We start from the raw sequence: 144,179 nt of genomic DNA on the forward strand, positions 1-144,179 counted from the left end.
ACACAATAACTAGTTAATTAATGTATTTCTCAGACCATCCTCATCAAAACAACATTACTCATTACTTTTGTTTTTTAAACTCTCAACAAAAGCTCCTTTGAATCCTTGTATGTATTCACATTTCCTCTGAAATGTGTCATGCTGCACTGAGGAATTATCTACATCTTCATGCTCCATACCAACAATTATTTTTAACACTGTGGCCTTCAACAGGAAATCTTGCTTAGTCACTAGACTGGTAAAATACATGCTTCTCATTTGTAAACTAGAGTGAACTAGTTCAGACTTTCAGAAGATCTCTATCAGACATGTTTATAAGACTTGTACACGTGCTTTGACGTTAAGAGGGAACATGTTTATGGAATTTCCTTTATTGAGTTTGACCATGGAGCATTTGACACTATTCAAAAGCTATTCTCAAATGTGTTATGCATGAGAGGTTTCATCAAATCCATTCTGCTTTCTTACTGGACAAGGAATTTTTTAGATAGCCTATCTGAATGCAATCGTCATAACAAATTACAGAATTTTTAGGCCAGCAGGAAAGAACTTTGTTGTGGTTAATGCACAGGTGAATGTGAATATAGAAAATATGGAGCATGTTCTTCTTCAGAAAGTCTGTGCATCCCCATGGAATGAAGATTTGTCTCTCAGTTGATTTCTGTGATGTCTTGATATTATTCATTTTTTAATATTCTTCTTCTTTTTTTATAGAATTTTGTATAAATAAGATTATTATGCAGGGGAATACTATGTAACTGACAGTGTTGGGGAAAGTTACTTTGAAAAGTAATGTTGCGTTGCTCCCTTAAAATGTAACTGATTGTGTTATTTATATTTTATGGAAAGTAATTTGTTACTATACTTTTGCATTACTTTTTCTCATCTGGGTTGGCTTGCTTGTTTGTTTTTAATATAAAAAGTTCTATTTTTGGAAAATGTAAAAGTCCTTTCACACTAAAGTGAAATGAATAAGCCTCAGGCTGAAGGACATGCAAATTCACGTCTGTGCAGTAGAGGGCGCAGCTCAAACAAACCAGCTGTGCTCAGATTCTGGACACACTGACAGGAAAGAAGGTTCAACATTCTTCAGCAATATTAAAAAAAATATATATATATATTGTTATTATTATTAATAATAATAAAGTAAACACTAATGCTCATTAGTTTATAAAATTGTATTAAATACATAAAGTATATTTGTGTTATTTAACATATGTAATTGTTGCAGGTTTGTGTCATATTCTGAGTTTGCATTTAACCGTTACTTATTTATTTCTAGGAATGCATCTGTTTTTGTGCAAGTGAGATGAGTAATTTCATGCTCACATTTAGTAACATCTACACTACAGTAACATCATGTTTACGCAGCGCACACAACACCTCTGCACTTACTCCTGATTTCTATAGATCTATCTATCTATATTATTTTATTTTTCATACTTTGTCATTTTACTTAGTATATAACACAAAATGATAAACGTACAGAAACTTTGTATCATCCCGTACTGTCATAGGATGTTTTACAATTAATTGTTTTTCAGTAATATACAATATGTACATAATAGGTGATTGGGTTTAAACAAATGTACCATTTCTTACAAACTTACCAACAGAAAATTACAAAATAAATTATGATTTTTTTATTTGTATGATTTTAAGTGCATCTTTAAACAATCAAACATGTTAATGTCTAACAATCTGATCATTACATGAAATAAGCAAAATGATTAAAACCTTTCACTTATTATTATAACGATCATAAACTGACATTGAACATTATAAATGAAGGTTAATCATTATTTTAATTTGATTGAACTGAATAAGCAGACCTAAACTTTACCACCGGTAGAAAATGGCATGATGTTAATAGCATGCATTCAGATATACTCTGGACGTACTACAAATCTGAAACTGTAGTCATCAGGACAGGGGTTCGGCAGACCCATACTGCTGTTGTTTGGAATCACCGCCATGTCATTTTTGAAATCTTGGACATGAAATACATTGTTTTTAGTCTTACAGCTGAGAATCAACCTGTTGCTGTAGCGAATGGTGCTAGCGTACATGTTCTGATTACCATATCCGACAAACCTTGCAACAGGAAAAGAGTAACATGAAATACCATAGTTAGAGCACTCCTGAGCACTAAGAAACACCTGGGCTTGCCACTGGACATTTTGTGCTCTGTAAAGAGCACTAGGGTGTGCTGGAGTGGAGAAGGTTTGGATTCTGTTATTTTGGCCATAGTTGTAGTGATAGTATGGGTAATTGATGGTTGTGTCATTGATAAATAGACTCCACTCATCTTCAGTGTAGATTCTGGGTAGATACTCACTACTCATGTTATCCATTTGATTCCTGATCTTAGAGAAGGGCAGAGCATTGAACTGAAAACCTCGGAGCAGACCAGTTAGGTACAGTTTCTCATGATTCTGATGGAGAACGCTTGAGGAAAACTGCATTTCATACAGTTTATCCACTGGGATCAAGAGGAAGCGGATGTGATTCAGGAGACTGGCCTGTTGATCTGAACTAATCTCATCACCTTTGTCTTGGATCCATCTCTCCAGAGCTTCAAGAAGAAAAGCTTCATCGTTCACAATCAGGTCTGAGCGCTGCAGCAGAGCGTCCATCATGTGAAAGGAGATGGTGCTCCACACTGGAGAGCTTATGAGGAACTCGCAGTTCCAGGAAAGATACTGAAGGACGTTCTCCTGCAGAACAAGATCTCGTGTGTGGACGCCGTACTCGTACATGGATACCTGTGTGCGGAAGGTGTTGTCTTCAGGGAGGAGTAAAGTGAAGGCCCTGCCGACATCCTCCATAAGCTTCTTCACTCCAAAGATGAACGACAGCTGATGCAGACATTGAGCCGACGTGATGGAAACATCAATCTGACGTGTGTACAAATACCTGAGCAAAAACAGATATTGTAAGTGTCTAACACCGATAATATAATCAGTTCTGATCTGCACTCAATGAGACAGTTGGTTTGAGCTGTGAAGTGAAGTGGTCTTTAGAAAGTTACCTGAGAAAAGCAGAGACATGAGGATGGCAGGTCTGGCTGACATTCACTGTGAGGTTTCTGGAATTATTTGTTATGTTTAATTCTGGATAAATCATGAGGATCATTTTGTGCACACAGAATGTCAGTTCTGACTCTTCACTGGTGTCTTGTACATTAATTCTGAAATCACAACCATCTCCTCTGTCGAACAGAAGACCAAGATCATCAGACAAACCCAGACTGTTATCCACAGAGAACTGACGATCGCTGGTTATGTTTGAACCTGCAAAGAGAAGGTAATAAAACAGATCAAAATGTGCAAATGTTCCTCAAGTTCCTCTATCCAATACAAATCATGGTCAAAACACTTAAGGAGACCATAGAAAAATCACCAAAATCCTTGTGGAAAAACTTATTTTCTTGCTAGTCCAATGGGATTATAACCAAAAATGTTGCTTTTTATAGCAACACCTTGTGGCCACTTGACTGTGAACTTCTGTGCCTTGAGAATGAACTTCTGTGCCTATTTTTGATAGGCGTATTATGGCCAATGAGTATTTTGCATTTATCCAAAGCCAAACCTGAGAAAGGGAGTCCAGAAGATCCCACAGCATTGCATTTCATGTAATTCACTTAGTTGTAATCAGTGTTGGAGAAAGTTACTTTTAAAAGTAATGCATGACAATATTGTGTTACTCCCTAAAACAGGAACTAATTGTGTAACTTAGTTACTTTTTCTCACCTGGGCTTGCTAACAAAAATAAATTGACAACTCTCCATTTACTGACATAACCTCAGTTCCCTGAGAACTATTCCCGTTGATACGCTTATGGGGAAACTGTTTACTCTGATACTGAAACCTGGGTAACACTTTACAATACGGGTGCACAAATATGCATTAAATAATGCTTAACTAATGCACAGATAATCATGAGTTAATGTATAACTCATGATGAACTAAACCATTTATTAATGATTACTGCATCAGCAACTAATGAACACTCGATATGATTCAAAGATTAAGTAATCAATAAATTGTTATCATTTAAATGCGTCATAATATATTAACTACCTAATAACTTATTTTATTAACTAATGAAGTAAATTCATATGTTAATTACCACATTGGGTCGAAACCATGCCTTTAAACTTCCAGTTGTCTGCTTTAATTAATCATTAGCTAATTATTTGCATGGGTATCATTACGTTATGACTTTACTTGTTGAGGCACATGACTATTAACTAATTGTTAAGTAATATGTCATTGTGGTTATAGATTTTGAATTAGTTAGTTAGTCATGTGTCTCAACAAGTAAAGGCACACCATAATGATACCCATGCAAATAATTAGCTAATGATTAATCAAAGCAGACAACTGGAAGTTTAAAGGCATGGTTTCGACCCAATGTGGTAATTAACGTATGAATTTACTTCATTAGTTAATAAAATAAGTTATTAGGTAGTTAATATATTATGACACATTTAACTGATAACAATTTATTGATTACTTACTCTATGAATCATATCGAATGTTAATTTATTGCTGATGCAGTAATTGTTAATAAATGGTTTAGTTCTTCATGAGTTACACATTAACTCATGATTATCTGTGCATTTGTTAAGCATGAATTAATGCATATTAGTGTCACATTGTAAAGTGTTACCGAAACCTGATTTGTTCATGTGTAGCTGTATGAACAAATGACACTTCAGCTCGCTTACTCTATGAGTCGCCTCTGAGCACCATTTTATCATAATCTTTCAGTTGATCGTGACAGTCATCAACTCGTGTGTAGACTTATAGCATGGCTATGCAACCCTCGTTCCCTTATCTCAGGGAACTGAGGTTATGTCAGTAACTGGAGTGTTTCTTATCAAAATTGGTCTCGCCGGCTGCATTGATACGCTAATGGGGAACGCATCCAATAGTGCCATGCTGTAAGCAAATGCAGAATGAAGCTGCTCTGCAAGCCCAGCTCCTGAGTGCCCATAATGAGGACTCCTAAAATGCATGAGACCAAGCCACCATCTAGGGTCTACACAACAAGACCTTCTCCACTTAACAGGCGATTAGGTAAATTAGGCAGACAAAATCCGTTCCTGCAGGGCAGGGACGCCCAAGCCGCATGTAAAGCAGGTAAAAGCCAGGTCCTCATCCTGGTTGAGAAGATAACTGTCCCTAGGAAGACGATTTGCTGGCTGGGAGACAGAGAGTGCTTTTGCTAAATTTGCTACATTTTCAGCCCAAGGTGCTCCAGGTGGCAACAGTGACCTGTGAGCGAGAAGTTCCTGCTTTGATCTGACTAACACGAGACAATCATCAAGGTAATTGAGAATGCGGATTCCCATCTGCCTCAGACCGGAAAACAGGGAACACAGGGGAGTCGAGGAAGGGAGTCGACCTTGTCAGTGTCCTTGACCTCTGTTAAGTTCAACCAAAGGCTGGTTGGTCATAGCCTTGCCGTTTGCCTGCACAGTGGCTTTCGAACCATGCAGAGCCAGGTCAGTCGCTGACTCGCTGTGTACAGCTCCTTACAGGGGTCAGAACTCGGGCCAGACTCATCCATTGTGTGGAGACGTTTGGTCTGGAAAACTTGGTGCACCGCCATCGCATGGAGCGCTGCCAAATAAGCCCTGCCCACTAAAGCAGAGGTGGGTCCTGCAGGGCTTGGGTGGATTCACCGCCTTCAATCCCAGGGCTGATGGAGGGATGAGATGCACAGCAACCACCTCTTCCAGAGGGAGGAGCTTGCCATAACCCTTCTCCTCAGCGTTGTCAAAGGATGTCCTCGCCAGAACATGCCCACTACTCTTCTTTCTTCTTCTTTAGAGTCCTGCGAGGATATGATCTTCATGCTGGAGTAAATTCTGATGAAATCAGAGCCGACTTATACAGTAGTCTCCTCCACCCTTTTGATGGGCTGAAACACGATTTGTTTGTGCAGCTACACGAATGTGAACAAATCAGGCTTCAGTATCAGAGTAAACAGGAGTTTTCCCACAAGCACTTCAACTACAATATAACTACTAGAACTACAATAACCATCATGTTTACTCAACGAACACAACACCTCCGCACTTCCCATTTCTCTCATCATGGAAATAAAAGGAAAACAAAGCAACTGTTGCTTACTTGAAAAAGTAGCTCAGATATTTTGTTGGAAATTTAAAAGTAACATGTAACTTTACACACAAATTATTCAGAATTTACTCATAGCTTGATTAGTAGGAATTTAGTAGGGCCTAAATCTATTCCCACAAGCAAGCATTGTAAATCCAGCATGATCCAGTAGATGTCTTACCAGGCTCACAGACCACTCCTGCATCCTCTTTATGTGAGCAGTCAGTAACACCCCAGCCTTTGAAGCAGCATTCAGACAATGAGCTCTCTGAGCCTTTACAATTCATGTCATCCAGCCAGATTGGACCAGAACCTAAAAAGTATAATAGAACATGGGTCAAAAATAAAACTGTTGTTATCACAGTGCGTAACATTTAAATTCTCTTCCCCACACTAATGTGTTTATACCTTCACCATATTGTCCTCCAGGCGTAACTGATATTGCTCCAGGAAAACCCAGCTGATGACACACTACTTGCGCTTCAGCCAGTTCCCATCCGTCATCACAAACTGTACCCCACTGTCCATCATGGTAGACCTCCACACGACCAGATGACGGCAGATCCCCCACCAATCGCACTCTGCCCTCACGTTTAGGCTTTGACTCTTCATCTGTCGCAAACAATAAACTCTTTAACTTTATTTAGAGGGTTCATACACATTTAAAAGAAAGCCCATGTCAAACAATCTGTGAAACAATGAAGGCTATATTTAAGATAAACAGCTTTGCCAAGATTTAAAAGAGATAGTACAGGCCAACGTTGGTCTTGGAGAGCCACAGTCTTGCAGAGTTTTACTGCAACCTTGATAAAAACTCACTTGCCTGTAGCTTTTTGGTAACCCTTAGACCATGATTAGCTTTTTTAGGTATGTTCGACTATGGTTGGGGCTGAAGTCTGCAGGAATGTGGCTCTCCAGCAACGTTGGTCCTGGAAAGCCACATTTCTGCAGACTTCAGCTCCAACCCCTGAGATAGTAGTATAGTCTTATATTTGTAGACACATGCATTTTTTCTGTAATATTTATATATAAAGTGCAAATGCAAATGACATTACATAATTTTAAAGCAGTGGTATATAGGCTACTAACCAAACAGAGTCCAACGCTGTGCTGACACATGGAAAAACAGCAATGTCCATAAAATATACATGACCATTTTGTTGCTGGAAACTCTTTAAAACAACAAAGCAGGATGAACAAAATTCTTGAAGGTTCTTACTGACCGTCTTGCTTTCATTTAAATATCTTCTAAATGAGGTCAAGCATTGTGAGATATCGCTTACGTGATACCGCTGTCCAATCACATTTGAAGTCTACCTTAAGTTTCATTTCACGAGAAAGCAAAATCAGAAAACCTGAATAACAACAGTGTGCGTGTTCAAACAAATCCTGTTTAAATGACTGTTTGACTTTGCTACAAAAATATTTCACACAATGCAAAGAGGAGGTCCTCAAGCCATTTCTCAACACCGGTGAATGTACATAAAAAGTCTATACTCAAATAAACCTGACTGTTTTATGTTTTATTTTATTAGACCTTTTGAATCTGGGTGTTGGCATTTCAGTGACTTCTGTGAGCAGACCTGGCTTTGTAACAGATTTGAGCATGACACAGCTGAAACACTCATGATTGCTGCAGATTATTGTCACGTATATTATTATACATAGGCTTTTATGTACGGATAACTGTACATTTTACAGTTACAGTTACAGTACAACAAAAGTTTCATAAAGTATTCATAAGTCTTTTACAAGAAAATCTACTGCAAAATGAATAAATGTAAATGTAATAGCTTTTTATGGTCCACCCTTTTGCCAATCCTTTTATGGTCTACTGTCATCTCAATTTTAACAGGGCGGACATTAATTAACAGCTGGACAATAAAGAACCTTTTTTGACTAAGAGGACGAAGCGACACCTGTTGCAAGATTTAACAAATCATTTTAATTCATTTATAGAGAGTGAATTCAGGTAAATTGGACCTGAATTAAGAATTAATTTAAGATTGATTATACTGTGCTCAAATGATTTACACTTTCAGAGTATAACAATGGTCTTTCATCACTGTTTCTTAGAATAATAAAACTGCTTCGGCTGATGCTGTATGACACTGGTGGGTGTGAACAAATCTCAAAGGAGAACTCATGAAATGTAATCTCTTTGACATTCATTTCAAACTTGTAAGTTTCCTCGCTAAAACAAATACTGTGACAGTACTTGTGTTATTTGTTAACATGAATTAAAGCACAAAGAATGTGTTAAAAATAGTTTTTCTTGTAAGGTGTATATTGCTGGCATACTTTGGCTGAAGGTGCTAGATAAAGTGGGCCACTTTGAACCGTCACTAATTCACATTCATTAAATAAACTGACATTCACATTCATTCTTTTCATGTACATTTACATTTAGGCATTTATCAGACGCTTTTATCCAAAGCGACAAATGAGGACAATAGTAGCAATCAAAACCAACAAAAGAGTAATAATATGCAAATGCTGTGATAAGTGTCAGTTAGTCTTTCTAACGTAGCAAGGTTGTTGTTTTTTTTGCTTCTCCCCATGTAGAAATGATGTTTAGAAAATGCAAGTGTGCAGTTAGGAAATTCAAGTCAGAGATGGAAGAAAGGAAAGTGAGAGCATAAGAGAAGGCATGAGGCATGAGGCTGAAACTGTGGAGTGAAGAAAGAAACAAAGTAAAAGACTATGTAGATGCAGAGTATACATATTCAAATTATGCTCACAATTAAAATTCATTTAATGGGATCAGAGAAAACGGTAACACTTTACAATACGGTAACACTAATATGCATTAATTCATGCTTAACAAATGCACAGATAATCATGAGTTAATGTGTAACTCATGAAGAACTAAACCATTTATTAACAATTACTGCATCAGCAACAAATTAACATTCGATATGATTCATAGAGTAAGTAATCAATAAATTGTTTTCAGTTAAATGCGTCATAATATATTAACTACCTAATAACATTTTATTATCTAATGAAGTAAATTCATATGTTAATTACCACATTGGGTCGAAACCATGCCTTTAAACTTCCAGTTGTCTGCTTTGATTAATCATTAGCTAATTATTTGCATGGGTATCATTATGGTGTGCCTTTACTTGTTGAGACACATGACTAACTAACTAATTCAAAATCTATAACCACAATGACATATTACTTAACAATTAGTTAATAGTCATGTGCCTCAACAAGTAAAGTCATAACGTAATGATACCCATGCAAATAATTAGCTAATGATTAATTAAAGCAGACAACTGGAAGTTTAAAGGCATGGCTTCGACCCAATGTGGTAATTAACATATGAATTTACTTCATTATTTGATAAAATAAGTTATTAGGTAGTTAATATATTATGACGCATTTAACTGATAACAATTTATTGATAACTTAATAACTGAATCATATCGAATGTTCATTAGTTGCTGATGCAGTAATCATCAATAAATGGTTTAGTTCATCATGAGTTATACATTAACCCCTTAACTGTCACTCACAGTTTTGAACAGAGACATTATAGTGCACTATCCAAACTTACATTTTTATAATTCATGAATGAAAATATTTTGTAACATGATTTTGATTTCTATGGTAATGCAATGTCTGATTTTAAAATGGGTTTCAAAGGATGAATTTTGAGATTTTAAGTTTTCAGCTGATATATAATTTCTTCTGATTTCTAATTCGTGATAGAGAAAAAGGCAACTAAGAAGACTTTCTGTGACAAAGGTCAGAATTCCTGTTATGATGTAGATTTTTCAGTTCCACTCTTGTCATAAATGAATCTATTACTTTTCCTACATATTTTTTTAACAAAAAATGTGGTAAAATATCTATTTAGGAGTCTTAGACCTTTCCAACGATATATAGTTTGTCATGATTAGATTAGGATTTAATTGTAAAATAGTGAAGTAAACGTAGGCGTCCCACAGAGGAGACGGTGACAGTTAAGAGGTTAACTCATGATTATCTGTGCATTAGTTAAGCATTATTTAATGCATATTTGTGCACCCGTATTGTAAAGTGTTACCAAGAAAACGATATGAATGTCAACATGATATCAGTTGTTTTGAATTTTATGCATGAATTGAGTGAACTTATGAATTTTACTCCTATAGCTTTAACTTAACCTGTAGCCTAGGCTATATGTTGTTAGGTTTGCAAAATATGTTTGCTTGATAATATACATTAATAGTAGGTGTAAATTAGACACCTTAACTCAATATTAAAAAAAGTATCCAATACCTAGCTAATGCACTGTAAAATCCAATAGTTTACCTTACTTAGATATATTTAGTTATCTTTACTTAGTTGTTATACTTACTAGGTTTTATTAAGTTACAGCTACTTTCAAGGCAAATAAAACAATTTACTTACTGTTTTGAGTGACACTTAAGAAAATAAAGAAAATAAAGAAAATAAAAATTCTTAATAGACTTTTCACTCATTTCCTCCATGTCTGCAGTTATCTTTCACTAGTTGCATTCACTCGCCTCCCGAAGTCGTGTTGAATGTTGAATTTTCAATACAACTGAAATATTTGCCAATAAATACTCACCATTACAGTGATTAGTGTTCTCTTTGGTTGGGCACTTGGAACTTCGTTTGTATTATTATAATTTTCTTCCTATTAATACAGCAATGCAACATGAAACTGGAGCTATTTGACTTCAAGGGAAGAAAAGTAATAAATAGGTTGCTTTTAGAAAGTGATCTATCTTCAAATTAAATCATTAGTGTATTGTTTAGTGATTATTAATTATCTTTTACAATTTCATTGTTTTTCATGAATACCTTAAGAAGCTTTTTATTGGGTTGATACAATCATTTCATACTTTTGGTAATACGCTCATGTCACACACAGACTTCAATGTTCAGCACATGAATCACAATAACGGTAACAATTCAATTTCACTTATTTTTATTAATTGTAACAATAACCATTTTATTTTCTCTTTTTGTTGTGCTACTACTGACACAAGACAGCAAATAAAATTGGAAAATAAAAACAACAACTGTAAAACAAAGCAATTGCATAATTTATTCCTGCTGCAATGCACTCTGGGAGTCAGTAATTCTGAATAGTAATGTTCCTCAGATCACAGATTCAATTAAGTTAACAAAATTTAAATGGTTTAAGTAAATTGAACTCAAAATAAGTAATGAATACTTTTAATATATTAGTAGAGATTTAAATGACACTTAAAACAATAAAGTTAAGATTACTTAATTGAATTAAGGCAACGAGTTTGCACAATTTAATTAAGTAAACTTAACAAATTACTTTTTACAGTGTGCCTAATGAATGTGATCATTCTCATATATAGATTTATTAAACAATTACCTGTTGTGCAACTGTGTCAACTGTCAAAATAAAACCTAACGTCTTAAGTGACCACTATTTGTTCCTATGACTTACTATTCTTTCAAAATGAGACAATGACAAATGAGATAATTTAATCTACTTTAATGAATCTAGTTATATTTAATAAACATCTTAACAATTAACACTGGTCAGTCATAGAGGAATCAAACTGATAGACATTTTTATTACATTTTTTTGAAGTGCACTTTCGAAATGAAGCATTTTTATTGCTACAGCATTTAAATGACAAGTTTAAAATCAGCAGAGTTTAGCAGATTCAGAAAAGTTTAAAAAACTTGATTGAATTGAATAGACTGGAGATTTGAACATACTGAAACGACTGTAGAAAACTACCTGAAGCCAAATGTAACTCTGTGCAGTCAGATATACTCTGGACGCACTACAAATCTAATCTTGTAGTCATCAGGACAGGGGTTCGGCAGACCCATACTGCTGTTATTTGGAATCACTGCCATCCTGTTTCTGAAATCTTGGACATGAAAAATATTGTTTTCATTCTTACAGCTGAGAATCAACCTATTGCTGTAGCGAATGGTTGTAGTGTATCTTTCCTGACAAACCTTGCAACAGGAAAAGATTTACATGAAATACCATAGTTAGAGCACTCCTGAGCTCTAAGAAAAACCCAGGCTTGCCACTGGACCTTTTGTTCTCTGTAAAGAGCACTAGGGTGTGCTGGAGTGAGGAAATTTAGAATTCTATTATTTTGGCTATAATATTGGTAATTGACGGTTGTGTCATTGATAAATACACTCCACTCATCTTCAGTGTAGATTCTGGCTAGATACTCACTACTCATGTTATCCATTTGTTTTCTGATCTTAGAGAAGGGCAGAGCATTGAACTGAAAACCTCGGAGCAGACCAGTTAGGTACAGTTTCTCGTGATTCTGACGGAGAACGCTTGAGGAAAACTGCATTTCATACAGTTTATCCACTGGGATCAAGAGGAAGCGGATGTGATTCAGGAGACTGGCCTGTTGATCTGAACTAATCTCATCACCTTTGTCTTGGATCCATCTCTCCAGAGCTTCAAGAAGAAAAGCTTCATCGTTCACAATCAGGTCTGAGCGCTGCAGCAGAGCGTCCATCATGTGAAAGGAGATGGTGCTCCACACTGGAGAGCTTATGAGGAACTCGCAGTTCCAGGAAAGATACTGAAGGACGTTCTCCTGCAGAACAAGATCTCGTGTGTGGACGCCGTACTCGTACATGGATACCTGTGTGCGGAAGGTGTTGTCTTCAGGGAGGAGTAAAGTGAAGGCCCTGCCGACATCCTCCATAAGCTTCTTCACTCCAAAGATGAACGACAGCTGATGCAGACATTGAGCCGACGTGATGGAAACATCAATCTGACGTGTGTACAAATACCTGAGCAAAAACAGATATTGTAAGTGTCTAACACCGATAATATAATCAGTTCTGATCTGCACTCAATGAGACAGTTGGTTTGAGCTGTGAAGTGAAGTGGTCTTTAGAAAGTTACCTGAGAAAAGCAGAGACATGAGGATGGCAGGTCTGGCTGACATTCACTGTGAGGTTTCTGGAGTCATTTGTTATGTTTAGTTCTGGATAAAACATGAGGATCATTTTGTGCACACAGAATGTCAGTTCTCTCCCTTCACTGACGTCTTGTACATTAATTCTGAAATCACCACCATCTCCTCTGTCGAACAGAAGACCAAGATCATCAGACAAACCCAGACTGTTATCCACAGAGAACCGACGATTGCTGGTTGTGTTTTTACCTGCAAAGATAATGTAATAAAACAAATTAAAAAAATACAAATAACGCAAATACACATGCAAAAATATTGAGTTGCTGAACTTTATTCTAATAAATTTCCAGATCATGTCAGGAAGAAACTGGTCGTTTGCTTGCTTCATTTTACTGCGGATTCATTTTTAAACAAGATGCAATTTGATGCAGACTTTTTAGAGAGAAAAGACAATGATGTGCTGACTATTTTGGATTAGAAAGTAATGTCGAAACACAAGTCTGAGTAACTGTGTTTTTATCATGTGTCACTATGGCTTTGCCTGTTACATATAGCTTGACGTACCAAATATTTATGCATTTCTTAACCTAAATTACAGCAGCGTTCATCTGTGAAGTATGTAGACTGTCAAACATACCCAAATATTAGCCAATCATAGCAGTGGGCGTTTACTTCCAAGTCTACAATCAGTCACACCTATTCAAACAGGGCGTTCTGATGAGGGGGGTTAAAAACAGGACAGAAAATAGCCTATTACTTCTGAATTATATTTTTAGATGTCAAAATTTGTTACCATTATAAGTGGATCTCAGAGAACAGTATAAAATAAAAAAAGGCATTCATGACCCCTATAAAGGGGTGGTTGACTGTTTTTTTTCTAGGTTTGATTGTGTTTATGGGGTGCAGTCTAACGTGTTAATGCTTCGTTTTTAAAAAAACACATTATTTTTCACATAATTTTCCTTTATTCTACGCTGCTCTGTCCCTTTTCTTATGAACGCGCTGATCCTTTCCTGCTTTTATGAAGCCCCTCCCTCAGAAATACGTGATGGACTCTGATTGGTTAGCTAGTTCAGTGTGTTGTGATTGGCTAAACCGCCTCTAGTGCGCACCCCTCACATGTGCTCCGATTGTATTGTAAACAATGGCGTCGTCTATATAGCTTATCAATTTGAGCCCGATTGAGACCCAGAGAATATTAGTGAAAAGGATCATGCAGAACCTGTGCAAGCACAGCTCTTAATGGTATGTTTTTTTTTTGTTGTTGTTTTGTTGTTGTCTCATACTTTTAGATATGCTGTTGTTTGTAAATGCTACTGCTTCTGTTAGCATTTAATATACGGTTTCATCCTGAATAAAAGCTTCACGAGTTTGCACTAACATATAATATGATTTAGCAATTAGTAAGCATATTTGGCGTGCTGTCCAGAGGGAGGGCTCTGAGCTTGGGATAGAGCCCGAACCCAGAGAACTCCCCCCCCAACCCAAGAATGGAATGCAATTAGATTAAGAGTGAGGAGTTGGGGTGGAGGTAGTCTCACGTAGCCAGACCTTCAGACTGATGGAAAGATAGGCTGTTCCAGTGTTTAAGCAAGGTTATCCATAAGTTTGTGGCGACATGCATTAGTTAAGGTAATTTGTTCTTCTAGAGCCTGAACCAATGATGCGAGTGTGAGGAGATGCAAGATGAAGGGGTGGCTTTGGGGAATGATGCGCATTGAGAAATTGAGGTGACCGAGCAGTGAAAGAAGCTCGCGTTTAGAACAATTTCGGCTTTCTACTGAGCACCTAAAATTATTCTGTCGATTTTTTCTTTTGGCAGAGAGGCCTGAAATTTGACAATCTAAATTGATGCCCAGAAATTCGATGGATTGTGTTGGACCTGAGGTTTTCTCCCGAGCGATGGGAATCCCCAGTTCCTCAAAAACGTTTTGGACCGTCAAGATATTTGCGGCTGGGATGGCATCGGGAGGTGAGATGATTAGGAAATCGTTGAGCAGGTGAATGACGTGGTGAATGGAGTAATTGTTAGAGAGAATCCAGCAAATGGCTTCTGATAGCGTATCGAAAATTTTGGGGCTGCTTTTGCATCCAAAAGTTAGGCATAGTGAGAAATAACGTTTCCCTTGCCAGCGAATTCCGAATAGATGCCAAAACTCTGGGTGGATAGGCATCAACTTCAATGCAGAAGTGATGTCTACTTTGGCCAGCCATGCACCGCGACCTACATTTTTTATCATGGTGATCGCTTGATCTATATTGTAGTAGTGCAGTGAGTATTCCTCAAGGGGAATGAGTCTGTTTATACTGGAAAATAGGGAAGTACGTGGAGCTAATAGATTGATAATTAGGTGTTTTTTCCCCGAAAATTTCCTGGTGGCTACGCCAATAGGGCTGATGCGAAAAAACTTGAAAGGGGGCGCATCGAAAGGGCTGAGTATAAAACCGGATTCGATTTCTTTTTTGATTAGGTTAGTCACTACGTCTGGTTCTGAAAGTGCAGATTGGAGATTGTCGCAAATGTTGTTCTGGAAGAGGGGGCATATGACGCCGGGATTAAAACCTTCTTCGAGACCTGAAAGCAGAAAATTAGTAAAGTTAGTGTCTGGGTGGTGAGATAATTCTGTGGCTAGCTGAGAAACATTGCTGAGAAACATTGACTGGAGTCGATACATAGTTTTTTTTATTTTTTATTGACAGCTTTGTAGACTGGGCATACCAGACGGGCATGAGCTCCGCCGCAATAATTACAGGCATGAAGAAACTTGCAACATTGTCTACTGCATTTCCCTCCATTGAAATTGTGACAGACCTGTGCGGGGGGTGTTGGAATGTTCGAAAACAGTATACCGTCACTCAGCCTTTTCGAACTTCCTTTTTGCCCCCAAACGAAGAACGAAAACAAACTTAGTTTGAAGTATATCGGGGCCTTAAGTAATCCAAACATGGGTCCCAAGAGAACATGCATTCACCAAAATTTGCCTAGACAGAAGAACTTCAAGACTGAGCAAAGTTGAGCAAACAAATGCAGGTCTTATATACACACACAGACACTCACTGTGGCTGTATCCGAACACTGAAAAATGCTGCCTTCGGAGGACACATTCCAAGGTAGGAAGGCATCGAGGCTCGTCTGAATCCAAAGATAGCTTCACTTCGTGTCTCATGAGATACCTTCATCTCATCGATTTTTGAAGGCAGCATAGATGTATCCTTCGCTGCCTTTGATATCCCACAATCCTGTGCGTTCCATTCCGTGACGGTTGAGCTAAAAAATAAAGATGGCCCCTGAAAGTTGCGTTTGGTGGTTAGTTTGTGTGTAAATGTATATTTCTGATTAACTTTTTGCACTTTTGATGTTATTTCTAGCGTGGAATCAGTATTATAGTAATTAAATATTTGTTTCGTTATCACCAAAACTCGTTCTATTTTGTTGTAGATCATTAAACCTCTAACAAGCCAGGCACAGGTGATATCACTGAGCTAATGATCAGGAAATCAGGAGGATGTTGTGCAAGACCTTGTGCTCGCTGTTTCCCTCTGCTGGACAGACCGTGGTGTGAATACAGAAAAATAAATTCAAAACTCCAAGATAAACTCAGGAATTGTGAGTTTATCTTGCAGTTTTTATTTTGGAATTCTGACTTTATAACATGAAATTTCAAAGTCTGAATCAGTGTCACCAAACATTTTTCCAGCGGAATTTGGCAACTTTGGGCTATTAGCCTTGTCAATGAAACTGGGGGATAAACTCGCAATTGTAAGAAAATTGTCTTTTTTTCCCCTCAGAATTGGACTTTTAAACTCGGAATTGCATGTTTATATCTCACAGTTCTGAGGGGAAAAAAAGTCAGCATCGAGGGAAAAAGTCAGAATTGCAAATTTATCAAACAATTAAAAAAAGAATAAAATAAATAAAAAAAGATGTATACTCACTTCTTTTTTTTTTTTTAATTCAGTGGCAGAAATGTACTTCCATAGTGTAGCCTGTTAATGAATGACATCTGGGACCATTTTGTGCACTTCACCACAGACATATTTGACTGTCCTTGCTTTCATAGAAAAAATGTCATAATAAAAAACAAAAATGAGAAGATGAAATAAATAAATAAATAAATACAAGACCACAATTAATTAGGCAATATTGTGTTACAAGGCCTAAATCCATTTCCACGAGCAAGCGCTGTCATTTCAGTATGATCCAGTAGATGTCTTACCAGTCTTGCAGACTACTGCATCCTCTTTATGTGAGCAGTCAGTAACACCCCAGCCTTTGAAGCAGCATTCAGACAATGAGCTCTCCGAGCCTTTACAATTCATGTCATCCAGCCAGATTGGATCAGAACAAACACATACACAATTAAATAAGTAAATAGGATTAAAATAAGAAAATAACATTTTGATTTAAAATAGGATTAAGAACACGGGTCAGAAAGAAGACTGTTGGTATTACAGTGTGTAATATTCAAATTCTCTTCCCCACGCTAATGTGTTTATACCTTCACCATACTGTCCTCCAGGCGTAACTGATATTGCTCCAGGAAAACCCAGCTGACGACACACCACTGCCCTCACGTTTAGGCTTTGACACTTCATCTGTTGCAAACAATAAACTTGTTTATTTAGAGGGTTCACGAACATGTTAAAGAAAACCCAACGACTAACAAAACCAACACAGAGCAATTTGTGAAACGATAAAGACTATATTTAAAATCGGATTTACAGATTTATAAGAGCTAGTAGTATATTCTTATATTTTGTAAACGTCATGCTTTTTTTTTTGTGTGTGTGTGTGTAATAATTATATAGAAATATAGAAGCGAAGACCATGAGACTCTTGTCTATCTTCAGCAGGATTCTTTATTGAGAATGTGCTGTGTGGCGCTACAGTCATCAAAAATCTGACTAAGGCAGTGATACATTGTAGTTTATATACATGTGTATATTGTATATATATATAGAAATGGAAACAAAGCACCTGGGAGACGACTTTAAACCAAGCACGCAAATTAAGTATTCAGCAACCTGCGCCATTTCACCAGTCAGTCATAATCCAGTCAACATAACTCTTCAAAGACTGGGGCAGTAGCACCAAGAGCCATTACAGACAAAGTTGAGAGTCACAGTAATGTGGCTCATTTGACTTACAATAAAGTGAACAGGAACTGGCAAGAACCTCTTGCAACAAACTTTGTTTAACAAAATAATCATCTTCAAACCATAAATGCAAATACAACCTCAAATACAGACCTCTTGCTTTCATTTAAATATCTGCTAAATCAGGTCAAGCATTGTGAGATATCGCTTACATGTAATCCAACCACTGTCCAGTCATTTGAGGACTACCTTAAGTTTCATTTCAAGAGAAAACAAACTCAAGAATAACGGCAGTGTGCACGTTCAAACAAATACTGTTTGCTACAAAAACCTTTCGCACAATGCAAAGAGGAGGTTCTCAAGCCATTTCTCAACACATTATGTATGTATGTACATTAAACGTCTATGCTCAATTATGTTGTTTCAGTGCAACATAAGTTTCATACAGCACTCATAAGTCTTGTACAATAAAAGCTATTGTGAAATGAATAAATTGGAATTTAATAGCTTAAAAACACCCTTTTACCATTCTTTTATGGTCTATGGTCGTCTCAATTTTAACAATAATTAACAGGTGGACACCTGGACAATAAAGCACCTTTTTTTGACAAAGAGGATGTATTAACACCTGTTGTAAGACTTAATAGACTTCAAAAAAATAATTTCATTTTAATAAATTGATAGAGGGTGAATTCAGGTAAAGTGGGCCATTTAAGCTTGATTATACTGTGCTCAAATGATTTACACTTTCAGAGCATAACAATGGTCTTTTATCAAAGGGACACTGTTTCATAAAATAATAAAACGGCTGATGCTATATGACACTGGTGGGTGCGAGCACATCTCAAATCTCTTTGACATTCAGATCATCATTTCTAACATATAAGGTTATTTGTTAACATGAATTAAAATGCAAATAATTTGTAAAAATGTTTTTAGTTTTTTCCTGTAAGGTGGTTAAATATTGCTGGCCCAGTTTTGGCTGAAGGTGCTTAATAAAGTGGGCCACCTTGAACATTCACTAATTCACATTCATTAAATAAACTAAAATTCACGGATTATTTTCATGTAGAAATGACGTTTAGAAAACAAAAGTGTGCAGTCAGGAAAAGTCAGAGTTGGAAGAAAGGAGAGCGAAAGCAGAAAGGAAGACAAGGCATGAAGCTGAAACTGTGCGGTTGATGAAAGAAATGAAGAAAATGTAGATGCAGAGTACAACTATTCAAATGATGTTTACAATGAAAATTCATTTAAAGGGATTAGAGAAAACATATTTACTGTTGCATGTGTTATAGTCACATTTTAAATGTGTTGTAGTGTTAATTTTCATCAATACGCTGTTAGATTTCATCAAATTGAATGCCAACAAGACGTGCTATCAGCTGTTTTGAATTTTATGCATGAATTATTGCTATAGCTTTAACTGACTCCTGTAGCCTAGACTATATGTTGTATTTGTTAAAAATGTTTGTATGATAATATACGTTATTAAACCTAATAGTTGTTAATCAGGCGACACATTAACTCAAGTTTGATGAAAAAGTATTCAATATGTAGTTAATGAATTATTAAACTATTACCTGTTGTGCAACTGTGTCAAGTGTCAAAATAAAACCTAACATCTTTAGTGACCACTATTTCTTCCTATGACTTATGACTATTCTTTCAAAATGAGACACCAAGTTAATGGTTTTGAATTATTAACTTATTTTAATCAGTTTTGATGAGGCTAGATATATTTCAAAAACATTTGAACAATTAACACAGGTCCGTCAAAGAGGAATCAAACTCACAGAGATAATGTAAGAAATATTTTTTTATTTTTGAAGTGCACTTTCAAAATGAAGCATTTGTATTGCTACAGTATTTAAATGAAAAGTTTAAAATCAACTAAATATTTGAGAGAAATCACTGCAGAATGAAAAACTTGATTGAATTTAATAGATTCGATTAAACTAGATTTAAATATACTGAAATGCCTGCAGAAAACTAGCTGAAGCCAAATGTAACTGTGTGGTCAGATAAACCGGGGACGTACTACAAATCTGAAACTGTAGTCATCAGGACAGGGGTTCGGCAGACCCATACTGCTGTTGTTTGGAATCACTGCCATACTGTTTTTGAAATCTTGGACATGAAAGACATTGTCTTCATTCTTACAGCTGAGAATCAACCTGTTGCTGTAGCGAATGGTTCTAGCGTACATGTTCTGATTACCACTTGCGACAAACCTTGCAACAGGAAAAGAGTAACATGAAATACCATAGTTAGAGCACTCTTGAGCACTAAGAAACACCTGGGCTTGCCACTGGACATTTTGTGCTCTGTAAAGAGCACTAGGGTGTGCTGGAGTGGAGAAGGATTGGATTCTGTTATTTTGGCCATAGTTGTAGTGATAGTATGGGTAATTGATGGTTGTGTCATTGATAAATACACTCCACTCATCTTCAGTGTAGATTCTGGGTAGATACTCACTACTCATGTTATCCATTTGTTTTCTGATCTTAGAGAAGGGCAGAGCATTGAACTGAAAACCTCGGAGCAGACCAGTTAGGTACAGTTTCTCATGATTCTGACGGAGAACGCTTGAGGAAAACTGCATTTCATACAGTTTATCCACTGGGATCAAGAGGAAGCGGATGTGATTCAGGAGACTGGCCTGTTGATCTGAACTAATCTCATCACCTTTGTCTTGGATCCATCTCTCCAGAGCTTCAAGAAGAAAAGCTTCATCGTTCACAATCAGGTCTGAGCGCTGCAGCAGAGCGTCCATCATGTGAAAGGAGATGGTGCTCCACACTGGAGAGCTTATGAGGAACTCGCAGTTCCAGGAAAGATACTGAAGGACGTTCTCCTGCAGAACAAGATCTCGTGTGTGGACGCCGTACTCGTACATGGATACCTGTGTGCGGAAGGTGTTGTCTTCAGGGAGGAGTAAAGTGAAGGCCCTGCCGACATCCTCCATAAGCTTCTTCACTCCAAAGATGAACGACAGCTGATGCAGACATTGAGCCGACGTGATGGAAACATCAATCTGACGTGTGTACAAATACCTGAGCAAAAACAGATATTGTAAGTGTCTAACACCGATAATATAATCAGTTCTGATCTGCACTCAATGAGACAGTTGGTTTGAGCTGTGAAGTGAAGTGGTCTTTAGAAAGTTACCTGAGAAAAGCAGAGACATGAGGATGGCAGGTCTGGCTGACATTCACTGTGAGGTTTCTGGAGTCATTTGTTATTTTTAATTCTGGATAAAACATGAGGATCATTTTGTGCACACAGAATGTCAGTTCTCTCCCTTCACTGATGTCTTGTACATTAATTCTGAAATCACAACCATCTCCTCTGTCGAACAGAAGACCAAGATCATCAGACAAACCCAGACTGTTATCCACAGAGAACCGACGATTGCTGGTTGTGTTTTTACCTGCAAAGATAATGTAATAAAACAAATTAAAAAATACAAATAACGGAAATACACATGCAAAAATGTTGAGTTGCTGAGTTTCTTACCAGTCTCGCATACCACTCCTGCATCCTCTTTATGTGAGCAGTCAGTAACACCCCAGCCTTTGAAGCTGCAATCTGACAATGAGCTCTCCGAGCCTTTACAATTCATGTCATCCAGCCAGATTGGACCAGAGCCTACAGAAAAAAAAAAAATTAATCTGGATTAATATATAATAATATATATATATATATATATATATAAAAGACAATTATTTTTATCAGTGTGTAACAAACAAATTGTTCTGTGGAGTTTGTACCTTCACCATAACGTCCACCAGTCGTAACTGATATTGCTCCAGGAAAACCCAGCTGCCGACACACCACTTGCGCTTCAGCCAGTTCCCATCCGTCATCACAAACTGTACCCCACTGTCCATCATGGTAGACCTCCACACGACCAGATGACGGCAGATCCCCCACCAATCGCACTCTGCCCTCCTGTTTTCGTTGCTTTAGTCTGTCATCTTCATCCAGTGACAAAAAATTTAGAAGACAAAAATTTAGAGATGTTTACAAATATATTTGTGACTTGTAGTCATTTCTTTGCGACTCGAGAAAATTCTCCAAATACAGTACAAATACAAGTAATTTAATTTAAAAGCAAGCTTTTATTTACTAACCAAACAGGGTCAGACGCTGTGCTGAAACGTGAAGAAACAGTAGAGGCCATAGAAGGTACATGATTCTTCTTTTGCTGGAAATAATGCAAACAGCAGCGACAGGAACACAAATCACAACTGAATGAGTTCTAACACAACTTTTCTCTTAAATAACGACCAAATCAAGTCAACTATTGTGAAACTTGGATGAAATGCTGTGTGATCACATTTGAGGGCTACCAAAAGTTTCATTTCGTGAAAATGCTATGTTTGGGAAGTTTCGTTACTGCAACGTACCATTTAAACAAGAAGTGTCTGTCAGCATGTCTGGGATAAGGTTAGCCACATGCAGTCTAAGTGAGATCAGTCAAAACAAATTCACACAATACAAAAAGTAAGCGATTAGTTAATTTCATATGTATTCTCCCTGTCACAGCCAAGCCGGACAGGAAGGTCACCCACCAGCAATTTGCTAATTCTGTCAGAAGGCCTGGTCATAGTAACCAAGGGTGGTTGAGTCTGACAGTGTTTTTCCAGGGTCCCTTCAGCCTGCCATCTCAACGGCTGCTGCCAAACTGTTCCATTCCCTACTTAGTCTCACCCCATCTGGTCCAGTCCTGCCCTGTCCTGTCTAGATCAATCTGGCCTTTCTGCTCCACCTGGTCCTGCCACAATGGCCCTGTCCCAAATTTTGTGATGTAATGCCACTTTGACTGCTGGGTCGAAGTCGGCTGCATAGCTCGCAGGCTCAGTAGAAGTGCGGATTGAGGGCGCATAGCGGCCGCAAAGGGGGCACTCGGGAGCACCCTTCTGAAAGCTAAAATGACAAATGGGACAACCTACGGTCTCGTGGACTTAATGGACACGTGCACGCAGCAGCCATTGTAAGTCCTCAAGACCGAAAGTGCACATGAAGTGTGCCATTTGGGACAGGGTCTCTGTTTTCTCTGCTCAGTCTAAAGCCCTTTTCTGACTAGGTGCCATGTTCCCTCCGTCTTTTCATCAGTGTGACCTTGCCCTCCATGGCCTCCCTATAATTCTGATCTGCTCTGGGTACTGTCAGGATTCTATGCCTACATTCACTATTCTCTACGAGTGAGCAAATTCGGACACGGAGTACGCCGGAAGGACTGCCGCTTTTGCATACACTGAAAAATTTTTAAGGTAAGTGGTCGCAAACAATTTATTTTAACTACATTTAATTAAAAAAAAAAAAAAAATGTTGAAAGTTAGTCAACTAAATTTGTTTATTTAAATGTAGCTAAAATAAATTTATAGCAACCACTAACCTTAAAAAAATTGAGTAAATTCAATGAATCATTTTTTTCAGTGTAGTTTGTGCTTTCTGTTTAATAATCATTTGAAACATACCAAAACATTTACCTCTAATAGTAATGAAAATATTTATCTCTTTAGCCCGATTCGGACGGTAATTATTTCTCATATGGACGTCTGTAACAATAAATTTACATATCACCTCAGTGATAAAACTCATGGATTCGGATGGCGATTTATTCACAAATGGAGAAGCGAGTTCTGTGATCCTACGAACCCAGGAACATGCTGCTCACGTGATCAGTCACATGATTGTCTGCTGTAAATAAAATGAATTTTATTTACAAATGTGTTCTTATTAATGTGTAAAATGTATTTTATAATACATGAAACGTATTCTTATTATTCCAAGTATATTTTATAATATATAATCCTATTTATTATTTGTTTTTATTATTTGCAAATTACACCGAAGTACAACAGTTACCTTACGGTGTTCAGGGGTGCTCAAAAAGGGTTTAAACACTGAATTTTGAATCGATTCCTTCTCGTAAACTCAGAGATGTGGATTTGGACGGCAATTAAATTACCACACGACCTTGGTGTTTGTCAAAAAACAGTAGGTAATTCGGCCGGGGATTTTTATGGTGGTGGTGAGAGAGAAACATTCCAGACATTCTGGATTCGGACGTCAATTAAATCACCGACAACCCCCTGTAAATGGTGAAAAATCACTTACGTCCCCATGAGAAATAGAATAGGGCTTACATCTGTCATGGAAACTAGCATTTAATTAATTAAACAATTTAATAATTAATTAAGAAATAAATTTATACCTGTATGATATTACGCTGTACCCACACTGAACCAGTGGTTTGGAAAATAGATGGAAGGATAGGTTTGTTGAGATGCATCAGTGCTGCGCAGACCGATCGGCATATGACATCAAAGTACCGTAAGAGCAATTGAAGAGCAGATGACTCTTTATGCTTTTGATTTGCTCTTGTGGTACTTTGATGACATACGCCGATCGGTCTGCGCAGCGCCGATGCATCTCCAGCAAGACTGATGACTCAACCGTAGGCACCATCTTCTGACAATAGGCGGGAATTCATGGGGCATGACCCTCATAGTGGATTATGGGTACTCGGTAGCTGTTGAGTGTACATGGGTTGTACACTTATTATTGCATTGCATTGCATTACAGGATTTATCAAGTGCACAAGATAAAGACCACTACAAATGGCTGTACCCTCAAATAGTGCTCTATTTACAGGTATAGGAGGTGATTGCAGACACAGCCCTTGCTCTGTTAAATGCTCATCTGTTCTTTATATACTTCCCCCATAATCTGTCCTATTTATTGTGCTTCCTTTCCTGTTTTTTGCCAAATTGTTTTGTGTCATACACCAGAGTGTTTTGTGACTTGTGCCATTTGCTCTAGCTCTCGTGTGCTAGGCTTTCCCAGTCTAGCTCTGTCTTAATCCTGTTTTCTACCCCGGTTCCCCCATTAAAGATCTGCTCTACCCAGCATCTGGACTCTCTGCATGCCTCAGAGCTCTTCCACCTCTCTCAAGCCCTTTGGTTCTGGTTGCCAGTTTTGGATCTCTCAATACTGATCTGTCTCCTGAAACGGACTTTGCACATGGTTTTCCCCTATGCTCTGTCTGCTTTTCGTGGACCTGACCACACCTGCTCATTTTCTCTTGGCTTGTGAGGCAGCTATAACTCGGTTACAGTAGCAAAACACAAATGACTGTTAAAAAGTAAAGGGTCAAGAGCCCAACTAAACTAACACTGATCACCATAATGGTGAGTTAAAAGTGCTGACTCTTTCCTTCTGTGATTCTGCTTGTTAATATCAGATCCCTTAACTAATCGTCAATCATCACTTAATCACTTTATTATCTCTTTAACTGTAACGCTGCTTCAGTGTTATTTTTGACACTCTTGAGTGTGGACTCAAGCTCAGAAGAGTTCATTTAACATGGGGGTTTTTCTGTGTACTTATTACTGTAATATTATTTACTTTTAGTGTGTACAGTATTCTAGTCGGCACAATTGCTTTCTGAAAACCAACAATGCTCTCTCAGAAAGGAGCATTGCTGGTACTGCTCTTCACTGGTCCATTCTCACAGGCAGATCCTTCAAGGTTGGAGCAGAGGGGTGTCTATCACACAAGCTAACCACTTGGGTGTCTCAGGGAGTGCTAAATGCTTATGGAAAAATTTTCTGGGTGCTTTCTTACTGGCTCAAGTTAAGATGCCAAATCTCTAAGAAAACCCAAATATTTAATTGGGCTATTTAGTGATTATGAATAAATAAACAAAACTGTCTACAACCACATATCCTGTGAATTCAAATAAAATGTGATTTTTGTTTTTATTTTATATTTTTAACAAAATCCCTAAAACCATATAAACAGGTTGATTCAAACAACTGGATAAAATGAAATGAGGTTCAACTCTTTCTTAAAAACCTTCAATGTGTTGTTTTCACAAAAACAAACAAACAAAGTCAAAACAAAAAACAGCAGCAACAAATAAATAGCTCTGGTCCATCAATAAGTAAAGTTGATTTTGTGACAGTTCAGAGTTCTTTTTAAAAGTAGCCGATCTGCTTAAGACATTGATCAAGAAAGTAAAATACAAAAATGCAAGATAAAAAAAAAAAACATTCAAACAAAACCACATGGCATCTGCAATAATGTGTGTAGAGTAAACTATTTTATGCATGTACTATAGTCTATCACTTCACTTCATTCATTCTGTTACATTCATTACACGGTAAGTACAGTACTGGCGTGAAACCACTAAAGGTCATTGTTGAAAATGGCAATAATTTTTTTTTTTTTGATGAAGGCTCTGATAAGTCTCTCAAAATAAAGGTATAACATGTACTAGATTGTTTAGTCTCTATAACCACAACCACATTTTAGGCAATGGCTGCCAATAGCCAGTTGGCATTATTTGAACATCATTCAACTATTTCAACAAAGACACCTCAATGTCCACATCTAGATGTATATCATCTAGAAGAAGGTATTTACCAGTGCTTGGCATGTATTTACCTTCATACAATCCATTTGACACTAAATGAATTCAAGTCCCTCATACTTCACGTCGCCAATCTTAGTTTCAGGAAGCAGGATTCGGCCGTCCAGGGTGAACGCCACAATGTAAGTGGCGATTTTCCCTGCATCCTCCTCAGATTTTAGGGCGACAATAATCTGATCATCTGTGTTGGGGACAAACTTGAAGGATGAAAAGCCATGCGTAGGGTTCAGGGGCCCAACGTTTCTCACTTTAATGTCCTGGAAGTCTGGCGAGCAGCTGAGCATTAGATTGGTTCCCCGCTGCTCATCTGCTGTCTCATCGTATCGCTCGCTGCTAGCACGTCGTGGCAGGAAGAACCAGCGTTGTAAAGTGTCGCTCCAAGCTGCAGACTCGTGTATGAGGTACCCTGAGATGACAATAGAAAGGAAATGAACAGGGACTGGAAATGAAGCATTCATTCTTAGTGACTGATAACTGAATCTCACAAGACTTTTAAGAACGTGTCATAGAAGTCATATTTTACCCCCAAGTTAGAAAACAAAATAAGAATTTTCATGAAGAAAATGAAGTCTGTTCACTATGAAAACATTCTAACTTTCAGAATTCAATGAGACATTCCAAGTGTAGTCCAGTGTAATATGGGATGTTATAGAAAACACACAACATGACTGCTAAAATACTATTAGGGAAAATAATATTCTGTTCGTTATATGGTAAACTCAACCATCAGACAAGCGTTTATTATTTAATATTTTACAGGGTCTAGTCTACCCTGCTTACTGTCAATGGTGTGTACATTTAATGGCTTATGTGCTCAGCTGCACACTAGACAGAGTGGAACTCGGGTGTTAAGATTACAAAAGCTCTTGACACAAAAGTTTTTGTAATATCAATGCCACTTTTAAAATACAAAATTCACCACTCAATACAAATGTACACTGCATGTAAGTGAAAGGCTGCTGCTTACCAGGTGGGCTGATGCCTCCAGCACTGCGGAGAGCGTTATACTTAGGAACCCAGTTCTGGTGCTGTACATCTCCGTGGAATCCCACCACTTTTACCCACTCAGGATTGTCATTCAGCACTTCTCCATTGGTGGTGGTCCACTCCTTCCCCAAACCCCCCACATATAGGTGCTCATCCTTTACGGCAAGCCACTCGGCCTTAAACCCTAGAGAACATCAGAAAAAAAAAACCCCACAACTGAAATCAGATATCATGTGTGAATTGATTGCTTTGTATTTCATCATTATACATTTATTTTAATAGTTTCTGACTGTTACCTTATAGTCAGCCCATGATGAAATGCTAAATTAAATTATTTGAATGCAAAATGAAGTCCTTAAAACTTAAAAGTCCTTAAAATGTGTGTTTGGGGGCTGAATATTAAAGCAACTACACTCACAAAATATGCAAAAATTGTACAGCTGGGAATGTATCCTCAAAGTGACACCTTTGTACCTTCTTTACCCCCTAAATCATACATAATAGTACCATAAGAGTGCATACTACCTTAAGGGTACATATTACTACTCTAAGCTACTAATATACACTCTTTAGGGATAAAGAAGGTACAAAGGTGTCCCTCTGAGGGAACTGCCCCAGTGACAAGCTTTTATATGCCTAAAGATACAAAGTGTGCACTCTGTGGCTCTCTAGCGGTTGAAGCATAAAACTACAAGTCACTGAGAAGCATTGTTTTGGTAATTACAGCAATTGTGCTTCAGCTCCGTTATTCTGTGAAGATTAATCTAATGGTATGAGGTGCACCGCTATGCTCACAGTTACAGGTGATAGTCATATCAATGTGAAGGTTGCTAACAATATCAAAACTCTCCCAATATGTCTAATGAGCAGGTAGATCATATGCTGCTATTGTTTTGACAAAAGCTGGCAATCTTGAGAAGTTATAACGATTACTATTCATATCAGATAATCGAGGAGAATATAACTTGGCAAGGCGATTTATAGGCAAACAGACCAAAACAGTCACTGGTTTAGAGATTGGTATTACTGGAATATTAACACTTTCCTTTCTCTCGCAAACTCTTTTCGGACTTAAGTTACTTCCACTGCTTATAGTAGTAAGTATTCAGTTCCCTTATTACTTGACCCTCAAGTCAGCAGAAACTCTGATGGAATCTGTGAGATGTACCATCTGTGGCCATTGGGGCAGTTGTGGCCTAATGGCTAGAGAGTCGGACTTGTAATCCAAGGGTTACAGTTTTGATTCCCAATACTGGCTGGAAATGTAGGTGGAGGGGTGGACCAGAGCTCTCTTCCACCCTCAGTACCCACGACTGAGGTGTCCTTGAGCAAGGCATCTTACTGCTCCCTGGGTCAACAAAAATGGGTGTCCACTGCTCCAGGTGTGCACCAACGGTGTATGCATTCAATACTCATTGCTCCTAACATGTGTGTGCACTAACTTGGATTGGTTACATTCTGAGGGTTATGGGTTACCATACTTGGCCTTCACATCACTTTAAAAACATTTAGGCTTTTTAATTTTGGTGCAAAAAGGGTACTTTAGCAACACTAACCTTTTGAAACCGAGCCATCCCCATCTGGCAATATGACCCAGGGAACTGCTTTAAGTCCATCTATATTATATACAACACCCGTACGATCATCCACGCTGTACAATTTGCCATTAAACACCACTAATTCGGAGAGCTCCATGCCCCGACCCTTCTCTGCCAGGTGACTTTCCAAGACCACCCTGTCCTGATCCCATTCAACCGCCACTGTATCCCCACTCTCCGACACCAGGAGGTGACCCTTCAGCATGTAGCTGAACCAGGTCAGCTTCTTGTCACTGAGTGAGTTCGTGTCCAGGTCCGCGATGACCCCTATTCGGTAGCGTGTGCCCTGTGCCGTGCGCTCTGGTGGACTGAGGGGGTATGTGTCATTGTAGCGGCCTTCCGTTCTCACCTCCTGATGGTTTAACCTCAAACCATATTTGCCTCTGGGTTGGGGGTGAAAGGGCAAAAGCTGCATGTAGATGAGAAGGACGAGGATTAGTGCTGATGCAACCACCACAATGGCTTTCCATTTGATGCGGAAGCGGGGGTCGGTGGTGTTGGTCATGGAAGCCAGCATTGGGAGCCCTCCAACAGAGATGCGCAGAGAGTTCATAGGCTCATTTTGGTTAAGACGTGCATAGCCTGGAGAAACAGGCATTAGGGAGGGACAGCAGCTACACCTACGCAGGGAATAGAGAACATACTTAGGTCAATGTGACACATGTACAAACATCCCACCTCTCCCGGAAATCCCGGGAGCCTCCTGAATATTGATAGTGGCACCCTGATGGCCGCTAATTACATGCAATATCCCGGAAATCGAGCGAGCAGGAAGCCCTGTTTCCACCTTGGACGTGACCACTTCTGTTCGGTTTTCGTCAAGACACTACCTTTTTATTTCATCACACTCCATAAAAGATTCCCTGGAGTGCCGAGAGTGGCTTTACTTTTTCCCTGTCAAGTCAATGTAATAATCACAATCTGCTTATCCTGTTTATTCTGGTTTTACCTAGGGCTGGACAATAATTCAATATCAATATGTATCGCGATATAATTTTTTTCAATAACGGTGATATGATTTTTAAACACATTTCCGATATACATTACCAGTGTTTCCCATACACTGATTTATTTGTGGCGTTTGACTTTGTTGAATAAACATGAGCACTGCACGTTTCAAAAATCGGGTGATTTATGTGAATGTATCTCTGAAGGGAACATACTGTCTTCAGAATAGTTTTGATGGCATTTTCATTTTATCTGATAAAGTAGAGTTCAGGAGCGGAGCTGCTTAGATTACAGCCGTTACCGGGGAAACCGCTAGTTCTACCGCTCTCAAAGCGCCTCCTACAGGCAGAGAATCAGATTCTACTCCGCTGTTTTCAACATAATAATAAATGTTTTCTGAGCAGCAAATCAGAATATTAGAATGATTTCTGAAGGATCATGTGACTGGAGAAATGATGCTAAAAATTCAGTTTTGAAATCACAGGAATAACTTACATTTTAAAATATTTTCAAATAGAAAACAGTTATTTTAAATGGTAAATATTTCAAAATGTTACTGTTGAATGAATGAATGAATGAATGAATGAATGAATGAATGAATGAATGAATGAATGAATGAATGAATGAATGAATGAATGAATGAATGAATGAATGAATGAATGAATGAATGAATGAATGAATGAATGAATGAATGAATGAATGAATGAATGAATGAATGAATGAATGAATGAATGAATGAATGAATGAATGAATGAATGAATGAATGAATGAATGAATGAATGAATGAATGAATGAATGAATGAATGAATGAGGCATTTATATAGCGCTTTAATGTGTATTGCAATACACCCAAAGCGCTTTACAATCATGTGGGGGGGGTCTCTCCTCAACCACCACCAGTGTGCAGCATCCACTTGGATGATGCGACGGCAGCCACAGGACAACGGCGCCAGTGCGCTCACCACACACCAGCTACAGGTGGAGAGGAGAGAGTGTCATAGAGCCAATCAAGTGGATGGGGATTATTAGGAGGCCATGATAGACAAGGGCCAGTGGAGGGAATTTGGCCAGGACACCGGGGTTACACCCCTACTCTTTACGATGAGTGTCATGGGATTTTTAATGACCACAGAGAGTCAGGACCTCAGTTTAACGTCTCATCCGAAAGACGGTGCTTTTTTTTTACAGTATAGTGTCCCCATCACTATACTGGGGCATTAGGACCCACACAGACTGCAGGGTGAGCACCCCCTGCTGGCCTCACTAACACCTCTTCCAACAGCAACCTAGTTTTCCCAGGAGGTCTCCCATCCAGGTACTGACCAGGCTCAGCCCTGCTTAGCTTCCATGGGCAACCGATCTTGGGCTGCAGGGTGATATGGCTGTGGCTATTTTGGATCAAATAAATGCAGGCTTGGTGAGCAGAAGAGAATTCTTTAAAAAACTAAAAGCGTACTGTTCAAAAGCCTTTGACTGGTAGTGTATGTTAGCCTATAGTTTGAAGTTAAAGATATTAATAAGGTGAGTCTGAGATGTTTATTTGACAGTGATTCCCCAAAATATTATATAGTTTTATAGGAGGAGTTCATAGACTTGGCAAATTAATTTTTCATTAGTTCGTTGGTACAGACATCTGTTGTGGGCATTCTTGGCAGTTTTAATGAGGCTTTTTTTAATAGTGTTCATATTGATATCGGAATTATATCGTATCGACCGAAATTAAGAAATATATCGTGATATCAATTTTGCCCATATCGTCCAGCCCTAGTTTTACCCAGTTTGTATGTTTTTTTTTTTTTTCCTTTTCACCATATCATCACAACCTTTTTTATCGTTATGAGAGTTACTGGATCCACCAAAACAGGTCCTGGAATACAGGCAGTTAAAAAACAAAATTACGCCCTGTGAATACAACCGACAGTCAGTTGGCGACCCCCAGTGTTAATTTCACTGAATGTGTTGACGTCTGATTACACATCCATATGAGCTTCTCAATTCTGGCTACACACAATGTGCCTTGGTTGGAAGAAAATAAAAGACTCATGCCATACCATTTCGTCTTGCTTTTACAAGTCTAAATTGTGTCATTTCTGTGCACTAGAAGCACCAAATGGAACCGCAATAATGTTTTTCAAATCTGGAACAGTTCTCCAATCTACTATTGGTCAGACGAACCAATAGCTCTGCCACAAACTCACACCATTGGCTGAGCCAATGTGTTGGGCTGCTTTTGATGTGCAAACAAATTCAGACCAATGATCCGATAACCAGTGTTGATTCTCTTCAGGGATATCAATTTACCAAATTACTTAGCTTTGCATGCTAACCTGGAGTAGGAGAAAATGTTTTTAAAAAAGTCACACCACCACTTTTAATCCATTTTTCATAGGGGACAAACCCATTTAGCGACCTTGTTTCTCTATCATTTAATTTAAAAGACAATCCTTCAATGAGACATACAGGTGCAAAGGTTACAAATTTACAGGCAACGATTTTCATTTCTCCAGCATGACTCCTTCGCTTAAGTTTGTAAACAACAAGTATAATCCAGTAGATTATCAATGATTATTTTAATAATTAAAAAAAACCTTCAAATTATATGCTCTCATCAATAACAATAATTACAAGCAAGTGTTTGACTGCTCTTGTCCTACAAAAGACATGACTATTTAGTTAGACCCAAGACACCAAACACTTACCAGCTTCTCCAGCTACGACAGGCTACACTGATGCCACAGCAAAACACTTTGTGTAGGAAATGAATAATGTTGACGTGGAGGTAAGGAGTGGCTTTGTGATTGGACGGAAGACACACAGAGTGAAAACAGGTACGGCTGGATATTACAGCTATGATGTGACTCAAGTTAACCAGTTTAAAATGTTTGGCGCAATTCTCACGTTTAAGTCATTGTTAGCAGCAGCCTTGGTCTTGTTTACAAGTTTGTAATGTCATTACTCCAACTTTTAGACTCTGTACTGAACCATAACATACCCAACGGGACTATACCAGTGCAATTTAGTTTGTTTATGATTTGTTTAATCTCTGAAATGTTAATATTTAACACAGCTGAAAGCCTAAAACAATACCATCTCTGAATCTACATGGACAAAAGAAAGGCTGATAATTGTTAAATGGTATTAACATCATGGCGTCCCTTAAACACTTAGTCAGGCTTCATACTGGATGTATATTACAGCAGATCCTGTGTTCAGTTACATATAACCTTCATGCCAAATAAAACTAAAGGACCATCAACAACTACTTATCCAATCCCATCATGCTCAGAAGGTTCTTATTTTTTCTCTCTCCTCCAAATCAGGGCCTTAAAGCAAAACAGAGCTTTGTTCTTATCAGTTTTAAGGCTTCTCGAGGACATTTCACAAAAAATCAACTAGTCAAGTAGGCAGAGCGTCACACTTTCTCCCTCAGATGTCCCTCAGATTTTGACTTTCCGTAGTGTAATTCATACTACATTTACACTGTGAAGCTGGTGTGAATTATTTAAGTTTTTCACAAGTTTTTAGTAAAGAACAAGTCTATCAACGGTTTTTCTGGTTTAAGAGTTGCTCTGTGGCATGACATTATATATCCACAGGCACTGAAAACTGGATGGGGAACTGGAACCACAAGCGCTTTATTTTGGATAGTTTCTTCAAGAAACAGCTAAAAACACATCTCTTCCATCTTTATTTGACCATTTAACTCTAGCACTCTCTATTCTAATTCTATTCTTTAAAAAAAAAAAAAAAAAAAAAAAAACTGCCCCTTTTAGACTTGCACTCTATTAATTTACTAACTGCTTGTTTTCATTAAAAACAAATAAACTTCTTTTTGTATTCTATCTGTTTATTTTATTTTTATTTATTATACAATTAACAAAAAGCCAAAAAAAAGCCTCTAACACTAGCTTGCTCTATTCTTTTTCTATTCTATCAGTTTTTTATTAAATAATAATAATAATAATAATAAAAAAACTTGCTATGTGTACTGCGTTAAGCTAACTGAGACTTGTTATAGCACTTGCATATCATTGCTCTTTTGTTGCTTTCATTGTCCTCATTTGTAAGTCAATTTGGATAAAAGTGTCTGCTAAATAACTAAATGTAAATGCATCGTTGGCACATCAATATTAATTTTCAACAATTCCATATTCATGATATTCTGCAATTATATATCGGAATTACACCCTGCATGAACAAACTTTGCTCCAAATATTTTCAAAAGCAACTGAAATGGGAAAAATCTACAAACGCAGAGGGGGCAAATGAAAATGACTGAACATTAAAATTTGAATTGCCACTTCACTGTACTCTCCATGCATGGCAAAATGCAGCAGCTACACAAACACTGGAACTGAGGAAATGGCTTTAAAGCTCTTTGATTACATTCTGATTGACATGATATGAATTTCCACACTTAATTTTCTCTTAATGGTGAATGTGTAATCAGGAAGAGTATAAACTGTATTTATGCTCAGTATTTTTTAAATTATTTTTTTTTTAATTCATCACATTAGACTTTCGCTTTTTTGCAAAACATCAGTCGCCCTTTTGTAAATTCACTGGTGAAAACCTTTGTTACTTAAAAAACAAAAAATTCTGTATGATATTCACGTTCCCAATAATGATATACAGGTGCTGGTCATATAATTAGAATATCATCAAAAAGTTGATTTATTTCACTAATTCCATTCAAAAAGTGAAACTTGTATATTATATTCATTCATTACACACAGACTGATATATTTCAAATGTTTATTTTTTTTAATTTTGATGATTATAACTGACAACTAAGGAAAATCCCAAATTCAGTATCTCAGAAAATTTGAATATTACTTAAGACCAATACAAAGAAAGGATTTTTAGAAATCTTGGCCAACTGAAAAGTATGAGCATGTACAGCACTCAATACTTAGTTGGGGCTCCGTTTGCCTGAATTACTGCAGCAATGCGGCGTGGCATGGAGTCGATCAGTCTGTGGCACTGCTCAGGCGTTATGAGAGCCCAGGTTGCTCTGACAGTGGCCTTCAGCTCTTCTGCATTGTTGGGTCTGGTGTCTCTCATCTTCCTCTTCACAATACCCCATAGATTTTCTATGGGGTTCAGGTCAGCGAGTTTGCTGGCCAATTAAGAACAGGGATACCATGGTCCTTAAACCAGATACTGGTTGCTTTGGCACTGTGTGCAGGTGCCAAGTCCTGTTGGAAAATGAAATCTCCATCTCCATAAAGTTGGTCAGCAGCAGGAAGCATGAAGTGCTCTAAAATTTCCTGGTATACGGCTGCGTTGACTGTGGACATCAGAAAACACAGTGGACCAACACCAGCAGGTGACATGGCAGCCCAAATCATCACTGACTGTGGAAACTTCACACTGGACTTCAAGCAACATGGATTCTGTGCCTCTCCACTCTTCCTTCAGACTCTGGGACCTTGATTTCCAAATGAAATGTAAAATTTACTTTTATCTGAAAAGAGGACTTTGGACCACTGAGCAACAGTCCAGGTCTTTTCTCCACAGCCCAGTTAAGATGCTTCTGACGTTGTCTCTGGTTCAGAAGTGGCTTGGTAACCCTTTTCCTGAAGACGTCTGAGCGTGGTGACTCTTGATGCACTGACTCCAGCTTCAGTTCTCTCCTTGTGAAGCTCTCCCAAGTGTTTGAATCGGCTTTGCTTGACTGTATTCTCAAGCTTGCGGTCATCCCTGTTGCTTGTGCACCTTTTCCTACCCAAATTCTTCCTTCCAGTCAACTTTGCATTTAATATGCTTTGATACAGCACTCTGTAAACAGCCACACCTTTCAGTAATGACCTTCTGTGACTTACCCTCTTTGTGGAGGGTGTCAATGTTCGTCTTCTGGATCATTGCCAAGTCAGCAGTTCCCCGTTATTGTGGTTTCAAAGAACAAGAGATACCCGGAATTTATACTGTAGGGATGGTCATTTATTCAAACTCAAATGTAAATATTCTAATTTTCTGAGATACTGAATTTGGGATTTTCCTTAGTTGTCAGTTATAATCATCAAAATGAAAAGAAATAAACATTTTAAATATATCAGTCTGTGTGTAATGAATGAATATAATATACAAGTTTCACTTTTTGAATGGAATTAGTGAAATAAATCAACTTTTTGATGGTATTCTAATTATATGACCAGCACCTGTATTTATATTTTATTCTATTTGTATAGAATCTATACTTAATACATGTGTTAATTATATCCATTTCTTTCTATCTATCTATCTATCTATCTATCTATCTATCTATCTATCTATCTATCTATCTATCTATCTATCTATCTATCTATCTATAATTAACACAGTGAAGACTAATTAATTTACACAATGTATGTAGCGTTTCTTATTTATTGTAGTTTTTTTGTCTTATTGCTTGCAATTAGTTTCTTATCCTTATTTCATCACTGACTGTTAATTTATCTTCAGTGAGCTTGAGTTTTTTATTTTTGTGTTTCTTTTTAGGCTTGTATTAATTTGATATTGACACTGGTGACAAGAATTATACAAATTCTATGGTATCAAAGATTTTAATATCATAACCTTTTTTTTTTTTTAAAGAAAAAAAATAACTATATAGTGATATATATCGTTATCATGATATAAAATTAGTCATAGCGTGATATAAGATTTTGGTCATATCGCCCACCCCTAGTTCCCATTTTACTCAAAATAAAATAAAATAAAATCAAACATATTACTCAAATACACATAATTAGAGTAGTAGAGATTCTGTGTTTTTAAAAAGACTAGGTTAAATTACTATGTGTAAAGCTTCTATAGTGCAACAAAGTCACCAATAAATTATTTTAACACTGAACAACTGTTAACTGTCACTATGATGTTATGGAAGCATGTGTGTTGCTAAATTCAATTTGAAATGTAATATGCAAAATGGCAATGCAATATGTAAAATGGCAATGCATTTCTTTATTTAAATTTACATTTTACTGTGCAAAATGAAAATGAAAATTCAATTATATCATTTAAATTTGCCATTTTCTACACTAGTTTTAATATGTAAATTAAAAACATATTTTAAAGCTTTATAAGTTGCAAATTAAAATGAAAATGTATTACCCGAATTGATTAGATATATTTAACATGTCCAAGCAAAAACTGTAGCAACATTATCATTTAAACGCTGATTTTCCTAAATGCATTTAGACTTGGCGGTAGGACACTTGGGATTGCATTTTCATCGTGATAACCAATATTTAAAAAAATAAAATAAAAATCATCAATAATCAAAGCGTGTCGATTGAATTAAAAATCCATATATTATATATTTTAGAATATTAGGCTACATAATTAATCAGTGCCCGTTTGTCATGTATAATACACCAACCAATCACAATCTGGCTCAAGTTCAAACTTCATTGGACAATAATGTGAAGTGGAGCGATCATTTCCCGTTCTTATTCATAAATCCGTAGAAAATGACAAGCTTATTTGTGGAGCGATCTGGATCTGCGTTTGACTCATTTTATAAATCAAATTAGCCTACATCGCTGAGAAAATAGATGCTGAATGACTACAAAAGCACTGCGCAATAATGGTAATAATCAGTAGGCTATTCAATTCACTTATATTTATGTATGATATCCTACACCGTTTACTATTTGATGAAACTCTCCTAGTTAATGAAGCCCAAGTGCCACCTACAGGCCTATTATGTGAAGTGTAGGCTGGCGAAATGGTTACATGAAAGGACTTTATTATATTACCATTTTTGATAATTATGCAGCATTATGAAAGTGTCTTATGCTCATCAAGCCTGCATTTATTTGATCAAAAATACAGAAAAACTGTAATATTGTGAAATATTACAACTTAAAAGATATTTTAAAGTATAGTAAAATAGAAAAAAAACATTCATTTATTTCTGTGATTCAAAGCTGAATTTTCAGCATTACTCCAGTCTTCAATGCATGGTCTTTCAGAAATCATTCTAATATGCTGATTTATTATCAATGTTTTATATTCATTTTATTTATTTATTTTGGAACCTGTGATGCTTTTTTGGGGTTCGTTGATAAATAAAAATGAAAAAGAACAGTATTTATTCAAAATAGAGATGTTTTCTAACAATATCGATCTTTACCATCACTGTTTTTAAATATTGACCGCAAGCTTTTGAACGGTAGTGTATATTGTTACAAAGGTTATATTTTAAATAAATACTGTTCTTATTTAACTTTTTATTAATTAAAGAATCCTGAAAAAATTATGACTGGTTTCCAACATTGCTAATAAATCAGCATTGCATGAAATGTATTTTAAAGCCATAAGTGACTTATTGCATAAGTATAAAATAGTAATGTACACAAACTTTTGACATATAATTTTTTTTTTTACATTTGAGCCCCTGCCCCTGAGGAACTCTCTGCACGTCCCTGTTCAGGTGCCACGGAACACGCGCTATTTTTTACGGATTAAAAATAAAAGAGTAATAAAAATACAAGGTAAGATAGTAAATAAGTGTAGAATAGCACTGTCCGTTTGCTTATGTGCATCAATCCGAGTGTAAACAGTAGAGCTGGGAATCTTTAGGTACTTTGCGATCCGATCCGATGCTGTGACTCACGATCCGATTCCAAAACGATTCTTCATATACATTTTTTTGCAAATACGCTAAATTTACATTTTAAATAAATAAAGAGTTTCTATGCTTTTTGTTTATAGTTAGAATCTCTCTTTGACAGTATTCCCAACTTAAAAATGACGATGAAGATTACTTTTATTGCTTTTATTTTAACAAAGTAATGTACAGGATGAACAAGCTCTGAATTAAACATGGAAAGGCCATACAATTACTAAGAACAATTGTAAACAACAAACAGTTATCAATCCACAAATGAGTATGACAATTTTTTTGTTTATTTAGAACCTTTTAACAGCCGGTTGTTGCTCAAGGAATGCTCCATCTAGTGCTGAAGTCAGATTTCAGTTTGAGACACGGTGGATTGAGTTGTTTTTGTTTCTCCTCCAACTGATGCTTTGCAGTTGTGCTGCGATGGAAAAAAAGTCATGATGCGCCTCACCCTCCCTAACAGCCTTGACACTGCCGGCAACTTTAGCGCTTGCTGAGAGGCCAAATTAAGTGTGTGCGCGTAACATCTCACATGTGGAAACTTGCCAAGCTGTGCTGCAACAGCCATATTAGAGGCATTGTCAGTCACTAAAACTAAGTCTTTCTTTGCAATTTTTCAATCGTTTGCAACACTTTGCAGAAGTTCAGCAACATTGCAGTGTCACTGAAATAACATTGTGAGGGCACACTATATCTTGGCTCAAGCACCTGTAACACTGTGCAAAATCCTTGGTTATCCACGACCGAGTAAGGGTGCAAATCCTTGGCAATAAAACCTGCCACTGACCGGGTAATTCGCTTGGCCTTTTCAGAATTCGGTGGAAGCTTTGGTACTTGCTCGAGGGTCCTTTGAGTGAAACCGGCAGTGGGCGCAATCGGGACAGAAGGCTTTTCTGCAGCGCTGAGTGGAACCATGCTTCTTCATGTTAGTTGTGTTTACGAAATACTTAAATTTGGCATGACAGACTTTGCACACAGTATGGCTCTTATCAACGACCCCTTTCTCTTTGTCTTCACAAAATCCAAAATGTTGCCACACAGTCGATTTCAAATTTGATGGTGCAGGTTGTAGTTTGTCCATTGTTCAAAAGAAGTGGCGTTGTGAAGTTTATGTTTCCGGCGCACACGTGCGATTTGACTTGAACATAGAATCGATTCTGAATCTTTGAGAATTTTTCCCACCCCTAGTAAACAGTGAGAGATTTTGAGGCAGGTGAAAAGCGTTTGGTTAACAGCAGTGTTGGGCAGTAACTAGTTACAAGTAATTTAGTTCCTGTAATATTATTACTTTTTTTTTTTTAAGTAGTGTAACTAATTACTTATAAGATTTCAGTAATAATATTACAGTTACCATCCATAAAACAGCTTAGTTACTTTTGATGCTTCAACCCCGCTGATTTAAAATCCAACAAATCAAATAATTCCTAGATTTATTTTCATAATTGTCATGACTCGCACATGCATGTGATGTCCCAGCAGGTAAGCTTGGAATATGGAAAAGCTTACATTCAGCAGATAGAAATATTGCATTATATTGATTTTGTCAGGAAAATCAATACACTGTTGTGTAAGTTGTGGCTGTACTTTACTCTGGCATTACATCCCTCTGATCAGCATGTGGTACATTATAATACTATAATTAAAAATCTTTATGGAAAATTAAACAGTTTCTTACAAACTTATGTGATTTGACAAAATACATTATGAATTATAATCGTATATGGGTAATGGAGAAATTACAATTGGCTTCAAGCTACACATGACAATTAATGAGATTAATACAACACTTCTACTTATTGTGGAAGATACAGAGTCACAACCTCTGTGGGGCGTGTAATGTAACTAGTAGTGTAACTAATTACTGTTGCCAGAAAGTAATAAGTAAAGTAACAATACTACTTTTGAAAGGAGTATCTAGTAATGAGTAATATATTACATTATTTGAGTAACTAGCCCAACACTGGTTAACAGTGAATATTGACCTATCGTGCATCCTGTTGCCAAGCCCCGCCTTCATGTAATGATTGACAGGAAAGGAGCGTGCTCGGGGCTCGGAATGCATTTTCAAATCCACATTGACTTAAACTATATTCATTGCGGGGTATTTAATGAAAATGCAATTGAAAGTCATATATGTAAGTGTCAATGCATTTAAGAAAAATAAAAGACATTTAAAACACCAGTTTGCTACCCTTTTGCTGCACCTTTGGCTCAGAATGCATTTTGAAACTCTCATTGCATTTTGCTACAATTATCAAGCGGTATCACGATGAAAATGCAATCCCCAATTGTGTCCTACCCCTAAGTCTAAATGCATTTAAGAAAAATAGCATTTAAATCCTAATTTTGCTACAGATTTTGCTTGGACATGTTAAACATATCTAATCAATTTGGGTAATACATTTTCATTTTCATTTATAAAGCTTTAAAATATGTTTTTAATTTGCATATTAAAACTAGTGTAGAAAATGGCAAATTTAAATGATATAATTGAATTTTCATTTTCCTTTTGCACTAAATGCTGCACATATGAATGGGAAAATGTAAATTTAAATACAGAAATACATTGCCATTTTGCATATTACATTTCAAATTGAATTTTGCTACACATATGCTTCCATATAAGTGTGGCCTCTGTCCGTAAATATCGATATATATTTATTTAATCATATATCATTTAACTCGTATGTACCATTTCAATAATATTCAATAATAAGAAATTCAATAGGGCAGCTGAACTAACTTGCAAAATCTTTAATCACGTGATGTAAACATCCACTGCTGGACCAATCAGAGAGCTTCCTTCCTATTCAATAATATATTTGTTACACAAAGATATTAAACACGTTGTTACAATGATACTTTATATCTTCTTTATCTGTTTGGTCCAAAGTCGTTGAGTAGTTATACAGAAGGCTGTATTTCGCAAGTGTTCATCTCTCACCCTCAACTGATTCCAGCATTTACTATTATCTCACATATTCGGTTATCAAAAGATCGCACACAAACGAACAGGCTATAAAACTGTGTTTTCGGTGAAGGTATTTCTTTATTTTAATTAATTTACATTTTATTTCACGAAGTCGTGTTTGTTTGGCCCACATAACAGTGACATGGCTAGACCCTCAGTGAGTTTGTGCATGAACCCAGTGCAGTCTTCTCTAGCTGAAAGTATTTTTAAAGCGTGCTACACTTACGGTAGGGAGGAAGACAAGGCTCAAAATGAATCCGGGCTGTTGAAGATCAAACCGCGACGTGTGAGCTCTCATTCCTCACGGATCCTCTCAGGCAGCTCTGCGCATCCTTCCACTTCCGCAGTCGAGGGCGTGATCGAAGCAAAGCAGCGCGCGGCGAACCATTCTTTCAGCTCGCGCTTGCGTGCATTTTACGCATAAGTTTTTGAGCTACGACTGCAATGAAAACATTACATAAACATACAGCATGTAATAAACACGTAACAGAGTTATATTTTATATACGTAATTATTTATATATATGTGCAAACAATTACTAATAAAAAAGGCGGCAGGAGTGTAAAAAAGTAGCATATTGGCTAACACCCATTTAATTTTATACAACGCACTAGTAGCCTATTTACATGCATTTATTGTTATGAATTTACGAAAAGAAAAAGATAGGCTCAGAGCAAGACCGTAACCTATGGAGAGCATGGCTATTATAATAGTGGCAGCAACATTGCAAACCAGCTAACACTTCTAATTATCTAAACATAATATAGTTATCTAGTGCAATAGTTTGTGATAATACACGATTCATCAGTTATCTATTCTAGCCTCAACAAGACTGAAGTTAGCAGTTAATAAAGCCATTTGGCACCCGTTTATTTGGATTAAAACCTGTTTATTTGCAGGAATAATTCACCCAAAAACAAAACCCCTAATTTATGAGGTTGATGTTATTCTAAACATGTATGACTTTCTTTCTTCTGCATACAAAACATACAAGATGATCATTTTGAATTTGAGGAACATTGTACCCCATTGACATTATACAGATTCAAACATACAGAGAAAAAACACCAATTTATCTTTGTGTGTGTGTGTTTTGCAGTAGAAAGAAAATCAAAATAGTTTGTCATGACACTAGTGAGTAAATTATGTAAATGTGAACTACCCCCCACCCCCAAATCATTAGATTTCAAACAGGACTCAACAAGTCTTTGATATCTTTTAACATCGGGAAGAATCAAGTGTTTATTGTGCAGCATTTCCTTAACACAAGAATGTTGCAATACCTGCTGTTACAAAAAATGTTGCAAAGTAAATTAACAGAAAGACACAAAGATTATGTGTTATAACAGAACTGTGTAAAAGAAATTTCCCAACCTTCAACAAAACACAACCATATTGAAAAGAGTTTCTATTTAGCGGCCAACTTAGATTAATATATATTCTAGTTTTTCTTTTTCTCATTTTAGGGAAATGAAGAAAACAGTAAAAGTGGTCTAAAATAGTCAATGCAGAAACACATTAATAGAAATTAATTTCAATTCCTAGATATTAATTTCAAAATAAGGCACAATTTCAATAGTAAGAGGTAGAAATCTTGCAGTGAATTTGGCCTGACACAAAAGAACACATTTTAAAGGTAAACTGCTAGAAGTCGTCATCAATATTACTGTATATGATTGTTTAACACTTCAAAACTCAGGTGCTTAAAGTTTACAAAAATAAGGCTTGTCATTATCCACACAAAGCCTATTGTCTGTCACAAATTAAATTAAAGCACGTTTACAGTAGATCATTTCCCACCTCACAATCAAACTCTTCATCAGTTATCTACTCTAGCCTCAACAAGACTGAAGTTAGCAGTTAATAAAGCCATTTGGCAATAGATTTAGTGCATACTTTCCAAAAATGTGATGTATGGCAATGCAGTGCTTTTGAGAAATTACTAAATTGTGGTAATGTATTTGGCACAGAGAGTCTGTTCACTTTCTATTGTCTGCATATGAGGAATTTTGTTTTCGATTCTACTTTTAAGGCACGTCAGTTCTGTAGATTTTCCTACATTATGTGATTGTGCATTGAAGACATGGAATGAAGTAAATTCCATCCGTTTCATAAATGTAAAAACTGCAGCTGGTGTTAAATCTGGTTTTCAGAATCTAATTTGGAGAAATTAGCGAGATAATTCTGCAGATGTGCAAGGAACTTTTACACTTAGGGTTACGTTTAGAATTTGCATCCAAAGAAAATAAAAATAAATAACTTTTTTTCAAACATGAAAAAACACACTAGCAAAGCACACCAATCCCAGGTCACAATTTAAACTCTTATGGAAAAGGAAATAGTGGAGCATATGAAACAGTCCACACAGGTGAGCCTCTCAGAAGCGTTAAAATGCCTTCGCCCTCAGTACGCGGGAGGCTGATACCCTCCCTGTCCCGCAGGACTGGCAGCAAATGGGGACTGCTGGTAACCCTCTGGAGCACCAGTATATGCTGAAGGGTACGGGGAAGTGTGGTCAGTGGTTGGATCATTGTAGCCTAGGCCAATCTCATCTATCCCTTGGCGGTATCGTTGTAATGCGAACACGGTAAGCGCAGCCTTGAGAAAAAAGCGTGAAACTTGTTTCAGTTTATCAAATATACAAGGAGACCATTAGGCAGAAACAGGAAGTGAGATGTGCTCACCCAGGTGGCAGTGGAGAAGAAGGAAAAGGCCACCACAGCTTGAGCTGCATCAGCTGGGACGGCTTTTTGATCAGTGTGAGACCACTGATTGGCTAGGACGCAGAAACACACAAACCACAAGAACGTCCAAACTCCTGATGAGAAAGCAGAGAGAAACAAAGGGTTTATTGACCCAAAAGTGAAAATTCTGTCATCATTTACTCAACCCCAAACGACTTTTGTCTTCAAAAACACAAATGAAGATATTTTTAATATGAGAAGAAACTTCCTGAGATGTTTCTGTCCCTCCACTGAAATTACATGCAACAAAAACTTTTTCATAAAGACAAACTAATCCATACAAATAATTTGTTGTAATGCGTGATGAATGCACATGTGATACCATATTTGATGCACACGTGTTGATCGTTAAAAGTCAAATAAACCCCTTAATTTGAATCTTTTCATCATATAAAGTGATCAAACCGCCCGTATGGCCTTTTTGGATCTGCTATGTTTTGGTTGTGCAAACTTTCAACGGATGGAAACCGCTCACCAAATAAAAATGGGTAAATAATGACTTTTCATCTTTGGGTGAGCACATGAGTAACAGAAATTATGGCTCTGTTTCAAACCATAACGAGCATTTAAGTCATCATAAGTGTGCTTCAGACATGAAGCTGGCAACCTTGCTTTGTCCACCAAGACATCTCTGCATGTATCCTTCATAGAGAAGTTAATGAGCTCCATTTAAAAAGAGTTAGCCTGTTAGACAATTATAAATATACTTGTATTTCATTAAATACTGAAAAGTATTGATAAAAAAAATAAGGCCACTTTTTGTCATTGAGACACTATTTATTATGGTTTAAAAAAAAAAAAAAAGAAAGAAAAGACTGTTTTACCCAATAGTTGTGTGTACTGTGTATTTTAATGCTCACTGGAGTATCGGGGTCATTCCTGTGTTCCCCAGATTTATATGGCACATGAGCAACGCATGCCTATGTTCACCAGGCTATAAAGTATGTTCTAATCACTCAAAGACCCAATTATCATGTGGTTTTGAATAAATAAGCCAGCATTTATAGAGGGGTCTCTATCTGTGTTGTTCAGTTGAACTGTATTAAATTGTACTTAAATTGGGTTAGGGAAAATGTGTCTTGACCTTTTAAAAAGTTTACTTAATGTATGTTACCAGGCCATTGAACTGGGGAACATAGTACTCTTTTTTTTTTATGTGTATTATGTGCCATATATATCTGGAGAACATGGGACCTTGGGAACATAGGCATGCTCTGAGAGTATCATGTTGTTAGCTTAGCAACATGCTAACATCATGGAAACTCAGCTGGAATCGACTGCAACTTTTTATTTCCTATGTAGAAATTGTTCCACATCACCCAGTTGTGAAGTCCCATTACAAATATGATGCCAACATTTTTGTCTTGGAACTGCCTGGTTGCTAGTACTTTTTTAAAATCTGGTTGCCCTAATAAGAGTTATGAACACCACAACTGTGCCAAACACAATCGAACCCAATTAGAACTTGCACTCTGATTACTTGAGCTCTTCTCACAACTTTGACATGGCACTGGAGATGTCCACATATAGTTGGCAAAAGTCATGGATGCCAGCTCTCAGTGAACATGAATTTAGGTCGCTTTGCCGTTGCATTCGCTGGCAGTGTGAACTGAGCTTTCGATGCTCACTAGGTTTTAGATCCAAGCAAATACGGGGCTTTTAGACACTGTACTATAAATAGATGCATTCTGCAATTAAACTTAAAGTGACTGATAAAAACAAAAATCTGTAATAATCCTTACCAGAGAAACAAAGATCACCCAGCACAATGCGTTTTCGGTCATTGGCATTGCTGATCTGGGGGAAGTAGGCATCCAGCACAATTAAAACAACACAGGCCAGGAAAGCAAAAATTCCAACAACAAGTCCATAGTTGCAAGCACTATCATTCTGATTGAACATGCATTTAGTGACGTCCTGATGCTTTTCATTTATGTAGCCTTCAGAAATGATGGTAGCAAACACCACAATGGCGAAGAGCTGTGTTGGAAAGAAACAGAATTAGTGACAACAGCAGAATCTCTTTAATAATGCATCATTCACAGTTGTAATCACACACACACTCACCAAAGAAACTACTATTGAGAGCGTTTTCAGAGAACAGTGTCATGTTTGAATGGGAGGCGTGACGCTCTCACAAGATCTACTTGGGTTATCAAAAAAACTATATAAGGCTGTATATCTACACAGCAAAAGAATTAGGTCAGTGATTCAGCCATTTAGGCCCCTACAACTGCTTCAAAAATGCTGTCAAAAGATTTAACATTTAAAATTTAATATATATATTTTTAGTTTAAAATGTGTGCTGTCATTCTCTTCCTTAAAACACAAAACAAAAACATTCATTTGCAGTAGATAAAAAAAAAAAATAGTGACCATTGTAAATGGTTTAGAAAAGAAAAACACGCAAACTAGCTGCATGAAACTAAGTATTACAGAGCTGTGCCATGTTGAAATCTATCTTGATTTTACCCGTGTTAACAAATCACATGATGCAGACCTCAACAACAAACTCCTAAACTACTACTACTGCTGCTGCTGCTGCTGCTGCTGCCATATGGTCTGTGTTTTGCAACTCGTGACAGCAGAATTTTGTTTTGCGATTACCTTCCGTTAAACTAACACAGTTTGAGGCCAGCCAGATTATTACAGACCTTCATCGAGTAGTAGGAGCACTAGCTCGATTAGCTAACGATGACTTTGATCTCGCTCACCCAACTGAAGAGCCTGGTGATAGTCTGCGGTCGCTTTATAAAGCTCCAGAAGTCAAAGGCTCCGCCGGCCAGCGATGCACCGTAAGCACTCGTCTCCATGTCCGCGGTCGTGAGACTCTAGCCCCTCTTTATTTGTCAGCGCTTCGGCAAATTGTCCAGCTTGATGATATGCTATTTACTTTCACAATTGTTTCCTGAAAGTACCGCACCACCCTTCAAGGAAGTACACGTCACGTCAGAACGAACTTTCCCAAATTATAATATTTGAACCGCCCCTCTTTTAGAGACGACCCCTATCTATCATATTAATAGTTAATATAGGCTGTCCTTCTGTTGATCTAGTGCTCCACCAGTCCTGCGGGCTTCAGTACTCAGCAGCTGTTGACATATGGGCATGCTTAAATATTTATGAGTGTAAAGACGTTTGCAGTGTTGTGCTGTTTGTTCGGGTGTAGTCCTGATGTTTCATCGCTTGGCACACAAGGGTTTGCCCCTGAGTTTACACAGCTCTGTGATCTAACTGCAGAAGCAGCTCATTGTTTGAGAGTTGACCACGTGGCCTCAGTCTGCAGGGACTCAGTTTTTAGTTTTAGACTCAGTTAAAACACAATAGAAAATGTAATGGATATAATGGGAATTGTATTGGTTTTAATGGGAAATATGATGGTGTCTACTGGTATGTGATGGATTCTATTGGTGGGATGTTAAGTTTTATTGGAAAAATGCCCAAAACACACTACAAAAAGGAAATTTGTAATGGTTTTACTGGAAAAAGCTAATGGTTCATTTTAATGGAAACCACTGGAATTTCTGTGATGGTTTCTACTGGGCTTCCATTGTTTTGTTTTTGTTTTTTAGCAGGGACACGCACTTTACCGAAATACTTTATTTTTGTTTGTTTGTTGTACTTTTAATGATTCTTTCAGAACTCTGAAAGTGTATAAGTATCAAGTCCTCTAGGTGGCGCAATTGGTCTACTTTTAATTTAAATGTTCACCTAAAAATGATTATCCTTCATAGCACGATGTCTTCCAAACCTGAAATAATTTCTGCAGTGAAATACATCAGAATAATGATATTTCGTTATTTTGTCTAGTCAAAATACTTACTTTTTATACTTACAAGTAAAAGTGATACTCACTTACTTTTACTTTGTCTAGTCAAAATGTTCTATATATAGCCATATTGCGTGTGTGTGTGTGTGTGTGCGCGCGCGTGTGTGTGTTCCATAGATGAAAGAAAGTCATACAGGTTTGGAATGGCATATAAGTAGCTAATGATAGGAATGAAAAATTTTCGGTGAAACTATCTGTACCAACTATCCCTAGCTACATCAGTACAGTGGACCCATGTTAGCCACAATTTAAAATGTATTAATTGTGTTTGTTTTTACATAGTATATACACACACACACACACATATATATATATATATATATATATATATATATAGCATGAGCACACTTTTCGATCAAAACATCCCACAAAGTGATGTTTGTTAATATGATTCAAAATATGTTTTCAGAAACAGATGCAAAGCTGAGTTGCACAAAACTGTGAGTGAATGTTTGCTGTGTAGATGGAGATGCTCTCTGACAGACAAAGAGGATTTCATTCAGTAGAAAATTATTTAAGATACATGTTTTAAATCAGGCTTATTGCAGATAGTAATGGGAGCCATTATAAAATACATTTACAGTACATTACCAAACTCAAACTCAAATCCATGCCGTTTATAATTATAGCTATCTAATGTGATGTTAAAGGTTGCGATGAAAATATGACAAGGCCATGAGGTCGGTATAACATGAGTCTGTTATAGCTGACATTTTCAGATGAAGCCTGAGTTAGCAGTCTCTACCATGGTAAGGCGTCTGTTTACAATTTCACATACCACACTGTAATGTAAAATACCTGTCTCCCTATACACAGTGTTGTTTGTGATAATAGTACCAAACCAAAAAACAAACAAACAACAACAACCAAAAAAACCAAAAAAAACCAAGAGAAAATTGTAAGACGTCAGCCCCTTCTTGTTTCTTCCTCTCTGCATGTAGCCTGTGGTTTGTCACTTAGTATGTAGTCTGTCAACTGTGAAAATGTTTCTGCTTATTCGCAGAAGTACCAGTCACTTTTTATACATATGACAACTCTGAACAGTGTATTTTCTTCTTAGACTGTGCTGGAAACTTCGCGTAGCAGCAACTGTTTAGGTGAGTATCGCAATCGGTGGTACTTTATCAGAACAGCTGAGACATCTGCTTTATCTGTCTGAGATGAGTGTTGTTGAATAAACAGCTCAAGTGGGTTAATAGGAAAACTAAAATTAGATCTACTGTGATAGTATACTTTAGCATACTTTATAAAAGAGTACGTATTAAAAGAATATACTTAATATACTGAATGTAATGTTTGCAGACCATTTTTTGCATGTTAACTTCAATTAAATGAAAATGTACTATAGTTTAAATGTATATTAAAGACAGGTAATTGAATATACAAAGGCATTTATGCTAAAGCTATAACATTCTTTAATGTAATTTGTAATGATTAGCATTATTTAACTAAATTTTAACAACAAATAAAACACTAGAGATACATTTTAATCAAGTACTTTACATGTGTGTTACTATGTTAGTCAACACATCAAAATAAGCGTACTTCTTTAAAGCATGACAAAATATTCCTTAAACAGTGATTTCAAATGTGTTTTAAAGTAAAACTTTAAACATGGACTTTAGTCACATTAGGTTAGGTCTTAAAGCACGCTTATAGTGCATTAATATTATAGTATCGTACTGTTTAAAAATATATATATATACTTTTAAGAGTTGACTACAAGCGTACATTTAATACAATTAAGTGCACTTCTTTTTTAAAAGAGTAGTTTAATGTAAGGAATTGACAATTATTTAAAATATATTTTTTAGAGAATGTTTATTATGTTATGGCATCTTACGATGTTAATTTTGACATAAATGAAAGACACACCTTTTGTTTTTATTGTTCATTTATGTAGTTTATAAGTAAGAATGCTCTGAAAAATAAATCCCAAGCAAATATTGCCTTTTAATACGAAAATTCATTTCTGATATTGCTTATTACCCATCACAACATTTTCTGCTCTGATACACACAGCTCTAGACAGTCTGGATGGCTGCATCACAGATCATGGAGATGACTTCCAGTGAAGATGAAGACCAAGACCTGATTGAGCTTGAGGCTATTAGGAGACCATACAGAGCAGTGAAATGTGAGTACTACACCGCGTACAGACAGCCTGGCGTAAATCCCATTGGGAAGAAATAACTTGTTTTAACTCTAACTTCTAACTTTTTTCTGTTTGTAGTTGATCTGACACATGCAAATCAAGAAGACTTAGAAGCTCAGCGCTACCATGAGCCCAAACACACGAATGCCCTGTACAGGAATAGCTGGTCCTCTTCAACCCAGAGGGTCCTGTCCTCCATGCCTAGCCGCTCTATCAGTAAGAAAATGTTTTGATGCTGTATTTCAGATTTGCACACTTTAAAATGAATAAAATCATAGCTGTTTCACTAAAATATGCTCTTGTGGCTGTAACACTGGTCCCAAACAAAAATGTATGAATTTTATTGCATTATATAACAAAATAATAGTATATGCAAACAAACCCTTATGAAAAAGAGCATACTTTTAGCTAGTGCTGTCAAATGATTAATCGCATCCAAAATAAAAGTTTTTGTTCACGTAATAGCCTATATGTGTGTGTGCTGTGTATATTCATTATGTATATATAAATACACACACATGCATGTATATATTTAAGAAAAAATATGTTATATTTGTATATTAAATATATTTAGCCTGTATATAATATACATTATATAAATATAAATATATACATGTAAATAATTTCAAAATATATACTGTAAGGGTGTGTATTACATACTAAATATACACAGTACACACACATATATTATGTAAACAAAAACTTATATTTTGAATGCGATTAATCGCAGTTAATTGTTTGACAGCATACTTTTAAATAGAGTGCTGATTACGGAAATAAAATAATTAAGTGTGACCTGAATGTCATGTTTTTGGACTCTTAGTTGCAAGTTATTTACAATTATATGAAAATGTGTTTAGTTAAACTAAAAAATACTTTTTTTTGCAAGAGATGTGAGGCATTTTGTGTGTGCAATTCTTGGATTTGTGTGTAAAGTTTTGAAAAAAAAAGATTTTTGCTAATTTGGTGATTTTTAGTGGTTGTTCTCCTGAAGTTCACACAGGTGTTCTACCACTTTTTTTTCTTTTCAAATGCAATCCCAATTGCACATTGTATTGAATGGTACTTGTAGTTGTACTTGTAGCAATAGCTGTAATATAGCTATTGCACATTGAGATACAGAAGAGCAGAGACTTCTCCACTAACAATGTGTTTATTAACTCCAGTTTCCAGAGCACAATGTCAATTTATGATCCTTTTTTGCAGGATTTAATCAGTCGACTGCGCTCTCCCGATCCACCAAGATGCGAAGAAGACGACCTCTTAGCATTGTGTCCACCGCTCACTGCGCTACAGACCAGGACGTCTTCAGAGGGCAGGAGGATTGCGACGATGATGGTTTGCAGCAGTAAAACACTCACAATGCCAACTATTTGAAGCAAATATGACTCATATCATGAATAATGGGTTACGTCTTGATCTTTAAAGATAAGAGCGTTTTATACTGTAACTTTCAGAACTTCCTCCTCACTAACAATGAAACTACACTGCAACAACCACTTGTTCCATACTTCCCTAATTTAATTTTACTTAAATGTCTTAAAGGCAAAGCAACAAGAAACAGGCTGTTTACAGAAAAATATGGAGAAAATAACCTCTATTATTAGAGACCTCTAACACTTTGTTTCTGTATTCTGATTCTAGTGACCCAAAATGAAGACCTGCTAAACAAGCTACAAGGTTTGTCTGCTGGTGAATGTGTGCGTGTGTTGCGTGAAATGTCCCTTACTGTCTCGGAGAAGCGCCAGATCAGGTATAGAATTCAGTGTACTACTCACTTTTAGACAGCGTTATTACATCTTTAAAAGAGTGCAATAATTCATTTGTTCTTTGTGTCAAAATTGGTTCATTTCTTTGTATCTTATCTAAATGTGTCTTTTTAGAGCTTGGGTTGTCTGTTGGGATGCTGGACAGCCTCTCTCTGCTAACAGAGCCCTGTGCTGCCATCAGTTTAAAAGTTTCATCAGTTTCTTGAAGGTGAATGTCTTCTTGCACAGTAACATTAAGATCGATATTAAAGGGTTAGTCCACCCCGAAATGAAAATTTTGTCATTAATCACTTACCCCCATGTCCTTCCAAACCTGTAAAAGCTTCTTTCATCTTCGGAACACAATTTAAGATATTTTGGATGAAAACCGGGACGAAAGACTTTGTCAGAATAGTCCATCTGCCATCAGTGGTTCAATCTGAATTTTATGAAGCGATGAGAATACTTTTTGTACGCAAAAACCCCCCAAAAATAATGACTTTATTCAACAATTCGTCTCCTCTGCGTTAGCGTAGCGCCATTTTGGAGAATATCCGCTGGACGCAAACTGCGTATGCTCTTCACAGATACGTCTTCTACGTGTATTTATGCTTTGATTTGAACGAAAACAGCGTATCCGTGTGGTGCGGCTGACACAGAACAGCGTACGCAGTTTGCGTAAATAAATGTCTTTAATAGTCTTTAATACCAAGTAATGTTTTTGCAGTTAATCAAATATCAAATCAATGGGTTTTATCTACAATAATTTTTCAGTTTTCTCTCAAGGCTGATTTTATTCCTTCATTGCTTTAACATTCATCTATTCATACAAATAACCATTGAATATGGTATTTTTGAATATTTCAAATGTTTAATACTGAAATCAACTGTTCCTGGTTCATTAACCTGTATGCACACTTGTTTTTGCTGCGTAGGTTTTGTGTGGTGGCTGCTACAGTAGAGTCTCCCAGCAGAAATCCATAAAGCTCTGGCAGGGAGTCCTTAAAAACATCAGCGCTCACTTCGGCACCGGGATTCTGTCCTATTTCATCTTCCTCAGAAGACTGTTACATTACAACATCCTCCTCTTCCTCATCACCGGCCTTTTCCTGGTCCTACCACAAATCTCAAATCCTCCATCATCAAAAAACAAACCCGCAGCCACAGCTGACCTCTGGATGTTTACTGGCATGGTAATATATGTATATTTTAAAAAGTTGGTGCTTTGTATTAGGGTTTCCAGTTCATGGAAATTTAAGATGGCCCACATTTATATTACTTGGACTCTGAATGCTTTGATTTTTTGTTCCTCAACAGGGCATTCTCACAGACTCTGTGATGTTTTATGGCCACTATGCCAACTCCACCAATGGAAACTGCAAAGCGGAAATGAAACTGTGTCCAGAAAATTACAACATACCACTGGCGTATATTTTTACTATTGGAGCAGGCATGTTTATCACATGTGTAATGCTTGTTTACAGGTTTGTCTGTTTTCCTTATACATTGTGTTAATTCAATTTCACATAATTAGCTTGCTCTGTGATTAAGTCAGATTTTGTTCATCCTTTCAGGATATCTAAATCATTTGGAAGGAGTTTCCGCACATTCAAGACTACCAGTAACCTAGCTTTAAAGGTTTTCTGCTCTTGGGATTTTAAAGTCAGCAAGAAACGATCTGTTAAGTTGCAGTCGGGGAACATCTGCATTCAGCTGAAGGTTTGTGTTGACTCTTCATGTTAAAACTCATTTATGCTCCAGAGAAGTAATAATTGCAGTGAAAAATGGCATACACAAGCATGTTGGGATATTTGAATACATGTGTGCACAGTAAAGTCAGACAAAATGTCCTGGTTAAGGTCAACATAGTGATATGAATAAAAACGCGGGTTTAGCATATGAAACTAACACTAAAACTAAAAAAAATATCAGGGGTGGATAATTCATTCTAATAATTCATTCAGTTCATTTAAAAACAACCCAGGGTTGACCAAAGTGCTGTACAGATCAGAGTCATCGAATAAAAATACAAATTACAATCTCTCAAAGAACAAACAAAACACTAAAATAATAATTTTATCAGTTGTTTATTATTCATGCAACAATACATGCAACATTAATAAACATTGCTATATAGATGATAACTTTGTCTGGTGCTCTTATGAATGTTTTTAGCATGACTTTGTGAAAGTTTAACTTAATGTTTCTTCATGATTTTGGTCTGTGCTTGCCTTACCGAATGTGGTATCCTGTGCTGTCAGCAATAATTTGTCCATGGGCTTTGTTTAGATACTGTCAGTTTTGTGCTGACCGGTGCAGTTCTGCAAGATATTGCTATGAAAACAAATAAAAGCCATAAATAAATAAATAAATAATTAAAATAAACCAATTTTGGTCAAGTCTTTATAAGATAAGATAAAGATATTGCTAACCCTAAACTGCAGCTTCCACTTTATTAACTTTCTAAAGCGTCAAAAAGACAAGGCCAAAGAGGCTTATAATAGCTGGATCTGGCAACACGACGGAGGCTGCGCCTGTGCCCTCTCTCACAACTCTTTCAAGTATTGTTTTCTGGCATTGCTCTGATACTCTTATTTGCATTCATTTAATTTTTACACATAATCACAGCTTAAATGAAGAGTTGTCAGTTCAAGTCCACACTTCTCACTGAATCATGAGAGCATCACAGACACTGTGTCATTTCGAGTCATGAGCCAAACCCCACATGCCAAATCACTGTAACTTAGTGATTTATTTATTCACAGCTGCCGTCCATAACTTTTTTGGGTTAAAAATGATCCGAAATCAATATCTGAGCAAGTACATAACCAGCAAGTATTCAAAACTATCACCTTACTTTAGCCCGATTCACAACGGTTAGCTTATAATAATGTTTTCTAATTTGAGTGGTACGGGTAGGTTTCTGCGGGAAATTCGAGCATGGCACTGCATCATTACGTCATGTCTGTTTATGAAACACATGGGAATGAAATTAAATTATATTCCAGTTTTAAATGTGCTTCTGATTACAGATAGCCTGGGATTACACAGGATTTGTATTTTAAAGAAAACCAGTTCGAAGGGAGAATAGTTTGCTTTTTGGGTTAAAAGAATTTCTTAACATAAAATTCGAATGGTATGACAATTAGATATTAGACCGTACAGAAATTGAAATCAATCCACATTCACTCATTGACTCATTGTCACGCAATGCAGATGTTGTTAACATTAATAATTTGAGAATAAAGTATAACAATAATAATAATTTGCATGGTTAGATGTGATATAAGCTAACCGATCGTTAGATTTAATTACCATTGGAAGCGCAATTTATTGTAATTCTTTTTTCCTCAGTTGGTCAGAACAAATGTGGCAGACTTGTTACTTACTTGTTCAGATGGCAATATATGGTGAAAATTCTTATTTGGGTCATATATTCCAAGACGTAGGCTAGAATCTGTGATTCCTGAGTACAGTATTCACACCGGTGCGGTGACTGACTGCCACACATTCAACTGTGTTTGGCTGGATAGGACAAAATAAAAACAACCTCATTCGGAAAATAGAAACAAGATATTAACACATTTTTACTGATTTTGTAGAAGTAGTGCATCATATTTATGTTTTCATCAAAAGTTTATATAATAGAGTAGCTATGACAATTTTAGGACCTTATTATGAAAACTAGCAAAAGCTTATGTCATTTTCCTCAGTTCATGCATTTCATGGTCAACTTCCTGTTTGATGCATGCCCCATTTTAATTATGTGGTCTTATGCCTAGGACTCTGCAAAAAAAGTTTTTATTTTCACTCATTAGGTGAGAAAATAAATTCTGTATAGTTATACTATCCCATTTTACCTTATTGGGACAATCACCCTTAATTCACCTACCTCACTGAAATGTAAGGTTCTATGTATGTCTCCTACCACAGTTTTCTTTTGGATATTATGAATGTTGAGAAGATTCTGTACTTTATGATTAGGTTTTGTAAGTATCATAGTACTACATCCTTCTAAAGGAATGAATAGCTATTTAGAACAGTATTCTAAGGTCAATATCATGGTAACCCACTAATAATGACTCAAGTGTAACCAAATCCATTAGAAGGAATTACTATCCAAAACCTTGTTTCTCGTCAGTTAATAGCCGTTAGAATGTTAATATTGCGTTGCTCATTTGTTCCTGTGTTATTTATTAATGATGGAATAGTATTCTAATGTTAAAATACTTCCTCCAAACCCACTGCATAAGCTACAATTGTGTTTGGTGACACTGGTGGAGCATAAATGACACACTTTAACTATACGTAACATTAAGCTTAGATTTGAGTGATTCTATTTTTGTTTTAGGAGATGCTGTCGGAGCTCAGCTGCAAAAAACAGAAGAGAAACTTGTATTCAACTTTTGGCTGGTTGAGTCTACACTTTCTTGTATGGTCTATTTGCCTCCTTTGCATAGCTGCCTGCATGCTGGCTGTTTACTACTTACACCCTTACATTGACCAGGGCAGTTCCAAGGTAAGGGTCTGGTCATAGTCTTGAATAGACTATAGGAACGAAACAGGATGCTTAACACTTAAGAAATCACACAGTTCATGATAGAAAATACCAGTCACATCCTGTTCAGTTCACAGTTCACCAGTTATTTTTGCTGCCTCATTAAAATGCAAACAGCTGTCTGTTGGGCTGTTGCCTTATACTGATATAAAACTATGATTCTGTTGTCAAACTATGATTTCTGTTGTTGTGTTTTAGTTTATCCCTTGCAAATTTGAGAGAAATTTTGTGCTCATTCACAATACCATTCATGCAGTGTTGGGGAAAGTTACATTTAAAAGTAATGCATTACAATATTAGGTTACTCCCTAAAAAAGTAACTAATTCTATTACTTAGTTACTCTTTATGGAAAGAAATGCACTACATTTGCATTACTTTTTAAATTTGGGCGGGACTTGCTCCTTTGTTTTTAATTAAAAAATAATGTTTTATTTTTGGCAATTGTAAAAAGCCCTTTCAGACCAAAAGTGAAGTGAATAGAAACATTAGAGCAGCTCAATCAAACCTTTCAGTTGTGCTTCCGTTCTGGATTGCATAAAGAATAGGGTGCAGGAGAAGAAAGTTCAACTCTCTTTAGTAATAAAAAAAAATATATATTATTTTTTCCAAAGTCATTTTTGCTTCTTGGTTGAACTGGATCACCGAAGGTCAGTAGCAAAGACATTGGTAAATAAAATGGGATTAATAAATGCATAAAGTATATTTGTGTTATTTAACATATTTAATTATTGCAGGTTTGCGTCATATTTTGAGTTTGCATTTCACTGTTTTTATTCATTTTGAGGAACACTGAATCTGTTTTTGTGCAAGTGAGGTCGGGGATATACACTCTGGGTTTGGGCCAAAATTCAGAGCTTGGAGCCCTCCCTTTGGACAACACGCCAAACACGCATAACCTTTACTCTGTTTATTATATGTAAGTGTGAACTCGTGAAATGGGAACAGGAGAGCTGTCAGTCAATAAATGAGAAAACAAAGTAACTGGTGTTACTTATTTGAAAAAGTAACTCAAATATATATTTTTTGTAAATTAAAAAGTAATGCACTACTTTAGCAGTTCCTTGTTACTTGTAATGCATTATCCCCAACACTGCATTCAATTTATTCAAGTTATTCAAGTCCCCACAACTTACTAGTGATACATTTAGCAGGATACTGTACTTAGTTACACAGGAAAAAGTTTCTCAGAAGAAAAAAAAGATGTACAAAAGCTGGAATGCACACTTTAGGGGTAAATAAGCTACCTTTAACAAGTTACATAAGTAAGTTGTACCTTTATAAAACCTGCCCCAGTGTGCAAAAAGTTACAAAATACAAGTGTTTTAATTGTAAATGCAAATTTGTTTTATAGAAAAAAAAAATCTTGATTTCTTTGATGTCCTTCTTTTAGAACTAAAATAGAATACTTTATTTGATATATTGTGTGTTTATGTCTTTATCATATGTAGGTGAACTCTTTTCAGAAAGCCGTCGGCTTGCTGAAACTGCCTTTGGTCATGTCTTGCGTCAGCCATCTATTGCCTGGATTCTTCGACATGTTATCCAGGGTAGAGCATTACGACTCCCCGAGAACTCAGGTTTACGTGTCCATTGCAAGGTCAGGGAGGACAAAACTTCTTTTTTTTTTTTTTGCTTACCATTCATTCACTTAATATTTATTCACTTCCTGACTAATTCTGCTGTGAGCTAAGCTGCATTTCCTTTTAGTGCAGCATGAAACAAGTTTAACATGCTTCAGTGCTTTAAATATGTGCTGTTCACTCTAGTGTGACATTTTAATTTAGCATGACTCTTATCTTGAGAATTACTCAAACCTTTCAGAGACATTGTTTGTCTGTTTCAATAGCAAGCATCATTTACTACTGTGTATATATATACAGGTGCATCTCAATAAATTATAATGTCGTGGAAAAGTTCATTTATTTCAGTAATTCAACTCAAATTGTGAAACTCGTGTATTAAATAAATTCAATGCACACAGACTGAAGTAGTTTAAGTCTTTGGTTCTTTTAATTGTGATGATTTTGGTTCACATTTAACAAAAACCCACCAATTCACTATCTCAACAAATCAGAATATGGTGACATGCCGATCAGCTAATCAACTCAAAACACCTGCAAAGGTTTCCTGAGCCTTGAAAATGGTCTCTAAGTTTGGTTCACTAGGCTACACAATCATGGGGAAGACTGCTGATCTGACAGTTGTCCAGAAGACAATCATTGACACCCTTCACAAGGAGGGTAAGCCACAAACATTCATTGCCAAAGAAGCTGGCTGTTCACAGAGTGCTGTATCCAAGCATGTTAACAGAAAGTTGAGTGGAAGGAAAAAGTGTGGAAGAAAAAGATGCACAACCAACTGAGAGAACCGCAGCCTTATGAGGATTGTCAAGCAAAATCGATTCAAGAATTTGGGTGAACTTCACAAGGAATGGACTGAGGCTGGGGTCAAGGCATCAAGAGCCACCACACACAGACGTGTCAAGGAATTTGGCTACAGTTGTCGTATTCCTCTTGTTACGCCACTCCTGAACCACAGTCACTGCACCCGTTTACCAAGAAATTTTGGAGCACTTCATGCTTCCTTCTGCTGACTAGCTTTTTAAAGATGCTGATTTCATTTTCCAGCAGGATTTGGCACCTGCCTACACTGCCAAAAGCAGCAAAAGTTGGTTAAATGACCATGGTGTTGGTGTGCTTGACTGGCCAGCAAACTCACCAGACCTGAACCCCATAGAGAATCTATGAGGTATTGTCAAGAGGAAAATGAGAAACAAGAGACCCAACAATGCAGATGAGATGAAGGCCACTGTCAAAGAAACCTGTGCTTCCATACCACCTCAGCAGTGCCACAAACTGATCACCTCCATGCCACGCCGAATTGAGGCAGTAATTAAAGCAAAAGGAGCCCCTACCAAGTATTGAGTACATATACAGTAAATGAATATACTTTCCGGAAGGCCAACAATTCACTAAAAATTTAGTGATTTTTATTTGTCTTATGAAGTATTCTAATGTGTTGAGATAGCGAATTGGTGGGTTTTTGTTAAATGTGAGCCAAAATCATCACAATTAAAAGAACCAAAGACTTAAACTACTTCAGTCTGTGTGTACTGACTTTATTTAATACACGAGTTTCACAATTTGAGTTGAATTACTGAAATAAATGAACTTTTCCACGACATTCTAATTTATTGAGATGCACCTGTATATCACAAGCAGTTATTTTCATTTACATTTATATTATGCAATTCATACAGACAGTGATTTGAACTATAAGTGTTACGGCTGCAGACAGGTAGGCAACAGAAGTGGGTCCAAATGCAGTTTAGAATCCTTTAATGATAATCCACAGATAAATAGCTCTGAAATACATGACTGAACCAGGAAGGGGTCACCAGAAACACAGGAGGTAACACTTAGCAACAACTCACACAGACAATAGCAAACCGGGGCTTGATATACACAAACACAAGACCAAACAGGAAATGGAACACAGCTGAACCAGATAAACACTAATGAAAACACAGCATTATGGGAAATGGAGTCAATGACCAGAACAACAGGCAGGAACACAAAACAGAAACGCCCTCTAATGCCTCACAGTGGTGCAGGCAACTGGGCGTGACATAGGCATATGGTGGCTTAGGTGGGTCCAGTTGGATCAGTGGCCAGAGAGGAACTGGGTCTGAATTGGGTTCAGGGACCGGCCCTGGTTTGGAAAAGTCTTGGACTGAACTTGGCTTAGGACCAGAGACTTGAACTAGGCTTGGCTCCAGACTGGATTCTTGAACTGGACTTGGCTCCAGAATGGGTTCTTGAACTGGACTTGGCTCAGGAACAGAGACTTGAACTGGGCTTGGCTCCAGAATGGATTCTTGAACTGGACTTGGCTCAGGACCAGAGACTTGAACTAGGCTTGGCTCCAGAATGGATTCTTGAACTGGACTTGGCTCAGGAACGGATTCTTGAACTGGACTTGGCTCAGGAGCGGATTCTTGAACTGGACTTGGCTCAGAACAGAGACTTGAACTGGACTTGGCTCCAGAATGGATTCTTGAACTGGACTTGGCTCAGGAACGGATTCTTGAACTGGACTTGGCTCAGGAACAGAGACTTGAACTGGACTTGGCTCAGGAACAGAGACTTGAACTGGACTTGGCTCAGGAACAGAGACTTGAACTGGACTTGGCTCAGGAACAGAGACTTGAACTGGACTTGGCTCAGGAACAGAGACTTGAACTGGACTTGGTTCTGGAATGTATTCTTTGACTGGAGTTGGCTCAGGAACAGAGACTTGAACTAGGCTTGGCTCCAGAATGGATTCTTGAACTGGACTTGGCTCAGGAACAGAGACTTGAACTGGACTTGGCTCCAGAATGGACTCTCGGCCTGGATTTGGCTCCGGAGTAAGAGTACAGTGTACTGCCCAGACACACAACATAGCCACTGCCACGACTGGAAGCACTGCAGACAGAGGAACCACCTCTAGAAGCTCTACTGCTGAAGGCCTTAAGATGCCAGCTGCTCACTGACCTCAATGGTAGGTCCACCAAACTGGAAGTTAGCCTCAAACGCCCAGAGAAAGCCTTCTTCTCTCCAAATGCAGCACTCCTGACGACCGGGAACTCTGATTTGGGGTCCATGATGACCGGAAACTCTGGGGTGTCGTCCATGGTGGCTGAAGACATTATCATGGCTTTCATAATGGCTGGAGGCTCTGGTGTGGCGAACCGGACAGGGCAAGCAGCAACTCTAGCCAATGAGGTGGCAGATGAAGCAGCTCTGGCAGGAGTTGACTCTGGCTGTAACATGGCAGCCATCTTGGGAGCTGACTCTGGCTGTGGCATGGGAGTGGTGACGGACACTGGACTTGCAATCATCAGTGTGTGGCATGGTGGCAATCCTGTTCGGCCGGACTCCATGGCCACTGGAGCCCACAGCCTACTGCCCCCCTGCAAAAAATGTTTAGGGGAGACTTCCTCCTCCACAGTGAACTCAGATCCACAAAATAATAAAACAAAGTCAATATATTGTGCCAGGGACCAACCTGGATCCTCATCAGGCAAGTTGAGGCTGATATCCAAGTCAAGCCCACTCCAAAAACAGTCCGCAGCAAAGCATCATCACCAGGTACAAAGTGGCAATACGAAGAAACTCCTCCACATACGCTTCAATATTACGTCCCCTTTGATAAATGGAACAAAGTTTCTTTAAAGGGTCACAACAAGTACTTTGACGTGGGTGCATGATGAAAATTCCTGCTGGATCCTTTGTTGTGGTGAGTTGTTCTGTTACGGCTGCAGACAGGTAGGCAACAGAAGTGGGTCCAAATGCAGTTTAGAATCCTTTAATGATAATCCACAGATAAATAGCTCTGAAATACATGACTGAACCAGGAAGGGGTCACCAGAAACACAGGAGGTAACACTTAGCAACAACTCACACAGACAATAGCAAACCGGGGCTTGATATACACAAACACAAGACCAAACAGGAAATGGAACACAGCTGAACCAGATAAACACTAATGAAAACACAGCATTATGGGAAATGGAGTCAATGACCAGAACAACAGGCAGGAACACAAAACAGAAACGCCCTCTAATGCCTCACAGTGGTGCAGGCAACTGGGCGTGACAATAAGATTATATAATATGATTATATGTATATGATTATATGGATCATATACACTCTCATGACAGTATGTCAAGGTCATAAGTAGAGTATCTGATAATTTGGCCTTTTTCTTTGACCGTTTATAACCTAAAAAGTTGTTCAAATATGTAATTTAAGAGCATGAATACAGAAATTACATGTACCAGATTTTTTTCACAAGCATTTAAAAAAAAGGATTTCGATTTTTATTTTTTTTCATTTAAATATATCACTAATAACAGATAACATATCTGTTCAGTTCCTAGTATTAGTTTAGTCATATCCATGTATTTCCTGTTAAGTTTGTTGTAACATGAGACTGTTTGTTATCAATAGAATCAAATAACTAAGTCACTGAGGTTTCGGTTTCTTCTTTCACAGGAACCTGTTGTTGAAGGGTTGCATTTTTAGTGTATTGTGTTACCAGTGGCTCAAGAAAATTTCTGGCAGGAAGAATGAACAAAATAAACAGCAGGTGACCAAAACATGAAACCTGATTTTTTTTTTTTTTTTAATCCAGAAACAGTATGTTGTTATTATTTTGACACAATATTAACAAAACAATATTGTGCCAGTCCTCACAGTTTGTTGATTGGTTGTATGAGAATATTATAACTTTTAATTAAATTTAAAAGTTTAATTTTAATTAAAAAATATTCTTCTAAAAATAAATATTGTTTATTTGAGATTATTAGTTGAATATGAAATGAAGAAGGTTACATGTTAATTTGTGCTTACATGCAGTGCTGGGAGACATTAGTTGGTCAAGAGCTTTACCGTTTGGTTTTAATGGATCTGCTAATTGCGATGTCGTACATCATCTTAGCAGAGTTTCTGTGGGGGTAAGTACTCACGTTTCCATATGATAGCAGTGATGTTTAGCTGGATGTGTTGACTCTTTCTGCCCCTTCAGGCTGTGTATTAGAAACATCACATTAAGAAAAAGAAAACTAGAGTTTGACATCGCGCGAGATGTTCTGGAGCTCATCTATAGTCAAACGCTCGTGTGGTACTGTCATCTCCTCCTCGTGAAGAATCATTACATCGTGTTCTGGTAGCTTTTCACTAACAGTCTTTTTCCATGTTCTCTTTGTAGGTTTGGTGTGCTGTTTTCACCTCTGTTGCCTGCAGTTCAAATTGGGAAACTATTTCTACTGTTCTACCTCAAAAAGGTCAAGATTTTCATAGTCCTTTTTAGGCTTCATGGGTTGAAGGTGCATGGAGGATAGAAGCCTGAGCTTTAAATGTAAAAGTGTAGTTCCTCCCAAAAATGATTTCTGCCATTGGGAATACTTGAGGGAATACTTGCCATCATGTTGTTCTTTGAGCACAAAAAGGAGAAAATATTTGCTGAATGTATGTGCTTAAGATAGCAAATGGGTATTCTGGAATATTGGCAAGCACCAAAAACATAAAAAGCATACACTGTATAAAAAAAAAAAGAAAAAAAGTTGAGCCAACTTAAAATTTGAAGGCAACCAGTTTCAGCAGATTTTTGAGTTTTCTCAACTTGTCGTTTTAAGTTCATAAAACAAAAATTTGAGAATCTGCCACAAAAATAAGTTGAGCAAACTCAAAAATCTGCTGAAGTTGGTTGCCTTTTTTTTTACAGTGTAATAAAAGTGTATTATGTGACTGACACACTGTATTCCAGTTTTTTTGTGAAGAGTTACAATACAACTTTGTGAGAAGCAACTGAAAATTTAAAGGTTAGTTCACCCAAAAATGACAATTCCGTCATTAAATACCCTCCATAGACAGCAATGCAAGTTCAAGACCCAGAAATGTAGTAAGGACATCGTTAACATAGTCCATGTGTCATCAGTGATTCAACCCCAATTTTATGTAGCTGTACAAAAATACTTTGTGTGTGCAAATAAAAGGCATCAGAGACTGACACGGAAGAGAAGAAATTGTTGAATAAAGTCGTTATTTTGTTTTCTTTGCGCACAAAAACTATTCTCGCAGGGTGAGTAATTAATGACAGAATTTTCATTTTTGGTTTAACTCTCCCTTTAAATTATTATTTACATCACATTTTTTAAACTTCTCATGCCGTAATCGGTCACATGAAATTCAAGAATCAATGGCATCAATGACATAAAACCTGGTGCAACACATTTAAAAGCTATTTTACTACTATAATCCAACCCTCTCCTTCTACTTTGTATTGCAGGAAGCTGCCTCCTTGTCATTTCTGACTTATAACAAAAAAACAGAACAATGTCTAAAAGCTGCTGTGTGACAAGGTGCACAGTAAACAAGCTAAAAATCCCAGAACTACATTTTTATAAGCTGTCGACCCCCAAAAAACGAGCATTTAAAGGGTTAGTTCACCCAAAAATGAACATGTGTTTTACTCACCCTCGAGGCATCCTAGGTGTATATGACTTTCTTCTTTCAGATGAATTCAGTCGAAGTTAAAAATTAAAAATCGTCCTGGCTCTTCCAAGCGTTATAAATGCAGTCGGTGGGTGTTTCTGTTACACAGTCCAAAACACGTAAAATAAAGCACGCGCATCCATAACATAACATGCCTCACACAGCTCCGGGGGGTGAATAAAGGCCTCCTGTAGCGAATCCATGCATTTTTATAAGATAAATATCCATATTTCAAACGTAATAAACACTTCTCTCTCACTTTATCTAACTGTCATACGCATGACGTAGGACGTCGGCGTTGTGTGATTAGTGACGAGCGTGGAGAGAGAACAAAACAGAACAGAATTATTATGGATGCGTGCGCTTTATTTGACGTCTTTTGGACTGTTGAACAAAAACACCCGCCCACTGCAATGATGACGCTTGGAAGAGCCAGGACAATTTTTAATATAAATCCCACTGGTTTCATCTGAAAGGAGAAAGTCATATACACCTAGGATGCCTCGAGGGTGAGAAAAAGCACAGGCTATTTTTCATTTTTGGGTGAACTAACCCTTTAAGGAAACAAAAGTAGAGCGCAACAAAAGTAGAGTAGTTACTCTAAGAACTACGCCCACTGGAGGGAAACGAATCGGCGACAGGAAATTTTTAACCATGTCAAAGGATTATTTCACCACCCTATGTGAACCTGAGAGAAGGAGATATATTGAGAAACAATATATATTGAGAAAAAATGTATTGGTCTATGTCAGTGCCCCTTTTCCTTACCTTCCTTTTGTTGGAGAAATGATCCAACTGAATGGCCCAACGTGAAATACCCTGACATCTACAACTATTTGATCGAATCACCAAGTAACAGCATCATTTAATCTACCTAAGAAAGATTCGAAAAGCTGTTAGCTATATTAGCTACTGTAGCTAAGGCACTCGCAAACATTACGTTACTGCATAGCTTTCTGCTTTACACAGTCTTAAAAAGTTGCATACTGTCAAAATGCTGCAGCTTAGCTTACAGAAATATAATATATAAAACTGACATTTGGATATTTGACTTAACAGTGACAAAATGTTTACTGCACACTTAGGCATACTGAGTGTCAGGATCCCACAATTTACCCATTTTTTTTGCTGATGCTTCATGTCTTATTGCCTGTATCCACTTTTGTCTCCTTAAAGGCTGGCTTTTACATTTCAGTAGCTTGTAAAAACTTAGTTCTGTTTTTTTTTTTTTTTAGCTTGTTTGCTGCACACCTTGTCACACAGCAGCTTTTAGGCATCGTTCTGTTTTTTGTTACAAGTCAGGAATGACAAGGAGGCAGCTTCCCGCAATACAAAGTCAATGGAGAGGGATGGACCTCTTTCTCTATAGTGCAATTTTAAACTTTGAGAAAAAAATGTGCAAAAACTTTACCTTTAGAGGTACCGCATTGACTGTTTTGTACTGTATCTATCCTTAAATGGTTCATAGTAGTAATAAGGGTACATATTATTATATTACATCTCTAATATACACCTTTTTGGGGTGGATAAGGAACAAAGTTGTCCCTCTAAGGGTGATCTTGGTGGTTATTTATACCTTTCTTTAACCTTTCATCATCCAATTTGTAAGAATGGAAAAGAGCAGCTCTGATTGTTTAACATCTCCTTTTGTGTTTCATGAAAGACAGACAATACAGAGTTGCAATGACATGATGTCAGAAGTTTCATATCTGGGAGAAATGTTCCTTTTGCTGCAATCTACTGTAGAAAGAAATTGTGTCTTTAACTGTTTATGTCTTTATCCGGGGTCAATTACATGCATATGTTTGTTACCCCCTTTATAGACGAGTTTGATGATGAACTTCCAACCACCCAGGAAACACTGGAAGGCCACTCAGATGAACGCATTATTCACCAAGCTCCTGTTTTTCCCCTCCTTTGCTGGGGCCCTTGCATTTGTCATTTATACAATGTGGAGGTTTGTCTCTTCAGAGTATACATTCACATTCTCCAGAATACTGCCAATGGAGGACCAAATCTGGTAAAATAAAAAATAAATAATGTATTAATTCACACCCTTTCTATAAGGTGGTTTATCATACTGGTAAAAAAGTCCGATGCTGTGTTGTTGACTGGATCTGTGACAGATAGCTGTCTCAGAAATAATTCTCATTTTGTTCCAGAACCATCTTTTTTTTCAGTGGAATGCAAAAGATATTGAAAGAATGTTTCAGCTGGGTTTGTCCTCCATGTGGTCCTCCATAGGCAATCTCACATGCGCACACACTCAATCTCATAATTTTTACTGCATGTTTGTCTTGACACAAAGCAAATTATGTCAATTATAGAGTCATTAAAGTGCAAGTGTGTTTTGTTCTTTTAGGGTCAGGCCCTCGTCTGATTGCGGGCCCTTTAGTAACCTCCGCAGCATGCTTCTCTTAGGCAAGAGGTGGATCAGGGGCCTGGGCAGGTCAAACCCCAGTTTTGTTTGGCTCAGCTGGGCTTATAATAACCTTGTGGACAACCCTTTGTTCCTCTTCACCCTTGTAGGCCTGTTCCTGTGAGTACTCCTCACTCGTGGGGCTGTTGGGTGCATGAGAGATCTTTTTTTATTTATTTTAATTGTCATCTTTGTCTCTTTCCAGCGCCATTATATACATTCACATGCAAGTTTTGGATGGCCAAAAGATGATCATTTCTAGGTTACAAAAACAAATAGACAATGTGAGTATTATTTTATTTTTAAGTACTTATAACTTATTACTTTTGAAACAATATACTTAAGTGTGAACTTAATTTAATGTTTTCGGGCACTTAAATGCATGATAATTGCAAGAAAATGTATTTTAGTTTAAATTTATATTAAATATAATTTGTTGAACTTAACAGTGCTTTTTCATGCACTTAAGCAGGACTTAAGTACTTTAAGTAATTTCTAAATTCTTTTAAAAACTTTTAATTTGACATGATCAAAAAGTGTCTTAACAGTCATGAAAGTAAGTCTCTGAGTACACTAAAGTGTCTTTTTATTTCAGTAATATTATATTATCTGCAAGATTTGAGGTATAAAACAAGTGCACAATTAACCACAGTTAAGGTGATACACTTTAAAACTTTTCTACACTTCCGAAGGGAAAGTGCTATTTTGCCCTAATAAACATAATGAGGTTGACTGAGCAATAATAGTATCCCAACTAGATTTTATATTTCTGCAGAAAAAGTGATGCAGACACACACACACCAGCCCAACCACATATGTGGTCCATGGGGAATCTCCATAGGTGATTGGTTTTTATACTAATCTCATTTTCTATCCCCTAACAGAAAACTATTGGCAGTTTTTAATTTTAAAAACACTTTTAGTATGTTTTTAAGCCATTTGGTTTACGAGGACACACACTTCTCTCCTCAACCTGCCATGTGATTTGAGATGTCATTCATTTGTCTAGCACACATGGTGCGGGATCATTAATACACAATAGTAATGCTTTCGTAAGCACCACAAGTGACAGTATCTGGTTTTGATTGCCTAATAATTTCTTGTTATCATCTCATCTGGCTTCTTAGGAGGGTGAAGATAAGAAGTTCCTTATAGCTAAAGTGCAGGCCCTCAATGAGGCGAGTGCTCAGCAGTAAGGTGAGCTTTCAGTCTGTCCTTTTAACTAGAAATTCCCATTTTACTTTTCTTTGTGCATTCAGGATGTTTGATGTTCAGATAAATGCATGTTTGACAGATCAAGACAAATTCCACAGCTGCCAACTTGTTGCAGTAGTTGATTTCCTTCTTGTGAACAGGGCTTTGTTTCCATAACCTTGTCATCTGTTGATTACTTGTATTATCCAGGATGTCTGGATTCTACAGAAATGAATTTGGAAGAATGCATTGTGGTAACCCCTTCAAAATATATACCTGAGAAACCAGTGCATCTTATATAGAACTCGGACAACAGCTGTTTTGTAGTGTTATTGTCATTTAGTCATAAAAACATATTTTGAAATGTAAATGAAAAGGTTCATTTTTGCTTATGGAAATGTTTTTGTTTGTCAGTTCTTTATGCCACTGCTCAAAGGCTCAATTTTTTTGTATGGTTGAGGATGTGATAGTTTTAAATATTATTCCAAAAACTATTTCAAAAAGCAACAGGCTATCAACATGCAGTCAATTATGTAGTGTTTAATGCGACGTGTTAATGATGAAATCTCTCTGGTGTGTTTTGAAAGTTTGAAATCAATAAATAAATGCGACATATCTGCAAAATACAATTATTTTATTATTTGTTTATTTGATTTTTTTGTATACCGTATACTGTATGACATTTCCACAGTGCTAATGTCTTTTGTTGAATAATTGTTAAATACATTTTGTGATAGAGATCAGCTGACAGAATATTACTCCTTATTTTCATTTGAACAAAGACTGCTAAGGCCACTTAATAAGAGATTGTAATGTACAGTATGTGGTATGGGCTACGGATTTTGTTTGAACCTGTCAGACTGAAATCTGAAGAATTTGGTCACATGCTGCTGACCAGAGCTCAGAATCCCATCAAGTATTGCACTCTGTGGGAGGAGTTTCTTTTATCTGTCTGACATCCTCCTTATAAGCTGTAAGGAGCTACTTTGGCTCATTTGGCTCCCAACATCACACCATATCAACTACAACAGTCATTAAGTCATCTGAGTAAGGTATGTGCACTGCAGTGTGTGTTTCTTTTCCTCTTGTAGTTTAGCCTTTACCAATTACATTTACATTTTCTATATATGTGACCCTGGACCACAAAACCAGTCTTAAGTTGCTGGGGTATATTTGTAGCAATAGCCAAAAATACACTGTATGGGTCAAAATTATCGATTTTTCTTTTATGCCAAAAATCATTAGGATATTAAGTAAAGATCATGTTCCATGAAGATATTTTGTAAATGTCTTACCATAAATATATCAAAACTTCATTTTTGATTAGTAATATGCATTGCTAAGAACTTCATTTGGACAACTTTAAAGGCAATTATCTCAATATTTTGATTTTTTTGCACCCTCAGATTCCAGATTTTCAAATAGTTGTATCTCGGCCAAATATTGTCCGATCCTAACAAACCATACATCAACGGAAAGCGTATTTATTCAGCTTTCAGATGATATATAAATCTCAATTTTGAAAAATTGACACTTAAGACTGGTTTTGTGGTCCAGGGTCACATATGTTAATCATTAAATGAATTGGTTAACTTTGTTGGTTTTGTATAATTGCTTGTTTTATGGTTCTTTAGCTAATAAGCTTAGAATTGTTGCCTCAGTCGTTTTACTGAATCTGTATACACTGTAAAAAAAAAAAAAAGTTGAGCGAACCAGCTTCAGCAAATTTTTGAATTTGCTCAACTTATTTTTTTGGGAGATTCTCAAATTTTTGTTGTATAAACTTAAAACGACAAGTTGAGAAAACTAAAAAATCTGCTGAAGCTGGTTGCTTTAAAATTTTAAGTTGGCTCAACTTTTTCTTTTTTTTTTACTTTGTAGGCACTATAAAAAATTATTTTTCAAAGTTGTAAATAAAACAAGATTACTTAATTATGTACAAGAAATTATTTCAATTGTAATTTTGTGACATTTACTAGCAATTTATGAACGAAAACAGTTAAAGTAAATCCTACCATTTTTTTTTTTTTTTCCCCAGTGTAGTTTATTCAACAATGCGATCCTCTAAACATTTATACATCCACCTTCCAGATGAATATAAAGAATTTCAATCATCAGAAGAATGGGTAAGCTGACTAATTGTTGCACTAGTCATGCAGGAATAAATTTTTCAGGGCCCTTTTATACCAAATACTTAAATATAATTAATTCTTTCTAATAAATTCTTAATTTGAATGGCTGTTCATTATAAAATTTAATCAACAGAAGAAAACTGGGTATAAAGAATCCACCAGATATAACAGAATAATACAAAACACATTACAGCTTTAACATGCAAAATGAGTGACAGGCAGAAAGAAAGAGGCTCAAAGTCATCTGATTGGCTAAACAAAGGAACAGACCACAATCATATTTGTTTTTCATGTTGCCAGCTAGGTGTGATATTTTAGGAGTTGCATTCCATAAAAACAATCGTTTACAACACCTTTAATTGCCACCGTTTCAATCTGTTTTAGGCACAAGCTTGAGGTTTTGCGTGACATGCTGTGATAGGCTCTAGATACCTGTGACACTAGACACATAAGTGATTTGGAAAATGGATGGATGGAAATATGCAGTTTGATTGATGTCTTTCTACCTTTCTTCATAGGACCATGGGATTGTTGTTACAGATTTGAATCCATATTTGACAGCGAGAGAGCTTCGCAGCTACTTTGAAAAATTTGGGACAATTACAGAATGTCTCGTAAGTATTTTTATAACTGAAAACCTTTAACAGGGCAGATATATGTTATAAGGAATGCTAATGTTAATGCTGATTCTAAATCAACTTCTGTCTCGTTTAGCTACAGTCAGTGATGATTTGTGTTGCTTTAATAAAATAGACCAAATTAATTGTCTTGCTAGAAAACTTTTCTTTAGCAAATATTTAAAAATAGTACAGTTAAAAAAAAACAACAACAACAACATCTCAGTATGTTGGGTCAAACATTTAATCCAGTCAATCTGAGTTTGTCCAAAATTTACCCATTGGGTTGTTTTCAACCCCAAATTTGGTCTGTGGTGTACTTAGATGACCTCATATTTTGACAATCTTTACTGTAAACTTTTACTCCTCTTGTAATTTGAGAACTTTTGTCAATGAACAGTTCACAATCAACAAGTCATCAGGATGGCCAAAGGGTGTGGGATTTGTGAGATACTCAACTTCAGAGGAGGCTAAAGTAGCAGAAGAAGCTGGGCCACACTGCCTTGGAGGTTTTCACTTTCAGATCAACAAAGTTGTCACACCAAAAGTGAGTCGATCTGTTGTTTTTATCAAGAAGGCCTATAATTCCTGTTTAAAAGACCAGCTTAGACTTCCATGCTGGTCTGGATGACCATGGAAAATGATGCCCCTGACATACAAAATGATTTGTCAAAATAAATGAAACATAGTGAAATATTCATTTTAGTTGAAATTGTTATAGATGACTTCTAGAGATTGCAATGATACATGACATGGTGAAAAATAACTGAATTAATAATACTTAAAGTAGGTTAAGATGAATTTTAAAATTGTGCCCCCTAAAAGCACAAGTGGCCCCTGTCTGCCCCCCCCCCCCCAGTTACTGTGATCTAGAACCGCCCCAGTCACATGGCAAGTTTAGGTGATTGGCTCAAAATAACCTGACAGCAAAACTGTATGTCTATAAGCTGCCATGAGCAGATTTCTTAGCACATACTGCCATTGAGATGAATGGAAAAGCTAAAGGATTGTTCTCTCCAGGTACTACAGACCTCATTTTATGCTTTGGAATGAAGCAGCCCACTATGAACCCAGTTACATTTCTCTCTCTCTCTCTCTCTCTCTCTCTTTTAGATGTCTGCCCAGAACATACTGGACAACCAGTTAAATAGAAGTGTGAATTAGAAGTGGAATATAGGAGCACCGACAGTTACTGGCTGGAGTGATTTACACTAAACCTCATCCTACCACAATGTGAACTAAAAATTTATTTATTTTTTTTTTTGCATAATCCAGTGTTAACTTTTCTACCTGACATTAAAACCCTGTTTGATTTAATGTCTGTATCCCTACTGTAAATGATCGCTTTTATATGTATACCTGAAATGTTGAATACATTTATTCTCAGTACAGCTCTTATTGATGTTTATTGAAAGATTTATTTGACTTAAGGATTATCTTCAGCTTTTACAACAGAGAGCTTAAGTAGAACTGACTTTTTAACAAAAAAAAAAAATATTTTTATTTGCCAAGACTCAAGAAACATAGCAAGAAGATCGGTAAAATAATCCATGTGACATCAGGGGTTCAACCGTAATTTTACGAGGCTACGAGAATTTTTTTTTGTGCGCAAACAAAACAAAAATAACGAATTGTTGAATAAAGTCAACTATTTTTGTTTTGTTTGTGCACAAAAAGTATTCTCGTAGCTTTACAGGATTTACTAGTTGTTGGCAGGAGGTATTGGCGCATTGTCTTTCAAGAGAGCATTTTGTTAAATAAAAGTCAGTGCGGTTTGAGATGACTCAGCTTTATAAAATTCCCATTTATTAATTTATTGTCTTTAGAATGTGCATTTCTTGTTTGTAATTCCACAATTATAAATCTTACACCGGAACTACTGCTGCTCTTCCTTGTTAATGTGTTACAACCATTTGGCTTGTTTAATGTAATTTCCTTAATTTTCCAGTCTAACTATTTTAAAGAAGTAAAAAGAAAAAAAAAAATCTCTGCTACAATTTAGTGTAAAAGCAACCACTGGGAGTCAGTAATATTTTCAGTATTTTTTTTTTATGTGTCTGTAAATGATAAATGTTATTTTTTTCTAAAAGTTAATTTTGTCAACATTTGGAGACATTATAGCACATAAATGGAATCAAATATAATACATGAACTAAAAGACATAAAACCTTCATGTTAGGGCTGTCAAGCTTTCTTATGAAAAATATTATATTTTAAATATTATAAATATTATAATATTTGCACATACGTATTATAAATATTATGTGTGGTTGTAGATCTAGAAAAAAAATTATGGCCAAGGAAGGAATGAAAGAAAGTGGGGAGTTTTGACCTCATATTTGAAGAGCTCTTTTCCAAAACGCTATAAATCCATTTTAATAGTTTTAACGGTCCGTGCAGCACGCGATTCAGACGAGTAGCTCTGTTTCGTTCCACTTTTGGCACAATTGCCATTTAATGTTGTTTGCGTAGTTCATGAACATTATAGAACATTTTGAAGACAACTAAGCAAAATGTACACATGTATTTTACCATTAACCTACCAGCATACTTCAACGAGTCTTCATGAGGGCTCTCTTTCCGCCTGCTTCACGACAACCGCCTGTCTGCTAGTGACGCAGCAGGAGAAAACCGGGACATTTGCAATTATACCTTTCAAATAACATTACATTGTAACTCCTTGTGCATCTTAGTGGAACAAATTACCTCTGAAGGCAGCAATATTAAACATTTGAAAGTAGTTAAGACAAGAATGGAGGAGTGGGTTGAAAAGAGTAATGAGTTAAAGCTTTTCTTGATCCTACATTAAAGACTGGGAGTGTCAACAGCCATTCCAGACGCTTTGGAGAAGCTCTGGAGCGCTGAGCACTTTCCCTGTGAGACAGAGACTGATCCGTCTCCAATTCGACAGTAGAGCTTGGATGCGTCTACACATAAGTCAGCATTCAGGTCTGTGGTTTGTGAGTAAGGCAGTGAATAAGATATGATGTTATGAAGGCAGGAGTTACTACGGCGTGGCATTCTGACTAGTAAGGAGATCAATCTTCTACAGTAGCTCCATGGGATTTCACCCCCCCCGAATTTCCTTTGATGTATTAGTAAATCTCATTAAAGAGAACATCTTTATCGCTTTGTCATTTCTGCCAAAAACATTAACTCCTGGAATAGTTCCTCAAAGGAATATTCCAGGTTTGTGGTGGGGAAAAATAAGTAACAAGTAATAAGTTACTGAATTGAACACAAAATCATCCATCTGAAGATTGTGGATTGTGTTACAATGAATAACTTGCCTTGTTTACCCATTTAACATGATTACAGCAATAGAGCTGAAAGATTGGAAGTGACATTGCGCTGACAGGGGTCTCATTCACTAATAAGTTGTATGCATATTGTTCAAAGTGAGAACAAAGTTAGAGAACAGGAGAACTGTGGGTATATTTCTTCTGAAAGGATAGCATATACATTTTCTGGAACACTTTGAAATATTTTTTCATCCTTTATAAAGCTTGAAATAATCAGTCCATGTTCAGTGTCATTATTGTCTTTCAGAGTTTCTCTTTGTCTAAGTCTAAAGTTTCTGGCACGAGATGACTGTGAGCAAATGTTGACAATCTTCATTTTTGAACTGTTATTTTAACTTGTAACGTGTTGTTTTAATGCCAGTGTTGTAGTACAAAATCAGAATCAGACATACGTCTGTCTAGAGTCTGAGTTCAAGGCAATATTTTCATGGTCTTGGACTCTTGTGTGTCTTGCGGAGGTTTGCGTGACAATGACATTCATCCCAAAGGAAAGTGTATACACTGTTTAAATCATTCAGACCCTCGTGAGGTCTCTGTCTTTACTTGGACTTGGTCTGGATTACAACTTTGACTAACACTAATGAACAATATATGTAATTTGAGACCTTACTTCAAATAAGACAGTATTATTTATACCTCTTACTTTGAAAGTGCACTCAAGGACTGTTTGTAAAGAACTTTAGTTTGTTCTTTGTTGCTGAATAATGCCACACTGGAACACAGTCACCATGAGACTGATGTCATAGAGTTCTTTATTTCTTTACTTTTTCAAGCTCTACATTATTAGGCCGCTTGTCGAAGTCATAAAATATACTTCAATCCAATCCAACAATTGTTGTCTTTATACTGAACTGGACACATGAGCTGCCAAAAATTTCAAAGAGAGTGTAAAATAAGTCTGGCAGTTTAGGTTCTCCATAAAACTTGCAGCGTATACATAAAACAAGTCACAGTTTGCTGACAAATTTCCAGGGGTTGTAGAAATAGTCAATCAAACTGAAGACCACTCAATATGGTCGAAGATATGAGAATCAATAGATGAGTCTGAGCGACATAATTTTCAAAGATGAATTTGGAAAGACCTACATAAATTGTTCCAAGGTAACGCCCGGAGAGAAGCTCACTGTTTGCCTTTGTGACCTGAGCGGGGGCCGTAAGCAGCCTGTGTGCTGTATCTGCTATAGAAACACGAGATATTACAATAGTTAAATTCACAAAATAACTCTATGACACACAAAACTCAATTTGAATGAATGAATGAAGCATTTATATAGCGCTTTTATTGTGTATTGCTATACACCCAAAGCGCTTTACAATCAAGTGGGTGGGTCTCACCTCAACCACCACCAGTGTGCAGCAGCCACAGGACAACGGCGCCAGTGCGCTCACCACACACCAGCTACAGGTGGAGAGGAGAGAGAGATAGAGCCAATCAAGTGGATGGGGATTATTAGGAGGCCATGATTGACAAGGGCCAGTGGAGGGAATTGGAGAAGGGTCTGTCTGCAGACTGCAAGAGAGGGGCGTAACTGGAAGGAGGCGTAACTTGAAGTTGTCCAAATCACACAGAACCACGCGAGATGTCGAAACGAGATGTTGTCGGGCTGCGTGCGAAACCGCATACTTTCTTCAATAAGTACTTGCTTAACGAGCGCTAAAAGACTACATACTCTACAGATTGAATGCATTAAATATGAATGCGATTTGGATATCATCCGCTATGTTGACGTTATTATGTGACCTTAGACGTTATAACAAGTGCAACAACTTAAAATATATGAGTGACAGGTTTAATTAATCTAAAGTATCTTGATACTGATGAAATTTGCTCATTTCGTGGTCTTGTTGAAGAAACAGCTTCCCTTTTATTTTGTGATTGTAATGCATTTTGTGTTGATTTAAGTTCTTATATTTGTAACTCCACTAATGTGATCCACAGTTTTATCCTTAAAGCATTTAAAAAAAAAAAATGTTATTACGAAAACCCAAAATTGTTATCTCTTGAATATTTAAATATTTTATTTTATTTTTCTTGTTGAATTTAACTTTTTTCATCCCTCAGGCTTCTAAAAGAAAGCATCATGATGAATTATTCTTAATGGCATATGGAGTAGTTGACTTGCCCTCTCATTCAGGTGGCCTTTAAAAGAAAATCAGATAAGATATTTAACCTTGTCACTGTGCTTTTTTTCTGTGTATATAATCTCATACATTTTTGTTTACTCTTTTATGCCATTAAGATTGTTCATTGTTAGATACAACCATCTTTCCCTGATCTTTTATGTAATAATAAAAAAAAAGAGGGACAGGTGCACCTCATAGCATCACTAACTCGCCAATCTAGTACAGTTTTCCTCAGCGTTTGAAATGTCAGCACAAAGGATATGTCGGGCAGCTGCTCGGAGATCTCGCCTTTGGAGAAGACTGTTGATTTTATACTCTAAAAATGTAAGTATTTCAACTTAAAAATTAAGATTACCCCAGAATGAATTGCATCGTTTGCCCACCCCACCCCAACACTTACACGCAATAATAATGATAAGTGCTAACCAACAGACTTTTTTTTTCTTTTTCTTTTTTTTACTTAAAATGACATTTTAGTAAAACAAGCAAAATGTAATTTTTGTCGTGACATAGCTATACATGAATATACACTAGTTGAACAGTCGATGTGATATGGATATGTGGTGAGTTACGCGTCGTTGGGGAATCCTGGAGTGTGACGTATGAGGGGAACCCCAGTATTACAGCACAGCGTCACACAAGCCATGATACAGAGTTACAGAAACTAAGCAACCGAAAGCAATATATGTCTTCCTCAGATGTAATGTTAGTTCTGTACTTCAGCGTTGGGTAAAAGAGCATTATAATCTCCTTTGTGGTAGAGAAAGCTGCTTATATGTAGGCTACGGGAAACAGCGAAGATGTTGAATTAAACATACACACAATCAGCGTTTCCACATGTTTATACTGGCCCCGATAATCAAAACTTCTAGCGCTAGCTCCATTTCTGCAAATCAGTTTTTGTAAATGAATGACTTGATGCACATATGGCCTTCATCAACAGCGTCTTGCGCCACCTGCTGGTGAGCGGCTGACAGCAGCTGGAGATCATGCATCGGTGCTCTACTGCTATTCCTGCGGTTCCCGGATGTGCAGCACTGAATTTTCTGCCGAATTTTAACCACTGAATTTGTGGCAGCGAATTTGGAAAGTGAAATAAAATGACTGAAATTTGCCTGTCGAATATTATACATCGTATTTTTAAACAGATTGAATATTTTGGAAGTGAATTCTGGAAGGTGAATATGAATTATTGAATTTTTAATTATGAAAATGTGTGTGAAATATTTTGAATTGAAATATTCACAGCTTAAATAACCAACTATGTTAAATTTCAGGACCTAAAAATGCAAGCCCTGGACATACAAGGCATTAAAATGCAAGCACTGTTAATTGCAATGCATCTTTTTTTCGATTTGTGGAATTCAGCATGCTTTATGTTTCAAAAACTATTGTCATTATTCTGCTTCCATAATGTGAATACATCAATTTTCAGTCAAGCAATTAATACATGAATTAATAAAATATACTTTATTTAATGACAACAATAAGAAATATGAATAAATGAGTAAAATAATGAATAAAAGCAAGCATCACAATAAATACATACAATATACAAGTCAACAGCAGATGAAACAAAGCTTCATTCAAACTTATTGTTCTAACAATCATGTATTTACAGACGGTGAACCCCACATCCTACTGCCACCTCAACGCAGATGTGTCAATTCTGCAGGTGCGCTGTGCTTCACAATCTTGCTCTTCTCAATCTTGCTCTTCTCAATCTTGCTCTTCTCAATCTTGCTCTTCTCAATCTTGCTCTTCTCAATCTTGCTCTTCTCAATCTTGCGCTTCTCAATCTTGCTCTTCTCAATCTTGCTCTTCTCAATCTTGCTCTTCTCAATCTTGCTCTTCTCAATCTTGCTTCTCAATCTTGCTCTTCTCAATCTTGCTCTTCACAATCTTGCTCTTCTCAATCTTGCTCTTCACAATCTTGCTCTTCTCAATCTTGCTCTTCACAATCTTGCTCTTCTCAATCTTGCTCTTCACAATCTTGCTCTTCTCAATCTTGCTCTCAATCTTGCTCTTCTCAATCTTGCGCTTCTCAATCTTGCGCTTCTCAATCTTGCTCTTCACAATCTTGCTCTTCTCAATCTTGCTCTTCACAATCTTGCTCTTCTCAATCTTGCTCTTCACAATCTTGCTCTTCTCAATCTTGCGCTTCTCAATCTTGCTCTTCACAATCTTGCTCTTTTCAATCTTGCTCTTCACAATCTTGCTCTTCTCAATCTTGCTCTTCTCAATCTTGCTCTTCTCAATCTTGCTCTTCTCAATCTTGCTCTTCTCAATCTTGCTCTTTTCAATCTTGCTCTTCACAATCTTGCTCTTCTCAATCTTGCTCTTCTCAATCTTGCTCTTCTCAATGGGGACATCGTTGACTTTCAGTAAACTTTCAGTTTAGCATTTCCTTTAGCATTTTTTTTTATAATTTCCCCCAACATTCGTTTCATTTATTTAATTAATTATTTTCTGGCACATTTAATTATTTAATATTTATTTATACAGGAATATGTGGATTTATATATTTATTTATGTATTTATTTGCACATTTATTTATTTATATATTTATTTATGTATTATTTTGTGGATTTATTTGCGTATTTATTTATTTATTGTTTTTGCAGATTTGGTCCTCCATAACTTACTAAGGCTGAAGGTTTATCTAGGTTGATGTATGCAGCTTTGGCTTTACATTTGGAAAATAAAATTTGTAAAATGATAGATAATCTGTTATTTGACTTTGTTTGGAGAAATCATACACATTATATTAAGAAAACAGTTGTGATGAACACGTATGAAAATGGAGGACTACATTTTCTAGATTTCAATACTCTAAATGACACTTTTAAAGTTAATTGGATGAAACACTTCTTAAAATGTCCCTTGTCGATTTGGAATTATATCCCTAATTATGATTTTTCACAGCTGGGTGGCCTAAATTTTCTTTCTCTATGTAATTATAATATTGAAAAATTGCCTGTTAAACTCTCGGCATTCCACAAGCAAGTGCTTCTAGCTTGGTCTCTTATTTATAAGCACAATTTCTCTCCACACTCTTTTTTTATATGGAACAATATACTCTATAAAAACAAGTCTTTATTTTTTCAGAAATGGTATAACAATAGAATAATTTTAGTACGTGATGTTTTTAATGAAAGTGGTCTTCTTCTGTCATATTATGAGTTTTTACAGAAGTTTAACTTGCAGTTGTCTTTGATGCTGTTCCTTCAGGAGTCATTGCACTGTTTAAAGGTCTTGATAGAGCTCTATACACCGAACCACCTCTTTGTGATCCATTCCTAACAACAGTCTCGTACCACACTCAAGTAACAAACTGATTCGTGCTCTTTTTCAGAAGGAAGTTGTATCCAAATCATATGTTATTGCCTATTGGAGTAATTTTAATAATATTGCAAACTGGAAAAAAGGTTTGTCACATAAATACCTTATTGTGAACAAAGTCAGAGAAGTATCTTTCAGATTAATCCACAGATTCTACCCAGCGAATAGTTACCTAAAAAAATTCAAACCTAATATTAACACAATGTGAAATGTTTGTAATGTACAAGATGAAACAACTGTACATTTATTTTGGTGCAAATTTGTAATTTATTTTGTTTGCTCTCAATTTTCTTTGTTTTGGAAAGATGTTTTGTTTGGTTTTGTGGATTCAGATAAAAATATTGAGAAAGAGATTTATCTTATAAATCTATTACTTCTCCCAGCCAAATACCATATCCACAAGTGTAAATTCTCCAATAATAAGCCGCATTTTAAGGTGTTTGTTAGAGAGTTGAAACAATATTTTGTTTAGTATCAGAAAATTATAAGCCAAGAAAAACACTAACTTGTTGTGCCGTTTTCAGAATTCCCAGGAAAAATTATTACTTTATATTGTATTAATTTGTTAGTTTATTTATTTCTTCCTTGACTTACTTGATTTTATGTTATCTGTTTTAATTTTATTTACTTAATTATAGAATGGAGTTTCCCTTTTAATCCCTTTCCCTGCAATTTTTATGTGTGTGTGTGTGTGTGTGTTCCACTGTGCTGCATTTTAATTGTTATTCTTGCACTAGATATACAGTATGAGTTTGACCTGCGCCATTGCATTTAGTTTAGTTTAGTTTAGTGTGTCTGTCAGGAAAAAAAAGTACTTCTACTTTTTAAATACTTGAGTACAATTTTTAAGTTGTACTTTTTTACTTTTACTCAATTATGTTTTTGGCCAGATACTAATACATTTAATTGAGTAAAATGTTTGACTTTTTACACCTCTGGAAACATATACAAAAGACAATTGTACATCTTTTTTTTGTGAATGTGTTTGTGTTATTATTATTTTATTTATTTTTAGAATGAGTTATGCACCCATCTGTCTCTCTCTCTCTCTCAAAAAAAAATAAAATGGTCAGAATATGTATTAACATTTTTTATATTATTTTCTGTTATTTTAACTAAATCCCATATTCTATATAGTGTTAATCTTTTTACTTGCCAAATTTTGTTTATTCACAAATGTAGTTTTTCTGGTTGATTAGCCTATGATTCTTACGTTTTGTGTTTAATGGCCATTAATCTATATATATTCAAAAGTCAACAATTTCTTTCATTGTATAATCTTGTATAATTTCCCCCCTCTGGTTCATATTATGTTATTTGCTTCTTTTTAGTTTGTTTATTTTACTTTCTTCCTTGTATTATTTTTTATATATTTTGTCCTCTATTGTTCATGATATTGTATAGGTTTGTACTAGTTATAAAGTATTTTGGCATTAATAATAAAAAATAAATACTTTGAGTGACATCACCACATGTATCGAGGAGGAGTCAGAGAGTAAATATACAAGTCACTGCTAATACAGAAAAAAAGCTGATCACATGGAAATAAAGCTCAACAAGATCGAGGAGGCAGTCGATCAAAATTATTTTTGGGAATCATGAAATAATTTAGATAAATACAAAGAAGCTAAACACATTCCCATCCACGACCCAAACATCTGAACTGAACATTTCGGAAAACTCTATTCACAAAATGAACCGACCCTTACCCAAAAACATCTGACCTCCGAACTACACGACCTAGAATTCACTATTAAAGAGCAGCTAAACCATTTAGACAAACCCATAGCATTAAATGAACTAATAAGCAAAATTAAATCCCTAAAAATTAAAAAATCCTGTGGCTTGGATGGAATATCTAACGAGATGCTGAAACACAGCAGCTCCAAATTGAAAAATGCTATTCTGAAATTATTCAATCTCTTACTAAAATCAGGACACTTTCCTGAAATCTGGAAAGAAAATCTAATAACTCCAATTTTTAAACAAGGTGAGAAGTACGACCCAAACAATTATAGAGTCGTCACAGTCAGCAGTAACCTCAGAAAACTATTCTGCTCTATTATTAATGACAGATTAGTTCAGTTCATTCAAGAACACAAAATTATAAACAACTGTCAAATTGGATTTATGCCTAAACAGAGAACATCAGTCACATTCACACACTCCACACACTCATACAAAAACACGTTCAGCAGACAAAACAAGGAAAAATATTTGGCTGCTTTATTGATTTCCAAAAAGCCTTCGATTCGGTATGACACGATGGACTTTTCCTAAAACTCATCCAGAGTGGAACAGGAGGAAGGACATATACAACGGGAACAAATGCTGAGTCAAAATCAATGAGAAACGAACTGATTATTTCAGTCAAATGAAAGGAGTCCGTCAAGGCTGCAGCCTCAGCCCGACTCTATTTAATATCTATATTAACAAACTGGCATCAGCACTTGATAAGTCCTCTGGTCCTGGTCTGACCCTCGAGGGCAGAGAAATCAAATGCCTCCTGTATGCAGACGATCTTCTGCTCTTGTCTCCTCATGAAGAGGGGCTGCACCAAAGCCTCTCCATTCTGGAAAAGTACAGTAACGATTGGGCCTTACCGATAAACATGGAGAAGTCAAAAATCATGATCTTTCAGAAAAAGCCTCGTCTTGCTGACAAAAAATATGAGTTCACAATTGGAGGAACAATTCTTAATCATGTCACCTGTTATAATTATTTGGGTCTGATGATCTCAGCCTCTGGACAGCTCAATACTGCAATAAAAGATCTGACGGATAAGTCACGCAGGGCTTTTTACAGTATAAGACGACCCCTGTTCAGATTCAACCCACCCATTAAACTGTGGCTGAAAATCTTCGATAGCATCATCAAACCCATTCTTCTCTATGGCTGTGAAATCTGGGGCCCCAAATTTAAATTAAACTATGAATCATGGGACAAAAACCCTGTTGAAATTTTCCACCTTGAATTCTGCAAAAACATCTTGGGAATCTCGGCTGCAGGGCAGAACTGGGCAGATTTTTGCAAAGAGACTCAAAGACGTCGCTCTAAACAGGACCAACCAGACAAGCAGAACCAGCCCTAACCCAGCCAACCCAACGAGACACACTTCAAGAAATTACATCCCAGCCAACACCTCATCTAGAGCCCCGACCAGATCACCGCCCAGAGCTTCTGCACCCAGACCTTCAGCGCCCAGAGCCTCACCTCCCAGGGGTCCACCACAGAGCTTCAGCACCCAGAGCAGATCCGTATGGACAGAGACTGTCCTATAACAGCCCCAATGCACCAGCGGCTGAAGCCCGTCCACAGCAGAGCCCGGCCCAGCCAGACAGACCGAGCTACGCCCAAGCTGTCAGCGGAACTCCACGACATCTAACACATGCTGAGTATCATCTGCTCTCACTTGCTCACACACAGTAGACAGTGGAACCCCCAAAAAACCCATTTACCAAGCCACATTGTTAGTGTACAGCCCTATTCGGACGGGACTAGTTTTCTAAACTATGTTTGAGTTTCGATTCTTATCACCTGACGTCTGCGATTTTCATGTACCAATTCGGACGGGACTAACATCTCTGTGTTTATTACAGAGGTGGGAGGGTCTGTTTTGTACATCTGGGCGTTTCAGAGGTCACGCGCTCTGTATGCTTGCACCGCGTGTCATTCGGATTGATTACCATTAGTATAACAGTTTTACTACAAATACCATGGTGAAGCTATATGGCTAGTATAGCAAAACCATGTTAATGTGTGGTTGCTTTAGTTTTACTTTAGTTAATTATTTGTAGTAAACGCGTGTTTAATTTTCATAAAGGTGCATATGTAATTAAAACATTATGTAATTGAGTGCAGAAATGAACACGAGTAATTTTACTTGACGCAGATATTACAACAGCCAGTCTGAATGGTTTACGTGATCTGACTCTTGATTTTATTATTGTTTTTAATATATTTACTTATTTTTTCCTTGCCGGGAGGCAAATATATCAAACATGAGCGCGGTAAGAGCGTCAACGGTAATTCACGTTGGCCAAAACACACAAGGAAACGCGTTGTGAAAAAAAATCTCACCGGCAATCACAGACATCGCATTCGGACGGGATTAGTTTTCTCAGAGGATCACTGAGTTTGCTGAAAAACAGTAGGTAATTTGCTCTGGAATTATTACAGAGATTGTACACAGACGTGGCAGATTCGGACAGGATTAAAATCACCAAGTACGTCTGTAAAACACACATTTCTCTAACGACCCCCTGTAAAACTAGTCCCGTCCGAATAGGGCTTAAGTGTACATGTAATTTAAAATGGATCCTACCATAACATTACTTCCATCATTCATTATTTTAAAAATTCTATTGTATTTTTTGTATCATTCTCTTTTCTCAAAATGGCAAACAAACCATACCGATTATTTTAAAAGTTTGTGATGAAATCACTTAGTTTTTCTACATGGAATATCCAAGGTCTAAACTCCTCAGTCTTTGGCCTAAAAAGTAGACATTCTGACTTTATGAAAGAACTGTCAGGGCTCTGCCCTGGCAGCCTTGTCTGTGTTGTCTTTGTTTAATGTTTCTTTGGTTGTCTTGTTTCTTATCTCATTGCTTTGTCTTTGTTTGTGTCTACCATGTGTTCCTGTGATCCCACCTCCTTGTTTCCCTTGGTCACGCCCTCTTGTTTAGCCCTGGTCTTGTCCTCGTTTCCTTTATTGTGCTCACCTGGCCCTCGTGTACTTGCCTCCCTTTATATTGTGCTGTTTTTCCTCTTGTGTTGGTGGGTTTGTCTTGTGCCTTAGAGACAGTTATTGTTTGGCTGCGCTATACTCTAGTCTTGCCGTGTTGTTGTATATCCTTTCTGCAGTTTTTGCTTTTTATTTTCTATCTTTTGGTTTTGTTCCTCAGTAATCTTGCTTATATTTACTTGTATATTATCTTTAGTTGTTCATCAGTCTTGCTCTGAGTTTGGAACTATTTAGATTTTATACTCTAGTTTTTCAGTAGTCTACGTTTTGATATTTCCTTTACCCTTTTTATTTTACTTTAGTTACTTATTATTTTCCCTTTTATTACATGTTTCTCGTCTTGTTGTTGTGAGGTTTTGAGTGCTGTCTTGTTGTGTGTTTGTGCTGTGTGTCCCTTCCAGTCCTGCTCTACCAGCCTGAGACTCCCTGCCTGTTGGTTCCCCAAGGCAGTCTGCCAACCAAGCTTGGTGCAGAGAGCCTTTCATGGACACTAGCCTACTTTATGCCCCTTCACTCTGATTGCACGCCCTACTGGTCTCTGCTCTGGCCTTCTCCCCATTCTGCTGCTTGGATTGGCCACTGACTGGGACTGTTCTCCAGACTGTCTACCTCTGGAGGCATAGTTCTCTCCCGCTGGTTGGAGTTGTCCCAAGACTGTTCACCCCTGGGCACTCCCTTGAACTTGTGCTTTCAATAAATATTTGTTTCACTCACTCTGCATTTGGGTCCCTTCTTGCTGACCTCCTTCTTGCCCCAGTCTCCGTATTTCCAAGAGGAAACCTTTCAAAACATTGAACAAGAAATCTGCCATTTCCAGGCCCAGGGAACAGAAAGAAAACCGAAGAATTAGATTTCTTTCTTCCAAAGTCCTCTTTTCAGATGAGAGCAAGTTTTGTATTTCATTTGGAAACCAAGGTCCTAGAGTCTGGAGGAAGGGTGGAGAAGCTCATAGCCCAAGTTGCTTGAAGTCCAGTGTTAAGTTTCCACAGTCTGTGATGATTTGGGGTGCAATGTCATCTGCTGGTGTTGGTCCATTGTGTTTTTTGAAAACCAAAGTCACTGCACCCATTTACCAAGAAATTTTGGAGCACTTCATGCTTCCTTCTGCTGACTAGCTTTTTTAAGATGCTGATTTCATTTTCCAGCAGGATTTGGCACCTGCCCACACTGCCAAAAGCACCAAAAGTTGGTTAAATGACCATGGTGTTGGTGTGCTTGACTGACCAGCAAACTCACCAGACCTGAACCCCATAGAGAATCTAGTACTGTCAAGAGGAAAATGAGAAACAAGAGACCCAACAATGCAGATGAGATGAAGGCCACTGTCAAAGAAACCTGTGCTTCCATACCACCTCAGCAGTGCCACAAACTGATCACCTCCATGCCACGCCGAATTGAGGCAGTAATTAAAGCAAAAGGAGCCCCTACCAAGTATTGAGTACATATACAGTAAATTAACATACTTTCCGGAAGGCCAACAATTCACTAAAAATGATAGTGAATTGGTGGGTTTTTGTTAAATGTGAGCCAAAATCATCACAATTAAAAAGAACCAAAGACTTAAACTACTTCAGTCTGTGTGTACTGACTTTATTTAATACACGAGTTTCACAATTTGAGTTGAATTACTGAAATAAATGAACTTTTCCACGACATTCTAATTTATTGAGATGCACCTGTATATCACAAGCAGTTATTTTCATTTACATTTATATTATGCAATTCATACAGACAGTGATTTGAACTATAAGATTATATAATATGATTATATGTATATGATTATATGGATCATATACACTCTCATGACAGTATGTCAAGGTCATAAGTAGAGTATCTTATAATTTGACCTTTTTCTTTGACCGTTTATAACCTAAAAAGTTGTTCAAATATGTAATTTAAGAGCATGAATACAGAAATTACATGTACAAGATTTTTTTCACAAGCATTTAAAAAAAAAAAAAGGATTTCCGATTTTTTATTTTTTTTTCATTTAAATATATCACTAATAACAGATAACATATCTGTTCAGTTCCTAGTATTAGTTTAGTCATATCCATGTATTTCCTGTTAAGTTTGTTGTAACATGAGACTGTTTGTTATCAATAGAATCAAATAACTAAGTCACTGAGGTTTCGGTTTCTTCTTTCACAGGAACCTGTTGTTGAAGGGTTGCATTTTTAGTGTATTGTGTTACCAGTGGCTCAAGAAAATTTCTGGCAGGAAGAATGAACAAAATAAACAGCAGGTGACCAAAAACATGAAACCTGATTTTTTTTTTTTTTTTTAATCCAGAAACAGTATGTTGTTATTATTTTGACACAATATTAACAAAACAATATTGTGCCAGTCCTCACAGTTTGTTGATTGGTTGTATGAGAATATTATAACTTTTAATTAAATTTAAAAGTTTAATTTTAATTAAAAAATATTCTTCTAAAAATAAATATTGTTTATTTGAGATTATTAGTTGAATATGAAATGAAGAAGGTTACATGTTAATTTGTGCTTACATGCAGTGCTGGGAGACATTAGTTGGTCAAGAGCTTTACCGTTTGGTTTTAATGGATCTGCTAATTGCGATGTCGTACATCATCTTAGCAGAGTTTCTGTGGGGGTAAGTACTCACGTTTCCATATGATAGCAGTGATGTTTAGCTGGATGTGTTGACTCTTTCTGCCCCTTCAGGCTGTGTATTAGAAACATCACATTAAGAAAAAGAAAACTAGAGTTTGACATCGCGCGAGATGTTCTGGAGCTCATCTATAGTCAAACGCTCGTGTGGTACTGTCATCTCCTCCTCGTGAAGAATCATTACATCGTGTTCTGGTAGCTTTTCACTAACAGTCTTTTTCCATGTTCTCTTTGTAGGTTTGGTGTGCTGTTTTCACCTCTGTTGCCTGCAGTTCAAATTGGGAAACTATTTCTACTGTTCTACCTCAAAAAGGTCAAGATTTTCATAGTCCTTTTTAGGCTTCATGGGTTGAAGGTGCATGGAGGATAGAAGCCTGAGCTTTAAATGTAAAAGTGTAGTTCCTCCCAAAAATGATTTCTGCCATTGGGAATACTTGAGGGAATACTTGCCATCATGTTGTTCTTTGAGCACAAAAAGGAGAAAATATTTGCTGAATGTATGTGCTTAAGATAGCAAATGGGTATTCTGGAATATTGGCAAGCACCAAAAAAACATAAAAAAGCATACACTGTATAAAAAAAAAAAAAGAAAAAAAAAGTTGAGCCAACTTAAAATTTGAAGGCAACCAGTTTCAGCAGATTTTTGAGTTTTCTCAACTTGTCGTTTTAAGTTCATAAAACAAAAATTTGAGAATCTGCCACAAAAATAAGTTGAGCAAACTCAAAAATCTGCTGAAGTTGGTTGCCTTTTTTTTTACAGTGTAATAAAAGTGTATTATGTGACTGACACACTGTATTCCAGTTTTTTTGTGAAGAGTTACAATACAACTTTGTGAGAAGCAACTGAAAATTTAAAGGTTAGTTCACCCAAAAATGACAATTCCGTCATTAAATACCCTCCATAGACAGCAATGCAAGTTCAAGACCCAGAAATGTAGTAAGGACATCGTTAACATAGTCCATGTGTCATCAGTGATTCAACCCCAATTTTATGTAGCTGTACAAAAATACTTTGTGTGTGCAAATAAAAGGCATCAGAGACTGACACGGAAGAGAAGAAATTGTTGAATAAAGTCGTTATTTTGTTTTCTTTGCGCACAAAAACTATTCTCGCAGGGTGAGTAATTAATGACAGAATTTTCATTTTTGGTTTAACTCTCCCTTTAAATTATTATTTACATCACATTTTTTAAACTTCTCATGCCGTAATCGGTCACATGAAATTCAAGAATCAATGGCATCAATGACATAAAACCTGGTGCAACACATTTAAAAGCTATTTTACTACTATAATCCAACCCTCTCCTTCTACTTTGTATTGCAGGAAGCTGCCTCCTTGTCATTTCTGACTTATAACAAAAAAACAGAACAATGTCTAAAAGCTGCTGTGTGACAAGGTGCACAGTAAACAAGCTAAAAATCCCAGAACTACATTTTTATAAGCTGTCGACCCCCAAAAAACGAGCATTTAAAGGGTTAGTTCACCCAAAAATGAACATGTGTTTTACTCACCCTCGAGGCATCCTAGGTGTATATGACTTTCTTCTTTCAGATGAATTCAGTCGAAGTTAAAAATTAAAAATCGTCCTGGCTCTTCCAAGCGTTATAAATGCAGTCGGTGGGTGTTTCTGTTACACAGTCCAAAACACGTAAAATAAAGCACGCCGCATCCATAACATAACATGCCTCACACAGCTCCGGGGGGTGAATAAAGGCCTCCTGTAGCGAATCCATGCATTTTTATAAGATAAATATCCATATTTCAAACGTAATAAACACTTCTCTCTCACTTTATCTAACTGTCATACGCATGACGTAGGACGTCGGCGTTGTGTGATTAGTGACGAGCGTGGAGAGAGAACAAAACAGAACAGAATTATTATGGATGCGTGCGCTTTATTTGACGTCTTTTGGACTGTTGAACAAAAACACCCGCCCACTGCAATGATGACGCTTGGAAGAGCCAGGACAATTTTTAATATAAATCCCACTGGTTTCATCTGAAAGGAGAAAGTCATATACACCTAGGATGCCTCGAGGGTGAGAAAAAGCACAGGCTATTTTTCATTTTTGGGTGAACTAACCCTTTAAGGAAACAAAAGTAGAGCGCAACAAAAGTAGAGTAGTTACTCTAAGAACTACGCCCACTGGAGGGAAACGTAATCGGCGACAGGAAATTTTTAACCATGTCAAAGGATTATTTCACCACCCTATGTGAACCTGAGAGAAGGAGATATATTGAGAAACAATATATATTGAGAAAAAATGTATTGGTCTATGTCAGTGCCCCTTTTCCTTACCTTCCTTTTGTTGGAGAAATGATCCAACTGAATGGCCCAACGTGAAATACCCTGACATCTACAACTATTTGATCGAATCACCAAGTAACAGCATCATTTAATCTACCTAAGAAAGATTCGAAAAGCTGTTAGCTATATTAGCTACTGTAGCTAAGGCACTCGCAAACATTACGTTACTGCATAGCTTTCTGCTTTACACAGTCTTAAAAAGTTGCATACTGTCAAAATGCTGCAGCTTAGCTTACAGAAATATAATATATAAAACTGACATTTGGATATTTGACTTAACAGTGACAAAATGTTTACTGCACACTTAGGCATACTGAGTGTCAGGATCCCACAATTTACCCATTTTTTTTGCTGATGCTTCATGTCTTATTGCCTGTATCCACTTTTGTCTCCTTAAAGGCTGGCTTTTACATTTCAGTAGCTTGTTAAAACTTAGTTCTGTTTTTTTTTTTTTTAGCTTGTTTGCTGCACACCTTGTCACACAGCAGCTTTTAGGCATCGTTCTGTTTTTTGTTACAAGTCAGGAATGACAAGGAGGCAGCTTCCCGCAATACAAAGTCAATGGAGAGGGATGGACCTCTTTCTCTATAGTGCAATTTTAAACTTTGAGAAAAAAATGTGCAAAAACTTTACCTTTAGAGGTACCGCATTGACTGTTTTGTACTGTATCTACCCTTAAATGGTTCATAGTAGTAATAAGGGTACATATTATTATATTACATCTCTAATATACACCTTTTTGGGGTGGATAAGGAACAAAGTTGTCCCTCTAAGGGTGATCTTGGTGGTTATTTATACCTTTCTTTAACCTTTCATCATCCAATTTGTAAGAATGGAAAAGAGCAGCTCTGATTGTTTAACATCTCCTTTTGTGTTTCATGAAAGACAGACAATACAGAGTTGCAATGACATGATGTCAGAAGTTTCATATCTGGGAGAAATGTTCCTTTTGCTGCAATCTACTGTAGAAAGAAATTGTGTCTTTAACTGTTTATGTCTTTATCCGGGGTCAATTACATGCATATGTTTGTTACCCCCTTTATAGACGAGTTTGATGATGAACTTCCAACCACCCAGGAAACACTGGAAGGCCACTCAGATGAACGCATTATTCACCAAGCTCCTGTTTTTCCCCTCCTTTGCTGGGGCCCTTGCATTTGTCATTTATACAATGTGGAGGTTTGTCTCTTCAGAGTATACATTCACATTCTCCAGAATACTGCCAATGGAGGACCAAATCTGGTAAAATAAAAAATAAATAATGTATTAATTCACACCCTTTCTATAAGGTGGTTTATCATACTGGTAAAAAAGTCCGATGCTGTGTTGTTGACTGGATCTGTGACAGATAGCTGTCTCAGAAATAATTCTCATTTTGTTCCAGAACCATCTTTTTTTTCAGTGGAATGCAAAAGATATTGAAAGAATGTTTCAGCTGGGTTTGTCCTCCATGTGGTCCTCCATAGGCAATCTCACATGCGCACACTCAATCTCATAATTTTTACTGCATGTTTGTCTTGACACAAAGCAAATTATGTCAATTATAGAGTCATTAAAGTGCAAGTGTGTTTTGTTCTTTTAGGGTCAGGCCCTCGTCTGATTGCGGGCCCTTTAGTAACCTCCGCAGCATGCTTCTCTTAGGCAAGAGGTGGATCAGGGGCCTGGGCAGGTCAAACCCCAGTTTTGTTTGGCTCAGCTGGGCTTATAATAACCTTGTGGACAACCCTTTGTTCCTCTTCACCCTTGTAGGCCTGTTCCTGTGAGTACTCCTCACTCGTGGGGCTGTTGGGTGCATGAGAGATCTTTTTTTATTTATTTTAATTGTCATCTTTGTCTCTTTCCAGCGCCATTATATACATTCACATGCAAGTTTTGGATGGCCAAAAGATGATCATTTCTAGGTTACAAAAACAAATAGACAATGTGAGTATTATTTTATTTTTAAGTACTTATAACTTATTACTTTTGAAACAATATACTTAAGTGTGAACTTAATTTAATGTTTTCGGCACTTAAATGCATGATAATTGCAAGAAAATGTATTTTAGTTTAAATTTATATTAAATATAATTTGTTGAACTTAACAGTGCTTTTTCATGCACTTAAGCAGGACTTAAGTACTTTAAGTAATTTCTAAATTCTTTTAAAAACTTTTAATTTGACATGATCAAAAAGTGTCTTAACAGTCATGAAAGTAAGTCTCTGAGTACACTAAAGTGTCTTTTTATTTCAGTAATATTATATTATCTGCAAGATTTGAGGTATAAAACAAGTGCACAATTAACCACAGTTAAGGTGATACACTTTAAAACTTTTCTACACTTCCGAAGGGAAAGTGCTATTTTGCCCTAATAAACATAATGAGGTTGACTGAGCAATAATAGTATCCCAACTAGATTTTATATTTCTGCAGAAAAAGTGATGCAGACACACACACACCAGCCCAACCACATATGTGGTCCATGGGGAATCTCCATAGGTGATTGGTTTTTATACTAATCTCATTTTCTATCCCCTAACAGAAAACTATTGGCAGTTTTTAATTTTAAAAAACACTTTTTAGTATGTTTTTAAGCCATTTGGTTTACGAGGACACACACTTCTCTCCTCAACCTGCCATGTGATTTGAGATGTCATTCATTTGTCTAGCACACATGGTGCGGGATCATTAATACACAATAGTAATGCTTTCGTAAGCACCACAAGTGACAGTATCTGGTTTTGATTGCCTAATAATTTCTTGTTATCATCTCATCTGGCTTCTTAGGAGGGTGAAGATAAGAAGTTCCTTATAGCTAAAGTGCAGGCCCTCAATGAGGCGAGTGCTCAGCAGTAAGGTGAGCTTTCAGTCTGTCCTTTTAACTAGAAATTCCCATTTTACTTTTCTTTGTGCATTCAGGATGTTTGATGTTCAGATAAATGCATGTTTGACAGATCAAGACAAATTCCACAGCTGCCAACTTGTTGCAGTAGTTGATTTCCTTCTTGTGAACAGGGCTTTGTTTCCATAACCTTGTCATCTGTTGATTACTTGTATTATCCAGGATGTCTGGATTCTACAGAAATGAATTTGGAAGAATGCATTGTGGTAACCCCTTCAAAATATATACCTGAGAAACCAGTGCATCTTATATAGAACTCGGACAACAGCTGTTTTGTAGTGTTATTGTCATTTAGTCATAAAAACATATTTTGAAATGTAAATGAAAAGGTTCATTTTTGCTTATGGAAATGTTTTTGTTTGTCAGTTCTTTATGCCACTGCTCAAAGGCTCAATTTTTTTGTATGGTTGAGGATGTGATAGTTTTAAATATTATTCCAAAAACTATTTCAAAAAGCAACAGGCTATCAACATGCAGTCAATTATGTAGTGTTTAATGCGACGTGTTAATGATGAAATCTCTCTGGTGTGTTTTGAAAGTTTGAAATCAATAAATAAATGCGACATATCTGCAAAATACAATTATTTTATTATTTGTTTATTTGATTTTTTTGTATACCGTATACTGTATGACATTTCCACAGTGCTAATGTCTTTTGTTGAATAATTGTTAAATACATTTTGTGATAGAGATCAGCTGACAGAATATTACTCCTTATTTTCATTTGAACAAAGACTGCTAAGGCCACTTAATAAGAGATTGTAATGTACAGTATGTGGTATGGGCTACGGATTTTGTTTGAACCTGTCAGACTGAAATCTGAAGAATTTGGTCACATGCTGCTGACCAGAGCTCAGAATCCCATCAAGTATTGCACTCTGTGGGAGGAGTTTCTTTTATCTGTCTGACATCCTCCTTATAAGCTGTAAGGAGCTACTTTGGCTCATTTGGCTCCCAACATCACACCATATCAACTACAACAGTCATTAAGTCATCTGAGTAAGGTATGTGCACTGCAGTGTGTGTTTCTTTTCCTCTTGTAGTTTAGCCTTTACCAATTACATTTACATTTTCTATATATGTGACCCTGGACCACAAAACCAGTCTTAAGTTGCTGGGGTATATTTGTAGCAATAGCCAAAAATACACTGTATGGGTCAAAATTATCGATTTTTCTTTTATGCCAAAAATCATTAGGATATTAAGTAAAGATCATGTTCCATGAAGATATTTTGTAAATGTCTTACCATAAATATATCAAAACTTCATTTTTGATTAGTAATATGCATTGCTAAGAACTTCATTTGGACAACTTTAAAGGCAATTATCTCAATATTTTGATTTTTTTGCACCCTCAGATTCCAGATTTTCAAATAGTTGTATCTCTGGCCAAATATTGTCCGATCCTAACAAACCATACATCAACGGAAAGCGTATTTATTCAGCTTTCAGATGATATATAAATCTCAATTTTGAAAAATTGACACTTAAGACTGGTTTTGTGGTCCAGGGTCACATATGTTAATCATTAAATGAATTGGTTAACTTTGTTGGTTTTGTATAATTGCTTGTTTTATGGTTCTTTAGCTAATAAGCTTAGAATTGTTGCCTCAGTCGTTTTACTGAATCTGTATACACTGTAAAAAAAAAAGTTGAGCGAACCAGCTTCAGCAAATTTTTGAATTTGCTCAACTTATTTTTTGGGAGATTCTCAAATTTTGTTGTATAAACTTAAAACGACAAGTTGAGAAAACTAAAAAATCTGCTGAAGCTGGTTGCTTTAAAATTTTAAGTTGGCTCAACTTTTTCTTTTTTTTTTTACTTTGTAGGCACTATAAAAAATTATTTTTCAAAGTTGTAAATAAAACAAGATTACTTAATTATGTACAAGAAATTATTTCAATTGTAATTTTGTGACATTTACTAGCAATTTATGAACGAAAACAGTTAAAGTAAATCCTACCATTTTTTTTTTTTTTTCCCCAGTGTAGTTTATTCAACAATGCGATCCTCTAAACATTTATACATCCACCTTCCAGATGAATATAAAGAATTTCAATCATCAGAAGAATGGGTAAGCTGACTAATTGTTGCACTAGTCATGCAGGAATAAATTTTTCAGGGCCCTTTTATACCAAATACTTAAATATAATTAATTCTTTCTAATAAATTCTTAATTTGAATGGCTGTTCATTATAAAATTTAATCAACAGAAGAAAACTGGGTATAAAGAATCCACCAGATATAACAGAATAATACAAAACACATTACAGCTTTAACATGCAAAATGAGTGACAGGCAGAAAGAAAGAGGCTCAAAGTCATCTGATTGGCTAAACAAAGGAACAGACCACAATCATATTTGTTTTTCATGTTGTCAGCTAGGTGTGATATTTTAGGAGTTGCATTCCATAAAAACAATCGTTTACAACACCTTTAATTGCCACCGTTTCAATCTGTTTTAGGCACAAGCTTGAGGTTTTGCGTGACATGCTGTGATAGGCTCTAGATACCTGTGACACTAGACACATAAGTGATTTGGAAAATGGATGGATGGAAATATGCAGTTTGATTGATGTCTTTCTACCTTTCTTCATAGGACCATGGGATTGTTGTTACAGATTTGAATCCATATTTGACAGCAGAGAGCTTCGCAGCTACTTTGAAAAATTTGGGACAATTACAGAATGTCTCGTAAGTATTTTTATAACTGAAAACCTTTAACAGGGCAGATATATGTTATAAGGAATGCTAATGTTAATGCTGATTCTAAATCAACTTCTGTCTCGTTTAGCTACAGTCAGTGATGATTTGTGTTGCTTTAATAAAATAGACCAAATTAATTGTCTTGCTAGAAAACTTTTCTTTAGCAAATATTTAAAAATAGTACAGTTAAAAAACAACAACAACAACAACAACATCTCAGTATGTTGGGTCAAACATTTAATCCAGTCAATCTGAGTTTGTCCAAAATTTACCCATTGGGTTGTTTTCAACCCCAAATTTGGTCTGTGGTGTACTTAGATGACCTCATATTTTGACAATCTTTACTGTAAACTTTTACTCCTCTTGTAATTTGAGAACTTTTGTCAATGAACAGTTCACAATCAACAAGTCATCAGGATGGCCAAAGGGTGTGGGATTTGTGAGATACTCAACTTCAGAGGAGGCTAAAGTAGCAGAAGAAGCTGGGCCACACTGCCTTGGAGGTTTTCACTTACAGATCAACAAAGTTGTCACACCAAAAGTGAGTCGATCTGTTGTTTTTATCAAGAAGGCCTATAATTCCTGTTTAAAAGACCAGCTTAGACTTCCATGCTGGTCTGGATGACCATGGAAAATGATGCCCCTGACATACACAATTATTTGTCAAAATAAATGAAACATAGTGAAATATTCATTTTAGTTGAAATTGTTATAGATGACTTCTAGAGATTGCAATGATACATGACATGGTGAAAAATAACTGAATTAATAATACTTAAAGTAGGTTAAGATGAATTTTAAAATTGTGCCCCCTAAAAGCACAAGTGCCCCAGTTACTGTGATCTAGAACCGCCCCAGTCACATGGCAAGTTTAGGTGATTGGCTCAAAATAACCTGACAGCAAAACTGTATGTCTATAAGCTGCCATGAGCAGATTTCTTAGCACATACTGCCATTGAGATGAATGGAAAAGCTAAAGGATTGTTCTCTCCAGGTACTACAGACCTCATTTTATGCTTTGGAATGAAGCAGCCCACTATGAACCCAGTTACATTTCCCTCTCTCTCTCTCTCTTAGATGTCTGCCCAGAACATACTCGACAACCAGTTAAATAGAAGTGTGAATTAGAAGTGGAATATAGGAGCACCGACAGTTACTGGCTGGAGTGATTTACACTAAACCTCATCCTACCACAATGTGAACTAAAAATTTATTTATTTTTTTTTGCATAATCCAGTGTTAACTTTTCTACCTGACATTAAAACCCTGTTTGATTTAATGTCTGTATCCCTACTGTAAATGATCGCTTTTATATGTATACCTGAAATGTTGAATAAATTTATTCTCAGTACAGCTCTTATTGATGTTTATTGAAAGATTTTTTTGACTTAAGGATTATCTTCAGCTTTTACAACAGAGAGCTTAAGTAGAACTGACTTTTTAACAAAAAAATATATATATTTTTATTTGCCAAGACTCAACTAATCTGAATTGACTTTGCAGCTTGATACAGCAGCCTAATAATGAGAATGCTTGGGGAATAATAACAATTTTGAGTCAAAATTATTATTATTACTATTACTTTAATATGGAGTGTTCCTGTGGAAAACAGCCTTTATTTTTATGTTTATTTACTCTGAATCGTTTACCCTTTATTTTAAGGTCCAATTCCTGCTATTAACAAACCATTAACTATGACTATTTGCCTCAATAAACTCTTAATTTGCTGCTTATTAATAGTGAGTAAATTGGATTAGGGATGAATGCAGAATTTGTACTTTATAAGCAGCACTAATAAACAGCCAATATGTTAATAATAGGCATGCTAATAAGCAACTAATAGTGAGAATTGGTCCCTATGCTTAAGTGTTAGCCTACCTCTGAATTTGTAAACATTAAAATTAGAAATACTGTAGGAATACTTAAATTGACTTATTGCATAGCTAAACTCTTTTTTTCTGCACATATCAGTCAAGAATATCTCTATTTAAACTTGTTGAAAATACCATGCTATTTGTTCGCATTCAAAAAACGTGAAAATAGCATTACCATATAGGTAATGATTACAAACAACTACAAAGATGCATTGTTCTCAAGAAAGCTTAAATGGACCAAAGGAGCTCTAAAATATATGTAGACAATAAAAGATGTCAACATTCTAAACTTTAATAGCATTAACATATTTTGGCGATGAAAGTTTTCATCAAATATATTCTCCATAAACAGCCATTCGTGTTGTGTATTAGTGCGCTAGAGGGCGGCCGCAGTGGCTGAATATGCTGCCATTCAGCAAACGAAGAAGCCGATTCTCACAACTGCTTGGGCTTTTTTTTTTTTTCCTTCTCTCTGATAAATATACATTTCTGGTCCACACTCCAGCACAGTAGGTGGCGGATATGCATCTTAAATGTTAGTTGCCACCCGCTATTATAAAACAAACCAGAATGGCGAACGCGGGAAATGAAGTCGTGTTTAAAAAGGTATATTTCAATACGTTTAAATGTTTACGTTTTCAACTTTAACAAACAGTTCGTGATAAGATATCAAGTTGAACATATTAGGAGGATCATTGGCGTTTTCATGATACGACGGCGTTACAGCGATCCCCATTTTTAATGATAAACATTCTTATGTTTTCAAGGAAACTGTTGCTAAACTTTTGGCACGCTCCTTCAAGGAGGACAAAACCAAAGGTGAGACAGTTATTTTTGGGAAATAGTCAACCACACTCAGGGTTCAGAATATTATATTTGCTCCACTTGTCAATGTGTGGTACAGAGACGGAGACGTTATTGCTCAAGAAACTGTTGTGCATTTAAATGAAGTTTTTTTTAGTCATATAGTGGCATGTTCAAGTCAGTCTCTTGTTTATCTTGGTCATAATGTCAAAACACACAACGATCTTGTTCTTCATTTTGTGGCCAGGAGTGTGTTGCTACTTTCACATATCCAAAAAATAAAACGCATTCCTTGTATTCCCAGCTAAACGTCTGGTGGTAAATTTTGCATTTATGTAAAAACACTGAGTTTAGAGATGTTTAGAGTGTATTTCTGGGTTAAATGATACATTTAAAGAGGTAAAAATGTGTGTTACATTTGTGCAGACAGGAAACTGAACTAGTGATATTATCTGTGGCCCATATTTTACAGACTAAAACAAGTATGTGGTTCACACCTAGTTTGTCCAACCACTCCCAGTGGTCTTGATATAATGTGTATTTGAAAACCACATAATCTCACATATTGTTTGTCGGTCCATTTTATTTGCCCGTTTGAGTCCCCTGACATTTGAACACCCAACGCATGGTGCATTCAAATCATTTCAGAAAGATTGTATTTACAAGTTGAACGCAGTTGAATTGGGGAAACAAGAGTTTCTAAGTTAGGGGTGGTAAATTTGTTAAAATTAATGAAATTATTAAGATTTTTTCAATCACAATAAACCTATCCAAGCTGCATGTACAAAATACAATAGTATTGTACAGTTGCGATAGAATATGTTACGATTTAATTTACTGCACCTTTTTAAATTTAATAAAAACACAAAATATAAACGCACAGATGCATATTCTTTATTCATCTTTATCTTTTCCAGTTCACTTTAACTCAACTCAGTTTGGTTAATTTAAAGTGTTTTATTAAACCACCCTTACATTATTGATTAGTATTTGTTTTTGTATACGTGTGTGAGGGTACGGATAAAGACAGAAACATAATTCTCAAGTGAAAATGGTCAGCAAGATCAGGCAGCTGAACAGTATTCAGTTTTTAAGTTTTTCTTCCACAGTCAGCAGTGATGCTGTCATACTTGTAGCAGAGATGTTGAAAGTATTTGTTGAAGGTAAGGCAAACTTTTTCATATGCAGTCATTTTGTGCTTCGTTACATTACAGTGTAATATAGTTTCCTTCAGTATTTGTAAGACAATTGTCTGTATGCTACAGAGGCGACACGCAGAGCTGTAAAACAGGCCGACAGTGAGGACTGTGACACTGTTGATGTTGAACACTTTGAAAAGATTCTGCCACAGCTGGTGAGTTTATGCATGTGCTTGATGTATCTGTAGTTTAAAAAATAAATTATTTATATATATATATATATATATTTTTGATTATTTTGATTACAAATAATTTATGGTCATGTTATTTGTCCCTCTGCTAAGAATTAATTTACTCAAATTGACGAATGTAAAATAATTTTTTAAATATTTATACACATTTATATTTCTATAAATAATTTAATAAAAATTTGTAAATATTTATTTTTTTTCAAAGAAAAAGGATTTTGAAATGTTACACAGTTCTGTGCTCTTTTGTCAGTTGTTTTTGCGCTTTTAATAAATTGTAAAGTATTAGCTATTTGTCTGTCTCATTTTGTGTATTTTCTGTTCTGTAGTAAAACTAATTTCTCAATGTATTAATATGAAATTTCCTTTGCAGCTTCTTGACTTTTAATTTTGCTGAGGAGCCAGCAGATGGCGACATAACCTAGTTCTGCTGAACCTGAACATTCTGGACTTCACTTTGAATGTTCGCACATGCTTCATTCTTTAGACGTTGTATTAAAGTGTATTAGATGTATGACTGATTTAATAAAAAAACAAAACTGCTATTTTATTAAGTTATTTTACATGTCATTCAATACTCATCAGCTTTCATATTGTTTAGCGGTTTAACTACGTGCCCCCTGCAGTTTTCTGTGACGATGGGCCGATTGGAATGCCTGCTGGGTAACAGTGCTGTTATTGCCTCCTGGTAAAGAGGTCTCGAGTCTCACCCCGTGGCTCTGCAGGCCACCTGTGCTCTGCTCAGCGGCAGGTGCTTCCAGCATGCTTTGCCCTGCTCCCCCATCAAAGCCTCTTGAAGCAGTTGGAATTGATTAAAGTAATAAGGGAGGCAGCAAAGACCCTTAGATGATGACAAGTGGCAGGAAAAAGAAGCACCCCCCTCCGGCCACTTTGAAGTTCCCCCCTTCCCCTCGCTGTCCTGCAATGTGGTATAGTTGAAGGTGTCACGGAGGTGAGAGGGCACAGGGCGGAATGTGTGTGTGAGTCTGCGTGTGTGTGTGTGCGCGGAGAGAGTGTCAGCCTGTTAAAATTATTGCGACCACACGCATAGTTGTTCAGTTTTAGTGGAAGCATAACAAAACAAATTGGAACCAAAGAACATGACACAGGAAGAGAGGGGTGTAATTTTGAGTGTAAATAAACAAGACGTCGAGTCGCTCAAGGGGGCTCCCAGTCCTTCATCAAGGCAGAGAGAAAGCTTTTTGCTCTGATAATTTCACTCTTGGAGTTAGTCGAACCTGCCGCCAGTGAGTTTCCAGTTGTGATGTTAAGGGCTTTGCTTGAATGGGTTTGTTATTAGATAAGCAAAGGAAAAGGAAAGATCAACATGTTGTATTTTGTTAGATCCTGTAGTTAAGAGCAATAGCAAGACATATTGTTTGCATGTTGGAAACAAAAGTTATTTGCTTAATTTTTGTATTTTTTCAGGTCTGGAAATTTAATTTAACCCAAGGAATTTCTGTTATGTGTATATGTATGTGTATATATATGTGTATATATATATGTATATGTGTGTGTGTGTATGTATATGTATGTATGTGTGTGTATATATGTGTATATATATATATATATATATTATACACACACACATACATTTCTAGTAATGTTCAGCTTTAAATATTTCATAGGAAATTGCAGTAATACTTTGCTTAAAGCCTATATGTATTGCATTATAAAGGTATTCCTAATGTGTGTTGTAATGCATTATATCTTTTCATTAAAAAAAAAAATGTATCCAATGTTAAAAGGCATTATACAGTTTGAGGGTTTGTTTGTATTGTTTTAGTTCTTATACTTTTTGAAGAAAAAAAAAAAAAAGTGTGACAGAAATCCAAATATCATATATCCATGTGAAAATCATGGATGTCTGCTTAAAATGTGGGTGTCCTGTTCAATATTATTGTACTTTTTATCGAACATAACTGCTTTATAAAATCATACATCTTTGAAGTTCACTTCAAACTTTGTAATTAAACTTTACTTGGCAAATACACGTAAACAATTTTCGTAGGAATTCATTTTTACTAAAAGCATTTCTACCTTCATAATCACCCAGTTTTACATTTATTCCAGTGAACATACTGTAGAAGATTTTGATCCCTTTTCTGACTTTTGAGAAGGTTTGTCCAACCTTTTCAGAAAGAAGCAGCTTTTACCTGATGAAAAATCCTTCCCGTTAAAGGGGTCCATCAGTATACTTGGCATATTTACCATTTGTGAAAAAAAGTCAATTTAATAGCAAAACATCTTTGTTTAATTACTTTGGGTGGTTCTGTCTTTCAAGAACAGCTTTGCTTATTTATATGAGTCATTGGAAGTTATTTCAAACGACTCATTATTGTAAAAGTCTTGGTGTTAATTATGCAGAATTAAAAACAAATTTCTAATTCCTTTACAGATTTTTGTTCTCCACTGCTCATCATTTGCATCCAAATTCATGCAGTCTTGATGATAATTGCTGTTTAATGTTATTAAATAACTAAATTCATTTAGATGTATCACTTTCAACATGTTCATGGTATACATGTCTATTCTGAGAATATATTTCTAGCCTGTCCATTTTAGTTTTCTGTTTGGCATATATGATCATTGTAACTCCTTGTGCATCTTAGTGGAACAAATTACCTCTGAAGGCAGCAATATTAAACATTTGAAAGTAGTTAAGACAAGAATGGAGGAGTGGGTTGAAAAGAGTAATGAGTTAAAGCTTTTCTTGATCCTACATTAAAGACTGGGAGTGTCAACAGCCATTCCAGACGCTTTGGAGAAGCTCTGGAGCGCTGAGCACTTTCCCTGTGAGACAGAGACTGATCCGTCTCCAATTCGACAGTAGAGCTTGGATGCGTCTACACATAAGTCAGCATTCAGGTCTGTGGTTTGTGAGTAAGGCAGTGAATAAGATATGATGTTATGAAGGCAGGAGTTACTACGGCGTGGCATTCTGACTAGTAAGGAGATCAATCTTCTACAGTAGCTCCATGGGATTTCACCCCCCCCGAATTTCCTTTGATGTATTAGTAAATCTCATTAAAGAGAACATCTTTATCGCTTTGTCATTTCTGCCAAAACATTAACTCCTGGAATAGTTCCTCAAAGGAATATTCCAGGTTTGTGGTGGGAAAAATAAGTAACAAGTAATAAGTTACTGAATTGAACACAAAATCATCCATCTGAAGATTGTGGATTGTGTTACAATGAATAACTTGCCTTGTTTACCCATTTAACATGATTACAGCAATAGAGCTGAAAGATTGGAAGTGACATTGCGCTGACAGGGGTCTCATTCACTAATAAGTTGTATGCATATTGTTCAAAGTGAGAACAAAGTTAGAGAACAGGAGAACTGTGGGTATATTTCTTCTGAAAGGATAGCATATACATTTTCTGGAACACTTTGAAATATTTTTCATCCTTTATAAAGCTTGAAATAATCAGTCCATGTTCAGTGTCATTATTGTCTTTCAGAGTTTCTCTTTGTCTAAGTCTAATGTTTCTGGCACGAGATGACTGTGAGCAAATGTTGACAATCTTCATTTTTGAACTGTTATTTTAACTTGTAACGTGTTGTTTTAATGCCAGTGTTGTAGTACAAAATCAGAATCAGACATACGTCTGTCTAGAGTCTGAGTTCAAGGCAATATTTTCATGGTCTTGGACTCTTGTGTGTCTTGCGGAGGTTTGCGTGACAATGACATTCATCCCAAAGGAAAGTGTATACACTGTTTAAATCATTCAGACCCTCGTGAGGTCTCTGTCTTTACTTGGACTTGGTCTGGATTACAACTTTGACTAACACTAATGAACAATATATGTAATTTGAGACCTTACTTCAAATAAGACAGTATTATTTATACCTCTTACTTTGAAAGTGCACTCAAGGACTGTTTGTAAAGAACTTTAGTTTGTTCTTTGTTGCTGAATAATGCCACACTGGAACACAGTCACCATGAGACTGATGTCATAGAGTTCTTTATTTCTTTACTTTTTCAAGCTCTACATTATTAGGCCGCTTGTCGAAGTCATAAAATATACTTCAATCCAATCCAACAATTGTTGTCTTTATACTGAACTGGACACATGAGCTGCCAAAAATTTCAAAGAGAGTGTAAAATAAGTCTGGCAGTTTAGGTTCTCCATAAAACTTGCAGCGTATACATAAAACAAGTCACAGTTTGCTGACAAATTTCCAGGGGTTGTAGAAATAGTCAATCAAACTGAAGACCACTCAATATGGTCGAAGATATGAGAATCAATAGATGAGTCTGAGCGACATAATTTTCAAAGATGAATTTGGAAAGACCTACATAAATTGTTCCAAGGTAACGCCCGGAGAGAAGCTCACTGTTTGCCTTTGTGACCTGAGCGGGGGCCGTAAGCAGCCTGGCCTGGCCTCTGAGGGGCCTTCCTCCAAAGACTGGCTAGGCTTCAACAGGGAGCCTCAGGCTCCGTGTTTGTGCTGATAAGAACATATCTGGCAGCTTCACACAGTAGGGCACTTTGCTGGGATCACTCCTAAGTGCTTTTGGCGCTTGGCTGTTTGTCTGGGGCTGAGGTCGGACCTCTGCTGTGCTCTACCTATTGGCTGGTGCTCTCGAAGCCATGGGGGGCGGAAAAGACTCTTCCGGAACAAGCGAGGTGGATGATGGGGTCAGCGACCTTGGCTTGCAGCTGAGGAGGGGAAAAAGTGCACAAGAGATGAACAATTAGGCTGTAGACTGGGCTATTTCTGGAGTCACTCTGCCCTTTCTTTTGGTAGTAACCACTATGCAAGTCCCACTAGATGCCCAAGGCGCATGCAGTAACAAGAAGGTAATCCCCTTACATAACACCAGCCTGTAAGTGCCTTTCCTTCAATTAGTTTCGGGGAGGCCTCTAAAAATAAAGAGCTGCATTGACTTGTGACGTCAGAAGGTTAGGAGTGACTGGGGCGATGGGTAACCCAAATTAGAAGTGACTTTTCTGGAGGTTAGCAGAGCACTCTATTTTTAGGTCTTTCAAAGGTTGAAAATACCACTGCAGAGGCCCTGCATGTACTTGTCCAAACCTTAGTAGACCTAGTGCATCATAATGTCATGTGCTCCAGATCATGAAAGGGCAATGGCCTGGTGATATTTGAAAAGGACCAACTAATGACTGAAATCTCTTTAGGAGCCTGCAGGGCGCTTGTGGTGAACACAGTATGGAGTCACACCATAGTTAGGCCTCATCCATTAGAGCTAAGGTTGGCGCGGCATTGTTTGAGAAAGTGTTAGATTGTAACCCATCACTCTTTACAGCATTCATATATCAGAATGTAGTTTAATGATGGGTTATCAAAATTATGCTAAATGGGGAATTGTACAGGAAAAGTATGAGATTAAAAAAAGACAAAAGTATCATAGAAGTACTAGGACTTTGTGTAAATAATGGACCAAAATCTAAGCCTTAATTCAGTTGCAAAGTTGAATTGTGTTACTGATTTCTTATTGTTTCCATTAGTGTTCTTGTTTGACTTTTTAGCCAGCAATGCAGTTTTTACAGCATACACTGCTCTCAACAAGCCACCAAATAAGATAATTTCAGGTTTCAAAAGAACAGATATGTGAAAGTTGTGAGAGACTTTTTACATGATGCATATGGCAGATGCTTTTATCCAAACTGAAAGAATGCCTTTCAACCCTCATAATACTCAACAATTTTGGTACTATAGAAACATATTAGCTGAGCTCCCACACTTTTTATTTTTATTTTTTTACATAATTATGGGCCATTATTCAAAGCATAAACCATAAGATATGTCCACCCTGTCATGGACATATACATTACTGTTAAATACGTTTTCATTGCAAAATTAAGATGAAATTATATTTTCTGATAGGTACGATGTCCCTTTTCTAAACAGGGTTATTTGTTTGCTTTCAAATGATAAATACATAAAAGATTTTATGTAAACCATGTGTTTTTAAAGAAACTCATACAATTCACACATGTATTTTTCTCTTATTTGGAGAAAACTGATATATTTTAATGCAGTTTTTTGTTTGCATGTTATTGCCCCCACACCTAGTTATTGAACACACTGGATTATACAGATATGATTGAATTATTATTTAAAATATTATTGTAAAATATCAAGATGACAGGGTGGACCAGCACATTATGGTGTGGACACACAATGCAGAACACACAAATCATGACAAAATGTGAAAATGAAACATTTATTCTACTTCTAAAAAAATATATAATAATAATAATAAAAAATAATATAATTACATCCTCAATCACATTGATATACCGACCCCTCCCCATTCATTTTCATTCAGTCCACCCTGTCATGCATCTGTCCACTCTATCGAGTCTAAATGGCTGACAGGGTGGACATTTTGAGCTTCAATTAGCATATTAGCTTACAACAAACTGTGACTAGCTAAATATTTAGTCTGGTTGTTGAAGAGAATTTGGTATATTTAAACTTGCATATTTTGAAAATACTGTATTCTAATCACTTATTTTATATTTTATACATATTTTATGCCGACAGGGTGGACATGTTAAGCTTAGGAAAAGCAAACTCAGACGAAGAAAATTTGTCAATTGAAAAGTCACCAACTTATTCACCTAAGCGGTTGAAATTCCCGCCACTGAAGAGACAAAAAATCTGTTGTGCTGATGTCACTAAAGGGGATGACCTTTTCTTAAATGGGCGGCTTTCCCAACACGGCAGGGTGGACAACCATTCAAGGGACATGAGCAAACTCTTCTTTTTTATTAAATAAAAACATAATTTTTATGACCAAATAATCAATACACTCAAATTGAGTTTAACAAATAAAATTGACAAAATATGAATAGAGGACAAAAATTTTAATTTTATGATTTGACTATTCTACTCTCAATCAAATTTAATGAGCAGTGCATGGGACATAGCAAAATAACATGCATCCTCTTTCACGAAACTAAGAAAAATCTAGATAAATCTAGAATCTAAATGTATCTAAAAAGCCAAGTAATGCTTTTGTTATGAATATAAAAACTTATAATATAATATAATATAATATAATATAATATAACAATATAACACACCCTTTCATAGTTATTTTTATGTTAAGTTATCATGGCAAATGAGTTATGTACAGGACACCAAAAGGCACCCTACGGTGATATTGACCAGTACATATTTTGTCAGTTCTTATGATTTCTGCAAAATATTATGTTGCTGCTTGCACGTTTTGTGACACTTAAAGTGAAAAGCCTTTGAGTGGTGTTAAAAGTGCAGTTATTTATTATGTGGTTATATCTGAAACAGATGGGTGTGAACCTGGCAACATTGAATTACTTGACATTGCTTCTTGCACGTTTTGCTACACTTTCCAGGGAGTGGCACTAAAAGGTTAATATACCATATACACTAATCCCTTCTCTAAACCTAACCAATAGTGTTAACAAAAGCAAACATGCTAAAACCACATTTGGTGAAGCAGCTATGTCATTTTAGCTTGTTTCTACAAGTCTTTGGGTTTTTTATTGTGACTTGTGTTTCACGGGACTTGTACCTGAAGCATTGCAAGTGATGTACTGTACCGGGTGTGCTACCAAGCAAGTATACTGTGCTAAAAAAACTAATACTTATGGAGCTTATGTGGTATAAATGCTAAACACTCTGTATCATTTCCTCTGCTGAAGCTCTTAAATGGAAGGGCTAAAATGGTAGGACCAAATTCCACAGGATTTTGTCACCAGACTTCATATTTTGATTTGAGAATTGTGAGAAAGTGCATTCCAGAGAAACAGTTTTTGGTCTCCTACACCCCACATCCCTTCAAAGTACTGACTCTGGAGGGTAAACCCTTCAAAGGGATTAGGACATAGAGATGAGCCCTTCAATGGAATGCACAAAAGATTTGGAATATTTGGAATGATCACATGAATTAGAGTAATTGAGAAATGGGCCTCGCTGCTTTTACTAGACCACTCACATATGGATTATATATGAGGAGATTTTCCTTGCGACAAATTTATCTGCCTGCTGAGCTGAAGTGGCACTCCCACCAAACCACACTTTATACTGTGTGTGTGTGTAAATATATATATATATATACAATACTTTTTGAAACCTCCATTTGCCATTTTAACAGCTCAAAATTTTCTCCTATAATGCCTGATGAGGTTACCGAACACCTGACAAGAGATCAGAGACCATTCCTTCATCCAGAATCACTCCAGACCCTTTAGATTCCCAGTTCCATGTTGGTGCTTCTTCTTCTCTTTAGTTCACCCCACTCATTTTCTACAGGGTTCAGGTCAGAGGACTGGAATGGCCATAGCAGAAGCTTGGTTTTGTGCTCAGTGACCCATTTTTGTGTTGTTTTTGAGGTTTGTGTTTGGATTATTGTACGGTTGGAAGATCCAAACATGGCCCATTATAAGATTTCTAACAGAGTCAGTCACTTATTGATTTTTTATCTGTTGGTATTTGATACAATCCATGATGCCATGTGTCTAAACAAGATGTTCAGGACATCCAGCAGAAATATAGCAGTATATTTCATTGTACACATGGGGTACTTTTTTATCCCTGTGTTCACCAAACCCATCTTGAATGTTTCCAGTCGTGTCTGATAACTGAATATGCTGGAGTTTGTTTTTGGATGAGTGAGGAGAATTTTTCTTGAAACCCTCCCAAACAGCATGTGGTGGTGTAGGTGCTGTTTGACCATTTTATTTTATTTTTTAAGGTTTTCTGACCCCGAGACTCAACTATTTTCTGCAATTCTCCAGCTGTGGTCCTTGGAGAGTCTTTAGCCACTCAAACTCTCCTTCTCATCGTGCATTAGGACGATATAGACATGTATCGTTTCGTAACATTTTATGTTGATTGGAAATTCTTAATTATTGCCCTGATGGTGGAAATGGGGATTTTCACTGCTCTAGCTCTTTTCTTAAAGCCACTTCACTAATTTGTGAATCTCAATTATCTTTTGCTGCACATCAGAAATATATTCTTTGGTTTTCCTCATTGTGAAGGATGATTAAGGGAATTTGGGCTTTGTTTTCCCTCCTATTTATATTTCTGTGAAACAGAAAGCCATGGCTGGATAATTTCATGTTCATAATCACCCTGGAGTGCTCAAAATTGTGAATATAAATGGGAATATACTTCACAGATATTTTACTCATAAGAATTTCTAGGGGTGCCAATAATTGTGTCCAACGTGTATTTGAGAAAAACATTTATTTCATAATGATATTTCTCCCCATTTTAAATTCTTATTATCCAATGAAAGGTTAGATTTTTGTGATTTTTTTTTTTTAAATAAAAGATCAAAAGGATTAACAATGCAGATTAATTTTCACAGCCTTCTTTGATCATATTTACCAAGGGTGCCGATATTTTTGGCCATAATTGTATATATGTGTATATGTGTGTATTTATTTATATACACACACACACACACGTGTATATATACACATATATATGTGTGTAGACATGTATATATGTGTGTGTCTATGTGTGTGTGTATATATGTATATGTGTGTGTGTGTGTGTATATATATACACACACACACACACACACACACCTATATATACACACACACACGCATATATACAGTCATGGCCAAAATATATATATATATATATATATATATATATATATATAGCAAAAACAGAATTGTCACAACTTCGTAAATTTATAAAAAAACTAAATAAAAAATAAAAAATAAATAAGTACATTGCGTAAGTATTCATTCCCTTAACTCAGTACTTAGCTAAAGCACCTGCACAGCCTCAAGTCTTTTTGGGTATGATACAACAAGCTTTGCACATCAGAATTTGGAAATTATCTGCCATTCTTCTCCTCACATCTTCACCTCTCGAGCTCTGTCAGGTTGGATGGGGCAGATGCACTTTTTCAGGTTTCTCCAGAAATATTTGATTGGGTTCAATCCCAGACTGTGGCTGGGCCACTCATGGACATTCACAGAGTAGTCTATAAGCCTACATATTGCTGTGTGCTTAGGTTCATTGATCTGTTAGAAGGTGAACCTTCTGCCCAGTCTGAGGTTCTGAATGCTCTGGATTGGGTTTTCATTAAGGCTATCTCAATATTTTGGTGCATTGAGCTTTTCTTCTACTCTGACGAGTCCCTCAGTCCCTGTTGCTGAAAAACAGCCCCACAGCTTGAGGCTGCTACCAGCACACTTTACTTTTGGGATGGTACTCTGCAGGTGATGAGCAGAGCTGGTTTCCTTCAAATGTGATGCTTGGAATTGAGGTTCATCAAACCAGATAATCTTGTTTCTTAGAGTCTGAGGGTCCTTTAGGTGGTTTTTGTTTTTTGTTTTGTTTCTATGTGTCTTCACTGAGGAGAGGATTGAGTTTGGCCATGCTGCCATAAATCCCAGATCGGTGGAGTGTTGCAGTGATGTTTGTCCTTCTGTAGGTTTCTCCTATCTCCACATATGGCCATGGAGCTCAACCAGAGTGACCATCAACTTCTTCGTCACCATTCTAATCAAAGCCCTTCTCCACCAATTGCTCAGTTTGGCCAGGAGGCTAGCTCTAGGAAGAGTCCTGGTTTTTTCAAACTTCTTCCAATAAGCGTAACGGAGGCTACATGCTTCTATGAACCTTCAATGCAGCAGAATTTTTTCTGAACTCTTCCCCAGACGTGTAGCTCGACGCAATCATGTTTCTGAGCTCTACAGGCAGTTTTTTTTTTTTTTTTACCTCAGGGCTTGGTTTTTGCTCTGATATGCATTTTCAGATGTTAAACCTTTTATTAAGACGTGTGTGCCTTTCCAAATCATACTCATTAAATTTAATTTGCCATAGGTTAACTTCACTTGAAGTGTAGTAACATCTACAAGCAATATGAATGCTCCTGAGCTAAATTTCAACTGTCCCAGATAAGGGTATGATTACTTATGCAATGGAATCATTTAAGTTTTTTATTTTTAATAAATTTGTAAAGATGTTAAAAAGATGCGCTACAACTAATTTGACTGTCGTTTAAATGGAAGTTTTGTATCCGACTAGTTGACTAGTTTAAAAGCTAGAAGCCCCCCAAAAAATGGCAAAAGAAAAAAAAAAACTTTGCGTGTCTATATAGCAGCCTATACTTGAAATACTTTGAATCACACTGTCAAATCCCTCAATGAATTCTGCTAAAAAATATGGTCACGATTATGCCTTATGCTTGCCCCGCGTTATCATTTAATTTTAGGCGGTTGTTAAACAGAAAAAATGAAGAGCATACACTCAACATAAACCAGTTGATAGCTTATTTATTCAGATCGGCTGGAGCAATGCAGAAATGGAAAATCAATCAATAGACTGACAGAATTCTTCATTTTCAAATAACGTTAGCCAGCATATTAAAACACAAGTCAAAAACAATAGGAAAGTTTATCAAGGAATAGGGTCATTCTTCATTTGTGGTAGCAAGTGGTGTCCCTGTGCTGTTATGTTGATAACTTGCAGATCTGGCATATTTTAATAAAAATTTAGATAGAAAACATACTTATTAATATTTCCAAAATGTCCCCTGATCTTGAAATCATCATGATGGCAACCTCCATTTTAGAAAAGTCTGGATTTAGGCTGATTTGTCTGTGGTGTTACTGTCTTTTCTGGTAACACCACAGAGCCTATAGTAACTTGCAATATAAAGTCTGTGGTGTTACTTCAAAACGACATAGAGATGTGGCTGTGTTACCAGTGTTTGATTGAAATTATTTAAAAATCAAAATGTTCTTAGGCTTTCATTTTAATGGACATAGCATATTAAACAAATTTTAAATGCATAGCAATATATTTTATTAGAAAAAAACAAACAAGCATTTTTACAAATTCTGCCTCTCATTTGCAACCCCAATTGAAGAATGACCCAATAGCATTAAAACGGCTTTTAAAAATGTACTTCATGTTGGCTATATTGTCTAAAAACAAAACAATGCTCGTTTTATTTACTCAGACCATGCGCATTTGTTCAGTGAATTTAACGTTAACGTGGTCTGGCGAAAGACGGGACTAGAGGCGATTCTGCACTCGAACTGAAGTCACAGGCAAGCAGAGAGATAACTACAAGCAAGCAGACAGTTTTGAAAAGAGCCGTTCTTCGGTCCTGGAGGGCCACTGTCCTGCAGAGTTTAGCTCCAACCCTAATCAAACACACCTGCCTGTAGCTTTCTAGTGACCTTGAAGACCTTGATTAGCTGGTCCAGGTGTGTTTGATTAGGGTTGGAGCTAAACTCTGCAGGACAGTGGCCCTCCAGGACCGAAGTTGCCCATCCCTGGTTTAGAGGAATAGACAGCGTGGATGGGATCGCGGACTGCAGCGACGGGTTGTAGTGTATGACATGATTGATATTTGCTGGCTTTGGCTAGCCTCCAAGCTAACGCATACGTGCCTGTATTGAATATGATTACGCATCGCTCCAGTAGAGTTATTGTAAGCCAATTTGACATTACACAGTTTACACAAAACATTCCCGTTTCCTTCTAATTCAAAATAATCCCACACCTTGCTGGTCTTTCACGTGGTCATTTCGAGCTCGCCGCAACTGACAAGAAAACACATGCAAGGTCTGAGGTAAAAATGTAGTTTCCGCCCAGATACACTTTTAAAAATATTTATTTTGATATGTATCTTTTCAAGAGTTTTATTTTAACTTATTTAAAATGTTTTAAATGTAACGTTAAAATGATGGTAATTTAAATGATAAAATCGTTTGGTTTTTTTTCTCTCGTGTAATCGACTTGTTTTCAGTGTCGACTAGTAGGAGCTGTACCGTTTAGTCGACTAGACCCGCACATCCCTAGTTAAAAACCTGTTTTTTGCTTTGCCATTATGGGATATGGAGTGTAGATTGATGTGGGAAAAAAAAGTAATTTAAAGCAGTTTAACATAAGGCAGCATATATACATATATGACATGAATCTGAAATGATGACCATAAAAAAATTTGGAAGTCTCAGTGGTGAAATACTGAGAATGTGAATACTTTATATTAATATTTGTGACTAATGTTTTGCCTTATTGTGGTTAGTAAGTGCACCTGTTGTATAATTAAATTGTATCGGATATAAAGATTTTTATTATTATAGGAATACATAAAACCTCAAAAGAATCTGAATGTTGAGTTAAGAAGGAAAAATTGAGGTGCTTAAAAGCAAGGCCTCTTTTTTGCTTGTGGCAAGAGACCAAGGAGACGCTGTTCAAACCACTTTTACGTCTCTGTGGCAGGAAATCTAATAAAACAAAGAGTGAGCAGCTGAGGTGATTTACCAACCTGTCTTGACATCAGAGCTGAAATAAAGCAGAGCTGTTGGAAATAGGTTGGTTTGAGGGAGTAAGAGGGTAGAGCTGTTACTCACGACACACTCAGATGGTCCGCAGAGTGGTTCAACACAACGGTAGAAATGTCCCAACCGCAGATAGATGTGTTTGCATTTCTTTAGACAGACTGCTTCACAGACTGGAAATGAACTTGTTATTAAGGTGCACAATTAATACACTGTACAAAAAATAAAAAAATCTTATATCTATAGGTATAATGATAACATAATGATATAATGTTAACATACCAAGCTTCTTCAACTAAGAAAATGTTTACCTTTAAATGCAGTGAGAAATAACCATTATAATGATGCAGGTGGTAAAATAGAAAGTCACTTGATGCATCAGTTTGCTGAAAGTAGCCTGTACATAAAACGTGACCAAGGTTCGTATATAGTCTGTGTATAGGGTCATGCTCACAAACACAATCAAGTGCACACGGCACCAAAATAATGCAATTAACTAAATAGTATGGAATGTAACACAAAACACCCACTGATAGCAAAATATAAAGGAAATCAAACTATTAAAATAAAGCATAATTATATGTGGCGTGTCATGCAGGGACTTCCGGGAATGACGTTTTACTGTTTTTCACTGTAAATTGTCTGATAGTTAGTTTGTATTGTTTTCACTTCCAGAAAACATAAAATTGACAGCATTTTAGAGTAAAAGTACATAAAATGCGATGTTAAACGATTTACAATCATTCACTGTACAGTAAGATATAAATGATGTGAACATAGGCAAATCTGTTTTTGCAATGATAAAGTTTCAAATAATAATAAATCATAAGATATAGGTAGTTCATTGACTGGATTATCCAACAGAATTTGAATTTCAAGCAATAATTACAGTAATCTGTAATTATTCATACTGTAGTTAAATATTTTGATCATGCACCCCACCCAATTATTTCTACCACAGGCATAATGCTGCTATAATATGTATAATATAAATATACATATACTACAATAATGTGATTTAATTTCATTCATGTGGACATTTAACCAGATGAGGCAAGTCTATGTGAAAGGAAATAGTTAAATGCGCCAATAACCTCTGTATACAGGCCCCGTCCTCCCTCATACTCAGCGTCCTCCTTGATCTGAGTGTTCTACTCCTTCCCAGACATGAAAAGTAAACCCACTCCAAAAACAGCACCAGTGCAGATCCAATCTGAATGAGCTGTAATTTAAAAACGGCCTGCTGGAAAAACAGCAATAAATTTGCAAAGCCTTCAAAGGAGCCGCCTGTGCGTTCACCTTTTTGTACATAAAACAAAAAGACTTTTTCGCAATTGGCTATGAAAAACATTTCACAACATGCTGGGACAGATAGCGGTACAGAGAGACTATGGACTATGGACTATGGACTATGGGGTGGGGGAGGATTCATCCATGAATGCCGCTAAGAAATTGAGAGGTACCCATAATTGTAAAAAGTAGCTTAGCTGAAATCCCAAAGTTTTCTTTAATTTTGATGCCAATTTAAACTTTTAAACTAGAGTTGCGTGTATCCCTAACCCCAAGCGTTCCTTAAGACGGGTGTCTATTGTTGTTGCTGTCAGGGTTGCCAGGTCTGTGTAACAAAACCAGCTCCAGAATCGCGTTCTGTGGGGTCAAAACCTCCTTCCCGGGGGTTCCGCCTCTGACGAAATCTTGCTCCGAGGGGCAGGGGATTTCGCTTCAACAGCCCACGGCAGCAGTATAAAAGTAGTCCAGTTCCATGGGAAAACCGCGGACTTGGTAACACTGGTTGCCATCTGTAGTATCATGATGTTCTGTTTCTACACTTTCTTTTGTGACTGTGAAACTACGGTTGAGGCCAGTGTTGCCATCTTGTGGACCACCTAATTTATTGCAAAACAATTCAAGGTCGATGTGTGACCTTAGCAAAGACTACACACGTTAGAAAAATCAGACTGTGTGCATACACTGATGACAAAATGTACATCAAGCACACTGTATGCATATCCTAGTGTTCATATGAAAACCACTAGAAAACCACTAATTCACTAAAACGATGATTAAGACTGCAAAACACTATAAATAAGATAGAGCTGTGTGATTATTACCTCAGCTTAATACAATACAATGAGAACAACAAAAAAAAGAAAGAGATGGATTTTGTCACCCTACACCGCAACTTGTTACTAGAAACACTATATGGTATTTTAAACACACAAGCTACTCTCACGCTACTAAAAATGTCAAGTTTTGAGTTTCGTCTCTTATTTTGATTAGTTACTCCAAATCACTCCTGTCTGTCCTACAGTATGAGGTGAAACTGACTGTGATCTATGTAGCATTAGCATGGACAGGAGTTATTTAAATAAGCCTGCATTTTCCCCCATGGAACAAAACAAAGTAGTTGCCCCAGTCAACCACGTCATGGTTGTTTTTTGAAGGTTCCCTTGGAAATGAGTGTAATGTATCTGGTGAACCCTCCTACTCTCCTGGAAATGAGTGTTCCTTCACCTTTGTTTGGCAAGAAGCTTCTGAGAAGATATCAATAGGAGTACAATTTCCTGAATGTATGACCGACTGCTTGGAAAGAAAGGGCCAAATTTTCCCCCTACATCAGTGCCCCTGCCGTCCAGTGAGCTATGACCCTGGCACAGGAACTCAGAGCACTGAGCTGTGGAGACTAAGCCATTCCATCAAACCATGCTCCTTTCATGCCAGTCCAGATTGTGGTGTTTAGCGTTCAGTACACTACAATACCAACAGTTACCCAGACTGGTGGGTATGAATGAAGAATGAAGTATTCCAGAACACATGCAGGTTTTGCAACATGCCTTACTAATAAGTAAACTTAAAACCTCTAATTGTGGTTCCAAAAACTGAGGTAACTTTCTGGTTATGTAAGCAGTGTTGGGGAAAGTTACTTTTAAAAGTAATGCATTACATTATTGTGTTACTCAATAAAAAATTACTAATTGCTTTACTTGCTTGTTAATTTTTCTGGAAAGTAATACATTGTTACTTTTTGTCACCTGGGCTGGCCTGGCTTATGTTTTTTAGTAACGGCAACTGTAAAGGCCCTTTCACACCATAAGTGAAATAAATAAGTATCAGGCTGAAGGAAGTGCCTCTGCCTCTGCACCTCATTCCCAATTTCTCTCAACACGGGGATAGGAGAGGTGACTTGCATTGCATTTTTAAAAGGTATTCAGGTATTCTATTGTGAATTTAAAAGTAATGCGTTACTTAAAAAAAAAATAAAGAGCTACTTTAACAAGTAATCTGATTATGTAACTCATGTTACTTGTAATGTGTTACCCCCAACAGTGTGAGTAAGACAACTTATTCTTTGGACATTACCTGCTCAGAAGCTGGTAATGTTCTACGGTTAATTTACTTGTATATGCTCTTTTGATTTTTGTTTTACCAACTTTTATCTTTACTCATAGAAAGCAGTGTTGCTGCAAGACACACACATAAATACATGTACATCCATTCTAAGAATTTGAGTAGCTGCTGACTTGGTGGCTTTATATCATCTTCCTTGATCTCCTCTGATTGTGGAAATATTGCTACAATATTAAAAGGAAGTCAAGGCCCCTTAAAACAATGTTAAAACAAAACCATCTAAGAAGTCCTACCCTTCTATGCATCTGTGATATTTAACAGAGAAACAAGACCTGTCCACCTACAGCTGAATAAACTACTTAAGTCGATCATATACGGAGAAAGGCATGATCTCAGTGACGGGAAAACCTAAAATGTGGTAACAGAAGAAGAGATAGATAAACATAGTGTTTGAAGTCTCATGGATCATAAAAGCTTATAACAAAGTTTGGTTTCTGTACAAACCGATCACCTCACTTTGATATAATATCTTGACAGCATACTGCAGTTACCAAACACAATGTCTTGTTTTCATAGATTTTACTGTCATTACTGTTACACATCTTTTATTGCATAAACTGCTTAGTCTTCAAAGCTAGTTATCTAATTGATTGATCATAACTTTTAAAAGTCAGTTACATAAAATTCTAAAAGTAAGACTGATTACCACTTCATTAACTGCTAGTTAGTCAAACTAGTTCTTAAGACACAATCTTACCATAAAGACTGTGTATGCAACTGGCCCTTGAAGTCATATAACAGCTTACTTCTAGGAAAGGACCAGAATTTGTAATTTTTCACTGCTAATCTGGAATCTTTTATATTGATGATCAAATCAGCTACGATCCATCAATATGTTTGTGAACTTGTGATAAAATGAATCATTTTCTCAAGTTTTTGGTTAAATTGGGGGGTGAAACAGCATATATATGTTTTTGTTATGTTTGGAGATTGACAGCCAGATGTTTAATTTTCATTTATTATGTTAAATACACTGTACGCATAAAAATCAGCAAAAAACAAACAAACAGAAAAAAAATTGGCAAAGGTACTGATTATTTTCTGCCAGGACACTGTTAAGTAAACTGTAAAGTTTATGGACATTACTTTTAACCTTAAAACACAACACAGTGCAATGTGTAATTTAAATTATGGATATAAAACCTGTGAAAAATTAATACAGAAAATGTCTGTATTAAAACAGTACATTGGGCCATATATTTCCGGACTTCGATCAGAGTGTAACTTTCTGTATAACATCACCTTTTGTGTTTTTTGAAAAATAAAAAATAAAATGCAGCGTAGAAAAAAACGACGACTAAATTGAGCTTATTGGACTGACTTTCTTAAGATATGAGGTGAGCAGTGAAACGGTTTCCTCTGTGTCAACTGTATATACATCCTAATAATCTCTTAGTGTGGCTACATAGTCAAATATCCCGACTGGAATTTGGTCAGCTGTTAACATCGTGTGACTGTTTACTCTTTGCACTTGTGTACTACCTCTGTTTCCAGCCCATGTTTAGTGGACAAGACAGTGCGCTCTTCAGTATGTGGAGAAAAAGATACATATACTAGAACACACTGAGTGGAGTGCAGAGTAGAGGAACGTCATACTTTGATCTGCTAATTACAGTGGAAAATTACCTGGCAAGCCACAGGCGTTTTTTTTTATCTAACTGCATTAGCAGACTTTTCCACTTTAAAAGGACCTTTATTGAACCATAAATCTGTAAAAGCACTATTAGTGGTATGGGGTTGTGTACTGTTGAAGTGCCAAATGATTAGTCATTTTTAGGTAAACGCAATCGGATGCACACCTCAGAAGACAATGTGCCTTTTTTTTCTTTCTTTTTCTTTCAACATGGATAGTGTTGATATTACATCTATTGTTGAGTATAATCTTTCCTTTTAACAAAATTGAAAAGAATGTTTAACTGTCATCTGTATCTCACTTTGAAGTTCTCCATAAAAGGTCATATATACACCTTGGTGATGACTTTAATTACCATTTAACAACGAGTATGCCCTGTTCTTCATGCAATCCAGAATGGCAGCACAGCTGAAAAGTTTGTTTGAGCTTTTTGAATTTACATTTCCTTCAGCCTGAGGCTTATTCATTTCACTTTTGGTGTGAAAGGACTTTTACATTTGCCAAAAATAGAACTTTTTATATTAAAAACAAACAAGCAAGCCCAACCCAAGATGAGAAAGTGTAAATGCCCAAAGCAAGATGAGAAAGGGTGATGCAAAAGTAAAGTAATTCAAAAGAATGTTTAACTGTCATCTGTATCTCGCTTTGTTCTCCATAAAAGGTCATATCTGCACCTCGGTGATGCCTTTAATTACCATTCAACACCGAGTAACTACAAACATAAATGGCTCCAGGTTTAATGAGGTTGTTCCTAAAGTAACTGCCATACCAGCTCCGCCAAAGACAGCTTCCTAAATCCAACTTCCCAGGCAAGAGGGATCCTAGGAGCACCAGCACCTCTCAAATTGCCATCTGCTGTGCTTTCACATCACCTACTTTTGTGTATGAATGCATTTGTGTATATTACGCCTACATATATAAACACAACTCGCTCCCACTCGCATACAAAGACAAGCAGCAAACAAAGAGCGTAAAATAACAAAGGCATCATGCGAGCCCCTTGTCAGATTTAAGATGGGACACATAGTTAAGTCTCACACAGAGTCCTCCGCCCCCCAAGGCCTGTTGGTATTGCTTTGATTCTTTATTTCACACTGTGTCCTCTCTTGTCTCTTAACCAGCTCCCCCTGCCCTTAAGTCCAGCTGATGGGAGACTCTTTTGTCCAGTAGCACCCAGGCAACGACATCAAAGGATCCAGGACACAACTAAAGAGTTACCCTAAAAACAAAACAAATTAAAATCTAAAATAGAGTTCCCAAAGTGGTTGCTAGAAAGGAGACATGCTAGGAGGAAAAATAGATCTATAATTGGCAGGTTGAACATTTTCAGGCTGAATCGACAAGAAGTTTGGAAGGTAAAATTTTCAGTGAAAAATGATTTATATGCACATCTTGTATGGACTACAATGTATGCAGGATCGCTTGGATACCTTTTCAAGTAACTAGTAAATTAATGCATTACTTTTAAATTTACAAGAAAATATCAGAGTTACTTTTTCAAATAAGTAACTTTCCCATATATTGACTGATAGCTCTCTTGTCCCCATGTTGAGAAGAAATTGGGAGTAAGTGCAGAGGCGTTTGTTTGCCAAGCATGATGTTACTGTAGTTCTAGACTAAATGTGAACATGCATTTACTCATCTCACTTGCACATAAACAGATTCCTCAAAATTCAAATCTAAACAGCAAGTTCAGAACATAATGCAAATCTGCAATAATTAACACAAAAATCCTTTACGATTTAAATCCCATTTTATTAACCAGTGTTTTTGCTGCTGACATTCAATGCTCCAATTTAGCCATACTAATAAATACTATTACATGCCATTTTCATTTCAATTTTGGTGTAAAAAACATTTGCCAAAAATAGTTGCAACAGTAATGCAAAAGTAATGTAACGCATTACTTTAAATAAAAAAGTAACTAAGTAACGCAATTAGTGGCTTTTTATGGAGTAACACAATACTGTAATGCATTACTTTTAAAAGTAACGTTCCCCAACAATGCTTGGGACATTCTGCTATACATCTCATTATGGGTTCCACGGAAGAAAGAAAGTAATATGTTTGGAACAACAGAGTATGAGTAAATGATGACAGAATTAAAATTTTTGAGTGCGCTGTTCCTTTAAAGACAATCCCCAGATTACCAACTATAAATGGAGATCTTAAGATCTTTGAGATTTGTTTTTTTCATTGATCTCTTAGGGAACACTCTAGCATGCATCCTTGTTAAAGGCATCCATGTCTGTTGTCCGCCCATAGGGCTGGTTTCCCGCTCTAATGCTGGCACCAGGTTGCCAACCGATGTTGTGCAAGCCGTCTATTCAGTCCGACGACAGAGACGCTCCTCCATCCGGGCCCAGCTTGTAATTAAAAGTCCAGACCTCAAAGAGCACAACATTTCAATCTTAATGGTAGGCTTCTTTCCAAGGCCCTAGTTTAATACTAACGCAGCACCCATAAACCAGTGATGTGGACAGAAAGGAAGAAAGATATTAAGACTACAAAGTGCTTACGTCCCATCCCGGATTAGAGGTTCACTGTCCCTTTGTAGTACTAAGTGGTAGATGCACACAATCAAAAATAATAACTTCATTTGAGTCTCCCTTATTGTCTTGTCCCTCACTCTATATTAAGACTGCACAACAATGTTCAAAAGCAGCGACAGGAAAATGTCTGGGAGAAAATTAATGCATTTCATGTTTAGAGAGCGTGTTGTGCGATTAAGGGAAGCCCACATCAAATGGTGCGGCTTCAGAAAACCACCACTTGAAAAACAAGGCGCTTCTTCTTTGTGGAGCTGTGGAGAAAAGAGGAGGTGTTGTTTTTAGAGAGGACCAAGCCCATGTTAACAGTTTCCTGGAGCGATATGAGTCAGGAGACATATACAAAACAGAGACTTGTTGAATAAAGAGCAGGCGTGCAAATTTGCTCAAAGAGTTAAGCAAGTGTAATGAAGCCATCAGCAACCTCAAACAACATAAAGAGATCTCAAAGCTTCAATCAACTGCCCAGCATTACATGCAGTCGCGTAAACATAAATAGGACCATAACTTGGACACATAATGTTATAAAATGTATTCTGGAACCACTTACAGCAGTTTTTGACATTGTACAATGTGAGATTTCGTCTTTGTCTACATATGAGTGGCGAGGTGAGGACAGGTCCTGAATCTCTTATTGTCATCTCAATATTGTAGCCACATGTGTAAGGTTGTTTACTTTGTTTTTGACTGGTGGAATTTCATGAATCAGACCACAACTTAAGTCTAAATTATTAGCATGTTGTTTTTCTCCTCCAAAACTGCACACACTTTCCTATTGAATAAATGGGCACATGTACACACTTATAGTGGGCCCCCAACAGGCCTTTAGGTGAGGGGATGGCAAGTTTATTTTTAGAGGCCTAATCATGGAAATCTACTCATTAGACATTAAACTTCGGGATCACGTCAACCACATCAGAAGAGAACCTAGGTCAGGAATGGTCACACGGAGGCTTTGGATAATGATCAAGCTCGAAGTAAGAGAGGTGGGTGGGGAAAGAGATTGTGAAAGGGAAAGGGTAGGGGAGAATGGAAAAGATACGGCTTGAAAGAGGAGGATTTTGAACTACAGAGGTTCGGAGAAACTGGCCTTCTGATTGCATCCTTGCACAAATAAACAACCACTTAACAGTCTCTTCAGAATAAAGCTGTGGTGTAGAGAGAGAGGCTTTTCTTTTGGAAAATGCTAATTTTATCTATAGGGGGTATTACTTAATGTGAGAGAGAATTAGAAAGGACAAAACAGACCACTTTTATTTGAAAATTCAGTTCAGTGCACTCTTTAAAAGACTGCACATGGTCAAGTAAGCTGCTTTATTTGGCAGAAAGTGTTTGTTTTTGTTTATATATACTGTATATATTTATGTGTGTGTGTGTGTATGTATGTATATATATGTGTGTGTGTGTGTGTATACACACATACATATGTACACACACACACACATATACAGTGCTGCTTGAAAGTTTGTGAACCACATGTTTGTGGAAGTAAATCATGTCACGAACAAAGGAGATTACTGAGGACCTCGGAAAAAGAGTTGATGTTGCTCATCAGGCTAGAAAAGGTTACAAAACCATCTCTAAAGAGTTTGGACTCCACAAATCCAGAGTCAGACAGATTGTGTACAAATGGAGGAAATTCAAGACCACTGTTAACTTCACCAGAAGTGGTCGACCAACAAAGATCACTCCAAAGCAGAACGTGTAATAGTCTGCGAGGTTGCAAAAGTTCCCAGGGTAACGTCTAAGCAACTAAAAGCCTTTCTCACATTGGCTAATGTTAATGTTCATGAGCCCACCATCAGGAGAACACTGAGCAACCATGGTGTGCATGGCAGAGCTGCAAGAAGAAAGCCACTGTTCTCCAAAAAGAAAATTGTTTGCTAAAGATCATGTGGACAAGCCAGAGGACTACTGGAGAAAGGTTTAATGGATGGATGAAACCAAAATAGAACTTAGTGGTTTAAATGAGAAGCTATTATGTTCAGAGAAAAGAACACACTGCATTCCAGCTTAACAATCTTCTCCCATCTGTGAAACATGGTGGTGGTAGTATCATGGCTTGGGCCCGTTTTGCTGCATCTTGGCCAGGACAATCTGCCATCATTAATGGAACAATGAATTCTGAATATTATAGCCGCAAATTCTAAAGGAAACAAGGAACAAGGAAAACGTCAGGACATCTGTTTAAGAACAGAGTCTCAAGAGAACGTGGGTCATGCAGCAAGACAACAACCCCAAGCACACAAGTCATTCTACTAAAGAATGGTTAAAGAATAACAAAGTTAATGTTTTGGAAAGGCTGAGTCAAAGTCCAGACCTTAATCCAATTAAAATGTTGTGGAAGGACCTAAGCAAGCAGTTCATAAGAGGAAACCCACCAACATCACAGAGTTTAAGTGGTTCTGCACTAAGGAATGGGCTAAAACTCCTACCTGTTATTGTGCAGGACTGGTCAGCATTTACAAGAAACTTTACCTTCAGTTACTGCAGCAAAAGGGGGTCACACCAGATACTGAAAGCAAAGATTCACATACTTTTGCAACGCACAGATATGTAACACTGGATCATTTTTCTTAATAAATAAATGACAAAGAAAATATTTTTCTCTCACTTGTTTGATTTGGTTCTCTTTGTCTACTTTCAGGACTTGTATGAAAATCTGATGATGTTTTGGGTCATATTTATGCAGAAATATAGAAAATTCTAAAGGGTTCACAAACCTTCAAGCAGCACTGTATACATACATGCAAATATATACATATATACACACACACACAGTTAGGTCCATATATATTTGGACACTGACACAATTTTCATAATATTGGCTCTGTATACCACCAGAATAGAATTAAAATGAAGCAATCAAGATGAAATTGAAGTTCAGATTTTAAGCTTTAATTGAAGGGGTTGAACAAAAATATAACACAATATGCTTAGGAATTACAGCCATTTTATACACAGTCCCCCTATTTTCAGGGGTTCAGATCTGATTGGTCGACCCATTTCATGGACATTTTCACTTAGGGGTGTACTCACTTTTGTGGCCAGCGGTTTAGACATAAATGGCTGTGTGTTGAGTTATTTTGAGGGGACAGCAAATTTACACTGTTATACAAGCTGTACACTCACTACTTTACGTTGTAGCAAAGTGTCATTTCTTCAGTGTTGTCACATGAAAAGATATAATAAAATATTTACAAAAATGTGAGGGGTGTATTCACTTCTGTGAGATACTGTATTTATTAGCAACCACCTTTTTCAATAAACATATAAAAATATATTGAGTGGGGTATTACTGATGTATTTTTAGTCACAGAATACACTGAGAAGTGCTGTTTCAGGGCCGAAAGTGATGTTGACTGTGTTTTAGCATCTGGGGACAGTGTCACGGTCAGGGATCCACTTTGAAGAGAGTAATTATTCTCGTGGTCCAGCTGAATGGTGGAAGATAAGCTTGAACGGAGAGACAAAACAAGGCCATAGTACTTCTGGCCACATCTGTGAATGTCTTTCATTCACCTTTTTCAACTTTGTCCTGTATTTATCTCACTCACACATCAACACTGCCCAAAGCATGAAGTAGGCCCTCATTGGACAAACCAGATAAGTGAGTTCTATTTTTGGCCAAGTTGATCAAAGCTCTCTCGATTGTCCAACTCTCCAATATCAAACGCTGATGAGGTCACAGGCATCGGAAATGAGCATGAATGATCCACATTTCCTTAGAGCAGCTCACGTTAAGAGGGCATCCGTTAAGTTTCAGACCTATTTAGAGTTAACTTTCCTGGCATCCTGAGATGAAGATGCTTCATCTCAGGGGAGATTCCAGTGCTCAGGATGTGGCTGTTCACCTGCTTATTGAACTGTAGTAAATCCTAAAACAATTTCCTGTGAGTAACCTCTGCTCTCTCTGTTGTACATTTGTCAATCCCTCTTTTAACACTCCTTTTCCATTTGAAGCATGCTCGTGTAATCTTTTTACTACTATCTGCTGATTTCTGAGTTGACATTTTTTGACATTTTAATTGTATTGAAACACATATTTGAACCTTAAAAAAAAAAAAAATAAATTCAAAATTATATGGACAATGGATAAGTGCCTTTGCAAAGTTGTACCTGCATCTCTCACCATCAAATTTAAACTTTGTAAATGAATGACATCTTACATCTCATACAACGAATGTTCACAGAGGAATGAAATACGCTCTCATGAAGACCACCCACATAGAGAGCAGCAACATGACACTGACAGCCTGCTATGGCCTATACAGAGACACTCTAGGGATTGAAGGGGTTTTGTCCATAGCTTTGATGTCTCCATAATTTGTATATGTCCAATGCAACCTTGCGGTGCAGAATGAAAAAAACAACCTTTACGTCCATTTACTGGCACACATGTCCATATGTGGCAGATTCCATTCTTTGTATTATTCATGTGGAAGACTTGCACTTGTCCGTAAAGACAGACAATTGCAAGCAAAGAGGCGAATTCTGGCTTCTAATGATCCTGATAATGAGAAGAAAACAGACGGAGGAATGTTGAGCTAAAAATAGCAACAAAACCTTGTTCCCTATCCCAAGCTCCAAGAGGTAAACAGAGCTGGCAAAGTTTATAGAGGCATGTTGTGGCGGAAAATAAAGTCCCTTTAAACTCATCATTGCACTTTCAGGTGGTCTATGCATACAACAGATGTGTGTTTACTGAAATGCTTTCTTTGCATATGGAACTGACCGATTGAAAGTACTGTATATGTTCTGCAAATTTCACTGCTTTTTTTATTCTGTATAACACCCATTTGAGTAGAAAGGATTTGGTGCAAGTGGTTGTAAGAACTTCTACTTAAACCTTTTTACAATGTAGATACATTTAATAAAGTGCCAGAGATTATAGAGGGGGACTATGACTGGGTGCTTTTCTATACCGTCAAATTACTGATTTCTGTTATTAATTATACATCATAAGGTCCTTTGAAGACGTATGAACATCACTCCTCATTAGGAAGACAAGATGTCTGGTGGAGGAAAAAAAGGACGCATTAGCCCAGAGAAAAACTGTTGTTCTTAGAAAATCAGTGCTCTGTCCTATTGTATCATTATTATTTTTCTGCTTCGTTTTTCAAGCAAAACATCAGGTCCTGACGTCAGTGTATCATTGTCATTTCAAACGTACCCTTGGAAGCGGCACACAAGCTGTGATTGAACTCAGAAAGCTGCCCCGGAGCATTACTTTGAGGGAGAAACCACGGAACCACAGCTAATGCCTTGCAGTCCCCTGGTCTGAACTACTGTCAACAGATTTTCACTCAGTGAAATACTTGAATATGATTGTCATTCCAAATTCTCTGTCAGCAAAAGCCTCGGCACTTCTGACAAATGAGATGAGATTAAAGCAACAACTGCAGAAACAAATGTGAGCTCAACTGTTTGCTTGACAACAAGCAAAGACACAGGCAGAGTCTGAACAGAGCTGCTTTAACGTAAGAACAAACGTGAAGCAAAATAATATCTTTTGAGGGTTTGCTCTGCCATTACCTCAAAGAATGTGGAGTCAGCTGGGTTCTCTTTGGAGAAGTCTCTTTGTTGTCTTTCTTCATAAACAGTTACATGACATGAGGAGCAAGGGTAAAAGAATAGAGCTGGATGGACTTTTCAGGAGAACTTGGTCTGGAGATTCTCCTTTCATCCCTCACCACAAGCTGAAGAGACATATAAAAAAGGTTTGTGTCAAAGTTACAATAGATGTTTTTAATTCAACCAAAACCAATGTGAAAGGTCTAATTACAGAAGAGTGAGCAACCCAGCCCTTTTTTCGAACGGCTGTACAGTAAGTTTGATGTTTTGTGTCCTTCATCCTGTTTTGTTTCATTTTCTTTCCTTCATCTTGTGTGTTATAAAGAATGCCATTGACTCACTTGTGGTTTACATTTAGTCAAAGAGTGTGTCTCCTTCTGCACCCTCATGTTTCCACCCTTTTCCTGGCTTTGATCATCATGGAGACTAAACTGTCTGTCCCGTGGACTCATGCACCATGTGTCCGCTCAGTACCAATGCTACTTACACTTGCTCTGAGTAATGTGCATTGCATTTGCATGTTTACACGCATTCCTGGATGAGGTGAGTTTTGACAAAACTAAAACTAAAAACTAACTAAAAATAGCCTTTAACAAAGCTGAAACAAACAAATACTACATGTTGTTTTACACTAAACTACGTTTAAATCATTACTTGCATCACTCAGGAATCAAACGAAAAGGCATCCAGTCTGCAATGACACCATTCTTTCAATTCAACTATCTCTTCTCTATCTCTCCCCACTACCTTCAACATCCATCATTGTTGGGAAGGGTTTATTGACCCAAATCAAAACAAAGTTGTCATCATTCCTTTTAAATTCTCCAATGATCCTGATGCATTATGATTCTGTCACCCTGTCCTCTGCTATCCTCATCAGAGACTATCCATCCGTTCAATTTTCCAAACTGCTTGTCCTATGTAGGAGCCTATCCCAGCTTCTCAGGCCATAGGCCATTAGAGATCACTTTAGACCTTGTAAGTCTTGGTGCATCCACCTGGCCTCTCGATTGCGATATCCTCTGCCCTCTCCTCCATGAAATTTCCTCTCTCCCCCATCCTTGCCTTTCTTCTACTACCAGTACATTTTCCAGACAGCTCACTCCTCTTCATTACCAAAACCATGGAATGATTTGTTTTAATCCATAGTGGAATTATTCTCAGAAATATCAAATTTTACCTATGAAGTTAAGGCTTCTACATTTGTCAGTCAAGCTTCCAACTTGGTCACGTTACTACAGGGCTGTCCAATCCTGCTCTTGAATGGAGGGCTACTGTCCTGTAGAGTTTGTGTTGGGGCAAGTTGGAGGAAAACTCTGCAAGTGATCAGCCTTCCATGTGCAGGTTCGGACACCCCCGTATTACTAAGACATCTCTCCTCAGTCCTGTAAACAAAGCAAACTAGTCTTATCAGTGTTCTGCTGATGACCTGAAACTCCATCTTTGATTTGTACCTTCAGTTTCTACATCTGTTATCTGTGAACATATCCAACTGGCTGTCTACTTAACACCTCAAGTTCCAGCTCTTCTTCTGAAGCAATTTGTTTTTCTGTCAACAGCAAATGGATTTATAGTTGATAACTTCAGGTGTATTACCTCATTTGGCATAATATTACCTGCCGTCCATATAATAAGAACTGCCAGGACCAACCATGAGCAAAACAATACCCCTTACTCAGTCTACTTCTGGCCCTGAACGTCTTGTGGCTAAAATACTGCAACTCCTTCCTATGCGAACTACCTGCAATGTCCATAAGCATCCTACTTCCAAAATCTTTTTGCTTGTCTCTCATGTCTCTTTGTTACCTGCCGATTCATGCCAGAATTCAATTCATGGCATTGTTTCAGACTCACACGAAGTTGTCATTGGCCAAAAAGCCTACATTTATTATATCATCGTACATTACAGCCCAGCTCAGTTCAGATTGTGCACCTCTATAAGACACACTTATTCTATACACAACCCTGGGTCATTGAAAATATGTACTTGTGGCGACATTTAAGCGGCACAATATTACTTGCGTTTTTGCACCTTTTGTTGCATTGCAGGTATGTATTGCAGTGGTTCAGAATCCAATTGTCCACTGAGTGTTGCTAAAAGGTTAATGTTCTATCATGTTGGAAAATACACCGTACACCAAACCCAACCCTAAACCTACCTGATAATAAATGGATAGTTCACAGAAAAATGAAAATTCTGTCATTAATTACTCACTCACATATCGTTACAAACCCAAAATACCTTTGTTCATCTTTGGAACACAAATTGAGATATTTTTTAATAAATCTGAGAGCTCTCTGACCCTCCAATAGACAGCAAGGGTCCTAACAAGGACATCGGTAAAATAGTCCATGTGACATCAGGGGTTAAACCGTAATTTTACAAAGCTACAAGAATACTTTTTGCGTGCAAAGAAAAAAAAATGACCGACTTTATTCAACAATTCTTCTCCTCCTCATCTAGTCTCCTGTGACGCACTGCCATTGAACCCCTGATGTCACATGGACTATTTATGTCCTTGCTACGTTTCTGGACCTTGATTGTGGTAGGACCCTTGCTGTCTATGGGAGGGTCAGAGAGCTCTCTATATTCAAAAATATCTTAATTTGTGTTCCGAAGATGAATGAAGAAAACCCATATGTATGAAGCTGTATATGTGTAAGCTGGAATTGTGTGTAAATGTAATAGAAATAAAAATTTTCAGAGTTTTACTGGCTTTAGTGTTAATTTCAACTGGAAGTGGCAGAGATTTGTACATATAGCTATGTTTAAAAAAAAAATTGCATGCTGGTAGAGGCATGTATTAACATTGAGCCTGGGTATTCTATACATCACACTGTGGACTCATGCATAGAAATAAACATATACCCGCATATTCTGTAGCAACTCATTATCATTTTTATACAAGTATGCTTTTGTTAAAACTGAAGCATTTCAACTGACTCCGACCCCTTTAGACTAGTTTTTCCAAGCTAGTGTTTATTTGAGAATGTGGTGAAATGTTGAATGACTCCTATTACCACTAACAGCAATCGATCTCCTCAGATTAGAACAGTACTGATCTAGTAAATCAAATCCAATTTTGGACTTCCAGGATGCATAGATAAGACCTACAAGCACGCTGAGATTTTGGCAGACTATGAAGCCTAAACCTCATTGTGGAATATTCTAATAAAGCCCAACCGCTACAAGATTGAGCAAGGGACAAAGACATCAAAGTAGAATTACACAGGCTGTTTGATCTCTTTCCGTTTCCCCCCTCTTTTTAACATCATGCTGTACTGTTTACACTCTGTTCCTCATTATGCTCTTCATCCATCAGACTCATTCTGACTCCATGAGGGAAAAGAACATGACTTTTAAGATGATGTTTGAAAACAGTTCCAGTTTATAAGCGTGAGGCAATATTAGTGTGTAATTCAACAAGTGCATGTGACTGATGGATTTTAGAGAGTAATAATTCACTTATTTAAAGCTTGTTCTCTCACTAAATTTGCATGTTGGTACTTTCACAAATGGGAATGATATAAAATGCTTTTATATAGGTTCCCACTCTCTTCTCAAATAAATCCAGAACCATAAAGGGCAGCTATTAAAGGATTGGATAGCCACATATTACAAATAAAAATGCGGTCTTGGACAAAAGGTTTTTAATAGGATCATATCGCATTTAGGTAATAATTCTGGTTTTTGTTGGGGCTGTATTTATCAAATGTGAGATTTTGACAGCTTTGGGACTCAAACTCCGCAGATCCTGCCAACCTGTGCTAGTGAGGGAAGTCTGGCATTCAAGATCTCCATTTTGAGGGGAAGAGGCCACAATAGGTTCACCTTACTGGAGCAAAGGTCTTTTCTCCCATCTGGCAGTCATAAGTGTGTCAAAGTGTGTGAGTGTTTGTGTACAATGTGTTTGTATAAATGTTTGTACAAATTCTTACCAAGGTATTGTATAATGTGTGTGTGAGTATATGTGAAAGCACAGTGAGACAGAGACACTTGTGCCCATGGCGTCAGGGAGAGCTCGTGACTGTGCCTGTTTAACTCCACTAACAGAACAACCATCCTCAAATGCAATCACGCAACCCACAGATGGCCCACAGAACACAGACAACCACACAGAAACTACAAGGAACCATAATAATCTGCAACCCCACAGCATAGACACATAAACCAGGGAGAATACAAACTTCTCCCAAAACAGAACAATTGTGTTGTTTTCGCAACACCTCCCACCTGTTTTCAAGGAGTGGAAAAAGTCCTTGAAATACATTAATTCTGGGAAATGGATCTGAATCATCACCTATTATAAAAGGGGCAGTTGGTTTGCCATTGATGACCTCAACTTGAACTTGTACAGTCATTCCATCACTAATTCTCTTCAACGGAATTCAGTGATTGTTGAAATTTGAATGCAATATTGAGAAATACTGAGGCTTTTTTTATTTTGTAAAGTTACAATACAACAATTATAAAAATACTTATATATCAAAATATATTAGTTTGCGGTGACTTGAGAAAATCTACCAGCAATACATTTTTTTTTTTTTTTTTTACCAGCTGTGAAACTGTATGTGCACTATTTCATAAAAAATACAGGCATAACAAATTGGGGAACTATACATTTAAGTGCAAATATACAACTCATATCACGTTCTCAGGCAGTGTTAGAATTAACAACAATAAAAAAAGTTACAGGCTTGTTTCATATATTCACCAATTCTAATTTTCACTCGCATTTGGCACTTGACAAGTGTTCATTTTAGGCCCTTTGCAACCATTTACAACCATCAGCGTTTATTTATTTACATCTTCATTCATGTAGTTGATACACACGTCCATGTCTGTCAAAGGATGAACATTATCAGTCTCATTAAGTCAGTTCCCTACTGAGTTAATGACTCGACCAGCTATGCCAACTTCTGGGAACAATGAATAATGTGTTCTCATGGCCTTGGCACTGACCATTAAGCAGTTTACACTAAATAATTTAAAGAACAGAGAAACCTTATTGTCTGTAACAATGAGATATCAGAATTATATCAGAATTTTATAGTTGTGATATCTGTATTGCATTGTTTAGAGTTGGTGACTAGTTTTAGGCTCTCGACCCTGTTTACTTGTTTTCAACATGTTTATCCACGTACACTATTATCACAACTAGGCAGCTCTAAATATTAAATATATATATATATAGAGAGAGAGAGAGAGAAAATACAGGAATTTGTCTTGTGATACTATTTCTCAACTGATTTTTAAAGTTTGTCAAATGTGAATGTGGCAACATTGCATGTGTAGTATAAATGTATCTCAGGCACCATTGAAGGACCATGGAACATGTTCAGTATAGCATTATTATTATTAATTATATTCAAGTGTGCTATTAGTATACTTCCTTTAAACTAAAAATAAGAAAATAGTATATAAATAGTAAACTACAAATATGATTTTAGTAAAAATTCCAGTATATATATATATATATATATATATATATATATATATATATATAAACCTAGTAATTTATGAGAGTATATTTCAAGTATACTTTCATAAACAAAATTGGTCTAGAAGCAGTGTTGGGGAAAGTTACTTCTGAAAGTAATGCATTACAATATTGTGTTACTCCATAAAACAGTAACAAATTGCATTACTTTTATATGGAAAGTAACGTTACATGACTTTTGTGTTACTTTTTGTCACCCGGGCTGGGTGCTTATTAAGCAATATGTGATATTAATAAACCTCAGTCTAAAGAAAGTGCATTTGCCTCTGCACTTCCTGGAGACAGCAAAACTTGCATTACTTATTTGAAAAAGTGGCTCAGATATTTTGTTGTAAATTTAAAAGCAAAGCGTTACTTTACTAGTCACTTGAAAACAAGTAATCTGATCATGGAACTAACATTACTTGTAATGTGTAACCCCCAACACTGGCTAGGTAGTAAACTAGCAGTATACCTATAGTTGCCTTGTAGTATAACTAATACTTCAATATAGTTCCAATACAAAAAGAAAAACTAGTTGTGTACTCAATGTATTCTTTTATAAACTAAAAGGTCGGCCAGTTTAAGGCCCAATAAGTATTGAAATACTAAACCTACAAGTAAACTTTTAGTATATTGATTTTAGTATACTTCCACTTCCTTCATCCAAAATGGATGTTAATATCGGGTGAAACAGGGTTTAGATGTAGAAACACCTCCACCTCCTTTGGGTTCCGCAGCATCATTTGAAGCTAAAATTCGTCTCCCACAGGGCTGATGTCTGTGAGGGATGCTAGAAGAAGGACATGAGCATGACATAATTACTGCTTACTGTAGCATTTTTCACCACACTATAAAAGTCTGTAACCCTAAATATAAAACGTCATTTCCTAACTGAAGAGTAAACGGTAATAACAATAATCTCTCTCAAAGCTTTTATCACATAATACTGTTTGCCCAACATTGCAACAGTCATTACATTTTCATTATTTCAAAGTCTTTATTCATGTATATCTGCATTCCTATCAATTTGCCTGCAGACCTTAAAAATATGAGAGGCTGCCTGTGGCATCAGAGACGCATATGATCTTCCCAAGTTGTTTCCTTTGCTTTGATGAAACCAACACTGCTTGAAAATCAATGGAGTGGCTCTGGAGAGTGAGAGGTCAGAGTAAGTGCTCTTGTGTTGTTGCAGTCGCAGTGGTGTGATGGGAGCAGACTCAGGCCAGCATGTAATGTGGCCCCTTACTTCAAAGGCCCAAAGAAAATACATAAATACAGAGCCATTAGGCGGATTGTTTTCTTAACTTAACATTTCAAACACATCGTCCACCATCATGTGTTGAATCTCCCCTCCACACTGTCTATGTTAATGCTGTTTTTTAAAGTGTTGGGGCAGACCATGATACTGCTGTTGGAGGATCCTTGACATCCTCGAGGAAGGGGCCAACAAAGAAAGTTTGAACTGAAAACGCACTACAGACTGATCAACACTTGCCTTGGTATATGGCTCTAATTGCCCACCAAACACTACAGGCCTAGATATACTTTATTTTGTGCATTCTTGCTTTTTCTAGCACACAAGCCTTTCAAAGTGCACTACACTGACCATAAGTGCGGATGGACACATTTGGTGCATGTGCATTACATATGGACATTTGTTTTTAAGTGTTCAATCACTTGTAGCTTTGCTGTTGTCCATGCACAAATCCAAGCGGATCACGCCATAATGGCCTCTTGCCCTCAAAGATGGGGTGGTGTGTATTTAGTCCATCAAATATACAATTATTTTTCAAAATCACATCTAGGGTTCACACTGCACGATTTTAGCCCCGATTTTCAATCGCCAACAGTGAACGGATAGTGCGTATTATCAAAGATGCAATCTGCGGTGCCGATGCCGTGAGATATTTGACATGATAAATATCTGGACCTGTTGGCGACTAGGAGTTCTGCAGTGTTTAATGTGTTTTGACTGGAAATGACATCGGTGAAGACTTACAACCAATGAGAGAGCAAGATAGAGGGCAAGGGAAAGTTCAGAGGGAGGAGTCATAGATCTGCAACAAGCAACCGTTCTCTCCTTCATATTCTAATTTTTATTTTTCACTTAAATCAGTGTACAGATACGGAGCCCAGCATATGACAAATCGAATTAGTAAATTGCTCCCTCGGTTTGAGTAAATCGAAATAATTTGTTCCACTTCCTGTCTGCATTCTCATAAACCGCTGAAGATGCCTCTCACTTTAAATGATTCCATGCAACACTACGAGGCTTTTGAGAATATCTCTATAACTTATTCCCAACTCACAATAAATCCCAATTAAATTGTCTCTGTCCATAAGCTAACATACCAACAGCAACAGATTTATGAGAATGTGTACAGGAAGTAGAGATCTTGCACACGATTTACATAAAACAAAGGCACAAATGATTATTTTGTGTGCACAATTTAGTAAACCGAGGGAATGAATTAGTAAATTGTGTGTGCGATTTAGTTTGTTTTCCTGCATGTCATGTATACTCCGTATACAGGCAACTTTGATTGTTAACTTTTTGCGGGCCACCGTTTTTGACAGGAATAAATTCTCGTATCAATTCTCACACGTGTTTAGTTGTGAAAACTAGTTTTGACTGAGTTCGATTCTTCTTAATGAAAAGCTGAGAAATGTCTGACCCCTGTAGTATATAGTAGAAACTTAATTTCCTGTAAAGCTGCTTTGCAACGATTTTATCGTAAAAAGCGCTATACAAATAAACTTGAATTGAATTGAATTGTATCTAAACCATTGTGTAGTGGGCACACAACAGCAAGATGGCACCCTAGACAGAGAAGACGTGACTCTGAAAATTGTGCAGTGTGTGCCCGGCATTAGTCTGGCCTCATGAAAATCAGACAGTCACAATGCTAGCTGGGCAAAAGCATTTATATGACATTTTAAAGACAAAATATTATTTCAGTCCAGCTGAAATTGAACTTTTAAAGTCCATGTAAACACACAAAGTAGAATTTGACGCACAACCTGATATTGCCGAGTGCGACATGTTCCTGGGTCAACGTCTTTGTTGACCCTGGAACAACATTGTGATTAACCAATCAGATTTCAAGTACCAGTTTATAATTTTTGTGAAATTTAGGATTACAATCAGTGTTTGGTGCCTGTACATCAGCGTAATTCATCTATCAGTTCCTCTGATTTTAGGGATTACTCATGGTTAAGGTTAGGTTTAGGTGTAGGAATATGGTTAAGATTATATTTTTGGATTAAAATGTTGTTCCAGGGTCAACAAAATATGTTGACCCAGGAACACGTCTAACTCGGCAATATCAGGACGTGCAGAATTTGACAGTGTGACTACAAGCTAATCGTAGCAGTTGAAGCTATGCTACAAGCTATTATTAAAAAGTAACTAACAACAATGAAGCAGCTTCACTGCCAGATTCCCATTGCTTAGTATCAGAGAGAGAAAGGACGTTTTAGGAGAAATAACAGTAAAGCTCCTGTCATTTTACTGAAAAATGTAGTCAAGATAGTAGCATTTAGGCTCTTCTTTTTGTGAGTTATTCCCCAACACTGTGTAGAGAATGGTGGTTGGGCCTCAAACATGCACACATCCATGGGAGAGAACACCACAAGTCTGGAGTTCACCCAACAAGTTGTAAACGTTGATTTTCAAGACAACATTATTAGTGTCACATAGGAGTTTGTAAACCGTACAGCTGACACTGTGAACTCTAGATACAAGGGTGATCTTCCATGTAGACAGATTACCACTTCATTAAACCAACAAGGGCTTCAAACGGCAAAAGGCTCGTCAGCATGCATTCCAGTCGGAAAACGAACCACATCAAATAGCAACTGAGTCTGTCTTTTCAACTTATTATAACTCCAAATGTTTACTGGAAGGAAATCGCCTCCTTTTCCCCCAATACTACAGTATATTGGTAGTAAACATGTTTACAAGTCCAAGACAGAAACAAATTCATAACATTCTCTTAAGCTATTTTTAGACATGAGAGTTGTAAACGCATTGTTAAAAGACACATGAATCAGAAAACCATTTTAAGAAGAAAAAAGAACTTCCTCATTTTTTGAGTGGTTGGAACATTAGAAAACCCTCACAAACCTGCTAGACATATGGTTCGATGTTGATGACCACAGTTTGCAGGTTGAAAAACTTGTAAAAATATAATGAACCACCAGCATTGGAACCTGTAACAGGCCAAATTTATGTTAAGGACTGCATTTATGTGCTGCTTCCCCTCCTCTCTAGATATTTTTTTGATGGTCAGATCAATTTTGAAGTATTACAGTACTTTAAAGTGCATACAATACAAATTCAAATATATAAATCCTGTGCAGAGATTTAAAACAATAGTGCATTCAACTAACGATGCATTCACAGCACTCAATCAAACAGAGAAAGCGGTGCTTGCCAAAAGTTGTGATGAAGAAACATCTTATGGAGTTTTTAAATAACATAATGTATCATATTAATGGGTTTGTATGGTTTATTTAAATTAAAATCACTGACGAATCCCTGACAGTATTTAAGAAACAGCTGTAAACTTTGTATTGCTAGCACTTTTTGTGGTATTGCGGGCTTTAAGATGAATCGCTTGTTGAATTCTTCATCTGTCAGTCACTCTGGATAAAAGCATCTGCTAAATCAATAAATTATGGCAAAATGAAATCATTTTTCAGTTTTATCCTTATATACCACATAAATAAATAAATACCCTTTCATTAGATTAAAGTTTGGTGCTGATATTAGTGATATTGGTTTTGACAGTACTTGGTATCAGATTAAAAGTATCTGTTTTCCCTGGATTCTTTTCATACATGTTTGTGCAAAATTCACTGCCACAATGATTGGGCATTGCTAAGATGTTCTGAGTGTTTTTAGTGCATTGTTTTGCAGTTGCTAAGGTGGTTCCGAATAGTATGCCAAGCAAAATCACAAGTCCAATTGCTTAGAAAAGTAATAGCACATCTCTCGTGATCTGAGGTATTATTCATGTCTGTGGATAGAATGAGTAGCATGATGAGGGTTTGGGCTTTTTTCAAAACTCTAACTCTTACTTTGAGCAATCTTAATAATAGAATAGCACTACTGAGGATGGACAAACCTCCAAAAAGTTGTCAAGTGAAACAAAGTTGTTTTGAGTTGGCTAGTTAGATGCCAAATTCAGTTATGAAACGATGACAATCTATTAAAAGGGACAGTTCACCCAAGAAAGAAAATTCTGTCATCATTAACTCACCCTCATGTTGTTCCAAACCTTGTAAGTATTCTTTCTTCTGTTGAACACAAAAAGAAGATACTTTGAAGAATGTCGCCATTGACTTCTGTAGTTCTTTTTGGAAGTCTGTTTGGATTCCAACATTCTTTGAAATGTTCGACAGAAGAAAGGAAACTCATGCAGGTTTGGAACAACTTGAGGGTGAGTAAATGATGACACAATTTTCATTTTTGATGAACTATCCCTTAAAGGAGGAAATCGCTAATATGCTAATGTGTACTCTTTATGCTAACAAACAAGTCAGCTTAATGTGTGCTGGGAAATCAGCTAAGACTGAGTGTTTTGTCTGCTCAGATCCAATCAGAATGGGGCAACCTGCCAACAATAACGTGATGACACCTCTCTAGAGAAGAAACAGACCCTTGCTCACTTCAAAGAGTTCAGGAGTGCTTTCAAACATCAACTGGTAATAAAATACAACAAAGATTCATCGCTTTTCCATGACATGAAAGGAATCTTCAGCATAAAGGATACCTGACCTCACTATCTAGGAATTGTTCTTCATTTTTGCTCTCCAGAAATCCAGTTTGCTAAGCAGCTTTAGCTGTGGCATTGGTTACTAATGAACATATTGTTTTGAAATTATACATTAAGCTGCACAGGGATACAAAGATGTCAAAGAATCTACAGAGATGTTCTTGGAGCTGCACACACACGTTAGTGAGATGTGTAAGGAGACTCCTCTGAATGACCGAATCATGACTTTAGTCTGACTGAAACATGATTTTAGAATGATACACAGTATTTGAAACATAACACAACAGCAGAATGGGGATAAACTAAAGGATGAGAGATTAGAGACACATGAATTGAGAGAAAAAAATCTTTCCTTTTGCTCTGCAATGTATTGACGAATGGATCCTTGTGCTGTGAGAACTCCCCCTTGAGGTTGCTCAGGGTACACTGCAAAAAAAAAAATTTTTTGGCTTGTTTTCTAGTATAAATCTAAACATTCTTGAATCGAGATGCATTTACTTGAGAAGCAAAATGATTTAAGATATTGAAAAATGTATTAAGGTTTTGTTTAAGAAAACTATAAAAGAAAAAAGAAAAAATGGGGTAAGAAAAATAATCTTAATTCAAAGGCTAAACAAGATAATTTTTCTTGCCACTCTGACAGATATTTTTTCTTGTTTTAAGCAAAAACTAACAAAACTTTGATACATTATGATAAAAACAAGACTTAATTTCAAAGTCATTTTTCTTCTCACGTAAATGCACCTTGATTCAGGAATGTTTAGATAATTATACTGAAAACAAGCCAAAAATACTAAGAAAATCTTTTTTTTTTTTTTTTGCAGTGATAAATACAGTGTAAGAACAAACCATGCTGACAACAGGACCCTTTTGAATTTACGAGTAAGAAGAGTGTTCTAGGTTTTCTATGTAATAAAGTTGCCTTTCACATGTAGTGACAATTAACGGCACTTGCAACATTTCTTGACAAGTCTAAACTGTTATTCATTTTTAGGTGGGTTACAACTGTCTTAAAACTACACATACAAAAAGTAAAAGGCACAATAAATAATTTTGATGTTCAAATACATCAAAGGGAAGGCGTTATTCTTTGTTAATGTTATGTCTGTCAAGTTTGGCTGTAACAAATCCACCCAAAACACTAAATTCAAAATTTACCTTGAGAACTTCAGTGTTGTTATGTACTTCTGGCTCTGCTTGTTTGGTTCCCACTCACAGCTGAAAGAAATCGAAGGAATGACAAAAGCATTTTTCAAATTACAACCCTGGCCATTTACTATTTCAGGGCACACTAGTCAAACTCTTGTCAACATGTCTACTTTTTTTTAAATTTTTTTTTTTACTTTCTACTTTCTCCCTGCATTAAAAAGCATGCTACAGCCTTCTGAAAGTACAGGGGAAAGGAATGACCATAATTGCAGTTTGGGACAGCAGGGTAGTGCCAGCCTGGGACCTTTAATCTGCACATCTTCATTTGTCTCTCCCTGGACAATGTGGTATATTTTGTTCTCATTTAACACGACATGACAACAGTAATTTTCATAATGACCAAAAATACCAGTGGCGTGCTGTCTCTTCTCTCACTGTGCGCTCTCAATATCCACATACAGTAGCCCAAGATGTATTAATCATTGTAATGCCTTTATAACAGAGAGGAAATATGAGAGAGGAAATTTCCAGCTGTCTGCTGATCTGCCCGTCTGACTAATACACAATTCAAAAGCATGTGAGCTCACAGATACCTCATAAAGGCATTTAAGGTAAAGAATGTTGCTGATTGCACTTGTTTCCTGGCTGAATATGACAGATAGTACTGCAGCGCTCTTGTCTGTGCTGTGTAGACTGATTTATCTGTAATGTTTCTAATTGAGTGAAACAAAGTAGTAATCCCAGCTGATATGGTTTTTCTGTCTCTGTTGTCTCTGAGTATTTCTCACTCTCAGGCAAGCTGGAACTCCTGTTATTGTACTTGGATAGGCTTGCAGCTCTAAGAAATGTGGATCACGACGGGATTGAAATAGACCAGATCACACACCAATGTGCAGTAGTAATAATAATAATAATAAAATCATCAAAACTATGAAGTAATACAACTGGAAAGATGAGCTCTGCATGCTCTGGGTTTTTCTCAACCAACTTGTCAAGGTTTGTCCTGGGATGCTTTTCAAACAGTATTGTAGGATATTATTGAACTGTACTTAAAGAGAGTACGTTTTCATGACTATGTTTCTTAACAAACGTAAGTACACGTTTTTGAAAAAAAAGAAAAAAGAATTAATTTCGAATTAAGTTTTAAATCATATTCTTTTGTCATGCTATAAAGAAGTACACTTATATTGTCGTGTTGACAAACATATGGAGGTACATGTAAATAGTTTTAAACTGTGGTGTTATTCAATATTACTTTTAAATTATATATTTGAAAGGTAGTAAACTGCGATTTTACATTTATATATATATCTATATATATATATATATATATATATATATATATATAAATGCACATAGGCAAAAGGATTCAACATAATACATTTAGTCTTGTCCAAACATTTGACTTGTAGTACATATCAAACTATTCTGAACATGCAAAGAACACTATGTGCCGAGAACATCAAATGACCAGACAGGGTGGAAAACAATTGTTTAACCAGTGGTCTTCTGTTATGTACTAAACTGTGTCTGCGTGCATGTGAATGTGGGTGTGCATCTATCTATTCACTCTCAGTTACACTTTACAGTTGTCTCTGCTCCAATGCACCATCAAAGTAATCTGTGGAGGGCAGAGGTCAGGGGTATTGTTGGCCATGGAACACAATTGACTTCAAAGGACAAAGATCCCATTGCTGGCTGTTGTTCTTTTAAGGTTGCAATCAAGAGAGAGGCTCGCACAGTAAATAAAGCAGCAGCGAGCAGCGTTTGTGTTCATGCATGTATGTGCTTAAAAAAGAGCTCTGGTTCTGTCTTGCCCAAGGAGGTCGTGCTCACAGAGTCGCACTCAAAAGAGACTACCTTCGAATAATTAGACCCACTGACATCAAAGCAAAACAAGCTATGGTTTAGTCTGCTCAATCTCTGCAACACAGACACTAAGCAACAACAAAAAAGCATGTCATCGTATTCCGGCCTGTTGTTGTTGTTGTTCTGGATAGCGAAACCCAAAACCATGTCAAACATAATGGAAAATATTTGAGGTCCTCTTTTATTAACCAAGAACAGCTTTGATGTTTGACGTCTTTATTTATTTTAAAAGAAGAAAGAAGAAAGGGGGCGACATGGCGTGTCAACGGTCTTCTTTGGAGAGCAGAGACGAAAAAGACAAATAATATAAAACAAAACCAGAACTCCCTCGCTCCATATAATCAATTAAACATCATTATCAGATAAATTTGGGTGTTTTAGCAAAGATCAAAGAGCAGTAGGAAATGATCAAAGTGACAGCGTTTGTTTGAGCCGAAAGCCCCTTACTGCTACTGCAGCTCCTCCTCCTGTGTGATGCTGCCTGACTATGAGCTCCAATCAGCAAACAAAAGAAAAACAGTCAAAGGAGAGGCCGAGGCACAGACCCCTCAAAGGGAACATGGCCCTTTCATTCTTTCATTGTTTGTGCGTGTGATCCAGAATGTAACATGCAGCCCTCTGAAGTGATGACTTTGTTAAATAAACATTTGGTTTGTTGCGTTAATCAATTTCATGTGATTTGCCGGTAAAATTAAACGATGAAGATGCTGATGAACCTCAACAGACGTATCTATACTCTTTGGGACCAGCCAAAGGAATTTCAAACATCTCCTTTATTGTATACCATGAAAAGTCCACATGGCTCCAATATGACTACAGAGCCTCAAAGCATAGAGTCAAAGTGTAACATTCCTAACTATAAGAAGAGAACCATAGATGTCCTTTAAGTCTTAACCCAGAATTGACATTTCCCAGCTCTTTTAAAGCTCTGGAGATTTAATTCAGTTCACATTTGCTTCATTAATTTATTTAAAAGAATGTTTCTCCTATAATTCTTTAAAACTATAATTCTCTGTCTCTCTCTTTTTTTCTTTTTTTTTTTTTTTTTGCTTAAGTTAAAAATACATATGTCGACACTAAATGGTCATACATTATTTTAAGGTCAAATTATTACTATTAACTAATTATAACTTTTTATAACTTATAATTATTAACTTAACTAATTATGATTTTTGCCTCAGTAAACTCCTAATTTGCTGCTCATTAATAGTTAGTAAGGTAGTTGTTACATTTAGGTATGGGGTAGGGTTACGGGATCTAAAATATGGTCATGCAGAATAATGCATTAATGTGTGCTTTATAAGTAACCTAGTAATAAACAGCTGACATGCTAATACGCATGCTAGTTAATAGTGAGAATTGGTCCTTAAAATGAAGTGTTACCAAATGTGACCCTGGATCACAAAACCAGTCTTAAGTAGCACAAGTATATTTTTAGCAATAGCCAAAAATACATAATATGGGTCAAATTTATCAACTTTTCTTTTACACCAAAAATCATTAGGATATTAAATAAAGATCATGTTCCATGAAGATATTTTGTAAATTTCCTACCGTAAATATATCAAAACTTAATTCTTTATTTGTAATTGCTAAGCACTTCATTTGGACAAATTTAAAGGCGATTTTCTCAATATTTTGAGTTATTTGTACCCTCAGATTGCAGATTTTCAAATAGTTGTATCTTGGTTAAATATTGTCCTATCATAACAAACCATACATCAATGGAATGCTTATTTCAAGAAATTGACCCTTATGACTGGTTTTGTGGCCAGGGTCACAAATAAGCATACAGCTAACATGACAGTGGTGAGAAAACCGCTGTTAAAGCATTTCTTCATAGCGATGTGGATGTTTGCACAAGCTCTGCAGTTTGTCTCTCCAGTCAAGTCACTTCACATTTATTTATACAGTACTTTATACAATAGCTTGCTTTAATAATGCAAGCATCTTTACAGTATTAAACATGAAAAACAGAGCCAGTGTTGTTTTAATTACAAGTACGACTTCAACCTCAATACTATATAGCAGTTCTCCTAAAAAGTGTTTTACTTGTGTCTGACCTCAACAGACTGAACAGAAGAAATCAGCTGGATATTTACACCTTTTATGTAATCACCATGGACCAATGGTAGGTTGAAGGTATTTACCCAACCTATGCTCACTGGAAATATGCACTTGTGATAACGTTTTTGCAACATTGTTATTACAGGCCTTACCGCAAGTTTTGCGGTAGTTTCAAGTGAATATGTCCAGTGAGTGCAATAGGTGACCGTGGTGCGTATTTATGACATAGATACAGGCACTTATTAGAAAACCCATGAAGCTTTATATGTGACGCTAACATTCAAAAATATCAGTTTTCAAAGCTCACAGCATATTAAAATTGTTTTTAAGTCATAACATAATATTGTGCAAAGAAATGTGAAAATTAGTCTTTCTTAAAGGTCCCATGAAATGCAGCTTTTTGGATGCTTTTATATAGGCCTAAATGGTCCCTAGTACTATATCTGAAGTCTGTTTCCCGAAATTCAGCCTTGGTGCAGAATTTCAGCCACTACGAGCCAGTCCCACAATGAGCTTTCCTTAGGATGTGCCATTTCTGTGTCTGTAGCTTTAAATGCTAATGAGGAGGAGAGAGGCGGGGCAAGGTGGAGGGTGGGTGTGTGGCCTTAACCAGCTTGCGCTACCATGGGCTAATGTTGACAGTGGATGTATCGCAATGGCTCGTAGACATGCAGTCCTTCAAGCTTTTCAGTTTGACCCAGAATCTGATCCTGATGGAGAAGCACCGGATGAAGAAGTTGCAACTCAGCAGCTACAGCAGGACGTCTCCGAATGGTTAGTTTAAAATATTGTGTCTGGATATGGTACTTGAGTTGGTTTGTTTATGTATGCTGTTACAGTTATTATGTAGCTAATGCTAGCAATAGGGTCGGATGAAGGAACTAAAAAAATACTTCAGTGTTCATTTGTACATCCAAACACTGAGCAACTATCATGCTTTGTCCGTTTGCAAGCCATGATGTCTCTCGAGGAAAAAAAAATATTGCGTGCCTCGCACGGTAGTAGCTCATTTTCTCATGGGCGGGCAAAGCAGAGAAAGGGAGGTAACCTTTCCCCGTATGACGAAATAAAGGGAAGATTCCAGATTGGGCCATCTGAGCTTTCATTTTCTCAAAGGCGAACCAGGATACCCAGGGCTCGGTTTACACCTATCGCCACTTCTAGCCACTGGGGGACCATAGGCAGGCTAGGGGAACCCATATTAATGTTAAAAAACCTCATAAAGTGAAATGTTCATGCCATGGGACCTTTAATTGAAACACTGGCCCTGTAAATTATACTTTGTGTGGAAAGGAATAAAAGTTGTCAGGTTTTATTGCCTTTAGTGTTCATTCAACTGGAAACTGCAGCGATACGTTTTTGGAGTTTTGCAGGAATGTAGATAGAGGCATGTATTTACAATGAACCTGTGTAGCAACCATACCTGTCAAATTGTTTCTCTCAATACCAACTCCAAACCAACTTCATTGTGGTCTGATTTTGTTTGTAATGACATCACATAAGCTCATTTTTTGATTTCACTTGAAGTAGACTATATCACGGCCTTAATGGCCAAAACACAATTTGCCTGATGTGTGCTTTTGTGCTGTTCTGGCAGAAACAAACCTCAGTACTCATGGGGGCAATATAGAGTTACAGTACATTTAGATCACTCTTACATGAAACCAGGTATGCTATTATTTAACTCTCTACTTTTAACATCTACTTTACATAAGAAACATACTAACTAACCTGCTCAGCATAATGAGGGTTTCATAAAGGGGGCGAAATGTAAATTTCAGATGTATTTGCTGAAAAGTATATGAAATATAACGTATTGGAACAGTGATGCTATGGGAGAGGTTTTAAGTCAACAGCAGTACACTGATAATGTTTCTCCCTTGAGCCATGATGAGTCGGTTGCTTACAACACTTCTTGAGTCACCAGAACTGAAGAAACAGTTTGAACTCTGACCAAAAACTGATGAGCTGCTAATATGCATATGCTTGAACCAAGCAACTGACTTGAACAAGGGTTCGAAATGAAAGCTTTTCATGATGTCTCATGGTTTATGTAAAAAAGTGAGTTGATGAAGAATAGTTCATTCACTTTATATACTTCAGACATGTAAAACATCTGCATTTCACATCATTATTGGATGCTTTA

At 36.8% G+C, this 144,179-nt stretch overlaps 7 protein-coding genes and 1 pseudogene across 10 annotated transcripts; 3 read left to right on the forward strand and 5 right to left on the reverse strand.

Annotated features, from left to right (window-relative positions):
* Positions 1-1,628: 1,628 nt before the first annotated feature.
* lgals3bp.3 (galectin 3 binding protein, tandem duplicate 3) lies at positions 1,629-7,423 on the reverse strand. Its single transcript, XM_058770708.1, has 5 exons — positions 7,221-7,423; positions 6,540-6,743; positions 6,313-6,444; positions 3,032-3,293; positions 1,629-2,916 (listed from the first exon to the last, which is right to left on the reverse strand). Exons 1-5 carry the CDS (start codon positions 7,285-7,287, stop codon positions 1,881-1,883), a joined length of 1,701 nt encoding a protein of 566 aa, XP_058626691.1. The 5' UTR covers positions 7,288-7,423; the 3' UTR covers positions 1,629-1,880.
* A 4,480-nt stretch (positions 7,424-11,903) lies between these two features.
* On the reverse strand, positions 11,904-17,638 carry LOC131534737 (galectin-3-binding protein A-like; annotated as a pseudogene).
* Positions 17,639-19,937: 2,299 nt separating this feature from the next.
* LOC131537078 (galectin-3-binding protein A-like) lies at positions 19,938-23,382 on the reverse strand. The gene is made up of 5 exons (XM_058770329.1): positions 22,273-23,382; positions 21,910-22,116; positions 21,656-21,787; positions 21,308-21,569; positions 19,938-21,192 (listed from the first exon to the last, which is right to left on the reverse strand). The coding sequence occupies exons 1-5, from the start codon at positions 22,331-22,333 to the stop codon at positions 20,157-20,159; spliced, it is 1,698 nt and encodes a 565-aa protein (XP_058626312.1). The 5' UTR covers positions 22,334-23,382; the 3' UTR covers positions 19,938-20,156.
* A 1,257-nt stretch (positions 23,383-24,639) lies between these two features.
* On the reverse strand, positions 24,640-42,071 carry cant1a (calcium activated nucleotidase 1a). Its single transcript, XM_058769174.1, has 4 exons — positions 41,921-42,071; positions 29,126-29,787; positions 27,550-27,753; positions 24,640-26,988 (listed from the first exon to the last, which is right to left on the reverse strand). The coding sequence occupies exons 2-4, from the start codon at positions 29,763-29,765 to the stop codon at positions 26,618-26,620; spliced, it is 1,215 nt and encodes a 404-aa protein (XP_058625157.1). The 5' UTR covers positions 29,766-29,787; positions 41,921-42,071; the 3' UTR covers positions 24,640-26,617.
* Positions 42,072-42,901: 830 nt separating this feature from the next.
* syngr2a (synaptogyrin 2a) lies at positions 42,902-47,604 on the reverse strand. The gene is made up of 4 exons (XM_058769175.1): positions 47,153-47,604; positions 46,181-46,418; positions 44,379-44,512; positions 42,902-44,292 (listed from the first exon to the last, which is right to left on the reverse strand). Exons 1-4 carry the CDS (start codon positions 47,249-47,251, stop codon positions 44,098-44,100), a joined length of 666 nt encoding a protein of 221 aa, XP_058625158.1. The 5' UTR covers positions 47,252-47,604; the 3' UTR covers positions 42,902-44,097.
* Positions 46,433-72,913, forward strand: LOC131536325 (transmembrane channel-like protein 6). 3 transcript variants are annotated; one of them, XM_058769173.1, is made up of 25 exons: positions 46,433-46,998; positions 49,328-49,364; positions 50,290-50,404; positions 50,501-50,638; positions 51,629-51,760; positions 52,067-52,175; positions 52,306-52,399; positions 53,106-53,363; positions 53,488-53,654; positions 53,745-53,889; positions 56,522-56,689; positions 58,178-58,326; positions 62,768-62,861; positions 63,131-63,228; positions 63,300-63,395; positions 63,483-63,558; positions 66,592-66,725; positions 67,131-67,307; positions 67,393-67,471; positions 68,315-68,384; positions 68,592-69,433; positions 70,420-70,507; positions 71,032-71,127; positions 71,531-71,677; positions 72,244-72,913. In XM_058769173.1, exons 3-20 carry the CDS (start codon positions 50,305-50,307, stop codon positions 68,381-68,383), a joined length of 2,283 nt encoding a protein of 760 aa, XP_058625156.1. In that variant the 5' UTR covers positions 46,433-46,998; positions 49,328-49,364; positions 50,290-50,304; the 3' UTR covers position 68,384; positions 68,592-69,433; positions 70,420-70,507; positions 71,032-71,127; positions 71,531-71,677; positions 72,244-72,913. The 3 variants fall into 3 exon arrangements, with proteins under 3 accessions (XP_058625156.1, XP_058625155.1, XP_058625154.1); XM_058769172.1 differs by lacking the exon at positions 46,433-46,998 and adding an exon at positions 48,701-49,016; XM_058769171.1 differs by lacking the exon at positions 46,433-46,998 and having other exon boundaries at positions 49,038-49,364.
* A 4,703-nt stretch (positions 72,914-77,616) lies between these two features.
* Positions 77,617-96,588, forward strand: LOC131535894 (transmembrane channel-like protein 6). 2 transcript variants are annotated; one of them, XM_058768420.1, is made up of 15 exons: positions 77,617-77,734; positions 78,178-78,231; positions 86,797-86,890; positions 87,162-87,259; positions 87,331-87,426; positions 87,514-87,589; positions 90,631-90,764; positions 91,168-91,344; positions 91,430-91,508; positions 92,353-92,422; positions 92,630-93,471; positions 94,454-94,541; positions 95,066-95,160; positions 95,567-95,713; positions 96,250-96,588. In XM_058768420.1, exons 2-10 carry the CDS (start codon positions 78,215-78,217, stop codon positions 92,419-92,421), a joined length of 840 nt encoding a protein of 279 aa, XP_058624403.1. In that variant the 5' UTR covers positions 77,617-77,734; positions 78,178-78,214; the 3' UTR covers position 92,422; positions 92,630-93,471; positions 94,454-94,541; positions 95,066-95,160; positions 95,567-95,713; positions 96,250-96,588. The 2 variants fall into 2 exon arrangements, with proteins under 2 accessions (XP_058624403.1, XP_058624402.1); XM_058768419.1 differs by lacking the exons at positions 77,617-77,734; positions 78,178-78,231 and adding an exon at positions 86,425-86,463.
* A 915-nt stretch (positions 96,589-97,503) lies between these two features.
* Positions 97,504-101,239, forward strand: cenpx (centromere protein X). Its single transcript, XM_058770218.1, has 5 exons — positions 97,504-97,652; positions 97,814-97,865; positions 98,960-99,013; positions 99,116-99,204; positions 99,611-101,239. Exons 1-5 carry the CDS (start codon positions 97,617-97,619, stop codon positions 99,623-99,625), a joined length of 246 nt encoding a protein of 81 aa, XP_058626201.1. The 5' UTR covers positions 97,504-97,616; the 3' UTR covers positions 99,626-101,239.
* The last annotated feature ends 42,940 nt before the right edge of the window (positions 101,240-144,179 follow it).

This window comes from Onychostoma macrolepis, chromosome 03, assembly GCF_012432095.1.
Source record: "Onychostoma macrolepis isolate SWU-2019 chromosome 03, ASM1243209v1, whole genome shotgun sequence".
Lineage (NCBI taxonomy): Eukaryota > Metazoa > Chordata > Actinopteri > Cypriniformes > Cyprinidae > Onychostoma > Onychostoma macrolepis.

Excerpts from the sequence above, each read along its gene's own strand:
- cenpx (XM_058770218.1), top strand. The coding sequence starts at position 97,617 with ATGGCGAACGCGGGAAATGAAGTCGTGTTTAAAAAG. Across the intron at positions 97,653-97,813 it reads ATGAAGTCGTGTTTAAAAAG|GAAACTGTTGCTAAACTTTT; the intron begins GTATATTTCAAT and ends TATGTTTTCAAG. Across the intron at positions 99,014-99,115 it reads GTTGAAAGTATTTGTTGAAG|AGGCGACACGCAGAGCTGTA; the intron begins GTAAGGCAAACT and ends TGTATGCTACAG.
- lgals3bp.3 (XM_058770708.1), bottom strand. The coding sequence starts at position 7,287 with ATGGTCATGTATATTTTATGGACATTGCTGTTTTTCCATGTGTCAGCA. Across the intron at positions 3,294-6,312 it reads AGGAGTGGTCTGTGAGCCTG|GTTCAAACATAACCAGCGAT; the intron begins GTAAGACATCTA and ends TTCTCTTTGCAG. Across the intron at positions 2,917-3,031 it reads CATGTCTCTGCTTTTCTCAG|GTATTTGTACACACGTCAGA; the intron begins GTAACTTTCTAA and ends GTTTTTGCTCAG.
- syngr2a (XM_058769175.1), bottom strand. The coding sequence starts at position 47,251 with ATGGAGACGAGTGCTTACGGTGCATCGCTGGCCGGCGGAGCCTTTGAC. Across the intron at positions 44,513-46,180 it reads GGGTGATCTTTGTTTCTCTG|GAGTTTGGACGTTCTTGTGG; the intron begins GTAAGGATTATT and ends CTTTCTCATCAG. Across the intron at positions 44,293-44,378 it reads TCTTCTCCACTGCCACCTGG|GCTGCGCTTACCGTGTTCGC; the intron begins GTGAGCACATCT and ends TTTTTTCTCAAG.
- cant1a (XM_058769174.1), bottom strand. The coding sequence starts at position 29,765 with ATGCCTGTTTCTCCAGGCTATGCACGTCTTAACCAAAATGAGCCTATG. Across the intron at positions 27,754-29,125 it reads GGATGGCTCGGTTTCAAAAG|GGTTTAAGGCCGAGTGGCTT; the intron begins GTTAGTGTTGCT and ends GATGTTCTCTAG. Across the intron at positions 26,989-27,549 it reads TGGAGGCATCAGCCCACCTG|GGTACCTCATACACGAGTCT; the intron begins GTAAGCAGCAGC and ends TTGTCATCTCAG.
- LOC131535894 (XM_058768419.1), top strand. The coding sequence starts at position 86,429 with ATGGATCATATACACTCTCATGACAGTATGTCAAG. Across the intron at positions 87,427-87,513 it reads TATAGTCAAACGCTCGTGTG|GTTTGGTGTGCTGTTTTCAC; the intron begins GTACTGTCATCT and ends TTCTCTTTGTAG. Across the intron at positions 90,765-91,167 it reads GTCATTTATACAATGTGGAG|GGTCAGGCCCTCGTCTGATT; the intron begins GTTTGTCTCTTC and ends TTGTTCTTTTAG.
- LOC131536325 (XM_058769173.1), top strand. The coding sequence starts at position 50,305 with ATGGCTGCATCACAGATCATGGAGATGACTTCCAGTGAAGATGAAGAC. Across the intron at positions 50,639-51,628 it reads CATGCCTAGCCGCTCTATCA|GATTTAATCAGTCGACTGCG; the intron begins GTAAGAAAATGT and ends CCTTTTTTGCAG. Across the intron at positions 52,400-53,105 it reads GTTTCATCAGTTTCTTGAAG|GTTTTGTGTGGTGGCTGCTA; the intron begins GTGAATGTCTTC and ends TTTGCTGCGTAG.
- LOC131537078 (XM_058770329.1), bottom strand. The coding sequence starts at position 22,333 with ATGTACCTTCTATGGCCTCTACTGTTTCTTCACGTTTCAGCACAGCGT. Across the intron at positions 21,570-21,655 it reads AGGAGTGGTATGCGAGACTG|GTAAAAACACAACCAGCAAT; the intron begins GTAAGAAACTCA and ends TTATCTTTGCAG. Across the intron at positions 21,193-21,307 it reads CATGTCTCTGCTTTTCTCAG|GTATTTGTACACACGTCAGA; the intron begins GTAACTTTCTAA and ends GTTTTTGCTCAG.